This window comes from Phyllobates terribilis, unplaced genomic scaffold (assembly GCF_046119375.1).
Source record: "Phyllobates terribilis strain yellow unplaced genomic scaffold, ASM4611937v1 Scaffold_4__5_contigs__length_816908805, whole genome shotgun sequence".
Classification (NCBI taxonomy): Eukaryota; Metazoa; Chordata; class Amphibia; order Anura; family Dendrobatidae; genus Phyllobates; species Phyllobates terribilis.
In genome coordinates, this window is record NW_027362764.1 from 600,170,616 (window position 1) to 600,280,159 (window position 109,544).

At 43.5% G+C, this 109,544-nt stretch overlaps 1 protein-coding gene across 1 annotated transcript; it reads left to right on the forward strand.

Moving 5' to 3' along the window:
- Positions 1–7,114: 7,114 nt before the first annotated feature.
- Positions 7,115–107,356, forward strand: LOC141265748 (meprin A subunit beta-like). The gene is made up of 15 exons (XM_073679210.1): positions 7,115–7,224; positions 29,829–29,847; positions 29,957–30,007; positions 30,089–30,129; positions 40,584–40,662; positions 42,120–42,237; positions 50,100–50,278; positions 52,630–52,848; positions 56,017–56,169; positions 70,632–70,847; positions 72,346–72,786; positions 86,432–86,611; positions 89,905–90,181; positions 93,708–93,915; positions 102,695–107,356. The coding sequence occupies exons 1-15, from the start codon at positions 7,147–7,149 to the stop codon at positions 102,707–102,709; spliced, it is 2,274 nt and encodes a 757-aa protein (XP_073535311.1). The 5' UTR covers positions 7,115–7,146; the 3' UTR covers positions 102,710–107,356.
- The last annotated feature ends 2,188 nt before the right edge of the window (positions 107,357–109,544 follow it).

Genomic DNA, 109,544 nt, shown 5'->3' on the forward strand with positions numbered 1-109,544 from the left:
AAATCTTGTATGCGATTGTGGGAAGAGGAGAGAAGACGGGAGTAGAGAAGAAGATCTTGTGAGGATTGGAGGTTGCGTGCTGGAATGTACCGAGAGACTAGGTCACAGATATATGGAGCAGACAGGTTGTGGATGGCTTTGCATGTCATGGTTACGGTTTTGAACTGACGTCTCTGGCCAATGGGGAGCCAGTGAAGGGATCATATATTGCAATCTTATAGATTGCTGGAGCCAGTCCACAGTAAAAAAGCAGCCATAGAGTATCTTCCCACACACTTTTCTTAGCCACGGCTGCTTCTCGGCAGGGTTTTATGGGCCCACCAGAGAATCCTCGGGTGGGCCCAGACTTCTCCATCAGGAGAGTTCATGATGGCACAAACTTTGCAGCTGCTCGGGGGCTCTTGAGCGGGGGGGAAAGGTGAGCCCTCAAAATCAAATCCTCTGCTGGGCCCAAAGTTTTTTTATCTGACACTGCTTCTCGGTGAGAGTGGTATTTCACCACAGACATATTCTTTAGCTCAGTGAAAGGACTGGCATAGAGGGAATCCGTATCTACTGTGGCTGTCATTTCTCTGCCACCAGGTTCTGTCCATTATCACACACGACCATGTCTGGCTGTATGGTCAGCGGTGAGAGCCACAGATCAGGCTGCTGTGTTACAGTTTTCAACAACTCTGCAGCGGTGGGCATTTTGTCACCTAAGCATTATTATATTATTTTCAGCACAGCCTGTTGCTGCTTGGCCAAGGCAGTGCTGCAGTGCTTCCAGCTTGTGACTGATGTGGTAATTTTGGAGATGGAGGCCGAACCGGAGGAGGAGGTGCAGGAGCTGAACAATGTGATTACATTGAGGTTACATTGGCGAGTCTGCTTTTCATACTATGGAAAGATCCTACTGTGTTTTTTTTTATTTTATTTTTTTTTACGTCTCTTCAAATGTGTATTGGAGTGCGTCCTAATTTTTGGCAGCCCTTAAAATTGTTACATATGCAATAACAGTATAGGAGACACACTCCTAATAATGGGAAGGACAATTCAAATAGATTCTATGTTCTAGAATATTAACTGTCTTATCTGAAATTCTTTTTACGGGTGAGGTATCGCAGTATGGATAGCGTATTACACCGATCAAGCCAGGTATTATTGCCTTATACTGCGTGCTGCTGGTGCTGCCCAAACAAATTTAAAATCTATTCTATTCCCTATCGATAACGCTGTCAGATGCATTTACAATAGGAACAGGTGCTGCTAGGTGGTATCATCACCAGCTACGCATGAGTGTTCATTCTGGTCGCATAAATGTCTTACACAGTCCATAACTTTATTTTTCTTTATTACTTTTGCCTTATATACAAGTCATTACACTGGAAAGAATGCTTTTTAACATTTTTTCCATTTTAGCTTGTTTTTTGTATGTTTTTTTTTTGTCAGTCTGCAAAAGTGGACTGACAAATGCTATTTGTCAGCGGCCAACTGAGAATAGGTTTGAACCCTCAACTGCAATACTTTAAATGGAGTGTAATAATTGACACGCTCACAATAATTGCTGGATTATTAGGGCAGTCATAGGGAAAATATCTGATGGCCACGGTTTCAGGCAGTTGATAAATAGTATGGTATTTGCCAGCGACCAAGTGTCAATTGGCTCAACAAAACACAGGTGGCTGACTTTAAAAGGAGTGGAATATCTGGCATGCTCCACAAAATTTCTGCATTATTACGGCAGTCATATGGATCACATGCGTCTGATCATTGAAAAAAGTTCCTCTGCTTCTACAATACAGTAATATGAATAAAACAAAAAAAATATGTCTGTATTCTGCGAACAAGCAAATGGAACTGTAAAATGGCGTACACTGACACACTGCTACAATCTATAAATGGAGGACAATATTTTCATGTTCACTACAAATGGCTGGATTTGAACCGCAGTTATATGTGATACATCTGACAGAGAACCACGGTTTTAAATATCAGGCCTGTAATTTACTGTAGCGTCGGCATCTCTGCCTCCTGCCGGGCAGAGACGCCGATCCCCTCACCGCCGCGGTCCCTGTCTGGCGTTCTCCAGCAACCCTGCTGCTGCCCAGGGTGCGCGCACCTCGCGCAGTTTCCCGGGCCCTACACTTAGGGCGCACGCGGGCTCCCTCCCTCTTAAAGGGACCGCGCGCGCCATCCTAAAGAGTCCCCAGCCAATGGCCGGAGGACTACTCCTATTTAAAGCACCTCCTCCAAAATGGAGAAGGCTACACCGTTCGGATTGCAATAAACAGTTCTTCTTGGAGCTTGATGCCTCTTCCTCCGGGGCCGGAGCAGTGCTCACCCAGAAATCCTCGTCCGGGTGAATGGTGTCCTGCGGCTTCTTCTCCAAACTCTTCTCTCCGTCCGAGCGCAATTACTCCATAGGAGATCAAGAACTGCTGGCCATCAAATTAGCGTTGGAGAAGTGGCACTACTTGCTTGAGTGGTCTCTGCACTCGGTGGTCATCTACACTGACCATAAAAACCTCGCTTATTTGCAGACTGCCCAAAGACTAAACCCGCGTCAGGTCAGATGGTCTTTATTCTTTGCTTGATTCTGCTTCACTCTTCATTACTGCCCGGCAGACAAGAACATTAAAGCCGACGCTCTATCCTGCTCATTTCTGTCTACCGACCAAGAGGAGGAGCCTCTACACATCATTGACCCCTCCAGAATAATGACTGCTGCTCCGTTCGACCTGTTTCATCTACCTCCTGGTAAGACCTTTGTAGCGGCTCAGGATCCTTTTGAGGAATGGCAACATTGGTTGGAGGGGGCAGTTCATCCTATTAATGTTGTCATGGACCATAAGAACCTGCCATATCTCCAGTCTGCTAAGCGTTTCAACCCTAGGCAGGCTAGATGGTCTTTGTACTTTACTAGGTTCAATTTATGTTGTCACTTTCCATCCAGGGGTTAATAACATCAAGGCTGATGTGATCTGCGCCATAAAGTAATTAGGGAACATTGCATCTCTGTGCTTGATGGTCATCCAGTTAGTAAGGCAACTGTGGACCTCCTTCCTTGTCGTTTTTGGTGGCCGGGGTTCCATCAGGAGGTGGTTGACCATGTGTCTGCTTGTAGTATTTGTGCGCTTTCTAAAGTATCGCATACTCGTCTGTCTGGTTTTCTTCTGCCGCTGCCTATTTCTAGTAAACCATTGACACACTTGTCCATGGATTTTATTACTGACCTACCGATATCTGCAGGCAAGATTGTGACTTTGGTGGTTGTGGATAGGTTGAGTAAGATGGTACATTTCATCACATTTCCGGCACTTCCGAATGCCAAGACTCTGGCTAAGGTATTCATTAATGAGATTGTGAAGTTTCACGGGGTTCCTTCCGATGTGGTGTCAGCTTTTTGTACTCAACTGGGGTTGCAATTTTCTTTTTCTTCTGCCTTCCATCCTCAGTCAAATGGACAGACTGAGCACATAAATCAAAATTTGGAGACTTACCTCAGGTGTTTTGTGGCCACTGGGTGACTCTGGTGGCTTTGGGGGCAGGCAATCAGGCAATGTTAAAATTAATATGCCTTGGAGATCGCAGTCATACAGCTTAAGAGTTGTGGACAGCTATTCAGGCCAAGTTTGAGCCATGGCTGTCTCCACTGAACCTGGAGCCAGGGAAGGCCATGTGCGATAACGGTTTTAACCTGGTGGTGGCCCTAAGCCATCTCAACCTCACACACGTGCCTTGCATGGCTCACATCCTCAACCTGGTGGTACAGCAATTTCTCCGCCACTATCCCAGCCTGAATGCGCTGCTTTAGAAAGCACGGTCGCTGTGTTCTCACTTCTGTGGTTCGCAACCCTCGGGTCATCGATTTGCATTGGTACAGAGGTCTTTGGCCATACCGGTTAACCGGTTGATATACGATGTGCCGACACGGTAGAATTCCACTCTGCACATGTTGCAGCTACTGTGGCAGCAGCAACGAGCCCTGACGCAGTATCTTATGTTGCATAGCCTCGGCCAATGAAGTACGGACATGGTGCAAATCATTTTTGCTGAGTGGGCACAGATTAAGGACCTCTGCACCCTTCTGCACAGTTTCGAAATGGCTACTAAGATGGTTAGCGCTGACAATGCCATCATCAGCATCACTATTCCGGTCATCTACATGCTTGGGCACACTTTGAATAGTCTGCGGGAGGAGTTGGTAGTCCCAGAGGAAGAGAAGGAAGCAGAGGAGGATGCCGAACGGATAACAATGTCTCTAAGCTCCAGACTGTCGACACACAGGTGGATGCCAAAGGAGGGTGGATTACAGCTTATTGCTACTCCCCAAAACAGGGATAATTTTTGACCACTACTTGCCAAAAAGTCTTCTTTTGTGTACACTGGCTTCTTCCATTAACATTGGCACGGTAGTCATCTGCTCCCCAAAGGGATAATTTTTGAACATTTTTTAATATTTTAAAAAGCATATAAAGTTTGTTAGGCTGATGTGGTGAGGAAGCTTCATGAAGCCGTAGGTCAGGGTGGACACATGGACCAATGGCATTGTCACGGTAGGCTAGAAGGCATGTGGAGCAATAAGGACCCAGATAGCAGGCTATTCTAGATGACAGACAAACAAGCAATGCAGAGCAGACTGGAAGCAATATAACCAGGAGGACAGTTGAAGAAGAAAATGTCAGGTCTGAAGCAGAACTCATATGTAGGTAGCAGAATCTACAACAAATTGTAGTGTAATGTGAACAGTGATAACAGTGTGTGGTGGTTACAACAAATTATGTTTCAACCAGCAGTTCACCGAAGCAGCAGATGCAAGATATAGAATCCGCAGTGGATTGCAATGTAATGTGAACAGCAAATGATGGGTAAACCAGCAGATCACAGAAGCAGCAGATACAAATGGTAGAATCCACAGCAGATTCAAATGTAATGAAAACAGACTCGCTGTCATATTTACAGCAAACAATTGGTTACCAAGAAGGTCACATAAGCAACAAATGCAAATAGTGGAGATCAAAGGAGTCAGAGGAGATGTGGGCACCAGAAGAAACTTTACAATGGCAATCTATCAAGCACATGGACATGAACACATTAGACCCAATACTCAGACACAGGGATGTGTCCAAGTGGGCTTTAAACAGGCGAAGGAGATGATGTCACTGAGGAATGCTGGGCCACTTGTTAGACCCAACTTGGAGCACAACAAATGGTGGTGGCAATAGCGGAAGGGAGTGGAGCTTGGCCCTGAAGATACCATCAATGAAATGTATCTCCCCCAAGATCAGGGCACAAATTTTTCTAAATTAATTTTTCTAAATGCATGGTTCCTATAGTGAAACATTGAGGCGGCAGTATTCTTATCTTGGGCCGCATGAGTGCTTCTGATATCAGAGAGCAACATTTTATTGATGGCATCATGAATTCACAGATATACTGCTCTATATTGAAAGAGAAGATGCTTCCATCATTCTGTGCCCTTGGTAGATGTTGAAATATGTCTCCAACTTGTTTATTCCATGCCTAGAAGATTTGGTGCTGTCCTTAATAATCATGGCGGTCATACAAAATACTAGATGTAGTTGTTTTTTATGTGGGGGTGTACTCATTTTTGCAAATTTAAGTAAAACTGAAGATTTTGCAATGAAACCATAACCACACTTTTAAGCATACTTTTATATTATGGGTTAAAAAAAGTTCTATGAAACTCAGCCTTTTCAAAATTTTGGAATTTTTTTCATGCATTCAGTGAGATATTGATTAAAACCTTACTTTTTGAAAGGCGGTGTACTCCTTTATGCTGAGCACTGTATGTTGAGATCCCTTAGACATTACTAATGCTGTGCTTGAATTGAAACACTGGAAAGGGGTTCCAGTTCTATGAGACTTCAGAGAATTACACGTATTTTCAGGGCAATTAGAGGCGTTACCATATTTCGATTTGCGGCGAATCTATTCAATATGAATCAAACTTTTTGGAAAAATTTTCAGACGCTGGGGAATTCAAAAGAGTCACTCATCTCTTTTGTCTATATATCAATATACAGATATGAAACTATTATCAGTAGTTACACAATCACAATGACAATAAGTTGCTCAAGTACCGGCTGCTTTAAAGTAATCCAAGATTCAATGATATTTTTTATTTCATGAACACTATAAAAAAGTCTAATTTTTAACGTACTATGCAAAAAATTCTCGATGTTTGGCAGCCCTGGTGTTTGGGATGGTTGGAGTATTATGACTTGTATGATCTGTAATTTTCTTTTCAGCCTTTGTTGGATACTCGTCTCATTAAAGAACATAACAGAACACCCTTGAAGGGGTTGTCCACTACTTGGACAACCCCTTCTGAATCCCTATGTTTCCCTAAAGAAAAATAATAACACCTGTACTGATCTTTGATGTTGACATTGTTGCAGAATGTCACGCAATCCCTGTTTGGAATGTGAGTGTTTCTTAAAAGGTATTATAGCTAAAAACAGCACTACAACACCGTGCAACTGTTTCCATCAACCCACAAAGATTCAATGAAGGAGAAGCATGATTTTGTGTGCTCCTTCCAAACTCCTTGAAATAACATTTGTCACTTACATTATCCAGGGGATGAAAGAAGCAAGAGAAAACATGAAGGGACTTACATCTTCAGTCTAGGAACTATCAGTGCCTGTTTTAAAATGCACAACATTTAAATGTTCATTTGTCAGTGGCACCCAACAGACACCATTGACTATAAAGAGGTCCACCTGGTTTCCATCATACCCTCTAGCATTTTTTCCAGTGTTTTTAGCCATCTGCTAAAGAGGTTCTGAATAGAAGCCCCAACACATATGTGAACAGAGTCTTAACCTGTGATATCTGTGTGTCTACCCCCTGACTTGTCAATCATTATGATGGCTGCAAAATGTCAGATTATGCTCCATTACCCTACATTGCTGCGAACCAAAAGAATGTCAATTTATTGCCCCTAAAATTAGGTTTTCTAACAGAGTTTTGATAATCACTAGTATAGATTACAGGTAGGCAAGTATATTGCATGTTGAGGTCCAAGGATCTTCAACATAGGATAAACTGTAACTGATAAGTTAGATGCTAGGACAAAGTACAAGATTATAAAAAGTTATATAAAAGGAAAAGCTTAACCAGTATTATAGTCCTTGTAAGATGATACGAAAGAGCTCTACAATGGACCTTTTTACTGTCCCTCTTCTACTGCTTCTACTCCAATCAGTCATTGGAAAGGTGAGTCCATTAAGTATTTTTACATTATATCTAAGTAAACATGGGGTGATGTTGGTTTTATAAATGTTTCACTAGTCCATTCGATTTTCTTAGCATCTCTTTTTAAAGGAGATCATTCTCTACTAGTGTTGAGCGATACCTTCCGATATCGGGAAATATCGGATCGGATTGGATCGGACCGATACCGAAAAAGTATCGGATATCGCCGATTCCGATACCGGAAACCAATGCAAGTCAATGGGACAGAAATATCGGAATGAAAATAAACCCTTTCTTTCCTTGTAGGTTAATTCTACATGAAGGAAAACAACTAAGAATAATGTAGAATGTATTGGGGGAGGTGGGGGAGACAATAAAGGCATAGAGGTTTAGCCCAATCAAATGGAATAGCAGGAATTAATATTTTTTTTAAGACGTTCTGAGTTACGGAAATATTGACTATGTTAAGTATTTTTAGATTTTGTCAGATATTTATGTTTCACTACTTCCATGCTCTTCACCTTCTTTTTTACTTCTCCCACACTTTCTCCTTCATCATCCTCAGCATCTTTTTCATCCTCTTCTTCTTCATCTTCTTCACCTTCTTCGTATTATTCTTTTTTTTTACATTCTTCATATTCTACTTCTTCATCTTCTTCTTCTTCATCATATTCTTATTTGTGGCAGGCATTCCTGTAGTTGTTATCTATAAAAGGTTGGACATTACACCTTTCGTTCTGCCCGTCACAAAAGATTTACAACAGGATTTGTCCGCGTTCAGTTTGGCCTGCAGCAGCAGGTCTTTTCCAGGGGCACCACGAGGAGGAACGGACTCACCCCCATACACTGCTTAGTCATCTTCTGCTTATAATTTAGATATTATCTTTTGCTCTGATTTTTAGTCTTATGCTTAATGTTTTTCCGCTTTTTGTTCTGCAGCTTCTTGTATTTCTGCTTCTTGGTTTTCTGTCTCTTGTTCTTCTGCATCTTGGTGCTTGTCTTCTCTTCTTTGTCCTCTTGGTCAACTTCTTCAGGGTCATCTTCTTGGTCTTCTTCGGGGTGGTCTTCAGGGTCGTCGTCTTCGGGGGTCCTTGTCTTCGGGGTCCTCGTCTTCTTCGGGTTGGTCTTCTGGGTCCTCGTCTTCGGGGTCCTCGTCTTCTTTGGGGTGGTCTTCAGGGTCCTCGTCTTCTTCAGGGTGGTCTTCAGGGTCCTCGTCTTCTTCGGGGTGGTCTTCAGGGTCCTCGTCTTCAGGGTCGTCGTCTTCGGGGTCCTCGTCTTCTTAGGGTTGGTCTTCAGGGTCCTCGTCTTCAGGGTCCTCGTCAGGGAGATCTAGAGTGATTACCAAGAACCATTTCAAAAAGCTTGAACTTGGAAATGTAGCAGAAGGTACAAGAAAGCTGAGGAACTACCGAGGACCAGCTGACGGTACTGGAACCCGGATGGGTAGCAGAAGGTACAAGAGCCAATGGAACTGCCGAAGACCAGCTGACGGTACTGGAACTCGGTTACTAAGCAGGAGGTACCTGTGCCAGAAAGCACTACCAAGGACCAGCAGACGTTGGTGGAACTTGGATACCGAGAAGGAGGCACCTAATCCAAAGGCACTGCCGAGAACCAGCTGACGGTACTGGAACCCGGATGGGTAGCAGAAGGTACCCATGTAAAAAAAAGTTCAAGGCCGCGAGCCGGCCGCAGTTACCAAGACCCACAGTCCTACAGGGGGTGCTTGTCCTATTGGCACTATGGAACCAGCCTTCATTGCCAGATCCCGCAGCCCACATAGGAGTCACCTAAACTGCAGGCACCATAGAGTCGGCTAACCCGACCGCAACACGACAGGACAACGCATTGGAGGCAAAGTGACGTTGACACTACCCGGAAACAGCTGGCGTGCTGGAACCAGGCTGGGCAGGAGGGAGTACCCGTGCCAAAGTCACTGCCGAGAACCAGCTGACGGTACTGGAACCCGGATGGGTAGCAGAAGGTACAAGAGCCGATGGAACTGCCGAGAACCAGCTGGCGGTGCTGGAACCCAGGGTAAATACTAAAAACAGAGTGGAGCCAGAGGTGTAATTGGAGCAAGTTTTAAATCCGTAGTACAGTGGATGTGGACAAAGCAGGAGAATTTGCCGGACACACAGCTGGGGATCAGCTGACGTTACTGAACCCCAATAACACTGGAGCAAGCGTTGACTGTGCAGACGGCACTTCTGAGCAGCAACTAGCGGTATTGGATCCCAGGGTAAATACTAAAAACGAAGGAGCCAGAGGTGTATTTGGAGGAGGTTTTAAATCCGTAGTACAGTGGATGTGGACAGAGCAGGAGAAATTGCCGTCCGCACAGCAGGGGAACGGCTGACGTTACTGAACCCCAATAACACGGCAGCAAGTGTTGACTGTGCAGACGGCACTTCCGAGCGCCAACTGGCGGTGTTGGAGCTCAGGGATAATACTGAAAACAGAGGAGCCAGAGGTGTAATTGGAGAAACTTTCAAATCTGTAGTAGTGAGAATGTGGACAGAGCAGGAGAAATTGCCGTCCGCACAGCAGGGGAACAGCTGACGTTACTGAACCCCAATAACACGGCAGCAAGTGTTGACTGTGCAGACGGCACTTCCGAGCGCCAACTGGCGGTGTTGGAGCTCAGGGATAATACTGAAAACAGAGGAGCCAGAGGTGTAATTGGAGAAACTTTCAAATCTGTAGTAGTGAGAATGTGGACAGAGCAGGAGAAATTGCCGTCCGCACAGCAGGGGAACAGCTGACGTTACTGAACCCCAATAACACGGCAGCAAGTGTTGACTGTGCAGACGGCACTTCCGAGCGCCAACTGGCAGTGTTGGAGCTCAGGGATAATACTGAAAACAGAGGAGCCAGAGGTGTAATTGGAGAAACTTTCAAATCTGTAGTAGTGAGAATGTGGACAGAGCAGGAGAAATTGCCGTCCGCACAGCAGGGGAACGGCTGACGTTACTGAACCCCAATAACACGGCAGCAAGTGTTGACTGTGCAGACGGCACTTCCGAGCGCCAACTGGCGGTGTTGGAGCTCAGGGATAATACTGAAAACAGAGGAGCCAGAGGTGTAATTGGAGAAACTTTCAAATCTGTAGTAGTGAGAATGTGGACAGAGCAGGAGAAATTGCCGTCCGCACAGCAGGGGAACGGCTGACGTTACTGAACCCCAATAACACGGCAGCAAGTGTTGACTGTGCAGACGGCACTTCCGAGCGCCAACTGGCGGTGTTGGAGCTCAGGGATAATACTGAAAACAGAGGAGCCAGAGGTGTAATTGGAGAAACTTTCAAATCTGTAGTAGTGAGAATGTGGACAGAGCAGGAGAAATTGCCGTCCGCACAGCAGGGGAACAGCTGACGTTACTGAACCCCAATAACACGGCAGCAAGTGTTGACTGTGCAGACGGCACTTCCGAGCGCCAACTGGAGAAACTTTCAAATCTGTAGTAGTGAGAATGTGGACAGAGCAGGAGAAATTGCCGTCCGCACAGCAGGGGAACAGCTGACGTTACTGAACCCCAATAACACGGCAGCAAGTGTTGACTGTGCAGACGGCACTTCCGAGCTCAGGGATTACAGTTCAGGTGGTAGAAACATGAACAGAACAGGAGACCTGGATACTGTTGCCAACCAATTATTTATTCTGGAAGAGGACTGGCAAATTCATGAGAGATCCAGGCCTTGTTCATTTTGAGAAAAGTAAGCCGGTCAACGTTATCGGAGGATAGTCGCATGCGACGGTCTGTTAGTACACCACCTGCGGCACTAAAGACGCGTTCCGATAATACACTAGCAGCAGGGCAAGCTAGCACCTCCAATGCATACTGACTAAGCTCTGGCCATGTATCCAGCTTACAGACCCAAAACTTGAAGGGAGAAGAGCCGTCTGGGAGTACACTAAGAGGGCAAGACATGTAGTCTGTCACCATCTGACGGAAACGTTGCCTCCTGCTGACTGGAGCCGTCTGTGATGGTGTAGACATTTGTGGCGGCGGGGACACAAAACTTTGCCACATTTCGGCCATACTGGTCTTGCCTTGTGCTGAGGCGCTGCTTCTGCTCCCTCTTTGTGCAGAGCTTCCTCCACTGCCTCGACGCACTGAGCTGCTTTGTAAAGCACTAGCAGCACTGCTCTCGGTTGGAATGGAGAACATGATGGAATGCACCAGTGCGTCTTGGTACTCCCGCATTTTACGCTCCCGGTTCAACGGTGTTATGAGGCTTTGTAAGTTGTCCCGGTAGCGAGGATCTAGGAGGGTGGACACCCAATAATCAGCCGTGTTGAGAATGTGGGCGATGCGGCGGTCGTTTCTCAGGCACTGCAGCATGAAATCAACCATGTGCTGCAGACTGCCAACTGGCCAAGAAACACTGTCCCCTGCTTGAGGCGTGATCTCTGCCTGCTCTGCATCACCCCACCCTCGCTCTAGATACTGACTACTAGAGCATTGTGTACCTCCCTCCTCTGTACAGATGTCTTCCTCATCCATTGACTCCTCCTCATCCTCCTCACAAAGTGTCCCCTGCCTAGGCCTTTGTGAGGAACCACGTTGCGCAGACTGTAGAGAAGCAGATGGCATTTGTGACTCCTCATCCTCCACCTCTTCCAAAACCTCGTCCCTTAGTGCTTGCAGTGTTTTTTCAAGCAGGCAGATAAGGGGGATAGTCATGCTGACTAGTGCATCATCTGCACTCGCCATCCGCGTGGAATAATCGAAGGCACGCAAAACGTGGCAAATGTCCTTCATAGAGGCCCACTCAGTGGTGGTGAAGTGTGAACGGCGCGCACTGCGACTTGTTTGCGCCTGCTGCAGCTGGTACTCCATTACTGCTGCCTGCTGCTCACACAACCTCTCCAACATATGTAACGTTGAATTCCACCTGGTGGGTAGGTCACATATGATGCGATGTTCCGGAAGACGTAATCGGCGCTGCAGAGCTGCAATGCGTGATCTTGCATTGCTGGAACGCCGCAACTGAGCGCACTCTATGCGGACCTTGTGAAGCAGTGCATCAAGATCCGGATAGTCCCTCAAAAAACTCTGCACGACCAAGTTGAGCACATGTGCCAGACATGGGATGTGAGTGAGGTTGCCTAGGCCCAGAGCTGCCACCAGATTTCGGCCATTGTCACACACTACCATGCCTGGCTGGAGATTCGCTGGCACAAACCACACGTCGCTCTGCTGCTTGATGGCATTCCAGAGCTCCTGCGCTGTGTGGCTTCGATTCCCCAAAGAAATTAATTTTAATACGGCCTGTTGACGTTTGGCCACGGCTGTGCTCATATCAGTCATCATAACAGGTAACCGTTCACGGGTCGATGTGGAGGTAGACCGTGACGGCTCCTGCAGCGCTGATTCAGAGGAACTGGAGTATGAGGAGGAGTCAATGTGTACAGATTGGATTCCTGCAATCCTTGGAGTTGGCAGAACACGTACAGCGCCACTCTCAAGATTTGTACCCGGCTCCACAACATTTACCCAATGGGCAGTGAGGGAAAGGTATCGTCCCTGTCCATGCTTACTGGTCCACGCATCGGTGGTCAGGTGGACCTTGCTACTGACGGCGTTTTGTAGCGCATGTTTAATTTTTCCCTCCACATGATGTTGCAGGGCAGGGACGGCTTGCCTGCTGAAATAAAAGCGGCTGGGCACGTTGTATTGTGGGACTGCCAATGCCATAAAGTTACGGAATGTGTCAGTCTCCACCAGCCTGAATGATAGCATTTCAAGGGCCAGTAGTTTAGCAATGCCAGCATTCAGAGCCTGTGCTCGGGGGTGGTTTGCCGAGTATGGGCGCCTTTTCTCCCATGCCTGTGCTAACGATGGCTGTAGACTGGCCTGGGAGTGTGAGGATGACTGGGAAAGTGGTGCTGTGGGTGGAATTACACTGTGTCTCTGTACAACAGTGCCAGAGATTCTTCCATGGCGATCCTGTGAGGAAGCCGAACCAGCTGTGTGTGAGCTGGAGGAAGAGGCTACAACACGAGCTGAAGAGGTGGTAGGTGGCGCTGTAGGTTGGCCTAGGTCTTCAGTGTGTTTTTGTAACTCCACCACGTGCTTGGTCCGCACATGTTTCCACATATTTGTGGTATTGAGGTTGCTGACACTTTTCCCTCTTTTCACCTTCTGATTACACAGCTTGCATTTGACAAAGCAAATGTCATCTGCAACTGTGTCAAAAAAGGACCAGGCACTGCAAGTCTTGGGAGCGCCCGCTTTGGATTTTGGAAGAGCCATGCTCCTAATGGGTGCCGAAGTGGAGGCTACAGGCAACCAAGTCTGCCCCCTCCCTCTCCCTCCTTTTTGGGCCGTTCGGGGAATCTCTTCCTCAGAGCTGCTCCCACCACCTTCCTGTCCCTCACGCCATGATGGGTCAAGGACCTCATCATCTACACCACCCTCTTCAAACAACTGCTTCTCCTGGGTAGTCTCGACAGCACAGTACGCACCAGAAAGTGGCACCTGAGTCTCATCATCAGATGCGTACTGAGGTGTGCTGCTGACCATAGGCACTGGCCCACCCGCCTCTTCAGATTCAGAGAGACAAAACGGTTGCGCATCACTGCATAATACCTCTTCTTCAAATTCTAGAATTCTGCTTGGCTGGCCCCCTCTTTCCAAGCCAAGAGATTCAGAGAACAGAAGTAGAGATGGCTCCTGTCCAGGGCTCTCTGACTGCCTGGGCAGTTTGGCAGGTGGTGAAGAGACAGATGGGTGCTCTTCAGTGCTCAGGAGCTGAGAGGATCTGGAACTAATTGAAGTCGATGCATTAGCTGCCATCCATCCGACAACGGCTTCAATTTGGTCCTCGCGCAGCAGTGGGGTACGGCTAGCTCCTACAAAGCTGCGCATAAAGGACTGTTCCCTGGTAAAACTGGGGGATGCTGAGTCACTGGTGCCCGCAGCAGGCACAGAATCCCCACGTCCTCTCCCTGCAGGCACAGAATCCTCACGTCCTCTCCCTGCAGAAACTCCACGCCCACGCCCACGCCCACGACCACATGCCTTACTCCCTGCCTTCTTCATCTTGGTAGACTGATAAAGATAGGCAGAAAAGTACTAAGGGCTTAGTGTGCTTATTCCTGAACAGCAGCTAACAGGTATAAGAAATACTAATTTTATAAAGTGTGGACTAGACTTTAATATGAGCTAATGTGGCCTACACAACTGTAAAGTGGAGTGTTTGGTGAACTTTATTTAGGTTTTTTTTATCACAAAAAGACACTGGATGTGCCTAAAGATGTAATAACGATAGTATCACAAACTTTTTGTAGCTATTACAATGTAGGAAGGTAACCTACAATGCAATAGATGAGGCTGCAAAAAATAGGCTAATACTAATCTGGCTGGGGCTGCAGGGCCCAATGCTGCAGAAAGGCTCCTCTATCTACTCCTATATAGTGTGTTTGGAACCAATTTAGCTGAATACGGATGGAACCACCACACTAATAGGAGATATCAGGAAAAATTATGAATTGGCAAAAAAGGACAATGTATGAGGCAGTGACACACACTGAGTGCACTACAACCAGACGGGGTTGAAGCACACACTACAGGGTGAGCTGCACTCACACACCAGACCTTGCAGACAGCGGTGAACAGTACAGATGCAGAGCACTGTGCACTAGCGCTGCAAGACCAAAAAAATGTCTCTATCTACTCCTATATAGTGTGTTTGGAACCAATTTAGCTGAATACGGATGGAACCACCACACTAATAGGAGATATCAGGAAAAATTATGAATTGGCAATAAAGGACAATGTATGAGGCAGTGACACACACTGAGTGCACTACAACCAGACGGGGTTGAAGCACACACTACAGGGTGAGCTGCACTCACACACCAGACCTTGCAGACAGCGGTGAACAGTACAGATGCAGAGCACTGTGCACTAGCGCTGCAAGACCAAAAAAATTTCTCTATCTACTCCTATATAGTGTGTTTGGAACCAATTTAGCTGAATACGGATGGAACCACCACACTAATAGGAGATATCAGGAAAAATTATGAATTGGCAAAAAAGAACAATGTATGAGGCAGTGACACACACTGAGTGCACTACAACCAGACGTGGTTGAAGCACACACTACAGGGTGAGCTGCACTCACACACAGAGACCTTGCAGAAAGCGGTGAACAGCACAGAGAACTGTGCACTAGCACTGCAAGGCACAGCGATTTATAAAGTAGCTTGGGTTAAGCAGAATAGACCAAATAGGTAGCTAAAACTGTCCCTCAGAACAACAGCGTCCTATCCCTAACTGAATTCACAGCAGAGTGAGCTCAAAATGGCGGCGGCGGCTTTTATAGTGCATCATGACATCATTTCAGCAGCCAATCACAGCCATGCCATTAGTTAAGATGCCTACATGCCTAACAGGATGTGTCCACACTTCTTAGGATCCTCATTGGCTGAATAAAATGAAAATGGCTCATTGCATTATGGGAACTTCCGATTCCGGTATACGATATTGCAAAAGTATCGGAATTAAGTATCGGAATTCCGATACTCGAATATCGGCCGATACCCGATATTTCAGTATCGGAATGCTCAACACTATTCTCTACCAGTTTTCTATAATGCTGAGTCAGGGTGAGGCTACTTACGGTATATTCATTTTTATGTACTCAGTAAAAAAAACAACCTCAGTTTAGAATGACAATTGTAATGTTTTAATTGTTTTTTTAGGGCTTGTTTCATACACTCTTGTTGAACAATATTTTTTTATTTCTCTAGGTCTAGATTATACTTCAACGTCTATAATTAAAATATAACACATGACATACAAAGATTTTAGTTTGTGGTATTCTTTGGGTCCAATGAGTTTCTTTTAAAAATGCAACCTGGCCTGTGTATTTTTTTATTCAAGCTTTTTAATCATAGGCTTCTCTATAGAACTTTAGAAAGCATGGGAAAAAACAAGTACAATTTGATACTTTCAAATAAAATGCATATTACAGATAAAAAAAAATACTGGCATTTTAAAATATTTTTATATGCAGTTTAATGCTTCAGAAAAGAACATTGTGTAAAATATTATCTAGTCATGTTCTTGTAGAATAGATTCAATTTAACTACAAATTGACACTAGTGACTTTTTAATTACTACACTTTGAGGGTAAACTTAAAACACATCATGGTAAAATTAAAGAGAAGCCTCAAGTTGGTGCCACTTTAAAAATGATTTACTTTTTGGGGAATTTTAAACAAGTCTGAGGATTTTATTTCATGGAACTCTTCAACATTCAAGGAGAAACCATTTCAATAATGATATATAAGGAAACTTCACCTATAACAGCAGAATGGAAAAATACACAAACATGGGGTACTTGTGCCAAAGAAATATTAGCATCAGTGTAAAAATTCCAGCTTTTATGTGCAAGACATAATCATCTGGTATATTCATCATTTAGTCAGAAGAGTCTGGATATTAGCAGATTGTCAGAATAAGTGGTGTAACTAGAGTCTGATGGACCACGGTGCAAAATTTGGACCTGGGCCCCCCTGCATGTTAGTCAAATGCATGGATCCTTGTAGCGTTCTGAATCCTATAAAGACATACGGGTTCAACCCCCTTCATTATGTACTAATGTCCTCATCCTGGTATGTATGTCCACTATCCTGGAACCCTTACTCGTATATGTGTCCCCTCTCTTGGGCCCCTTCCTGGTATATATGTCCACCATCCTAATATATATGTCTCCTATCCGGGTATATATGTCCCCAGTCCTAGTATATATGTCCCCCTTTTTGGAATATATGTCTCCCAACCTAGGCCTTTCCTGGTTTATATGTCCCCCTTCTTGGTATATATGTCCCTCATCCTGGTATATATGTCTCCCATCTTAGGCCCATCCTGGTACATATGTCCCCCACTCTGGTAAATATGTCTCCCATCCTGGGCCACTTTCTGGTATGAGTTCCCTGTTCTACATTTAAAATAAAAAAAACAACAACATTCTTCTCACCTTCCTCCAGTCCCTCGATGTGCAGTGTCTTTTTTGGGCCCATTCGAGAGGGGGGCCAACCGATAACAGCACCTAGTTCCAAGGACGCCCTGCACTGCAATATATGCCGCCAGCCGTTCAGAGGCCAGCAGCGGACATCGGCGTCCCTGCTATGGCGATGCATTATGTTACTGCCATGAGACAGAAATGTCTAGTAAGCTACAAGCCTCGGATTGGACAGCGGCATCTAATGCAGTGCACGGAGCCGGAGAGTCCCTTCCCCGCAATACACTTCAGCTGGATGTGCATCCTCGAATGGTAGGCCCACCTCGGGACGGGCCTGGTCGCAGTCGCACCCTCTGGTCAGAATCAGAACCAAATAGCCAAATTTTTGCAATATTGAGTTAACAAATGACATCAACAATGAAACATAAGATAGCAAGCATAACCCAAGACACATATACATACAAAGACAAAGAAATAATATAGCAATATATCAAGTGCGATTTACATAACATAAGTTTAGACACCACTAAACACTGATAATGGATCAATGTGTGGTAAAATGTGTATTAGTGACCAATTTACTTACCTTATTGAAGTCATCAAATTTACTAACAATCTGCATTCTGGCCACAGCTCCGCTTGTCTGTATGACTGTTAACACCTGTTCACATGATGAAGTTAGGCTGTAATGTGCAATGATAGGTATTTCTGCTGTTATGCTGTTTATCGTGGTTACTGCATTTTAATTAGGCTATTACATATTGTCTGCCGACATGCATTTTACCGCAGTTGGGTCCATTATGCATGTGTACAGTCATGTCTATATTATGTCATTCATACTTGATATATTGCTATATTATTTCTTTGTCTTGGTATATATTTGTGTCTTGTATTATGCTTGTTGTTATATATTTTGTTTCACTAGTAATGTTATTTGTTAACTCGATATGGTCCTTTATAGCTCATAGGAGGCATACCATGTAGCTTCCCAAGGAGCTAGTGTATGGCCATTTTTACTACCAAGCTTTGAAAGGTGTCTTTGGGGTCCTGAGTGTTAAGGACAATCTGATAATTTTGTGACACTTCTAATTAAATGGTGAATATACCAGATGATTATATCTTGCACGTTATTGCTTGAATTTTTGCATATACAGTACAGACCAAAAGTTTGGACACACCTTCTCATTTAAAGATTTTTCTGTATTTTCATGACTATGAAAATTGTACATTCACACTATGAAATAACACATGTGGAATTATATACTTAACAAAAAAGTGTGAAACAACTGAAAATATGTCTTATATTCTAGGTTCTTCAAAGTAGCCACCTTTTGCTTTGATGACTGCTTTGCACACTCTTGGCATTCTCTTGATGAGCTTCAAGAGGTAGTCACCGGAAATGGTTTTCACTTCACAGGTGTGCCCTGTCAGGTTTAATAAGTGGGATTTCTTTCCTTATAAATGGGGTTGGGACCATCAGTTGTGTTGTGCAAAAGTCTGATGGATACCCAGCTGATAGTCCTACTGAATACACTGTTAGAATTTGTATTATGGCAAGAAAAAGCAGCTAAGTAAAGAAAAACGAGTGGCCATCATTACTGTAAGAAATGAAGGTCAGGCAGTGCGAAAAATTGGGAAAACTTTGAAAGTGTCCCCAAGTGCACTTGCAAAAACCATCAAGCGCTACAAAGAAACTGGCTCAAATGAGCACTGCCCCAGGAAAGGAAGACCAAGAGTCACGTCTTCTTCTGAGGATAAGTTTATCTGAGTCACCAGCCTCAGAAATCGCAGGTTAACAGCAGCTCAGATTAGAGACCAGGTCAATGCCACACAGAGTTCTAGCAGCAGACACATCTCTTCAACAACTGTTAAGAGGAGACTTTGTGCAGCAGGCCTTCATGGTAAAATAGCTGCTAGGAAACCACTGCTAAGGACAGGCAACAAGCAGAAGAGACTTGTTTGGGCTAAAGAACACAAGGAATGGACATTAGACCAGTGGAAATCTGTGCTTTGGTCTGATGAGTCCAAATTTCAGATCTTTGGTTCCAACCACCGTGTCTTTGTGCGAAGCAGAAAAGGTGAACGGATGGACTCTACATGCCTGGTTCCCACCGTGAAGCATGGAGGAGGAGGTGTGATGGTGTGGGGGTGCTTTGCTGGTGACACTGTTGGGGATTTATTCAAAATTGAAGGCATACTGAACCAGCATGGCTACCACAGCATCTTGCAGCGGCATGCTATTCCATCCCGTTTGCGTTTAGTTGGACCATCATTTATTTTTCAACAGGAAAATGACCCCAAACACACCTCCAGGCTGTGTAAGGGCTATTTGACCAAGAAAGAGAGTGATGGGGTGCCACGCCAGATGACCTGGCCTCCACAGTCACCAGACCTGAACCCAATCGAAATGGTTTGGGGTGAGCTGGACCACAGAGTGAAGGCAAAAGGGCCAACAAGTGCTAAGCATCTCTGGGAACTCCTTCAAGATTGTTGGAAGACCATTCCGGTGACTACCTCTTGAAGCTCATCAAGAGAATGCCAAGAGTGTGCAAAGCAGTCATCAAAGCAAAAGGTGGCTACTTTGAAGAACCTAGAATATAAGACATATTTTCAGTTGTTTCACGCTTTTTTGTTAAGTATATAATTCCACATGTGTTAATTCATAGTTTTGATGCCTTCAGTGTGAATGTACAATTTTCATAGTCATGAAAACACAGAAAAGTCTTTAAATGAGAAGGTGTGTCCAAACTTTTGGTCTGTACTGTATGCTAATATATTTTCTGGCCTAACGACTAAAGTTGATTGAATCAAAATTATGCAAATTGAATTTCAATTGACTTATGAAATTTCTTAGCTCCTGATAAATTCGAACAATTTGTGATTCGATTTGCATAAATCGTCAAAAAAAAATTTTGCCATCTTTTCACACATTGCAAAATATTGCATTAATCACAGAAGGCTGACATCACCTCATGCCCAACTGTGCAGGCTTTCCCATAATGCCTTGTAGCTATTAAATCAAGGGATATCGTGCATTCAATCAGGATGAATTATTATAGGCTGAATAATAACCTAACCAATGAACGCAGCAGCCATTTTAGGAAGATTAATGATAATGAGAGAACATCAGAGCTCACACACAGCTCAGCAAAAGAGACGTGCACATGTTCAGTATTTGGTCAGTATTTTTCCTCAGTATTTGTTAGTCAAAACCAGGAGTGGGTGATAAATGCAGAAGTGGTGACTTGTTTCTATTATACTTTTCCTCTGATTGTTCCACTCCTGGTTTTGGCTCCCACTTCTGAGAAAAAAATACTGACCAAATACTGAATCTGTGAATGTGGCCTAATATAGAGATGCAAATGATAATGGGAGTGAGAGATAGCAGAGTTGCCAGCAGTAGTGTCAAGCTCAGTGTGATTGATCAGTGAAATAGAGTAGCTGGCATTTGTCCTGCTGCACTTGGATTACAGTTACACATTTATTCTTAATTTTTAATGCACTAGAAAGCAAAAGCAGCACAGTAGTTTTTACAGAAAAAAAAAACTTTGAAATTAGAATCAGATAATGTGATTCCTTGTCATAAGTGACTTTTTTTCATTTTGTTGTGCAATTTTCTTTGTAAAGAGGAGAATAATTAAAAAAAAATACAAAATATAATTCCAAAAAATCCAGACTTTTAACTGTGATAGTCTACCTTAAGCTACATTCACACGGTGAGTTTTTTACCTTAGTATGTGTAAGCCAAAACCAGGACTTTGTGAAAAATGCAGAAGTGGTCACGTGTTTCCATTATATTTTGTCTCCAATTTTTCTCTTCCTGATATCGTAACAACAGGTAAGGCTTGCTAAAACTGAAACTCATTGGTTTTTGTGCCTTTGGATGTACAGCCATTGTCATTTAACGCAGTCTTCAATAAATCATGGATTTTATCTATTTACCTGCTGCCTCGCTGGAATCCTTTTCCTTCGCCTTTCCTGATATTGGCTTACAAATACTAATGTGAAATACTGAACGTGTGAACGTGGCCTCACATTGTGTGCATGTCATGTCAGAAACTATTTATTTTGCATATCTGTTTTACTAGGCAAATTTGCATCTGTACATACCACATCTATATAGTTCCCTGTTGCAGTTAATGGCTTTTTGGTCGTATACCTACATAGCATTCCTTATTTTGTCATTTTTGGGAAAAGGGTTGAGGTTTTTTTTTTAAAAAAAAAAAGATTTTTTTATAAATGTAGACATTCAACTTTACATGTCTGTTTTTGCTAATTCATAACCTCATAAACCTCAAGCACAATTGGGTTATGCAGCAAAACAATGATCAAAAGCATTGGAGTGGCTAAATTAAAGTCCTAACTTGAATCCCATTAAAATCTGAAATGAGCAGTATGCAGCGTGCTTGAAGTCTCCCCAATGTGGCCAAATTTAAACAATTTTGCAAAGAAGAGTAGCTCTACATTATTTTACAAATATATATAAATGACATTGCATGTTATTGCAAATGTAAAACCAGGTATTAAAATTAGAAGGCAATTACTTTTTCACATGGGTGATATAATTTTTGAATGAATCTTTATCATCAAGAAATGAAATCATCACAAAAGTGGCCCAATTTTTACAGACTGTACTGGAATTTCTGGACGATTGGCAACCCAGGAATCTGTTAGCAAGGAGGCTCAGTGCCCTCATCTCTGTACAAACCTACCCATGGTCTACATTATGCCAATGATTTAAGACCAATAACCTCCTTAACCCTCCGTCACATACAATATCGGTTCTAACGAGTTCATATACAATGTGACTGTCAGGCGCAGGCTAGAAAAATACCTATAATATCTAATGTTTGCAATTTCAGTGCTCTAAAAGTGATCAGTGACCTTCATAGGGATGTAATAAAAGAGACTACACATAATGAGGTGCAAAAAAAAAACATTTACTTAACATAAAACTAATAACTCTGAAATACAAACATTTCAAAACTCCCACCAAATAAAAGAGATGTGCCTGTCAGGCCTATTGTATGTGACGAAGGGTTAATCCATGCCTCCCACTCAAGTCTTCAAGGCTCTTGCGCTCCATCATTTCAATGGAATGCAACAACATGGATAATCAGATTAATTCCCAACATCTACACTTTTTGCCATATAAGCAAATGATTAGCCAGGCCTATTACACTTATTACACTTATTAAAATAATTCCTGTCCTTTTATCAGCATTATTCTTTAGAACCTAATCCCTTCATTCAACATTATGTGCCGATGCTCCTTGGACCTAATACACTGTATATGCATGCACGGATATCGGTTGGATGACAGGCGAATGTATTCTACCCTATTTATTAAAAAAAGATGTGTGTAGCGCAGTACAGCACAAGCATTTCATCTGTTATGACTCCCTACTTACTCATAGATTGTAAGCTCTTTCATGCAGGGTTCTCATTACGCCTGTTTGAATTAGTTATTTGTCTGTTATTCCAAAATGAGAAAGAAAGATGGAAATAAACAGAGAAGGAAAGAAAAAAGGAAAGAAGGAAAGAAAGAAAGAAGGGAACAATTTGAAAATGAAAGAAAGACGGAAAGAAAGAAGGAGAGAATGAGAGAACGAAAGAAAGAAGCAAAGAGAAGCAAGAAAAAAAATGAAAGAAAAGGTAACAATTTAAAAATTAAAGAAAGATGAAAGGAAAGAAAGAGAGAGAAGGAAAGAGAAAGAAAGAAGAGAGAGAAAGAAAGTAAGAATAAAAGAATACAAGAAGGAAAGAGAGAGAAAAGAAAGAAACAATTTCAAATGAAAGAAAGACGGAAGGAAAGAAACAAGGAAAGAGAAAGAAAGAGAGAAGGAAAGCAAGAACGAAAAAGAAAGAAAGAGAGAAAAGGAAACAATTTAAAAATGAAATAAAGATTCAAGGAAGAAAAGAAAGAGAGAGAAGGAAAGAAGGAAGGAAAGAGATGAGGAAAGAAGGAAAGAGAGGCAGAAAGAAGGAAAGAAAAAAGGAAAGAATGAAATAAAGAAAGGAAGGAAGAAATAAAGAGAGAAAGAAGAAAATAAAATAAAAAAGAGAAATGGAAACAAAAAAAAATAAAATTAAAGAAACTCAGAAAGAAAGAAAGAAGTAAGAATGAAAGAAAGGAAACAAGAAAGAAAGAAGAAAAGAAAAAAATAGGAAGAAAGAAGGAAAAAATGGAAAAAAAGAAAGAAAAAAGTAAAGAGAGAGAGAAAAAAACAAAGAAAGGAAAAAAGATATGAAGAAAGAAAGGAAAAAAATGAAGAAAGGAACAAAAATGGAGAAAGAAAGGAAAAAATAAATGGATAAAGAAAGTAAAAATAAATGGAGAAAGAAAAGAAAAAAGAAATGGAGAAAGAAAGGAAAAAAGAAAGACAAGGAAAGAAAGGAAAAGAGAAAGAGGCAAGGAAAAGGACAATAGCAGATTTTGCCCGGTGCCAGCACTTAGACACCCCGCTGCGGGGAGGAAATTAACTTTATTCCTCCCTATAACGATCCGGTTTCAGTCACGGGGGTGACGCCGGCGCTGATTCAGTCACTGCTCTGTATATAGAGAGACGCGGCTGTAACCACGCCTCCTGTGTAGCACCCTGAGGACTCGGCTGCTACAGGGGTATTGCACCTCAAACCAGAGGTGTGGTATTCCACTCCCGGGTAAGGATGGAGTATGGAACTGAGCTAGTAGGCTGCATGCACTACATACATCCCATTTCCGGGGGACAGAACTACGGTACTCCCACCAGTATATGTGCAGGTACGACAGCGTCTGTCCCTGGCTGGAGTGGGAGGGGGGGTGGAACCTCCCAGTAGTGTAGGGGCAGATAGGGGGAGTAGTCTGGGTAAATGTAGGAGCTCATTGGGTGCTGGTCACCTGAGCTCACACATAGAGGGAGTATATAAGGTGGGCACCATCTAGGACAGGGTCAGTCAGTCAGTCAGTTCAGCCTGAGGAGAAGCAGAGCAGAGGAGAAGGAAGAGGGACCCAGAGGCGCAGGACGAGAGGGGACCTCAAGAGCCCGTATGAGAACTGATAAGGGTGAAGGGTCGGCAAAAGGGTACCGGATCCCAAGCTGGCGGAGGCCAAAGCAAACCTTAGCCAGGAACCGGAGGTCGTGGGCAAGATTTGCCACGACCCTCACCAAATCCACCAGAATGGCACACCGAGCATAGGGTCAGGGAAGCCAGAGAAGGTTCAACCACCAAGAGACCCGAGGGAGCCGGACACAGGTGGATCCCTGGTGGGAACGGCCAGAGAGAGAGAAGAAGGGAGCTCAGGACCATACTCAGGAATTGCCCGGGAGTTGACCGAGTCCCGCACCTGGTGGACGCAGCACGGCTTGGGTGGTCACTGCTGTACAGAGTGACCCGAGCAACACCAGTGAGTAAAAACCCTGAAACTGCATTTCATGCCTCTGAGTCTCCTTGCTGCACCTTCACAACCACCATCCTCCACGTCTGACCCCCTGAGGCTATACCCCTCCCGTTGGGGGTTATACTACCACAGCTGCACACACACCACCAGCCTCAGCGGACCATTCTGCAGCGGCGGCCTTTTGACCGCAAATCAACGGGTGGCGTAGTCGACACTAAGAACATCTGCAAGGACTGCCGCACACTGAGTTTGACACCCTGGGCACGGACCGGGTCACAGCCACTCGGAGACTACAACCCCCATCTGATCCGGCTCCGGGTATCCCTAACAACATGGCCCAGGGGGCGCGTCAACTTTGGCGTAGTCGGCAGGATCACGTGCCCGCAACAACCGGGTACTGCGTGCCTGAAGAAAAGTTCGCATTTACCTCAAAACAAAGTCTCCCACCAATTCCAGAGGGTCCCCGCCATCGGACGCCATCTCGGATCGGTTCCCGCCATTTGCCCGTCATCTGCAGTCTTTTCCCGCCATCTGCAGTGTTTCCCGCCACTGGGAAGCGGTTCCCGCCATCTGAGAAGATTTCCCGCCTTGGCAGAGCGGACGCCATTATGGGCGTGCCAGAGGGTGGCAAGAGGCCACCTCCCATTGTGGGCCAGGATCGGAAATGGCGCCAAAAGTGGAAACCGCCCCCACCAGCAGAGACTGTGATGATTGATATGTCCATCAGCGTGAGGGAACTGCCCCTGGATCTGACAATCACAAAGTTGCCCCAGGACAACCCCCAATGTGGGCGGATACAGAACAAAAGGAAGAAGATGGGAGCAGCCTGGAGGAGTCTGGAGAGGTCGCACCCGGAGATGGAGGGAGAGTCAGGCAGCACCGACCCTGTGGTCAGGAGCCTGTTGCAGGCCGCCACTCCAGAAGGCCTGCTGGAGATCCTGGCGCAGCTCCCCGGAGATCGGGAGCGTGCACAGACCGCGCTGGAGGGCCTCGCACGAAGGATGGCCCGGGTGCAGCAGGAAACACTGGCGGAGTGGACCCGAGAGATGGCCCGGCAGGCCGGAGGCCGCCAGCGAAGCATGCCACCCGCAGCGAGGAGCAAGTCCACCTCTGAGGACGGCGAAGGAGGGACGACGGCCGGAGACGACGCCGCGGAGGGAGCCGAAGAGATGAAGGCAGGTAATGGGGACGACAACATCCCGTGCCCAGAAGCCGTAGACCTGCCCCAGCTCCCCGTCGCAGAGCCCGAAGCCCCACTCACCGTTCCCGTAGCCGCTGCGTCATCGCTCCAAGCTAGGCCTCAAGCGGCCGGAGCCGCGGCCACGCCCCCTGTGACGTCACGCGCCTCGATCCAGAGCGCGGCCAAGCAGGAGACGCCACCGGCCTGGTCGCAAGGCCGAGTGCCCCCGGGCGCCGCAGTACCAACAGCGCCCTCCACCGAGCCACCGGCCTGGTCGCGAAGTCAAGCACACCCGGGCGCCGCCGTCTTCACGGTGCCCTTCACCTTCAGGGTGCCCCAAGCCTGGTCGCAAGGCCTGGTAAACCTGGGCGCCGCTACCACCACCGCGCCCTCAACCTCTACAGCGCTATACCTGGGTGATGAGGTCACCTTCACCCGGCATCAGTGCGCCAAGGGCCCGTATGCCCTGCATGTGCATAGACTTACTGAGGAGGAGCTACGGGGTGAGGAGGATCAAGAGGACCCGGACGGGTCTAAAGATTACCCTCAGCCAAGAGCACACCGCCGCTGATGAACTGTAAATAGAATATGTAAATAGTTACCCGTGAGGGTACAAAAACTGCTGCTACCAAAGTGTAGTCCCCGTCGGGACCAGCAAGTGAATACCCGTGTGTCCCCTATCCCTTAACAGGCTGAGGACTGTGAACAGCCATTCCTTTTCCCCACTGGCCGAGGACTGAGAGCGGCCATATTCCCCTTTGTACATAGTTGCGCTTCTTAAAGCGCCCCCTACCGGTTTTATAGGAAACTGTGTTTTTTCTACAAGAGACTGTTGCACTTTACCCGGTCACAAGTAGCACCGTGGCCGGAGAAACAAGAATGTTTAATATGAAAAGTTTTATATGGAAAGTTTTATGATATATATAGTGTTTTATATGTTTATGATGTTTTGAAAAAAAAATTGTATGTTTTTGGATGTTTGTATTCTTTTACAGCCCGAGGACGTGCTGTGATTTACCAGGGGGGAATGTAGCACCCTGAGGACTCGGCTGCTACAGGGGTATTGCACCTCAAACCAGAGGTGTGGTATTCCACTCCCGGGTAAGGATGGAGTATGGAACTGAGCTAGTAGGCTGCATGCACTACATACATCCCATTTCCGGGGGACAGAACTACGGTACTCCCACCAGTATATGTGCAGGTACGACAGCGTCTGTCCCTGGCTGGAGTGGGAGGGGGGTGGAACATCCCAGTAGTGTAGGGGCAGATAGGGGGAGTAGTCTGGGTAAATGTAGGAGCTCATTGGGTGCTGGTCACCTGAGCTCACACATAGAGGGAGTATATAAGGTGGGCACCATCTTAGGACAGGGTCAGTCAGTCAGTCAGTTCAGCCTGAGGAGAAGCAGAGCAGAGGAGAAGGAAGAGGGACCCAGAGGCGCAGGACGAGAGGGGACCCCAAGAGCCCGTATGAGAACTGATAAGGGTGAAGGGTCGGCAAAAGGGTACCGGATCCCAAGCTGGCGGAGGCCAAAGCAAACCTTAGCCAGGAACCGGAGGTCGTGGGCAAGATTTGCCACGACCCTCACCAAATCCACCAGAATGGCACACCGAGCATAGGGTCAGGGAAGCCAGAGAAGGTTCAACCACCAAGAGACCCGAGGGAGCCGGACACAGGTGGATCCCTGGTGGGAACGGCCAGAGAGAGAGAAGAAGGGAGCTCAGGACCATACTCAGGAATTGCCCGGGAGTTGACCGAGTCCCGCACCTGGTGGACGCAGCACGGCTTGGGTGGTCACTGCTGTACAGAGTGACCCGAGCAACACCAGTGAGTAAAAACCCTGAAACTGCATTTCATGCCTCTGAGTCTCCTTGCTGCACCTTCACAACCACCATCCTCCACGTCTGACCCCCTGAGGCTATACCCCTCCCGTTGGGGGTTATACTACCACAGCTGCACACACACCACCAGCCTCAGCGGACCATTCTGCAGCGGCGGCCTTTTGACCGCAAATCAACGGGTGGCGTAGTCGACACTAAGAACATCTGCAAGGACTGCCGCACACTGAGTTTGACACCCTGGGCACGGACTGGGTCACAGCCACTCGGAGACTACAACCCCCATCTGATCCGGCTCCGGGTATCCCTAACAACATGGCCCAGGGGGCGCGTCACCTGCACTGACTGACAACAGGATCAACATTAGGGCCGGCTGTCAGTCAGTGCCAGGGCGTGATTACAGCCGGCGCTCTCTGTGGAGCTGAGGCAGGATATGGGTATGGCGACTGCCATTCGTAAAATTCCTGACAAGCGGTGGTGATGTTCAGTACGCTGCTAATCTTACTCCAGCAGGGATTGGAGTAAGATTTGTGACGAGGTGCACACCACTCGTCAGACGCTCCTGATTCATTTAGAGGCATGTGCCTCTGAATGAATCAGGATCCTTGCACTCAACCCCACCCTTGATGAATCGGGACCAATATCTAGAAAAAGTATATAGTCCTTGATGTATAGAAGTTTCAAGATAAAAGCATGAGTCCAATAGTGTTAGAAGGCATCATACACAGCAGGAGAGGACACCACAAATCCCTAAGGTTAAAGGGGTTTTCATATGAACAAAAGTTAATTTTATTCAATAGATCTTGGAATAATAATAACTTTCACAATTGGATGTGTTTAAATATAATGTTCCTGTGCTGAGATAATCTTATAAATGTGCCCCTGCTGTGTACTGTGTAATGGCTGTGTCTGACCGTGCAGGGACATGGTCTGATCATACCATGCTAGCGCCATCTTAGGGGCATACTGACCATGTGCAATCAGTGCATTCCCTGGGGAGTCCTGTGCCAGATGTTTGTATAACAGCATTGACGCATCGGGCCTCCATGTGACGCCATGAGCATGTGACCAGCTATAGTAGTCACGTGATCAAGTGGCAATATACGGCATAAAGATATGGATAATGGAGGAGGTCCAGGACAGGGGAAGCATGGATGCATGTGAATCATACAGATTTTATATAATATATATATATATATATGTATATATATATATATATATATATATATATATCAAGGATATCTGATCACTACTGTTTAACCACTTAGATGCTGCTTCGATCAGTGAAGCACATCACATTTCCCCAGGTCCACTTTGTGAGAAAATTACAGTATGCTTGTTGGGGTTATCATGGCCCCCATCACTGCTATCTATGTACTTCTATGAGTGCAAAGCAAAATCTTACTTTACTTAAAGAACACAAATACATCTTAGATATATGAAAACTATAAAAGTGCAGAATAATGTATAAAATATTAAAACGTGACAAAAATGTTGCATAATAATATTATAAAAAATATATATTTTCCCTATCTGGAGTTTACATTCCAGCCAATTATTCTTTAGTTCTAGTAGTACCTAAATCACGTAAGACTTACAGGCACAATATCTTATTTTGATGATGTAATCACAATCTATATTTCCATTTAAATGGTCAATGTCATTTTAAAAAAAAAAACTTGCGTAAATTAATAGTATAGGCGAATATACAAAACAGCTGAAATCCATCTTGATCAAAGCAAGACAAACTGCCAGCACAGTAATGCATCAAGCTCCTATTATATCCTATGGAGAGGGGGGGGGGGAGTGAAGAGCAGAGTAACAAACTAAACAGAAGCAGACAAGACAGGCAGACAATGCTGAAATTGGTGAGTGATTTATGTTATCCTAGAGCTGGATTCACAGCCACACAGCTCAATACTTCTGGATAATGTTTCCATTCTGCTGTACCTACTTCTGAACATGTGTTAAGCAGAGAAAGAAACAATTATCCCTTTGGGTAACATCATAGCACCTAGTGTCCTCCATGTCCTCCCACTAGTTCAGAGATAACTAAAAATTAGAGAGTGCCTGCAGAGGGAAAATAGGTGAAAAATGCAGGACACAAGCCACACAATAGGGTTAGTGGCCAGTAATGACATTCCTCATGCACACACACCTGACAGCCTATTTTCAAAAGTTATTGGAAATGACAAGCATGTTTTAATTTTTATGAAATGCATTTAAATACCTCAATTTGTCTTATTTTTCAGCCTCTTCAAGAACACACAGGTGAGTGCCATGTACATAAAGAAGGAATGTCTTTTATGTGACATGGGGGGTAATAACAGGGCAATGACCTGAATACCCAAGCAATAATCTACATATAATCTCCTTGCAGAAGTTGATTTGGATCACGGAAAAGACAAGGACTTATTTGACATCAACCAAGGTTTGTAAAAAGTCACAAACATTTTATCATATTTTTTACCATACTTTTATGATTTCTTATGCTTATTTCTTATTCATTAAGAATTAGGCCTGAATCTTTTTGAAGGAGACATCAAATTTCTGGTGAGTTAAAATTCTGTCAAGAATTGATGCAAAAAATTTAACTATTGATGTTACTTAAATGGGTTGTTTTATCCCTTTCCATTTTATACTGATAAATATGGATATCGAAGAGGAGTGTCCACACTCTCCCTGCTGGATGAACCTGAGCAGAGAACCATTGTCTCTGGCAGATTCAGCCCTCCCATGTACTACACAACATATAATACTAGATAACAGCAATTTCCAGGATTTTCTAACCCTGAACTTAGGCAGCTGACTGCTTGTCAATTAGAAATGCTAATGTTCTAAAAATGTTCAACATTCATTAAATAAAAGAATATAAAAGATGCCAGATCATTATACAAAGATAAACTTTTGTATAAAAAATATCATTCTAAAAGGTAAAGGAGTATTCCAGTTTCTAAAAATGATCGTCTATCCACTGGATCAATGTGGGTTCTTTATTGAGGGACTTTTTTTTCCTGTTTTTCCCATTCCGTAACATTGCAGTCATGAGGACTGGAATACCCCTTCAAAATGATAGCTAAGAAACTTTATTTCTTTAAAGGCACTTGAAGTCAGTTTAATTTATAGGGGTAGAAAACGGAGAGTGTGTTTCTCCTTTGTTTTTAGTCCTAATACATAAAAACATTTTGCATAAAACTGATATAAAAGAATATAAGTAAAGCAAAAGGCATAATGAAGAAAGGCACAAACATTGCTTGGACAACATAACCAAGTACAAAGTTACTGTTTAACCAGAAAAATCTGCAAATAATGCCGAATCCCTAAGGACAAAGCCCCTTAATTACCCAGAGGTACAGTAAAGGATCGAACGACAAAAGAAGCTGCAGATCTGGTGCTGGTGGGACCTGAAATATAAAAGACTTTACCCAAGCTAGCAGTTGGGGACACCAAATCATTTGTTGTTATTCTTTGTGTAAAAGTCTCCTTTAAGAATTTTACAATGTAATTATCAAAATAACACCTATTAATAAATAACTAGATCACAGATAGTATAAAAATTAAGTTTGTCAGTGAAGAAGAGGAATCTGGACTGTATGACCGCTGCATTGGGACATATCTTGTTTGCCTACGCTCGTGCTATCTAAAATCATCTTTTAATTGAATACGGATAGTAATCTTAGAATAATATACTAATATCCACCACATTTATTAGGACTATTCTTTCATACCAGGCGTAAAGCATTTCTTGCTGGATTAAAATGCACTAAATTTAGAAGTGCGGTACCCAATAAATTTGGTGCATTTTTAATTAAATCTATGCCTGCTATGAGGTTTACTAACTTTGCACGGTATCGTTGAATGTATTGATTAGCAATAGTGTTGAGCGAGCACTAAAATGCTCGGGTGCTCGAAGCTCGGGCCGAGCTCGCCGTGATACTCGGGTGCTCGACCCGAGCAACGAGCCCAATGTTAGTCTATGGGAGACTCGAGCATTTTTGCGGCGGCACCCCCGGCAGTCTTTTAAAAGCCTAACAAGTGCCCAAAACGATAGTGACCGTGCTCAAATGACATGGGGACAGCATGGGGATCGCCCCAGGAAGCATTTCTGCCCCCCAGGTCACTGCTGTCAACAACGTGGTCAGAGGTATTAAGCCACTTTTAAGAGCTCACAATAAAACGTTCAAAAACGAAACAGAAACTGCTTTCCTGTGAAATATGTTAAGGAAGTTCCTTTCCAGGGTAAAGACTTGTGTATAAGGTAAAATAAATAACACCCCAAAAAAATACTCCTCCACACCTTGGGCTATGTTCACAAGTAGCATTTTTTATGCGTTTTTGCACTTTTGTATTGCTTTCAACCGTGACAAATGCATTCACCGGGAAATGTCATTTTAACATTTTACAATCTTATCTGGCCATGTGCTGTGTGACACATGCATACAGTGCTGAAAAGACATGGGAACAGCATGGGGAAGACCCCTGGAAGCATCTCTGACACCCAGGTCACTGCCTAAAAGTGTGCCCATCAGAAGTGATCCTTGCCGCATCAGAAGATGCAGACTTGCAACTATCCCCGTGCAAGTCCTTGTCCCAGGGCAGTGTTCAATTGTACCTCCCCCATTCCATGCAATGCAAGCGCAAATATGCAGCCAACCAACCACCCACCCACCCGCAGGCTGCAATACCATACTGTTGGCTTTCACTTGAAATGGGGCCTTTTAGTTTGGAGGAGGCCGAAGCTGGCCACTACCTCATGGCTGCTTCGGCAGCGAGGTATCCATACTTAGTCCCCAGCCGTCCGGCGGCCGGGTGTCCACACTCGGTCCTCAGCCGCCAGGGGGCGGCCGGGTGTCCATACTCGGTCCCCAGCCGCCCCGCGGCCGGGTGTCCACACACGGTCCCCAGCCGCCTGGGGGCAGCCGGATGTCCATAAACGGTCCCCAGCCGCCCCTATTTCTCCTGTCAACTTCCCCCCACACACTTTTCTTAGCCTGGCCTGCTTTAGGGCAGCATTGGACGAGCCCACCAGAGAACCAGACTCCTCCGGTGGGCCCTGGCTTCTCCATCAGGGGAGTTGAGAGTGCCAAGGTGAGGAGCATGATGATGATGAAAGCAGTTAGCATCTGCTTTGTTTTCTGGGAATGCAAGCGCATGTATGTAGTAGCGGCTAGACCTGAGGTGGTCAGCGTTTTGGCGCATATCCTACCTCCTCTGAGGATTGCTGGATGTTTTCCTGCTACTATCCCAGTTCTATGACTCCCGTTAAAACAAAGCTTCAGGTGATAAATGATGGATGAGGTGGTGGCAAAGGAGAAAGAGCAGGAGGAACAGGGACCATTCACATCAATATCAGGCCAGTCAACCACACATGTCTTGTAGGATATGTTTCTGTACCAAAAGGAGCGGTTCGGCTACACAGTAATAGGTCATACAGTGAGTGCAATGCCTACCAAAAATTTAGAGGCACTCCAATGCCCCTTGGAAGTGACTTGGAGGTCAGAGGGCCTTAACTAAACCATTTTTTCCATTTATAGCAACTAGGTCTCCTGTGCACTGTTGGCCTAAGCAGTGAATGGAAGGCTTTCCAAAAATTATGAGGAACTGCAATGCCCCTTGAAACAGACATGGATTACAGCGTACTAAAAACCTTCTACCAATTATTGGGGATTGGGTCTCCCTTAGTGTTCGCCTATGTATTGAAAAGCAAAAGCTGACTAAAATTAGGAGGAAATGTAATGCCCGTTGGAAGAGTCGTGGAGGTCGCAGTAGCTTAACAAGACGGTTTTAATGCCCCTTGGAAGAGACGTAGAGGTCGCAGTAGCTTAACAAGATGGTTTTAATGCCCCTTGGAAGACACGTGGAGGTCGCAGTAGCTTAACAAGACGGTTTTAATGCCCCTTGGAAAAGTGGTGGAGGTCACAGTAGCTTAACAAGACGGTTTTAATGCCCCTTGGAAAAGTGGTGGAGGTAGCAGTAGCTTAACAAGACAGTTTTAATGCCCCTTACAAGAGCCATACAGTACAGCATCTTAAAAACATTATTCCCATTATCGGGGAGTGGGTCTCCCATAGTCTTTGCTTATGCCTTCCAAGCAAAAGCTGCCAAAAATTAGGACGGAGGAACTTGCAATGCCCCTTACAAGAGCCATGCAGTACAGCATATTAAAAACATTATTCCCATTATTGGGGAGTGGGTCTCCCATAGTCTTTGCCTATGCCTTCCAAGCAAAAGCTGCCAAAAATTAGGATGGAAGAACTTGCAACGCCCCTTACAAGAGCCATGCAGTACAGCATATTACAAACATTATTCCCATTATTGGGGAGTGGGTCTCCCATAGTCTTTGCCTATGCCTTCCAAGCAAAAGCTGCCAAAAATTAGGACAGAGGAACTTGCAATGCCCCTTACAAGAGCCATGCAGTACAGCATATTACAAACATTATAACCCATTATTGGGGAGTAGGTCTCCCATAGTCTTTGCCTATGCCTTCCAAGCAAAAGCTGCCAAAAATTGGGAGGAAATGCAATGCCCGTTCGAAGAGTCGTGGAGGTTAGAGTTAATTAAAAACAACATTTCAATGCCCCTTGGAAGAGCTGTGGAGTTCAGAGTGGTTTAACAAGATGCTTTTAATGCCCCTTGGAAGAGACGTGGAGGACCCAGTAGCTTAACAAGACAGTGTTAATGCCCCCTGGAAAAGTGGTGGAGGTCACAGTAGCTTAACAAGACGGTTTTAATGCCCCTTGGGAAAGTGGTGGAGGTCACAGTAGCTTAACAAGACGGTTTTAATGCCCCTCGGAAGAGACGTGGAGGTCGCAGTAGCTTAACAAGATGGTTTTAATGCCCCTCGGAAGAGACGTGGAGGTCACAGTAGCTTAACAAGATGGTTTTAATGCCCCTCGGAAGAGACGTGGAGGTCCCAGTAGCTTAACAAGACGGTTTTAGTGCCCTTTACAAGAGCCATACAGTACAGCATCTTAAAAATATGATTCCCATTATTGGGGAGTGGGTCTCCCACAGTCTTTGCTTATGCCTTCCAAGCAAAAGCTGACAAAAATAAGGACGGAGGAACTTTCAAAAATGGCAACATGGACCACGGTCACCCTGGTGGTATAGTGGTGGTGGAGGCTGAGGATAAGGAGAAGAACATAAAACAGCCGAAATGAGGAAGCATATGCCCATGTGTGGGTGTGAAGCGGGGCATGTGAGTACACCTCCCGAAATAACACAGTGGATTTGACTTTATGTTACTCTGCTGTCATTTGGTGGTGATGAGAAGTCTGGCCCAATCCAGCCCTTCTTCATTTTGATAAGGGTCAGCTTGTCAGCATTGTCAGTTGACAGGCGAGTGCGCTTATCAGTTATAATTCCCCCAGCGGCACTAAAAACACGCTCCGATAACACACTAGCGGCAGGGCAGGCCAGGACCTCCAAGGAGTACAGGGCGAGTTCATTCCAAGTGTCCAGCTTGGATACCCAATAATTAAAAGGCACACAGGAATCACAGAGGACACTGGTACGGTCGGCAAGGTACTCCCTCACCATCTTTTGAAACTTTCCACTCCTTGTGAGAGTACCCCGCGCCTCAGGGTCTGTCAGAAGGGAGGGTCTGAGAAAACTGTCCCAGAATGTTGACAGTGTTCCCCTGCCTTTGCTGGATTGGAGTTGCGTCTCTCTCGCATGTGCGCCTTGGTTGGGCAACGAACTGTGACCTCTGCCGCTAGCGTGTTCAGATGGGAATTTTTTTAACAGTTATGTAGCAAGGGCCTTCTGGTACTGCCCCATTTTTGTAGACCTCTCCACCTCAGGAATAAGAGAGTGAAAGTTCTCCTTGTAGCGGGGGTCTAAAAGTGTCACCAACCAGTAATGACTGTCACCCAACATTTTGACAATGCGAGGGTCACGGTTAAGGCAGCGTAACATAAAGTCAGCCATGAATGCCAGACTGGTAATGGGCAAGACTTCAGTGTCCTCACCAAGATGACGACTGACCATGCTCTCCTCCTCCTCCTCCTCCCCCCCCTGTCCTCAGGCCACCCACGCTGAACCGACGGTATGACAGTTGTACAGGTACTACCGTCTACAGCGCATGATACAAGCTCCTGCTCTTCCTCCTCCTCCTCTCCCTCATTGTCCCCCAATGCACATTGGGATGAGATGAGGCTGGGCTGTGTGTAATCGACCGCTATGGCTTCTTGATCCATGTCATCTTACTCTGGCAGCAATGCCTCCTCTTTAATTCTCTGCAGAGAGCGTTGCAAAAGACAGACAAGTGGAATGCTGACTCTAATGATGGCATCATCGCCACTCACCATCTTGGTGGACTCCCAAAAGTTTGTCAAGATGGTACATATGTCAGACATCCAGGTCCACTCCTGAGGTCTTATGTGTGGAGTCTGACCTGAATATCGACGGCCTTGTTGCAGCTGGTACTCCACAACTGCTCTCTTCTGCTCACAAATCCTTTGCAACATGTGGAGGGTAGAGTTCCAATGTGTGGGGACATCACACACCAGTCGGTGTGACGGAAGCTGCAAACGTTGCTGCAACACAGCAAGGGCGGCGGAAGCTGTAGCCGACTTGCGAAAATGAGCTGACAGGCGGCGTACTTTGACGAGCAGATCTGGCAACTTGGGGTACGATTTAAGAAACCGCTGAACCACGAGGTTAAGCACATGAGCCAGGCATGGTACGTGTGTGATCTCGCCTCGCCTCAGAGCCGCCACCAGGTTACGGCCATTGTCACACACAAGCATGCCTGGATGTAGGTTCAGCGGTGTCAGCCACAGATCTGCCTGCTCTTTCACAGCTGTCCACAACTCACAAGCAGTGTGAGGTTTCTCACCTAAGCTTATGAGTTTCAGCACAGCCTGTTGCCGCTTGGCGGAGGCAGGACTGCAGTGCTTCCAGCTTGTAACTGATGTGGTGATATCTGAGATGGAGGCTGAACATGAGGAGGAGGAGGAGGAGGATGATGCGCCGGAGCTGTACACTGTGGGGGCAACTCTGACTGATATAGGGCCCACAATCCTCGGTGTGGGGAGGATGTGTTCCGTCCAAAGGTCTGACTGGGTCCCGGCTTCCACTATGTTTACTCAGTGTGCCGTCAGGGAGATGTACCGTCCCTGGCCACAAGCACTTGTCCACGTGTCCGTTGTCAGGTGGACTCTCCCAGTAACTGCGTTGTTGAAGGCACGGCAGACGTTTTGGGACACGTGCTTGTGTAGTGCGGGGATGGCACACCGGGCAAAATAGTGTCGGCTGGCGACCGAGTACCGAGGGACGGCCACCGCCATAAGGTTGCGGAAGGATTCCATCTCCACCAGCCTAAAAGGCAGCATTTCCAACGCAAGCAGTCATGAAATGTGCGAATTTAGGACTGTGGCCTGTGGGGCGTTGGCTGCGAATTTCCGCTTTCGTTCAAAGGTCTGGGATATGGACAATTGAACGCAGCGGTGGGACGTGGACGTGAACGTTGATGCTGTTTCTTGAGAAACTGCCATAACAAGTGAAGACTGAGAGGAGGGGGCATCTTTGCATGCAGTATGGACAGGGGATTGCCTTACACACACAACAGGGGGTTCTATTGCACGCACAACAGCGGAAGAAGCAGTGGTGACACCCGCTGACACTGGTCGTGGACCCTGGGGTTCGCCCCACAAAGTCGGGTGCTTTGCTGCCATGTGCCTGATCATGCTGGTGGTGGTCAGGCTGGTAGTTTTGTCACCCCTGCTGATGCTGGCATGGCAGGTGGTACAAATGGCCTTTTTGGGGTTATCAGCAGAGTCTTTAAAAAAATTCCAGACTCTGGAAGACCTACAGGTTGTACTGGCAACGTCCCTCGTGTTGGTGTCACAGATAACTGTTGCCTGCCTTCTGTGTGCGGCCACCACACTGCTTCTTCCTGCCTGTTGGGGTACTCTGCCTCCCTCACCCTGTGTGCTGCTGGCCTCGCTCTTCATGTCCTCCTGCCACGTTGGGTCAGTTACTAGATCATCCACCACCTCCTCCTCTTCCACTTGCGCACCACGATCCTCCACCTCGCTTCCTGGCAATTGTGTCTCGTCATCGTCCACCTCTTGTGACAAATTGCCAGTGTCGACTTCCTGTGGCCGTGGCTGTTCAAATATTTGGGCATTGCTACATGGGATCTCCTCTTCCACCACTTCAAGCGGAGCAGGCGAGGGGCACAAATATGGAAATGGACCAGTGAACAGCTCTTCAGAGTGTCCAAGTGTGGGATCAGTTGCTGTCTGATGACACTCGGCATGGTGGGAGGAAGGAGCATCAGGGTGAGGAGGAGTATGCGGTCGAGACTCACGGCTACTAAGATTTGACCGTGTGGAAGACAGACCAGAGGTGGTGGTGCCCAGGCAACTGGAAGTATTATCTGCTATCCAATTAATAACCTGTTCACACTGATCAGTTCGCAATACTGGTGTTGTTCTGTGCTTCCCTAGTAATTTGGTCAAGAAGTGGGAGCGAGAAGATGTGGCTGTTGCTTGTGGCACATTTTCACCTTGGCCACGGCCCCGTCCTCTGCACGCACCATCACCAGAACGTCCAGTTACACGTCCCTTGCCACGCACCTTGCCCATTGTAAAGGAAGTAAAATAGCTTACACTCGCACTATCAATGGAAAAAGGGTAATAAAAAGTAGATTAGAACAGTGGAAGAGGAAAACCACAGTTCTATATCTCTGGCCTACACCCAACTCTTTTAAACAATCTGAACAATCAGGGAGAAACTATTACTGTTTTTCTTTACGAAAAAAATACCAAAAGCTGAATAATAGAGATTTTTTACCGTGGAATGGCAAAACCACAGTTATTGTTTACTGGGGTATACCAGACAATTTTAAATAGATATATTTGCGGCTGAACAGTGAGCGACACACTCAAACTGTTTTTTTTTAGGTACAAATGGCCCAAAAGTCGATAATACAGAGGTTTGAACCGTGGAACTGCAAAACCACACTTCTGTTTCTCTGGCCTACACCAGACTATTTTAAACAGATATATTTGTGTCTGAACAATCAGGGAGACACTATTACAGTTTTTTTTTACGGCAAAAAATGCCAAAAGCAGGATAATAGAGATTTTTTACCGTGGAACAGCAAAACCACAGTTATAATTTACTGGTGTATACCAGACTATTTTAAATATATATATTTGCGGCTGAACAGTGAGCGAGACACTCAAACTGTTTTTTTTTAGGTACAAATGGCCCAAAAGTCGATAATACAGAGGTTTGAACCGTGGAACTGCAAAACCACACTTCTGTTTCTCTGGCCTACACCAGACTATTTTAAACAGATATATTTGTGTCTGAACTGTCACAGACACACTTTTTTTTGGGGGGGGGACACTAAAAGGTTAATAAGACGGGTATTTGTACAGTGTGAAGGAGGAAACAAAAAAAGGATTTAGATGAAAAAAAAAGGATTTTTCCTGGCCCCCGAGACCTGGAGCTAAGTTCAGCAATTTCAGCAACAGGAGCACACAGGACTGTAATGCAGCGTTTGCTGGTATAACCACTGCGTCTCCTATACAGCCTGCCTGCCTGATATCTGGGATTTAAGAATTCTTCCCAAAAGGTATCAATTATTTTTTTACAGTGCCATTACAGCCATTTCTTTATATTATATTACAAAATCATGCTAACAGATTCTTTTTAAGGTGTTTTCCGGGCACAAAAAAATATTTATTAATTTAGCTAACCATTTAGCCATTCTTGTGGTCTGTCATTGTTTACATCTTGAATTTCTTGCCCGCTCCTCCTTTGTGACTCATGACATTTCTTAATGGGTAGACCTGTATCTGTCCCACAACTCACATATTCCCTCCCTCATTGCCTGTCCACTACAGCTACAAAACACCATCCTGAGACTCCTATATAGTCTCAAGAAAGATACATTGCTGCCTACAGTTTCTTCTTCCTACCATTCCTATTACTTCACCTAGTATACCGTGTCCTGACACTCTCCTGCAGTGAGTAATGTTACAGTCAATAATATTTCAGGTACTGACACCACATAGGATCAATGTACTGTGGGTGAGCAATGAGTTAGACTATGAATTAATTTATTATAATGTAATCTAGCACTCTTGAATAGCCAGCACCATCCTGTCTGGCCAAAGTCACAAGTTAATAAGATCTATTGTTCTGCATATTGTTGCAATGCTTTGTGCTCTCCCTTCCAGACACATCCCCAAGTATTGTTATCTTGCAGAATATCACAGGCAAAACCTAGGATAGGAACAAAATGAACATATACCTGCTGTAAATAAAAAGCAATAGTGCAGATAAATGACATAGGGTACAAACACTTAGTAAACACTGTTTTTGATTAAAAAAAAGTGTAAAAGCCATCCTACCAGCAACAAAGTGTACCCAATCGGGATGGTCCTAACCTCTAGTGTTAAAACCTAACCATGTGTCAAAAATGACCTCAATGTGAATAAGGGCCGAGCAGGATCGGGGCTCGACTGTGGACACCCAGCCATGGGAAGCTATATAAACGTAATGTCCAGCTCAAAGAAAGGGAGGCCGCACCTGCAAGAAATTAAAGCCAAACCAAAAAAAATTAACGAGTATAAGTTGATATACATGCAACATGTAGAAGCTTGTTCACACTGGCCATTAAACAGACAAAACCTAAGATAGAAACAAAATGAACATATCCCTGCTGTAAGTAAATAAAAAGCAATGGTACTTAGTAAACACTGTTTTTGATCAAAAAGCGTATCAGAGGCTACACACCCATAACATCACTGTTCAAAGCATACTGCCTAGAGCTGCTGACTGAGCCGTTCAAAGCACAGACGTGAAATCTCTGTACTCTGTGCTTAGAACAGACTGTACCTGGAAGTAAGGAACTGGAGGTCGCATCAGCGCATGTGACAGCACAGAAACAGAGCAAGCAAATTATGATTGCCAGAAAAACCCTTTAACTAGTTTTGGCAACATAGTTACACCATTTATCTATTTATATCTCCGTTTTTATGTGCAGCAAAATGAAAAAAACTCAATAATTGGGGAGCAGTACCGATGGCCTATACCAGTTCCATATTACTTAGAAGACAGTTTAGGTAAGTTTACAAACATTATGGGGGAATTCATGCCGTTAACGCCAGTACTCTGGTGTGTGAGGGGACACATGGCCCAATGGAATAGCTATAATTTACACTGGAAAATGTGTAAATTATAGCAGAAATCTGATCCTTGCACACCAAAACCCTGAAGAATTTTCCCCTTTGGCTTTGCTTAATGATTAATATAAAAAAAGTCAAGAAATTATACATTGCAGATGTCATGTTGATTTAACAGCTAAGCTAAACAGTTCTGTAAATGTTATAGCTTCATTATTAACCCAAAGAAGTGAACAAATACATGGAATGTAATTGTAACCCGTACGATGCGAAACAAACGCACATCATATTCTGAGGCAAACACAGGATTCTTATAGAAGGTGTGTTGGTGGCCATAACATCGATGGTAAAATCAGCTATCTTACCTTCTATCCTCAACTTAAGTTAAAGCACTCATCTTTTGTTTAAGGGTTAGTGACAGCATTTTTGTAATATCCTTGGGGGGTGGTTCAGAGTTTCATATCTAGGATCTTTGATATCCTTGGGGGGTGGCTCAGTGGTTCATATCTAGCATCTTTGGTGGTCAAGGTTAATTAAGGGGATAGAAGTGAAATCTTTTATTCTAGATCTTGGGTTGTTAAGTAGTTAATTGTTAATATTATACAACAAAATAGCTTATTTCATGGTTTAGGAAATTGAATGGGTTCCTTAGTCAGGAAGTTATACCTATAATTACATTTTATTATATATATTCTATATCAGATGATTGCCGGGGATTTTAGCAACTAGAATCAATTTGATTGTATGAATACTGGGTGGCTTTGATATGAGGAGGGTTGGTCAAGTTGTGACAACCCCCAGAGGTGAAGGTAAAGGCCATGGTGGAAAAGTTAGGATTCCCCGCACTCACACTTATTATTACCCCTTCAAAGGGGTTGACCAGCTGTTAAAAAAATTCCTGCAGCTGAATATATCAAAATAAAGCAAGAGACAATAGTCAACGGCCACTCCAGCGCCAATGCTCCTGTGAGCACCTGCTAAACGTTGCTTATAGTCCATGGCAGCAGTGATGAGTTGACATGCCAGACTGGCATTTTATCACGGCTGACCGCAATAATGACAGCACAAAACCACTACAGGCATTGCTGGTGCAATGTTAGCAGGGAACATTGGAGGAGCGTACTAATTAATAAGAACTATGCATGATTCTCACTAGCCATCGGATGGTCATCTCAGCCACTGCCCCACCCAACAGTCAATGTCAGATCAGGTAGGAGACATTGTCTGAACAGTCTCTTTCACTTTGGCACCCTATAACATGGATCCCTGCACTAAATATACATGAAATTGCTCAATCTCCTGAAAATGTCTCCAGGAGAAAGAATATTGGGCATAGAGGAGAAGTGTTGTATAAGGTCACATTCAGACATGTTTAAAATCTAAGAATTATTTTTCAGAGATAAACGCTAAAGCACTTGTACTGGAGGCCTTTGAACGTTACCGACTGAAATCATGTATAGAGTTTAAACCCTGGGAGGGAGAACCAAATTACATCTCCGTGTTCAAGGAAAGTGGGTATGAACAAAAATAAGGTTTTAGTTGTAATGTCATTTTATAAACATTATATTATTGCTCATTCATATATTTTGTTGTGAAGATTCTCTGCAGAAAATAAAAAAACACTAATCTAGCAGATAGGCGGCATGTGTTTTAGCTGGACTACGTCTTAAATTATTTACAGGCTCATTAAACAGAATTCCAGCTGTTTAAAGGGAATGTATTACATATATACTGCACATGGTACTGCACAACAGTTTTGGGGTTTGATTTGAAGGCAAAAAGTGGTGATACCAAATATTGATGTGATTGACATTTCTCTTTTGTTCAATAATTTTGCTTTTTGTTAACTGATAAAATTAAATTATTAACACTTCCATTTTGAAAATAATTCTGACTTTTTGGCATTTTTTACACATCTGTTTAATAGTTTCAAGAAACGCAGGCAGTAGTCTAATGGTCCAATAGTGAAAATGTAGTTTTATTCACCCATGTGCAAAAAATGGCAACATTTCGTCTCCCAACTAGCAAAGCATTTGTCAAGCAATGCCATAGTGGATAACAGTTACATGAGCTATTTGCATAGGAACAGCATATAAAATATACAATTAGTGATATAAATGGAGACATACAGACTTCCTGCAATATGAATGGCTATGCCATCAACCAGGGATTACTTAATCATTGCCAAAAAATAGTGAATTGTAAAAATCCATCAATTCATAGTGGATACTATCAAATGTTAATGACCACACCAGAATCACAGGTGAAAGATAATTATAATGAAACATCTCACTAATGAGAGGATGGGGACATACAGTGGGGAAAAAGGTATTTAGTCAGCCACCAATTGAACAAGTTCTCCCACTTAAAAAGATGAGAGAGGCCTGTAATTGACATCATAGGTAGACCTCAACTATGAGAGACAAAATGAGGAAACAAATCCTGAAAATCACATTGTCTGATTTGGAAAGAATTTTTTTTCAAATTTTGGTGGAAAGTAAGTAATTTGGTTAATTACAAACAAACAAGATTTCAGGCTCTCACAGACATGTAACTTCTTCTTTAAGAGGCTCCTCTGTCCTCCATTCATTACTTGTAGTACTAGCACCTGTTTGAACTTGTTATCAGTATAAAAGACACCTGTCCACAACCTCAAACAGTCACACTCCAAACTCCACTATGGTGAAGAACAAAGAGCTGTCAAAGGACACCAGAAACAAAATTGTAGCCCTGCGCCAGGCTGGGAAGACTGTGGGAGCAATAATTAGAAAATGGAAGACATACAAGACCACTGATAATCTCCCTCGATCTGGGGCTCCACACAAGATCTCACCCCGTGGGGTCAAAATGATCTCAACAATGGTAAGCAAAAATCCCAGAACCACACGGGGTGAACTAGTGAATGACCTGCAGAGAGCTGGGACCAATGTTACACAGGCTACCATCAGTAACACACTACGCCGCCAGGGACTTAGATCCTGCAGTGCCAGACGTGTCCCCCTGCTTAAGCCATTACATGTCCGGGCCCATCTGAAGTTTGCTAGAGAGCATTTGGATGATCCAGAAGAGTATTGGGAGAATGTCATATGGTCAGATGAAACCAAAGTAGAACTGTTTGGTAGAAACACAACTCGTCGTGTTTGGAGGAGAAAGAATGCTGAGTTGCATCCAAAGAACACCATACCAATTGTGAAGCATGGGGGTGACAACATCATACTTTGGGGCTGTTTCTCTGCCAAGGGACCAGGACGACTGATCCGTGTACATGAAAGAATGAATGGGGCCATGTATTGTGAGATTTTGAGTGCAAACCTCCTTCCATCAGCAAGAGCATTGAAGATCAAACGTGGCTGGGTCTTTCAGCATGACAATGATCCCAAACAAACCGCCAGGGCAACGAAGGAGTGGCTTCGTAAGAAGCATTTCAAGGTCCTGGAGTGGCCTAGCCAGTCTCCAGATCTAAACCCTATAGAAAACCCTTGGAGGGAGTTGAAAGTCCATGTTGGCCAGCGACAGCCCCAAAACATCACTGCTCTAGAGGAGATCTGCATGGAGGAATGGGCCAACATACCAGCAACAATGTGTGCCAACCTTCTGAAGACTTACAGAAAATGTTTGACCTCTGTCATTGCCAACAAAGGATATATAACAAAGTATTGAGATGAACTTTTGTAATTGACCATATACTTATTTTCCACCAAAATTTGAAAAAAATTTCTTTCCAAATCAGACAATGTGATTTTCAGGATTTGTTTTCTCATTTTGTCTCTCATAGTCGAGGTCTACCTATGATGTCAATTACAGGCCTCTCTCATCTTTTTAAGTGGGAGAACTTGCACAATTGGTGGCTGACTAAATACTTTTTTTCTCCACTGTAATTCAAAAGCCCGCTGAATATAATTCAAAGAGGCACAGGGAGGATCCGGGGCAGGGGGGGCAGAGGTACAACACAGAGTGTGCGCATATGCACTAGGGCACCAACAGCTGTAGGAGCCACGTTGGAGATTGGAACACCTTATGTGTTATGCTGCACATATCTGGACATGCACATTTCGGCACAATTAGTCAGGTACGCCCTTATGGAAGTTGGAATGCCAAGAAAAATAAGAAAGTTATAATTCTTAGAAGAAGGGAAGGAAGAAATGAAAGCCCAAAAAATAAAAAATAATCGCCTGGGAGTGAAGGGGTTAAACAATTGTTAATTTTCTTTCCCTTTTAACCGGTTCCCGACTGCCCACTGTAGATAAACGTCGGCGCTTGCCGGGCTCTGTGCAGCGCCGACGTTTAAAAACGGTGGGTGGTCTCGCAGCGCTCAGGACCCCCAGGGTCCTGCAAGCGCTGCGATTCCGGTGCAGAGCGTTAGCTCTGACAGGGAACATCATCGGGACCTGATTAGATCAGGTCCCAGTGATGTTAACCCTTAGCTGTCTTCTATATGCTGTGATCTATAGTGATCGCGGCATATAGGAGACAGCAGGAGGAGAGGGGGTCGTCAACTTACCTCTCCGAAGACCTCCGAGTCATTCCAGGACCTGGGGTTGCTATGGCAGCTGGAGGTCACATGACCGCCTCCAGCTCTGCCATATATGGTGTCCTGTCTGGCTCAGCTGCAGCTGTAGCCAGACAGGAGACTCTGACTGAAACAGTCAGGGAAGATCTCATGTAATGTAATATATGTCTATTACATTACATGAGATCAGAGATCAGAAAAATAAAAATTAATGTCCCATACAGGGACTAAGAAAAAATGTGAAAAAAAGTAAAAAAAAAGTTTTTAAACTATTAATAAAAAAATCACAAAATAAATAAAAATAAATAAATAAAATATTAAACCAATAAATCCGTATATTTTTACAAAACCAAAAAAAGTACACATATTTGGTATCGCCGCGTCCGAAACAACCCGAGCTATAAAACTGTCACACTAATTAACTCCTTCTGTGCACACCGTAATAAAAATAAATAAAAAACGGAGCAAAAAAATATGCTTTTTCATCATATTGCCAAACAAAAAGTGGAAAAAAAATGCGATCAAAAAACAAAATAGAAATAAAAATGGTACCACTGAAAACGTCATCTTGTTACGCAAAAAAAAAGCCGCCATACAGCTCCATCAGCCGAAAAATAAAAAAGTTATAGCGCTCAGAATAAAGCAATGCAAAAAAAATATTTTTTTCTATAAAATAGTTTTATTGTGTAAAAGCGCCAAAACATAAAAAAAATACAGTAAGTGTAGTATCGCTGTAAACGTACTGACCCGAAGAATAACGCTGCCTGATCACTTTTACCACACGCAGAACGGCATAAAAAAAAAACTCAAAAAACAATTCCTGAATTGTTTGTTTTTGTTAATTTTACCTCCCAAAAAACGGAATAGAAAGCGATCAAAAAATGTCACGTCCCCAAAAATGGTACCAATAAAAATGTCAACTCGTCCCGCAAAAAACAAGCCGTCACATGACTCTGTCGGCCGAAATATGGAAAAATTATAGCTCTCAAAATATGGTGATGCAAAAACTAGATTTTGCAAAAAAAGCGTCTTTTAGTGTGTGACAGCTGTCAGTCATAAAAAGCCGATATCAATCTGGTATCTCTGTAATCACACCGACCCGAAGAATAAAGTAATCTAATCAGTTATATCACACTAGGAACGGCGTAAAAAATAAATAAAACCAATTCTTCACCTGCTACTGATTTGTTATTATGTCCCCAAAGATCCCAGTAAGGCTCTGCCCACATTTATCCTGTGCTCTGCGCTGAGCACTTACACCAGAGTTTCCGTGTAAATCTCTGAAATACATGATTCAGCCGGAACCCATGACGGAAGATTCCCTGTAATGAGACAGATATAGGCCACTGTGGACGCCGTCTAGCCTGGGATCCCACGGTGTCATTTGTTTTAGGCGTGCATAAAAGTGCGGTTGGCCACAGTTTTGTGCACTTCTGAAAAAAAGGACACCGCTACACAGAGGCCAGACGGTGTCCAGAGTAACTCTGCTGCCTCATTACAGTGAATGGATCCTGCAGGGGTTTCATCTGAATTACATCACTTGGAAATTTAGATGGAAACCCCGATGTAAGTGCTCAGCCTAGAGCGCCGGATAAATGTTACGTAAAATGTTCCCAATAAAAGCTTCAACTCAGTCCTCAAAAAAAGCTAGTCCCCACTCAGGTCCGTCATCTGTTAAAAATATAAGGGACTTCCAAGTTACTGGTAGCAGAAAGGCTCTGGAAAAGCAAAATGACCCTTGCCCCCCAAAAGAAATTCAGAAAATTTTGTGCTCCCAAATCCAAATGCCTATTCTACAATAATTTGTTCTCCAATTGTCAAATAGCACTCCGTCCCCCCCAGATCTCACCGTATGGCTAAGCGGTACGATACAGCCACATATGGGGTATTGACACTTTTAGAAGAAATTGTGTGACACATTTCGGCACCATTTTTACCCATTGCCCTGTGTGAAAATGTAAAATCTGAGGGTAAAACATTTTTTTGTGGTAAAAATATAATTATGATTTTTTCACTGCCCAATGGTATAAATTTAAAAATTAAAAAATACTCACTACTTCCCTAGATGAATTCCTTGAGAGGTGTAGTTTACAAAATGGGGTCATTTGTGGAGGTTTCTGCTGTTTTGGCATGTCAGCGACTCTTCAAATGTGACATGGTGTCTGCTGCCTATCCCAGCCAACATAGCGCTCCTTTCTCTTCCGAACCCTGGCGTACACCAAAGCAGTGGTTTTCCCCCACATATATGGGGTATCGGCGTACTCAGGAGAAATTGTACAACAAATTTCATGGTGCAATTTCTCCGGTTATCCTTATGATAATGCAAAATTAGGGGATGAAAAACATTTTTTATGGGAAAAATGTGAAAATTTTATTTTCACGGCTCAATATTATAAACTTCTGTGAAGCAGCTGGGGGTGCAAGGTGCTCACCACACATCTAGATAAGTTCCCTAAGGGGTCTAGTTTCCAAAATGGTGGCACTTGTGGGGGGTTTCCGCTGTTTAGACACATTAGGGGCTCCACAAATGTGACATGGCGTCCGCTAATTATTCAAACAAATTTTACATTCAAAAAGTCAAATGGCGCTCCTTCCCTTTCAAACCCTGCCGTGCGCCCAAACAGTGTTTTTCCCTCACATATGGGGTATCGGCGTGTTCAGGAGAAATTGCACAACAAACTTCATGGTGCAATTTATCCTGTTACCCTTATGATAATACAAAATTAGAGAATGAAAAAGATTTTTTGTGGGAAAAATGTGAAAATTTTATTTTCACGGCTCAATATTATAAACTTCTGTGAAGCAGCTGGGGGTGCGAGGTGCTCACCACACATCTAGATAAGTTCCCTAAGGGGTCTAGTTTCCAAAATGGTGGCACTTGTGGGGGGTTTCCACTGTTTAGTCACATTAGGGGCTCCCCAAATGCGACATGGCGTCTGCTAATTATTCAAACAAATTTTACATTCAAAAAGTCAAATGGCGCTCCTTCCCTTTCAAACCCTGCCATGCGCCCAAACAGTAATTTGCCTCCACATATGGGGTATCAGCGTGTTCAGGAGAAATTGCACAACAAATTTCATGGTGCAATTTATCCTATTACCCTTATGATAATGCAAAATTAAGGGATGAAAAACGGTTTTGTGGGAAAAATGTGAAAATTTTATTTTTACAGCTCAATATTATAAACTTCTGTGAAGCACCTTGGGGTTCAAGGTGCTCACCACACATCTAGATAAGTTCCCTAAGGGGTCTAGTTTCCAAAATGGTGTCACTTGTGGGGGGTTTCCACTGTTTAGGCACATCAGGAGCTCTCCAAACGCAACATGGCGTCTGCTAATTATTCAGACAAATTTTACATTCAAAAAGTCTAATGGCGCTCCTTCCCTTCCGAACCCTGCAGTGCGCCCAAACAGTGGTTTTCCCTCACATATGGGGTATCAGCATGCTCAAGAGAAATTGCACAAAAAAATTTGGGGTCCATTTTTTCCTGTTACCCCTGTGAAAATAAAAAAAATTGGGTCTAAAGTAACATTTTTGTGAAAAAAGTTAAATGTTAATTTTTTTTTTCCACATTCCAAAAATTCCTGTGAAGCACCTGAAGGGTTAATAAAGTTCTTGAATGTGGTTTTGAGCACCTTGAGGGGTGCAGTTTTTAGAATGGTGTCACTTTTGGGTATTTTCTGTCATAAAGACCCCTCAAAGTGACTTCAAATATGATGTGGTCCCTAAAAAAATGTTTTTGTAAATTTTGTTGGAAAAATGAGAAATCGCTGGTCAACTTTTAACCCTTATAGCTCCCTAACAAAAAAAAATTTTGGTTCCAAAATTGTGCTGATGTAAAGTAGACATGTGGGAAATGTTATTTATTAACTATTTTGTGTGACATATCTCTCTGATTTAAGGGCATGAAAATTCAAAGTTTGAAAATTGCAAAATTTTCTAAATTTTCGCCAAATTTCCGATTTTTTCACAAATAAACGCAAGTTATATGGAAGAAATTTTACCACTATCATGAAGTACAATATGTCATGAAAAAACAGTCTCAGAATCAGGGGAATACGTTGAAGCGTTCCAGAGTAATTACCTCATAAAGTGACAGTGGTCAGAATTGAAAAAATTGGCCCGGTCACGAAGGCAAAAACAGGCTCTGGCGCGAAGTGGTTAATCTATCTTCTGTTTGTCATGCTCATAATTCAGAAATAAATGTCCATACAATGATTTATGTATTAAAAAAGCGGTCCTCCCATCAACGTTTTTTTCATCTTAATATATTGCAGTCATCATATTATATTGCACTGTGTACTTACAATTGCTCATTTACCTTTCCACCCAGCTCAATCTACTCTTTTCCATAGGTCTCTGACATCATGTGATTAAAAACTGACTAGCTGAATCCTTGTAAACTCTATGTAAAAACAGGAGGACAATTTTCCCTGTTTGAGTCATAAGTCACTTCAAAAGTCCTTTGCATGGGGGGAGTAGCGAGCAGCTGGGTCAGGAGTTGAAGAGGGGAATGATTTATGCAGGGACAAGAGACTTCCTGTTTCTACATAAGGCAGAGAAAAGAGAATAATTAGCTGGGTAGAAAGGCAAAATGAGCAATTGTAAGTACACAGTGCTGTATAATATGGTGATTGCAATATATTAAGAGGATAAAAACGTTGATGCGAGTGCTTCATTAAAGAAACAAGGCTGAGAGTCCTGTTACAATATAATTTCATATTGATATATGGGATTGGTTGTTGTTTTTTTTAAAGAAATCACCTTCTTAATAAAGTTTTTTACTTGTTTTTCACTTATTTTTCATATATTTTCTTTTCACTTAAAAATTAATATAGAGCTAAAAATCTTTTGTTTTGCCCTGTAGATGTTGGTCATACATTGGAAACCGTCGAACTGGAAAGCAGCAACTTTCTCTTGGAACCAATTGTGACAGAATTGCTACAATTCAGCACGAGTTCCTCCACGCTCTGGGTTTCTGGCACGAGCAGTCACGTAGTGACAGGGACGATTACGTCATTATAATGTGGGACAGGATTCAGAGTCGTAAGATCGCATCTTGTTCATTTCAGTGTCAATGGTTTTTCATTATCAACAGTTCTGTAACAGAGTAAATTGCAAAGCTATTCCTCAGATGCAGAAAACTACTGGTACAGTTTATGATATACAGTGCATTGTGAAAGTATTTGGCCCCCTTGAACTTTTCTACCTTTTGCCACATTTCTGGCTTCAAACATAAAGATATAAAATTCTAATTTTTTGGGGAAGAATCAACAACAAGTGGGACACAATCGTGAAGTGCAACGAAATTTATTGGATATTTTAAACTTTTTTAACAAATTAAAAACTGAAAAGTGGGGCATGCAATATTATTCGGCCCCCTTGAGTTAATACTTTGTAGCGCCACCTTTTGCTGCGATTACATCTGCAAGTCGCTTGGGGTATGTCTCTATAAGTTTTGCACATTCAGAGGCTGAAATTCTTTCCCATTCTTCCTTGCAAAACAGCTCGAGCTCATTGAGGTTGGATGGAGGGCGTTTGTGAACAGCAGTTTTCAGCTCTTTCCACAGATTCTCGATTGGATTCAGGTTTTGACTTTGACTTGGCCATTCTAACACCTAGATACGTTTATTTTTGAACCATTCCATTTTAGATTTTGCTTTATGTTTGGGATCATTGTCTTGTTGGAAGATAAATCTCCGTCCCAGTCTTAGGTCTTTTGCAGACTCCAACAGGTTTTCTTCCAGAATCGTCCTGTATTTGGCTCCGTCCATCTTCCCATCAATTTTAAGCATCTTCCCTGTCCCTGCTGAAGAAAAGCAGGCCCAAACCATGATGCTGCCACCACCATGTTTGACAGTGGGGATGGTGTTTTGAGGGTGATGAGCTGTGTTGCTTTTACGCCAAACATATCGTTTTGCATTGTGGCCAAAAAGTTTGATTTTGGTTTCATCTTACCAGAGCACCTTATCCACATGTTTGGTGTGTCTCCCAGGTGGCTTGTGGCAAACTTCAAACAAGACTTTTTATGGATATCTTTGAGAAATGGCTTTCTTCTTGCCACTCTTCCATAAAGGCCAGATTTGTGCAGTGTACGACTGATTGTTGTCCTATGGACAGACTCTCCCATCTCAGCTGTAGATCTCTGCAGTTCATCCAGAGTGATCATGGGCCTTTTGGCTGCATCTCTGATCAGTCTTCTCCTTGTTCGAGATGAAAGTTTAGAGGGACGGCCGGGTCTTGGTAGATTTCCAGTGGTCTGATACTCCTTCCATTTCAATATGATCGCTTGCACAGTGCTCCTTGAGATGTTTAAAACTTGGGAAATCTTTTTGTATCCAAATCCGGCTTTAAACTTCGCCACAACAGTATCTCGGACCTGCCTGGTGTGTTCCTTGGTCTTCATTATGCTCTCTGCTCTTGAAACAGAACCCTGAGACTATTACAAAGCAGGTGCATTTATACGGAGACTTGATTACACACAGGTGGATTATGTTTATCATTACCAGTCATTTAGGACAACACTGGATCATTCAGAGATCCTCACTGAACTTCTGGAGTGAGTCTGCTGCACTGAAAGTAAAGGGGCCGAATAATATTGCACGCCCCACTTTTCTTTTTTTTCTTTTTTTATAGTTTAAAATATCCAAAAAATTTTGTTCCACTTCATGATTGTGTCCCACTTGTTGTTGATTCTTCCCAAAAAATTAGAATTTTATATCTTTATGTTTGAAGCCAGAAATGTGGCAAAAGGTAGAAAAGTTCAAGGGGGCCAAATACTTTCACAATGCACTGTATATAGTATTCCCCCATTTTCTTTCCTAAGTCATATTAACAGACTTCCAAGAAAAATAGATATAAGCTTCTGAATGCTAGATAGCTCAACCGGGCCTTCAGCTCAAGGACCCTGCGTACAGAATCCTAAATCTCTGCTTATGAGACCAATGTGAGTTTGACAGTATGTCTCATATCAGACCACAGAAATGAAAGAGCAAAAGTCTTTTACCATTTCCTTTGGGTTGTTCCGATCTTGTTGCTGTACACAGGACTGCTGGACGACTATAATGATAAGCACAGACAAGTGCAAATGAGCCAAAGTGCTGTGATCAGTCATTGATCGGCATATGGCCCCCGCGATCAGCAAGTGTGACACATCCTAATGCTACAGTTTCTATAGATCATTTGACCCTTGAGTTGCTATTTATACATTACATCCTAGCTCTATGATATCTCATGCCCCTACTAGACTGCTTCTTTAAGGGCGGGTGATATTGAATGTAACTATAGCTTTGTTTTTGGTGGCGTTTCATTTTCATTTCTTTGGAATGTGTAATTCTTTACTTTCATTGTAAACTATTGTAACATTTGTCAAATACCCATTGGCTTCATTTCTTCAGAATCAGCGAGCAACTTCAATAAATATGATGACTCGCGCTCCAGTAACTTAAATGTCCCATATGACTACACATCAGTCATGCACTATAGTAAGACCGCCTTCCAGATTAGCACCGACCCAACCATTGTCACTCGCATAGAGGCTTTCAGTGATGTGATTGGACAAAGAATGGATTTCAGTGACTCCGATCTGGAAAAGCTTAATCGGCTGTACAACTGCTGTAAGTTTACCCATGTTTAGTTACCATTCAATGTAACATTTTACTTTACATCTATTTAGTATTAACAAGTATCACAATATTCGGTAATGATATGTGAATATTCATTGTGATACTTTATTAAGTTGATAATTTGATAAGTTCTTGTCAACTGTAATCACAATACAGTGAGAAAAGCTCCGGGCTTTCACGAGTGACTTTTGTCAGAGTATTTATGATCAGTGAGATAAATGCCGCTTACTAATCGCTAAACAGGAGACCAGCTCATAGAAATATTCTCGCTAACTATGTTCCCTAATGGTTTTTGCAAAAAAAAAAAATCCTCTTCAAAAAAAGCACATAAAGTGACTGCAAATTAAAGGGAACCTCTCATATAAAAAACACAATTAACTTGAACATATCGGGTTAATCTGGAGGTTAATAGTGTTCTGAAGCTGCCCAGACCCACACTGAAAGCCCCATTGCCAGGAGGAAATTAACTTTATTCCTCCCAGCAGGCTTGAGCATTTAGTCGTAGATGTGGGCCGGCTCGGGTTCAATCGCTCAGTAGATAGTAAGCAGAGGCTGTAACCACGCCACTGACTGACAGCCTATCCTAATACTGAGTAGGTAAAATTGCTCACATAGCTTGTTAGTGTACAAGATTTTCCCCATGTTGAGTGAGTGGTTGACTGTAGTCAGAAGGAAGGATTTAACATTCTTTGGCCCCTTATCAAGACTGGCATTTTGCATTCCATTCTAAGTGAAGGGTGTGTAAGAGTAAGATGAGCCAAATTGATTAATTACGAGGTGTGCGCTCATGAATTTGAAACATTTTTTTAGCTGCCGTGTGCCAGAGGAAGAATGTACTTGTGTGATGGCCTAGAGTACATTACTGACTTCAATTTAGGCTATGTCTATGCCAAAATTATAATGAATTTGTCGGCCTTGCTTGGCTACACTCTGCCCTGTTAGGTTCCATCGATGTTTCAAAAAGTTGATGGTCTGGCTGTCACTAGCGTAAAAATAATTGTGCAACTACAAGTTTGAAACAGTTGTACGCCAGATTTCTAGTGAAAACTGTTTGATGAATTGGGGCCTTTATCTCATATTGCAGAATAAGCAATGGGGGGAAGCTCCTGCTGCAGCCTGTTGTCTTACAGCCAGACCCAGTCTGGTAGAAGTGGTTCTGGTGGGTCCTACTTCTTCTTGTGGAGACATATAGGCAGCCAGGTAATGCTCCCTTTGAAAGAGGAAGAAAGCTGTTTTTTGCAGCTTATTTCAGGTAGGTACTCCATAAGCCAAAGGCATTGCCATATCACTTAGGTTAGCTAGCCAAACCAGAGACTTCTCCAAAATGAGAAGACATCAATCTGCAATAGAATAGAAATTTTAATGTATTTTTTTGTTGCAATATGAAAAAAACTATGATAAAAAAGGACTCCACCATGAGAGGAGTAATGACAATTTCTATATTATAATTACAGTTGTCTGCTAAACGATTTATTTATTGTGTGGGGCAGGGCCGGCGTCAGTACCCGGCGTACTCGGGCAAGTGTCGGGGCCCTGCACCATCAGGGGGGCCCATTCGTTATCGGGGCCCGGGCCGCTTCCCCGGCATCTGTGCAGGGCCGCCAGTGCTGTTCAAACCATGCTCTGCTTCATGCAGCAGCAGTAGTATGCGGTCAGTGTGCTGCTGCTCCACCAATCAGGCCCAGTGCTGTCACTTTCCAGACATGGCCGCGCGCTGTGCGCAGTGCGGCTGTGTCTGGTAGTAATGACACGCAGGGGTGACACTGCGCCTTTAATTGTGCTTGTGTGTTGCACCTGCCACGTCATTACTACCAGACACAGCCGCACAGCTCGTGGCCATGTCTGGAAAGTGACAGCACTGGGCCTGATTGGTGGAGCAGCAGCACACTGACCGCACACTGCTGCTGCTGCTGCATGTAGCAGAGCAGGGCTTGAACAGCACCGGCAGCCCTGCATGGATGCCGGGGAAGCGGCCCGGGCCCTGACGGCGAGTGGGCCCCCCTGATGGTTCAGGGCCATGTGACACGTCTGAGGCCCTGCACTGCCACATGACTGAGGAGCTGGACGGCACAGGCCAGGGGGCAGATGAGCGAGCTTTCCCAATCCCCATATAAAAAATATTTCTTATGTGTGTGTGCATGTATGATGTGAATGTCTGTGTATGTCAGTGTGTATGACCGTGTATATATATTTATGTCTGTTTTATATGTGTTTTTAAGAATGTGTTCAAATATATATGTGTATGTATCTGTGCGTGTCTGCGTATTGTGTGTGTATATCTGTGTACCATGTTCATGTGTGTATGTGTGTGCATGCCTGCGTACCGTGTGCATGCGCATGTCTGTTCACTGTGTGCGCGTGTCTGCGTATTGTGTGCGTGTCTGCGTATTGTGTGTGCGTGTCTGCTTATTGTGTGTGCATGTCTGCGTATTGTGTGTGCGTGTCTGCGTATATTGTGTGTGTATGTCTGCGTATTGTGTGTGTCTTCGTATTGTGTGTGTGTGTGCGTGTCTGCGTATTGTGTGTGCGTGTCTGCGTATTGTGTGTGTGTGCGTATCTGCGTATTGTGTGTGTGCGTGTCTGCGTATTTTGTGTGTGTGCATGTCTGCGTATTGTGTGTGTGCGTGTCTGCGTATTGTGTGTGTGCGTGCGTACTGTGTGTGTGCGTGTCTGCGTACTGTGTGTGCGTGCGTACTGTGTGTGTCCGTGCGTACTGTGTGTGTGTCTGCGTACTGTGTGTGTGTCTGCGTACTGTGTGTGTGTGCGTGCGTACTGTGTGTGTGTGTGCATGTCTTCGTACTGTGTGTGTGTGCATGTCTGCGTACTGTGTGTGTGTGTGTGCATGCATGTCTGCGTACTGTGTGTGTGTGCGTGCGTACTGTGTGTGTGTGCATGTCTGCGTACTGTGTGTGTGTGCTTGTTTGCATATGTGAAGGATGAGGTGGCAGGCTGGGCCCTGTGTTGTTTACCTATATTTCTCCACAGTATCTGTGCATCATGAATCGTAGTATGTGCTAAAGGGGCCCACTGAGATTCTTTCGCCCGGGGCCCACAAAAATCTGGAGCCGGCCCTGGTGTGGGGTAACCACATGCTCACATCTTCTGACTGACATGACCGTGCACTACCTTTTTTATACCTTTACTCTGTTTCCTCTGTAGCTACATTCATCACTTTCTTGGACACATGTGATTTTGAGTACAATAACATCTGTGGAATGATCCAAGGTACAGAAGATAATGATGATTGGCAGCACGTTCTTCAGATGCCTAATGGACCGAGCACTGATCACACTAACCTGGGGGATTGCAAAGGTAGGCAGCTTCTTATCTCCTATCATGATTTATTGCTGCAATATTGGACTTTATGGCTCACTTTGTGATTTGAACTCAATACTCTTGCTACAGGTACATAAATTACACAATACATATACACAAATGTCATCAGACCAGTCAGAAGTTCAAACATTGCCATTAAGGTTTATCTTCACAACCATATATATCCAGAGCTACCAAATTATAGATATGCCACCAATGCATTATACCAAGCAGGAAGAAAGATGATGAATGTATTGATAAAGTGCATTTATGGAGATAATCTCCAATTATATTACACCAGTTTGTTGAGTACTAGGATGCGATTAGATTACTTTATATTAAGTGATTTATATCTAGACAAATTTAGCCAGGAACAGAACACAAAACTGAAGTCACCTATGGTTAGTTATTTTTCCATCTGTGATTTCAATGTATACAGGAAGCTTCTCAGCGCCCTCTTGTGGTGGTTGCAGGCAGCCAGAATGGTATCATTTAACTCTAGATCTATGCAAAGGATCTGGAACATTGCACTATAAAAATGTTCTCACAGCATAGATTGTTGGACCTAAAAATGGTACTAAAAGAAAAAAGAAAAAAAATAAGGTTCCCCGGGAATCAAAAAACATAGCTGATATCAACCAGAAACAGTGTAACACATGTCCTCAGCTTTGGTGTAGAATTCCAGTTCAGCCCTACTCCTTTAAATGGCTAGTAACTAGTGATGAGCGAGAATGCTCCTTAATCAAGATTTATGAGCATGCTTTTCCGAGTATCTTCAGCGTGCACGGGGTGTTATGTTTGAGTCACTCCGTGTGCATGATTTGCGACTTTTTGACAGCTTTAATACATGTGAGGAATGCCTGTTTAACAGGGTTAACAGAACATACTCGCTCATCACTACTAGTAACGGGTGTGGGCAATATGAAAATCACACCTGAAACCAGATAAAAAGGGGAGAGGTTGACTCAATCTTTGCATCGTGTGCCTATGTGTGCCACACTAAGCGTGTAGAACAGAAAGAGGAGAAGAGAATTGTCTGAGGACTTGAGAACCACAATTGTTGAAAAATATCAACAATCTCAAGGTTACAAAACCAATCTTCCAAGATCTTGATGTTCCCTTGTCCACCGTGCGCAACATAATCAAGAAGTTTACAACCCATGACACTGTAGCTAATTTGCCTGGACGTGGATGGCAGAGAAAAATTGATGAAAGATTGCAGCACAGGATAGTTTGGATGGTGGATAAGCAGCTCCAATCAAGTTCCAAAGAAATTCAAGCTGTCCCGCAGGCTCAGGGTGCATCAGTTTCAGCGCCAACTATAAGTCAACATTTGAATGAAATTAAATGCTATGGCAGGAAGCCCAGGAGTACCCCACTGCTAACACAGAGACATAAAAAAGCTACACTGCAGTTTGTAAGTGAGTAAATGTAAGTGAGTAAGCCACAATTCTTCTGGGAAAGCATCTTGTGGACACATGAGAGTAAGATAGAGATTTTTGCTAAATCACATCATTCTACTGTTTAACAAAAATGGAATGAAGCCTACAAAGAAAAGAACACAGTACGTACAGTCAAATATGGTGGAGGTTCAAAGATGATTTGGGGTAGTTTTGCTGCCTCTGGCACTGGGTGCCTTCACTGTGTGTAAAGCATCATGAAATCTGAAGATTACCAAAGGATTTTGGATTGCAATGTAGTGCCCAGTGTCAGAAAGATGGGTTTACATCCTAGGTCATGTGTCTTCTGTTAGGGAACTTACTCCAAACCTACTTCAAGGAGCACCCAGAAATGGATGGAAACAAAGCGCAGGAGAGCTCTGAAGTGACCAGCAATGAGTCCGGATCTAAATCCCATTGGACACCTGTGGAGAGATCTTAAAATTGCTGTTTGGAGAAGGCCCCTTCAAATCTGAGAGACCAAGAGCAGTTTGCAAAAGAAGAGTGGTCCAAAATTTCAATTGAGAGATGTAAGAACTTGCTCATGGCTATAGGAAGCGATTGATTGCACTTATTTATTCCAAAGGGTGTGCAAACAAATATTAAGTTGAGGGTGCCAACAATTTTGTCCGACCACTTTTTGGGGTTTTGTGTGAAATGTCCAATTTGCCTTTTTTCCTGTTTGTTTTTCATGTTGTTCCAATACACACAAATGAAATAAACATGTGTATAGCAATAATTGCAATAATTTTCTGGGAGAAATACATAATATTCTGGAACAATTTCAAGGATACCACCCCTTTTGGCCATGACTGTATATACCAGGATGGGGAACATATATACCAGGATGGAGGTCACATATACCAGGATGGGAGACATATATACTGAAGAGCAAAAGGGTAAAAATATTTTGAACTTTGCATTTTCAGGCTCTATATCTCACCATCCACTACTGCTTTGAACTTAAGACTACCATCATTTTATAGACAATCATCTTGGCTATCTCATATATAATTTTGACTTGCAACTATTTTACATATGAATAAGATTTTTCCACCACCTAAAGCAAAACGGTAACAATAGAGTGACATGAAAAGAATCTGCATAACTAATCATATGCAAAATAGTTGCAAGTCAAATCTATGTATGAGATAGCCAAGATGAAGGTCTATAAAATTATGGTAGTCTCCCGTTCGAAGCAGTAGTGGATGGTGAGTAGAGATGAGTGTTGTTCTACTCGAACTGTTCGCCAATCTCAAATTCGAGCTGTTTTGGGCGGTGTTCGAGCCGTTCGGCGAACACGAACGATTAGAGAAAAATTCGGCTGTTCGAGGTTATGTTCGATAACTGTTCGTGCACCAAAATCATAACTGGATTTTTTCTCAGTAATGATGAAAATTAATGTTAATACGCAGTTTGAGTGTACAGCGGGGCGGGGGGAGGGGCAGGGGATGGATCTCTGCAGGAACAATGAAGATCTCCATTTTTTTTTCTCTTTCCCGCATTTGCAGTGGGGAGGTGCAATCTGTCAGCCTATCAGCAGCGCACACACGGAGCGAAGTGCTTTTTTTCACACAAGCAAGGGCATGTGTGATTGGCAGTGTATGTCACATGTCCTTGCCCTATAAGACCAAGCCATTTTCCCCGTCGCCACCATTTTCTCACTGCTGCAGCTGCGTGTTAGACGGCACCGCTGTTGCTGTGTGCGCTATACCTTGTTAATTTCAAGCCAATTTTCACACAAATATACAGATAGCTTGGGAGTAGGGAATAGTTGTGATTGCAGTCCTTTTAAGGACTAGGTTACAGCATTTCCTACGACTTTTATCAGGCAGGTCTGTGCTCTTAAATAGATAGATTGTGGGAGTAAAGACTAATTGTAATTGGAGTCCTTTTCAGGACTAGGTTACATCAGTTCCTATCAGTTTTTGCCAGGCAGGTCTGTGCCAGTGCTGTGCAAGTTTTTTTCACAGCATTTGGCTGAATCTAGCAAAGCTAATCCTTTTTGGCCTATTGCAGAGTGTGTTAGTCAGTGGAGTAGCCTATCTGTGTTGCAAGATATACCACCTGTGTATAGAATACCAATTTTTTTACTGCACCTAGTGAAGTAAAATCTTTTGGGCATAGCATCATTCTATTAGTCCATCTATACTGACCTCCATCAGGTTGCAAACTGAATATAATTTTTTTCTGCATCTAGCTCTGAAAAAATATTTGGGCTTCTAGCAGTGTGTGGGACTTGGTCTATTAGTCCATCTATACTGACCTCCATCAGGTTGCAAATTAAAAATAATTTTTTTCTTCATTTAGCTCTGAAAAAATATTTGGGCTTCTAGCAGTGTGTGGGACTTGTTCTATTAGTCCTTCTATACTGACCTCCATCAGGTTGCAAATTAAAAATAATTTTTTGTCTGCATCTAGCTCTGAAAAAATATTTGGCCTTCTAGCAGTGTGTGGGACTTTCTCTATTAGTCCATCTATACTGACCTCCAGCAGGTTGCAAATTGAATATAATTTTTTTCTGCATCTAGCTCTGAAAAAATATTTGGGCTTCTAGCGGTGTGTGGGACTTGGTCTATTAGTCCATCTATACTGACCTCCATCAGGTTGCAAATTAAAAATAATTTTTTGTCTGCATCTAGCTCTGAAAAAATATTTGGCCTTCTAGCAGTGTGTGGGACTTTCTCTATTAGTCCATCTATACTGACCTCCATCAGGTTGCAAATTAAAAATAATTTTTATCTGCATCTAGCTCTGAAAAAATATTTGGCCTTCTAGCAGTGTGTGGGACTTTCTCTATTAGTCCATCTATACTGACCTCCATCAGGTTGCAAATTCAAAATAATTTTTTGTCTGCATCTAGCTCTGAAAAAATATTTGGCCTTCTAGCAGTGTGTGGGACTTTCTCTATTAGTCCATCTATACTGACCTCCATCAGGCTGCAAATTAAAAATAATTTTTATCTGCACCTACCTCTGAAAAAATATTTGGCCTTCTAGCTGTGTGTGGGACTTGTTCTATTAGTCCATCTATACTGACCTCCATCAGGTTGCAAACTGAATATAATTTTTTTCTGCATCTAGCTCTGAAAAAATATTTGGCCTTCTAGCAGTGTGTGGGACTTTCTCTATTAGTCCATCTATACTGACCTCCATCAGGTTGCAAATTAAAAATAATTTTTATCTGCATCTAGCTCTGAAAAAATATTTGGCCTTCTAGCAGTGTGTGGGACTTTCTCTATTAGTCCATCTATACTGACCTCCATCAGGTTGCAAATTAAAAATAATTTTTTGTCTGCATCTAGCTCTGAAAAAATATTTGGCCTTCTAGCAGTGTGTGGGACTTTCTCTATTAGTCCATCTATACTGACCTCCATCAGGTTGCAAATTCAAAATAATTTTTTGTCTGCATCTAGCTCTGAAAAAATATTTGGCCTTCTAGCAGTGTGTGGGACTTTCTCTATTAGTCCATCTATACTGACCTCCATCAGGTTGCAAATTAAAAATAATTTTTTGTCTGCATCTAGCTCTGAAAAAATATTTGGCCTTCTAGCAGTGTGTGGGACTTTCTCTATTAGTCCATCTATACTGACCTCCATCAGGTTGCAAATTCAAAATAATTTTTTGTCTGCATCTAGCTCTGAAAAAATATTTGGCCTTCTAGCAGTGTGTGGGACTTTCTCTATTAGTCCATCTATACTGACCTCCATCAGGCTGAAAATTAAAAATAATTTTTATCTGCATCTACCTCTGAAAAAATATTTGGCCTTCTAGCTGTGTGTGGGACTTGTTCTATTAGTCCATCTATACTGACCTCCATCAGGTTGCAAATTGAATATAATTTTTTTCTGCATCTAACCCAGCCAATAGTTTTGGCCTAATACCACAGTTTGGCCACTCAGCTCTGCTCGGTTCCCATCCATTGTTTTTTTGTGCAAACAACTCCAGAGTTGTGAATTAGTTAACCACCAAAATGAGTGGAAAAAGGCCTGCTGCTGGTGGAAAGGGGAATAGGCGTGTTGGGAAGGGGAAAAAAGGTTGTGTCCGTGGGGTAGGTGTTAAAGCAACAGTAACATCTGCAGAAGAAAGACCATCTCCCAGCCAAACTAAAATGTCTACTTCTTTTAGCGGACAATGTGATAAGATCCCTTTCTTACGGCCACGCCAATCGCTACAAATTCCAGATGAGGCACAAAAACAGCAGGTGCTTCAACGGATATCAAGTGCTCCTTTAAGTGGGCTCTCCTCCACATCAACTTCAACATCACAAATACTCCAGTCCTCAAAGGTGTCACCCCAATCGCACTTGCTTCCTCACAGCTCCCAAATCTCCAGCTGCCCGTCTGAGTATGAGGTAGAACAGATGGTTGAGTCTGCAGAGCTGTTTACTCATACTATAGCCTGGGAATCAGAGGTCGACTCCAGCGCTTCTGTGAATCCAGACGAGGAAATGATCTGCACTGATGCCCAGAATCTTTATGAGTCGGATCCAGGACCAGAGGCAAAAGGTTCTGACCATAATGTAGACCCTCATTCCCAAACTGTAACTCCTGTTGGTGGAGACAATGAGGAAGACGATGATGAGACTCAAATACCTGATTGGAGCGACAACTTTAGTTTTTTGTCAGGGCAGGAACAGGTTGGCTCTGAGGACGATGGGTGTGATAACGCACAGGGTGATGATGATGAGGTTGGAGATCCCACTTACTGTCAACCCACAGTCAGCCAAGAGATGAGGTCAGCAGAGGAGGTGGAGGAAGATGCTAGTGACGACGAGGTCAGGTTGCGCCTTCCTGGACAGAGACGTAGTACTGGAAGCACGTCAACAACTGCATCCTCAAACACAACTCTGCCTCTCACCACAAGTCGTGGTGGCTCTTCAGGTCGCATGGGTGCTAAGCCTTGCATAGCCTGGGCATTTTTTCAGATCGATAAAGATGACCCAACTCGTGTTATCTGTAACATTTGTCAGCAAAAGCTAAGTAGAGGCCAAAAAATACATAGTTTGAGTACTTCATGCATGAACCGGCACATGGACATGAAGCATAAGTTGCAGTGGGAAGCTCAGTGTGCTACAATGCGGCCTAGCCGGCCGGGCCAACCACCGTCTGCCATATCTTGTGCATCCGCGGCCTCTTCATCCTCTGTGACTGGGGGGACAGCAGTCACACCTGTTTTGGGGCGCAGACCTGCCACCTTTTTACCCGCAACAGCCAGCGTGATTGGCAGGTCATCATTTTCTTTGGAGGTGGTAAAACCAGCTGGTGTTGAGCGCTGTCCGACATCGATAGCACCACCTTTGGATCAAGGCAACCTAACATGTCCGCCTGCATCTTCCTCACAGACCGGCAGTTTGCCGGGGACACCCTTATCAACCCCGTCTAAGCACAATAGCCAGCCCTCGGTCCCTCAGATGTGGACAAGTAAAAGACCATTTCCTCCTAGCCATGAGAAAGCTAAGAGGTTGAATTTCACCATCTGCAAGCTCTTGGCTACAGAAATGCTGCCTTTCCGCCTGGTGGACACAGAGGATTTTCGAGACCTTATGTCCGTCGCAGTGCCCCAGTACCAGGTGCCCAGTCGGCACTACTTCTCAAAGAAAGGTGTGCCTGCGCTCCACCAGCATGTCGCACACAACATCACCGCTTCTTTGAGAAACTCTGTGTGTGACAGGGTGCATTTCACCACAGACACTTGGACGAGTAGGCATGGACAGGGGCGTTACATGTCGCTGACTGGGCACTGGGTAACTATGGTGACAGCAGGACAAGGGGCTGCTGTCCAAGTCTTGCCGTCCCCACGAGTTGTGCGTCAATCCTATTTATGTCAAAGTTCCTCCACTGCTTCTGCCTCCTCAACCTCCTCTCAGTCTTCCACCTGCACCCAAAGCCTGTCTGGTCATGCCACAAGCTTTCTAACTGCGCAGAAGGGATCCTGCACACCTCCTTACTATGCTGGCAGTAGGGCTCAACGTCATCAGGCGGTTTTTACTTTGAAATGTCTGGGAAATGTGAGTCACACAGCTGAGGAGTTGTGGTCAGCTCTGGAGAACCAATTTCATGAATGGTTGTCTCCACTGGACCTGAAACCAGGGAAGGCCGTGTGCGACAATGCTGCAAACCTGGGTGTGGCCCTTCGCCGGGGCAATGTCACACACGTGCCTTGTATGGCTCACGTGTTGAACCTGGTTGTCCAGCAATTTTTAGCCCACTATCCCAGACTAGATGGCCTTCTGCAGAGGGCACGGTCGCTGTGTGCTCACTTCCGCCGTTCGCATCCCGCAGCTCAGCGACTTACATCTCTACAGAAGTCGTTGGGCCTGCCACTTCACCGGCTAAAATGCGATGTGCCTACCCGGTGGAATTCAACTCTGCACATGTTGCAGCGACTGTGGCAGCACCGACAAGCCCTGGTGCAATACGTTCTGACGTATAGCTTGGGCCAACGAGATCCAGAGGTGGGGCAAATCACGCTGGAGGAGTGGTCTCAGATCAGGGACCTATGCACCCTTCTGCACAGTTTTGAAATGGCGACGAAGATGTTTAGTGCTGACGATGCCATTATCAGCATGACTATTCCGGTGATTTACATGCTGGAGCACATGTTAAACAGAATTCGGAGTCAGGTGGTGGCACAAGAGGAGGTGGAGGAAGTAGAGGAGGAGGAGTTGTATGCGGAAGGGCTAACATCTGCAAGGTCCAGACGGTCGGCAGCACCAAGGCGGCAGGCATGTGAGGGTGGGGGAGATGGTTTTACCAGGGCGCATGGTAGCAGCCAAACTAGTGAGGAAGGTGCAGGAGCCCAGGAAGAAGTGGAGGACGAACTGATGGAAGACTCATCAGATGAGGGAGACCTTGATCACATTTCTGTTGTGCGAGGTTGGGGGGAGAGGACAGAGGAAGGAAGCATGATTGTTACCTCGCCACCAACACAACAGGGACTTGGTGCTCCTGGATGCGCAACACACATGAGTGCCTTCTTGCTGCACTACCTGCAACATGACCCTCGAATTGTGAGAATTAGAAATAATCCTGACTACTGGGTTGCCACACTGTTAGATCCCCGGTACAAAAGTAAATTTGCAGAAATTATTCCTGCCATAGAAAGGGATGCACGCATGCAGGAGTATCAGCAGAGACTGTTGCAGAATCTTACATGTGCTTTTCCACAAAACACCAGTGGTGCACGTAGTGAATCTCACAGTTCCAACTTGCCAACCGTGGGACCGTCAAGTGTTCAGCACTCAAACCGTAACAGAACCACAGTATCTGCTGGTAACATCAATTTTGCGGAATCATTTCACCACTTTTTTAGCCCATCCTTTGCAAGGCCACAGGAGACAAGAAGTCTGACACATAGTCAACGCCTAGAGACGATGGTACAGGAGTATCTCCAAGTAAACATTGAAGCCATGACTGTGTCACTGGACCCTTGCTCTTTTTGGGCTTCCAATCTGGATAAATGGCCGGAGCTAGCCACTTACGCCTTGGAGATCCTGTCATGCCCCGCAGCCAGCGTTCTGTCTGAACGTGTGTTCAGCGCTGCTGGTGGTGTGCTGACAGATAAGCGCACGCGGCTCTCCACTGATAATGTAGACAGACTCACGTTCATAAAGATGAACAAATCATGGATCCGAAACGACTTTTCTACCCCTGTGTCATCCTGGGGAGAGTAAAAGCTTGATGATTGGTTAAAATCACCTCACCAACCGTTTTAAGCTTTCAAATTACTAATCATGTTTATCTGTATCTTGGCTGGAAAATAATTTGGGCTTTGTAGCAGTGTGCAGCACTGATTCTATTAGGCCATCTATAATAAGCTCCACCAGATTTAAAATTACTAATCATGTTTATCTGTATCTTGGCTGGAAAATAATTTGGGCTTTGTTGCAGTGTGCAGCACTGATCCTATTAGGCCATCTATACTAAGCTCCACCAGATTTAAAATTAATAATAATTTTTAGCTGCAACTAGCCCGGAAAATAATTTTGGGGCTCCGAGATGCGCAAGACACATAAGTGCCTTCTTGCTGCACTACCTGCAACATGACCCTCATATTGTCAGAATTCGAAGTAATCATGACTACTGGATTGCCACACTCTTAGATCCCCCAAACTTTTCGATCAACCTTTTCATTTTAATAAAGACCAAAAAAATGGTCATTTTTGAAATTATAAGCATTAGCAGGTTATTAGAAACTGAAATCAAACAGTTTTCAACTCAAAACTTTATTCTAGGTGATGTTACATTTTCACATAGGACCACTTGTCCTATGTGACAATGTGGTCCCAAAGGAGCTTCTGAACTCTCTCGTCCATTGAATTTGTCAGGTTTTGGATGGTTTCTGCTTCAATTGTTTTGCATGAGGACAGACTACCCTCCCAGAGCTGTTGCTTAGATGTGAACTGCCTCCCGCCATCATAGACACTCCTTTTGATGATGCTCCAGAGGTTCTGAATGGGGTAGAGCTCAGGGGAGCATGGGGGTCACACCATAAGTTTGTCCCCTTTTATGCCCATATCAGCCAGAGATGAAGATGTGTTATGTGCAACATGAGATGGTGCATTATCATGCATAAAAATTATCTTGCTGTGGAATACACGGTTCTTCTTCTTGAACCATGGCAGGAAGTGCTGTTTGAGAAAATCCACATACATTATGGAGTTCATCTTTACCCCTTCAGGGATCCTAAAGGGGCCGACAATCTCTCTCCCCATGATTCTAGCCCAAAACATTACTCCACCTCCTCCTTGTTGGCGCTGTAGCCGTGTTTGCGTGGGGTGTCCATCAACCAGCCATCCTCCACTCCATCCATCTGGACCATCGAGCACTGCACGGCACTCATCCGTGAACAAAACAGTTTTGAAATCAGTCTTCATGTAATGTTTGGCCCACTGAAGCCGTTTCTGCTTGTGTGAAGTGGATAGAGGAGGTCGATAGGATGGCGTATGCACAGCTGCAAACCTCTGAAGGACCCTGCATCTTGTTGTTCGGGGGACGTTGGAGGCACCAGCAGCTTCAAAAACTTGTCTGCTGCTATGACAAGGCTTTTTTGCCACTGCTCTTTTAACCTGACGTAATTGCCTGTAGGAAAGAGTCCTCAATTTGCCCTTATCAGCACGCACACGTGTGTACTGTGAATCAGCTACATACTTCTTGATTGCCAAGACACTTCATCCTGATCATCGCACAATGTTGATTGTAGTCATGCCTTGACTTAAACACTCCACAATTTGTTGCTTCTCAGCAGCCGACACATCCTTTTTCTTTCCCATTTTGGCAGAAAATGTAGGCTGCTTAATAATGTGAGACAGCCTTCTTAAGTAGTCTTGCCTTTCATTGGACACACCTGCCAAACTAATTAGCACAGGTGTCTGCAATTGCTTACAGTGATATAAAGAGCCCTGACACACATCACCATCAATGAGTTTAACTGACAAACAAACAAATTCTTCCCTTATCATTCCTAAACACTTTTTGCATAATAATTTGGAACACAGTGTACATGTGCTTTTCCACAAAACACCAGTGGTTCACGTAGTGAATCTTACAGTTCTAACTTGCCATCCGTGGTCTGTATGGAGTTGTTCAATAAAGGGCCCAAAATTAAGATAACATAGATGGGAGAGGTCTCTATGAATAGGAATTCCTAAGTGTTTGATACCCTGTGAGGGCCAGACAAAGGGAAAGTTGGACTGGATGGAATCCTATATGGATTTGGGGAGGGAGACATCGAGGGCCTCAGACTTCGCTGCATTGATTTTAAAATTTGACCATGTAACAAAGTGATCTATTTCAGCCATAACAGCATGGATGGATATATGTGATTGAGTGATATATAATAGGACATCATCAGCAAATAGAGAGCACTTGTACTCGGTGCCTCCCACCTCAATCCACCTAATATTGGGGTTATGGCGAATTGATGAGAGCAGGTGCTCCGTCACTAGGATGTATAAGAGAGGGGACAGAGGACATCCCTGCCTTGTCCCATTGGTGATTGTGAAAGGTGATGAAACTGTTCTGATGCACCCCCTGGGCCTTGGGACACCCGGAGCCGGACCCTTTTTGGTGGATGCTGGTGGTTGTAGTCTCCATGGCGGCGACCCGGTTCCGTGGCTCAGGGCGGTCAAACCAGTGGCGGAACTATTTATGTGGTTTTGATGTTTAAATGTCCGACTACGCCACCCGTGGATTGCGGTCAGATTGAACCGCCGCTGCAGGGCAGACCGCTGAGGCTGGTGTTGTGGGTGCAGCAGAGCGTATCATAACTCCCCACGGGAGGAGTATAGCCTCAGGGCAGTGTATGCGGAGGATGGGGGTGATGGTGCAGGGCAGCAGCAGTAACGACACGGAGTCAGTGATGCAGTCCAGGGCCTTTACTCACAGTTCTTATTATCCAGACCACGTCTGCAGGTAACGGCTGCCCACGTCGTACTGTGCTCACCAGGTGAGGGGCTCAGACAACTCCCAGATAACTTTGGTGCGCTTCACAGGACCCCCTTTGTGTGTCCTTTGTCTGGCCTTTCTTACCAACCCTTCTGTCCGGCTGCCTCGGGCCTCCTCTTGGTAAACTTGGCGCCAGTTTCCCTGACCCTATGTGGTGTCTTCCTAGCGGGTGTACCGAGGGGCTGCGCCACATAAAATGTCACAGCCTCCGGTTTCTAGCTGAGGGTCGTTTCCTGCCTCCACTAGTTTCAGGGACCGGTCTCCCCCTTTGGCCTGACCCCTCCACGCAGGTGGATTCGGGCGTGCGGTGGCGACTCGCCCGTCCGCACCCCTGGGATCCCTTCATTCCTCGTTCCTGGAGCCTTCTCCGCTCCTCTTCCTTCCTTCTCCCTCTTCCAGGCCTGGGCCTCTGTTACTAGGCCTGCCTCCGGAGCAGAGCTCATGCAGAGCCCCTGCTCCCTGCCACTTCTGCTCAGACTTCTCTGCACTGAACTAAGATGGTGCCCACCTTTTATACTCCCTTGTCAATGCACCCAGGAACTGCTTCCTCCCTGCTCCTGCACTACAGGGTTCCCCTTCCTCAGTGTTCCCTCCCCCCACTCCAGCCAGGGACAGGGACTGTCGTGCCCATCTCAGAGGCATATTGGTCGCCCTGCCCCACGGCAATGTGGTGTAATGCATGCAGGTGTCGGGTCCTGATCCACACTCCATTCTTACCTGAGAGTGAGATATCACACCTCTGGGTGAGGTGCAATACCTCTGTAGCAACCAAGCCCTCAGGGTGCTACAGTTCCATTTATCTTCAGCCTAGGTGACGTATTGCGATACAGGGCCGTGATTTTGGCTATAAAAGGGTCCCCTAGACCTCTACCCCAAGCTTTTTAAGAGAATCATATATGGCGTGCCAGGAGACTCTATGGAATGCTTTCTCAGCATCCAACGAGAGTATCTAATTACAAATTTTTAACTGCATCTAGCCCAGGAAATACTTTGTGCCTAGTAGCAGTGTCTGCTAGTCAGCGTATTATCCCGGCTGTTAAGCAAGCTACACCACCTGTAGTTTGGACACTTAATTTTTTCAAAGGAAATGCTTCGGGACCACGGGATACTCAGTGAAGAGCATCAGGAGGCACCCCAAGGCATAGGGGCTGGGACTGGCAGTAGGATGCCTTGCGGTGGACAGCCGAGCTCGATCCTTATAAAAGCTTTTTAACTGCAGCAGCTTTAGTGGACGCTACTGGAGCTGGAATTACGCGGCTGCTGGCATGAGACTTGCCCTCCAATAGATCCTTGTAAATGGATTTAAAGTGTATTCATTCAAATTAGAGAGATAATTTAAATTAAAAAGCTTAGAGCTGCCTCCACCACAGGGGAGCTCGCTCGACCCACCAGCGGACAGGCACCAGTACTGGGAGAGGGGGGCTGGCCGTCAGGGTTCACCGCGGCTCTGGCACAAACCCGGCGACACGGAGGTGGCACGGGCAGGAGCGGACTGAACGTGTCGGCTTCTCACTTGTTGGATTTTAGAAGGGCATGACATGCCTATATCTGTGTCTCCCCCTCCTTTTACTCCTCCACCTCTTTTCTTTTCGCATGACTATATGTACTTGTCACTTTTCCATGTGTTATTTGTGTCTTCTGAGCAGTTTGTCAGCTTTTGGACACCTTTGAAGGTGTTTTCTATGTGTTTCTATGTGTTTTTGTTTGCCTGCCATTGGTTTTAACGGTGTTCGAAGGTGTTCGACGAACAGTTCGACGAACAGTTCGGCGAACACACGGGTGTTCGACGAACCGAACCGAACTCAAACACTACGGGGGTGGCTCAACACTAATGGTGAGATATGGAGCCGAAAGTCAAAAGTTCAAAACATTGTAACCCTTTTGCTCATCAGTGTATACCAGGATGGAGGTCATATATACCAGGATGGGGAACATATATACCAGGATGGGGGATACATATACCAGGATGGGACCAAGGATAAGGGACATAGAGCTGGTGAAAAAAGTATTGAACACGTCACAAATTTTCTAAAGTAAATATATTGCTAAAGGTGCTATTGACATGAAATTCTCAGACGATGTCGGTAACATCACATCCATTCTACACAGGCAAAGAAATCAAAGCATAGAAGTCCATAAGTTAAGTTATGTGTAAAAATGAGAAATGGCACAGTGAAAAAGTGTTAAACACGCTTACTGCAATGTAATTAATACTTCGTACACAAGCCTTTGTTGGTGATGACAGCTTCAAGACGTCTCCTGTATGGAGAAACTAGTCGCATGCATTGCTCAGGTGTGATTTTGGCCTATTTTTCCACACTCTTCAAATCCTGAAGGGCCCCTGTGGAAGAGCAATATATGAGCCATTTGCAGCCCAATAGCTCATCATAATGCAATTCCACCTGCATTGGAGGTGATACCAATGATATGTCCGCCTCTGGGTAAAGGATCAAATAGGGAGCTTTGGATAAAAGATACTTTTTTTTTTTAAAACCAGTGTTTTATTTTCTTCTGTTCAAAAAAGTAAATGTAATACATTAATTTTTTCTTTCTTTTCATCATTTTTGCTACAGATGTTGGTTATTTTATGCATTTTGATACAAGAACATTGACTAATGGGAGTAAAGCATTGCTTGAAAGTCGACTTTTTTACCCCAAACGAGATTTTCAGTGCTTGGAATTCTTTTATTATCACAATGGACATGAAAGTGACCAACTCAATGTCTTGATCCGGGAGTATACCGAAGCCTCACCAAATGGCACATTGAAATTCGTCACCACTGTGAAAGGTCAGTGCCTCCTTGTAAAACTGCTTTTCCACTGGTGCTAAAAAGAAAACTAATTACGAGATCTGTAAGGAAATAAAAATGATATTGGTAAAATCGGAACCCTGCGGTAATCCAAATTTCAGTTTTAGAACTGGAAATACTATAACTAACGTATAACCAAGATATAAGCTACTGTACAACATATAGTTGCATACTGTACATGTGCTATTGGTTGTCATTATAACAAAGGACATATATCATGCAATATAAGATTTATTTTGGGTTTCCCTTGTATTAGGAAGTGTATCCAACTATGCTATGGCATCAGTATATTTGATCAGTATTTCATCAGTATTTGTATGCCAAAACCAGGAGTGTCTCCAAAACACAGAACAGGTGTCAATTTGTCAATTATAGTTTTCCTCTGTAAGTTCCACTCCTGGTTTTGTATACAAACACTGATGCAAAAATACTGACCAAATACTGACGTGTGAATGAGACCTAAACTAGCAAAAAAAAACATAGGTCCCAACTGTCCTGGATACAGCAGGATAGTCCTGGATTTATGTCTGCGCCCTGTGTCCTGGTGACGTCTGCTCAATATCTCTCACTACCACCATGCCCCCTCTGACATCTCTTCCTGCAAGAGTAGAGAGAAATGGTAAATGGGTGTAGCTAGGGTGGTGTTGTTAGACTTATGGTCAAAATTTGCTGCAATGCACTTTGAGTGGCACATAATTTGTCCCTCTTTTTTCTCTAAATGTTGGAAGGTATGTCTAATAGAATCTGTCAACAGGTTTTTGCCACCTAATCTGAGAGGAGCAGAATGTAGTAAAAGAGACCCTGATTCCATCTATGTGTCACTTACTAGGCTACTTGCTGTAGTTTTGATAAAATCACTGTTTTATCAGCAGGAGATTATCACTATTTAGCATGCTCCTCCATATTCATGAGCTCTGTATAACCCCACACCCACCACTAATTGGCAGCTTTCTGCCTATGCACAGTGCACACAGAAGCTGCCAATCAGTAGTGTGGGCAGAGTTATACTGAACTCATGAATATAGAGGAGCATGTTAAATAGTTAGTGATAATCTCCTGCTGATAAAACAGTGATTTTGTCAAAACTACAGCAAGAAGACCAGTAAGTAATACATCACTTGAATCAGAATCTCTCTACCCCCTACATCATGCTGCTCTCCGATTTGGTAGTAAAATCCTGATGACAGATTCCCATTAAAGGCTGTGGGTCTACAGTATTATCTACCTCTGTCCTTATGAATCAAATTAGTGTTACTTTTCGGATAAGAATACCTCTACAATATGGCACTCAATGGGAACAGAACATTATTTTTATTTTGCTTGTTTTGTATCATTATGAAATTGGCTCCATTTGGAGGTACAGTATTACTCCATAGACTTCTATGGTCACCACATAACCTTTATGGAGTCATCGGATGGATGTCTTCAGATGGACTATTATTGAGGCAATTGTTTTCTGATTATTTTTTCTTTTCAGGTCAACCAGAGGAGTACTGGCAGTTGTATCACGTCTCTATATCCACCAAAAACAAGTTCCGTGTAGTTTTTGAAGGAGTCAAAGGCAGTGGGACCTCTACTGGGGGAATTTCAGTTGATGACATAAATTTTTCAGAGGCCAAGTGTCCACATCATATCTGGCACATCCGAAACTTTACCAACCAGCTAGGCAATATAAACCAAAGAATTTATAGCCCCCCATACTATTCTAAGGATGGTTATGCTTTTCAAGTACAACTTTCAACCAATGCTGATAACCTAGCCATATTTTTCCATCTCATATCTGGAGAGAATGACAACAATCTACAATGGCCATGTTCTCTCAGACAAGCAACAATGACTCTCATGGATCAAAACCCAGATATTCGAAAGCGCATGTCAAATCTGAGGGGCATTACAACAGATCCCAACCGCCTGACAAGTGAGTTCAACTAGAAAAGTAAAATACATGTTTAACATCTGAATCTCAATATGTAAAAGTCTTAAAGAGGTTGTACACTACTTTTACATTGATGGCCTATGCTTAAGATAGGGCATCAATGTCTGATCGACCAGGGTACAACACCCAGCACCCCAGCCAATCAGCTGTTATCGGTGGAGGAACTTACTTGCGGAGCTTGGCCGTCTACTTGTAGTGGCTGCCGCACGGTACTATACATCCGCCACTACAAGTAGACGGCCAAAGTCTGGAAGAAACCTGTTGAAATGTGCGCGTCGGGGCAGCACCTGGAGCCATCACACCATTTTCATACAGCGTCTTTCACAAAGGTAAATAGCGGATCTTATTGTGGACAGAGATATTTCAACCCAGGACACTTTCTATACGTTGCCTTTTATCACTGCATGTGGGTAGTCATATCTATGGTGCTTTTATATTGCTTTGCATTTCCACTTTATATGATGGGCACATGCTCACTTTATACTAATACAGGTGCATCTCACTAAATTAGAATATCATCAAAAAAATGAATTTATTTCAGTTCTTCAATACAAAAAGTGAAACTCATATATTATATAGAGTCATTACAAACAGTGATCTATTTCAAGTGTTTATTTCTGTTAATGTTGATGATTATGGCTTACAGACAATCAAAACACAAAAGTCAGTATCTCAGTAAATTAGAATAATTAACAAAACACACCTGCAAAGGCTTCCAAAGCATTTAAAAAGGTCCCTTAGTCTGTTTCAGTAGGCTCCACAATCATGGAGAAGACTGCTGACTTGAGAGATGTCCAGAAGGCTGTCATTGACACACTCCACAGGGAGGATAAGCCACAAAAGGTCATTGCTAAAGAAGCTGATTGTTCACAGAGTGCTGTATTCAAGCATAATAATGGAAAGTTGAGTGGAAGGAAAAAGTGTGGTAGAAAAAGGTGCACAAGCAACTGGGATAACCGCAGCCTTGAAAGGATTAAGAAAAGGCCATTCAAAAATTTGGGGGAGATTCACAAGGAGTGGACTGCTGCTGGAGTCATTGCTTTAAGAGCCACCACACACAGACGTATCCAGGACATGGGCTACAAGTGTCGCATTCCTTGTGTCAAGCCACTCATGACCAATAGACAACACCAGAAGCGTTTTACCTGGGCCAAGGAGAAAAAGACCTCGACTATTGCTCAGTGGTCCAAGGTGTTGTTTTCAGATGAAAGTAAATTTTGCATTTCATTTGGAAATCAAGGTCCCAGAGTCTGGAGGAAGAGTGGAGAGGCCACAATCCAAGCTGCTTGAGGTCTAGTGTGAAGTTTCCACAATCAGTGATGGTTTGGGGAGCCATGTCATCTGCTGGTGTAGGTCCACTGTGTTTTATCAAGACCAAAGTCAGCGCAGCCGTCTACCAGTAAATTTTAGAGCACTTCATGCTTCCCTCTGCCGACAAGCTTTTTGGAGATGGAAATTTCATTCTCCAGCAGGACTTGGCACCTGTCCACACTGCCAAAAGTACCAATACCTGGTTTAAATATAACAGTATCATTGTGCTTGATTGGCCAGCAAACTCGCCTGACCTTAACCCATAGAGAATCTATGGGGTATTGTCAAGAGGAAGATGAGAGACACCAGACCCAACAATGCAGAAGAGCTGAAGGCTGCTATCAAAGCAACCTGGGCTTCCATAACACCTCAGCAGTGCCACAGGCTGATCGCCTCCATGCCACGCCGCATTGATGCAGTAATTGATGCAAAAGGAGCCCTGACCCAGTATTGAGCGCATTTACTGAACATACATTTCAGTAGGCCAACATTTTGGATTTTAAAAACATTTTTCAAGCTGTTGTTATAAAGTATTCTAATTTACTGAGATAATGACTTTTGTGTTTTCATTGGCTGTAAGCCATAATCATCAACATTAACAGAAATAAACACTTGAAATAGATCACTCTGTTTGTAATGACTCTATATAATATATGAGTTTCACTTTTTCTATTGAAGAACTGAAATAAATTAACTTTTTGATGATATTCTAATTTAGTGAGATGCACCTGTATATATGGTAGCACTTTCTAAATTGATCATAATTTTTCCCATATGAGCAACATTTCATAGCTGTAAAATTGATTTCCTGAATTCACTTATTGTACATGTGATGAATTTATTGATTTACATATTTATATGCACAGATGCACTTTTCTAGATCTATTGTGTCAATATCTTAAAGGAATAGTACGGTACTATCATATCAGCACTAATCTGTATTATAACCCTATTCACATTCTAAAACAGATAATGATCTTTATTAGTGTTGAGCGAGCACTAAAATGCTCGGGTGCTCGAAGCTCGGGCCGAGCTCGCCGTGATACTCGGGTGCTCGACCCGAGCAACGAGCCCAATGTTAGTCTATGGGAGACTCGAGCATTTTTGCGGTGGCACCCCCGGCAGTCTTTTAAAAGCCTAACAAGTGCCCAAAACGATAGTGACAGTGCTCAAATGACATGGGGACAGCATGGGGATCGCCCTAGGAACCATTTCTGACCCCCAGGTCACTGCTGTCAACAACGTGGTCAGAGGTATTAAGCCACTTTTACGGGCTCACAATAAAACGTTCAAAAACTAAAGTGAAACTTTTTTCCTGTGAAATATGTTAAGGAACATCCTTTCCAGGGAAAAGACTTGTGTATAAGTTAAAATAAATGACCAAAAACAAAAATACTCCTCCACACCTTCGGCTATGTTCACAAGTAGCATTTTTTATGCGTTTTTGCACTTTTGTATTGCTTTCAACTATGACAAATGCATTCACCGGGAAATGTCATTTTAACATTTTACAACCTTATCTGGCCATGTGCTGTGTGACACATGCATAAAGTGCTGAAAAGCCATGGGAACAGCATGGGGAAGACCCCTGGAAGCATCTCTGACTCCCAGGTCACTGTCTAAAAGTGTGCCCATCATAAGTGATCCTTGCCGCATCAGAAGATGCAGACTTGCAACTATCCCCATGCAAGTTCTAGTCCCAGGGCAGTGTTCAATTGTACCTCCACCATTCCTTGCAATACAAGCGCAAGTATGCAGCCTGCCACCCACCCACCCCCAGGCTGCAATACCATACTGCTTGCTTGCTTGAACTTGAAATTGGGCCTTTTAGGCATGTGGAGGCAGAATCTGGCCACCACGTCATGGCTGTGTTGGCGGCCTGGAATCCATACTCAGTCCCCAGCCGCCCGGCGGCCGGGTGTCCACACACGGTACCCAGCCGCCTGGGGTGGCCGGGTGTTCATAAACGGTTCCCAGCCGCCCCTATTTCTCCTTGGAATATCCCCCCACACACTTTTCTTAGCCCGGCCTGCTTTATGCAGCATTGGACGAGCCCACCAGAGAACCAGACTCCTCCGGTGGGCCCTGACTTTTCCATCGGTGGAGTTGAGAGAGCCAAGGTGAGGAGCATGATGATGATGACAGAAGTTAGCATCTGCTATGTTTTCTTTTAATGCAAGTGTAAGTGTGCAGCCTGCCACCCACCCACCCCCAGACTGCAATTCCATACTGCTAGCTTGCACTTGAAATTAGGCCTTTTAGTTTGGAGGAGGCCGAAGCTGGCCACTACCTCATGGCTGCTTCGGCAGCGAGGTATCCATACTCAGTCCCCAGCCGCCCCTATTTGTCCTGGTGTGCCTTATACATAAGATTAAGCGCATATACCAAAACATTACCTGTGCCCTCCCCAGTGCATTTAGTGGGAAGGAGAGCCTATTCCGCTGTAGTGTGTGCATGCCAAACCCCTGTTCATGGTACATGCGAAGATGCCTCCCACCTTGCACCTGTCGTTGCAGACTTGCAACTATCCCCATTCAAGTCCTTGTCCCAGGGCAGTGTTCAATTGTACCTCTCCCATTCCTTGCAATGCAAGCGCAAGTATGCAGCCTGCCACCCACCCACCCCCAGGCTGCAATACCATACTGCTTGCTTGCTTGCACTTTAAATTGGGCCTTTTAGGCATGTGGAGGCGGAATCTGGCCACCACGCCATGGCTGTGTCGGCGGCCTGGTATCCATACTCAGTCCCCAGCCGCCTGGTGGCCGGGTGTCCCCGCTTGCTCCCCAGCCTCCAGGGGGTGGCCGGGTGTCCATACTCGGTCCCCAGCCACCCCTATTTGTCCCGGTAACCTTTCCCACACTTTTCTTAGCCTGGCCTGCTTTAGGGCAGCATTGGCCGAGCCCATCGGACTATCAGACTCCTCCGGTGGGCCCTGGCTTCTCCATCAGGGGAGTTGAGAGTGCCAAGGTGAGGAGCATGATGAGGATGATAGAAGTTAGCATCTGCTTTGTTTTGTTGTAATGCAAGCGCATGTATGTAGTAGCGACTAGGCCTGAGGTGGTCAGCGTTTTGGCGCATATCCTACCTCCTCCGAGGATTGCTGGATGTTTTCCTGCTACTATCCAAGTTCTATGACTCCCGTTAAAACAAAGCTTCAGGTGATAAATGATGGATGAGGTAGTGGCAAAGGAGAAAGAGCAGGAGGAACAGGTACTATTCACATCAATATCAGGCCAGTCAACCAGATATGTCTTGTAGGATATGTTTCTGTAACAAAAGGAGCGGTTCGGCTACACAGTTATAGGGCATACAGTGAGTGCAATGCCTACCAAAAATTTCAAGGCACTCCAATGCCCCTTGGAAATGACATGGAGGTCAGAGGGCGTTAACTAAACCTTTTTTTCCATTTATAGCAACTGGGTCTCCTGTGCACTGTTGGCCTAAGCAGTGAATGGAAGGCTTTCCAAAAATTATGAGGAACTGCAATGCCCCTTACAAGAGCCATGTGTGGCACCCCAGGGGTCTGGTCACCACAGTAATAGAGATATTACGTCGGAGAGCAAGTGGGAGGTTTCCTGGTCAGGATCCCTTAAACATGTAACATCCTCCTGCCCCAGTCCTGGGAGGGGAGAATTCTGCCCTTATAAACTGGATCTGGGGCGGGGTTGAGTGAGTCAGAGAACAGAGAACAGTCAGAGTCAGAGTGAGAACAAGGGAAAGTAACAGCAAGGAGCTCTGTAGGAGCTAGGAGCTAAAGACCAGGGGCTGGAAGCTGAGCAGAGCGCGCCCTGGCAGAAGACAATAGGAATCGGACACAGGAGTCCGAGGCTGTGAGGACTTATATATCCAGCAGCAGAAACCAGCCGACAGGGGATTTCAGGTCCTCTGGCCATAGAAGCCCGGAGGCTCAGTCACAAGCAAGGGACCAGCACCGCCGTCATGGAGCGGAGGCTAACAGAAGGCCCCAAGCCACCAGCCATACGGGTGAGCACTACACGGTACACTCAGGGACGTGGGCTACTTCTACCCGCTTACAGCAAGGTAGCCAGGAAGAGTGCAGACAGACGGGGAGGCCTACAACTCCACCTGGCCAGGGGAACTCCTGCTTGCTCACAGACTGACCAGGCCTCTTATGCTAGCCAGTACTCCCGGGAGGGTCTACCTTATAATCATCAGTAAAGACCCTGAACTGCACTGCAAAGACTCTGAGTCGTTCCTGCTGCGCTCGTGCACCATCACCCCCATCATCCACACTCACTGCCCTGAGGCTATACTCCTCCCGTGGGGAGTTATCCCATTCTCTGCGAAGCACACAACACCAGCCTCAGCGGTCTGCCTCGCAGCGGTGGTACTCCCTGACAGCAATCCACAAGTGGCGCAGTCGGACAATTAACCTCAAAACCTAAGAAAGACTGCCACTGGTTTGACCAGCCTGAGCCACGGGACCGGGTCACCGCCACGGAGACTACAGACCCCAGAGACCCGGCACCGGGTATCCCACACACGTGTACACACGGCCCAGGGGGCGCGTCACATGCAGTACAGCATATTACAAACATAAGTCCCATTATTGGGGAGTGGGTCTCCCATAGTATTTGCTTATGCCTTGCAAGCAAAAGCTGCCAAAAATTAGGACGGAGCAACTTGCAATGCCCCTTACAAGAGCCATGCAGTACAGCATATTACAAACATAAGTCCCATTATTGGGGAGTGGGTCTCCCATAGTATTTGCTTATGCCTTGCAAGCAAAAGCTGCCAAAAATTTGGACGGAGCAACTTGCAATGCCCCTTACAAGAGCCATGCAGTACAGCATATTACAAACATAAGTCCCATTATTGGGGAGTGGGTCTCCCATAGTATTTGCTTATGCCTTGCAAGCAAAAGCTGCCAAAAATTAGGACGAAGCAACTTGCAATGCCCCTTACAAGAGCCATGCAGTACAGCATATTACAAACATAAGTCCCATTATTGGGGAGTGGGTCTCCCATAGTATTTGCTTATGCCTTGCAAGCAAAAGCTGCCAAAAATTAGGACGGAGCAACTTGCAATGCCCCTTACAAGAGCCATGCAGTACAGCATATTACAAACATAAGTCCCATTATTGGGGAGTGGGTCTCCCATAGTATTTGCTTATGCCTTGCAAGCAAAAGCTGCCAAAAATTAGGACGGAGCAACTTGCAATGCCCCTTACAAGAGCCATGCAGTACAGCATATTACAAACATAAGTCCCATTATTGGGTAGTGGGTCTCCCATAGTATTTGCTTATGCTTTCCAAGCAAAAGCTGGCAAAAATTAGGACGGAGCAACTTGCAATGCCCCTTACAAGAGCCATGCAGTACAGCATATTACAAACATAAGTCCTATTATTGGGGAGTGGGTGTCCCATAGTATTTGCTTATGCCTTGCAAGCAAAAGCTTCCAAAAATAAGGACGGAGGAACTTGCAATGTTGGCACCCTGGTGGAATAGTGGTGGTGGAGGCTGAGGATAAGGAGAAGAAGATAAAACAGCCGAAACGAGGAAGCGTATACCCATGTGTGGGTGTGAAGCGGTGCATGTGAATACACCTCCCAAAATAACACAGTGGATTTGACTTTATGTTACTCTGCTGTCATTTGGTGGTGATGAGAAGTCTGGCCCAATCCAGCCCTTCTTCATTTTGATAAGGGTCAGCTTGTCAGCATTGTCAGTTGACAGGCGAGTGCGCTTATCAGTTATAATTCCCCCAGGGGCACTAAAAACACGCTCCGATAACACGCTAGCGGCAGGGCAGGCCAGGACCTCCAAGGCGTACAGAGCGAGTTCATTCCAAGTGTCCAGCTTGGATACCCAATAATTAAAAGGCACAGAGGAATCACGGAGGACGCTGGTACGGTCGGCAAGGTACTCCCTCACCATCTTTTGAAACTTTCCACTCCTTGTGAGAGTACCCCGCGCCTCAGGGCCTGTAAGCTGGGCGGGTGTCAGAAAACTGTCCCAGAACATTGACAGTGTTCCCCTGCCTCTGCTGGATTGGAGTTGCATCTCTCTCGCCTGTACGCCTTGGTTGGGCAACGAACTGTGACCTCTGCCGCTAGCGTGTTCAGATGGGAATTTTTTTAAGAGTTCTGCAGCAAGGGCCTTCTGGTACAGCCCCATTCTTGTAGACCTCTCCACCTCAGGAATAAGAGAGTGAAAGTTCTCCTTGTAGCGGGGGTCTACAAGTGTCACCAACCAGTAATGACTGTCACCCAACATTTTGACAACGCGAGGGTCACGGTTAAGGCAGCGTAACATAAAGTCAGCCATACGTGCCAGACTGGTAACGGGCAAGATTTCCGTGTCCTCACCAAGATGACGACTGACCATGCTCTCCACCTCCTCCTCCTCTTCCTCCTCCCCCCTGTCCTCAGGCCACCCACGCTGAACCGACGGTATGACACTTGTACAGGTACTACCGTATACAACGCATGATAGCAGCTCCTGTTCTTCCTCCTCCTCCTCCTCTCCCTCATTGTCCCCCAATGCACGTTGGGATGAGATGAGGCTGGGCTGTGTGTAATCGCCCGCTACGGCTTCTTGATCCATCTCATCATACTCTGGCAGCAATGCCTCCTCTTTAATTCTCTGCAGAGAGCGTTGCAAAAGACAGACAAGGATGCTGACACTAATGATGGCGTCATCGCCACTCACCATCTTGGTGGCCTCCTCAAAGTTTGTCAGGATGGTACATATGTCAGACATCCAGGTCCACTCCTGAGGTCTTATGTGTGGAGTCTGACCTGAATATCGATGGCCTTGTTGCATCTGGTACTCCACAACTGCTCTCTTCTGCTCACAAATCCTCTGCAACATGTGGAGGGTAGAGTTCCAACGTGTGGGGACATCACACACCAGTCGGTGTGCCGGAAGCTGCAAACACTGCTGCAACACAGCAAGGGCGGCGGAAGCTGTAGCCGACTTGCGAAAATGAGCTGACAGGCGGCGTACTTTCACGAGCAGATCTGGCAACTCGGGGTACGATTTAAGAAACCGCTGAACCACGAGGTTAAGCACATGAGTCAGGCATGGTACGTGTGTGATCTCACCTCGCCTCAGAGCTGCCACCAGGTTACGGCCATTGTCACACACGACCATGCCGGGATGTAGGTTCAGCGGTCTCAGCCACAGATCTGCCTGCTCTTTCACAGCTATCCACAACTCACAAGCAGTGTGAGGTTTATCACCTAAGCTTATGAGTTTCAGCACAGCCTGTTGCCGCTTGGCGGAGGCAGTACTGCAATGCTTCCAGCTTGTAACTGATGTGGTGATATCTGAGATGGAGGCTGAACATGAGCAGGAGGAGGAGGAGGATGCGCAGGAGCTGTACACTGTGGGGGCAACTCTGACTGACATAGGGCCCACAATCCTCGGTGTGGGGAGGATGTGTTCCGTCCCAAGGTCCGACTGGGTCCCGGCTTCCACTATGTTTACCCAGTGTGCCGTCAGAGAGATGTACCGTCCCTGGCCACAAGCACTTGTCCACGTGTCCATTGTCAGGTGGACTCTCCCAGTAACTGCGTTGTTGAGGGCACGGCAGATGCTTTGGGACACATGCTTGTGTAGTGCGGGGATGGCACACCGGGCAAAATAGTGTCGGCTGGGGACCGAGTACCGAGGGACGGCCACCGCCATAAGATTGCGGAAGGATTCCGTCTCCACCAGCCTAAAAGGCAGCATTTCCAACGCAAGCAGTCGTGAAATGTGCGAATTTAGGACTGTGGCCTGTGGGGCGTTAGCTGCGAATTTCCGCTTTCGTTCAAAGGTCTGGGATATGGACAATTGAACGCTGCGGTGGGACGTGGACGTGGATGCTGTTTCTTGAGAAACTGCCATAACAAGTGAAGACTGAGAGGAGGGGGCATCTTTACATGCAGTATGGACAGGGGATTGCCTTGCACACACAACAGGGGGTTCTATTGCACGCACAACAGTGGAAGAAGCAGTGGTGACACCCGCTGACACTGGTCGTGGACCCTGGGTTTCGCCCCACAAAGTCTGGTGCTTTGCTGCCATGTGCCTGATCATGCTGGTGGTGGTCAGGCTGGTAGTTTTGTCACCCCTGCTGATGCTGGCATGGCAGGTGGAACATATGGCCTTTTTGGGGTTATCAGCAGAGTCTTTAAAAAAAATTCCAGACTCTGGAAGACCTACCGCTTGTACTGGCAACGTCCCTCATGTTGGTGTTACGGGGAACGGTTGCCTGCCTTCTGTCTGTGGCCACCACACTGCTTCTTCCTGCCTGTTGGGGTACTCTGCCTCCCTCACCCTGTGTGCTGCTGGCCTCACTCTGCATGTCCTCCTTCCACTTTGGGTCAGTTACTAGATCATCCACCACCTCCTCCTCTTCCACTTGCGCACCACGATCCTCCTCCTAACTTCCTGGCAATTGTGTCTCGTCATTGTCCACCTCTTGTGGCAGATTGCCAACGTCGACTTCCTGTGGCCGTGGCTGTTCACATATTTGGGCATCGCAACATGGGATCTCCTCTTCCACCACTTCAAGCGTATCAGGCGAGGGGCCCAAATATGGAAATGGACCAGTGAACAGCTCTTCAGAGTGTCCAAGTGTGGGATCACTTGCTGTCTGACGACACTCGGCATGGTGGGAGGAAGGAGCATCAGGGTGAGGAGGAGTATGCGGTCGAGACTCACGGCTACTAAGAGTTGACCGTGTGGAAGACAGACCGGAGGTGGTGGTGCCCAGGTAACTGGAAGCATTATCTGCTATCCAATTAATAACCTGTTCACACTGATCAGTTCTCAATACTGGTGTTGTTCTGTGCTTCCCTAGTAATTCAGTCAAGAAGTGGGAGCGAGAAGATGTGGCTGTTGGTTGTGGCACATTTTCACCTTGGCCACGGCCCCGGCCTCTGCACGAACCATCACCAGAACGTCCACTTCCACGTCCCTTGCCACGCGCCTTGCCCATTGTAAATGAAGTAAAATAGCTTACACTTGCACTATCAATGGAAAAAGGGTAATAAAGAGTAGATTAGAACCGTGGAAGAGGAAAACCACAGTTATTGTTTACTGGGGTATACCACACTTTTTTAAATAGAGATATTTGCGGCTGAACAGTGAGCGACACACTCAAACTGCTTTTTTTTTAGATACCAAAGGCCCAAAACTGGATAGTACAGCGATTTGACCCGTGGAACTGCGAAACCACACTGGGATGTCGGGCCTACACAAGACTATTTTCAACAGATATATTTTTGTGTCACAACAGTCAGGAGACACTACTGTTTTTCTTTACGGAGAAAACTACCAAAAGCTGAATAATAGAGATTTTTTACCGTGGGATGGCAAAACCACAGTTATTGTTTACTGGGGTATACCACACTTTTTTAAATAGAGATATTTGCGGCTGAACAGTGAGCGACACACTCAAACTGCTTTTTTTTTAGATACCAAAGGCCCAAACCTGGATAGTACAGCGATTTGACCCGTGGAACTGCGAAACCACACTGGGATGTCGGGCCTACACAAGACTATTTTCAACAGATATATTTTTGTGTCACAACAGTCAGGAGACACTACTGTTTTTCTTTACGGAAAATATACCAAAACCTGAATAATAGAGATTTTTTACCGTGGGATGGCAAAACCACAGTTATTGTTTACTGGGGAATACCACACTTTTTTAAATAGAGATATTTGCGGCTGAACAGTGAGCGACACACTCAAACTGCTTTTTTTTTTAGATACCAAAGGCCCAAAACTGGATAGTACAGCGATTTGACCCATGGAACTGCGAAACCACACTGGGATGTCGGGCCTACACAAGACTATTTTCAACAGATATATTTTTGTGTCACAACAGTCAGGAGACACTACTGTTTTTCTTTACGGAAAAAACTACCAAAAGCTGAATAATAGAGATTTTTTACCGTGGGATGGCAAAACCACAGTTATTGTTTACTGGGGTATACCACACTTTTTTAAATAGAGATATTTGCGGCTGAACAGTGAGCGACACACTCAAACTGCTTTTTTTTTAGATACCAAAGGCCCAAACCTGGATAGTACAGCGATTTGACCCGTGGAACTGCGAAACCACACTGGGATGTCGGGCCTACACAAGACTATTTTCAACAGATATATTTTTGTGTCACAACAGTCAGGAGACACTACTGTTTTTCTTTAAGGAAAAAACTACCAAAAGCTGAATAATAGAGATTTTTTACCATGGGATGGCAAAACCACAGTTATTGTTTACTGGGGTATACCACACTTTTTTAAATAGAGATATTTGCGGCTGAACAGTGAGCGACACACTCAAACTGCTTTTTTTTTAGATACCAAAGGCCCAAAACTGGATAGTACAGCGATTTGACCCGTGGAACTGCGAAACCACACTGGGATGTCGGGCCTACACAAGACTATTTTCAACAGATATATTTTTGTGTCACAACAGTCAGGAGACACTACTGTTTTTCTTTATGGAAAAAACTACCAAAAGCTGAATAATAGAGATTTTTTACCGTGGGATGGCAAAACCACAGTTATTGTTTACTGGGGTATACCACACTTTTTTAAATAGAGATATTTGCGGCTGAACAGTGAGCGACACACTCAAACTGCTTTTTTTTTAGCTACCAAAGGCCCAAAACTGGATAGTACAGCGATTTGACCCGTGGAACTGCGAAACCACACTGGGATGTCGGGCCTACACAAGACTATTTTCAACAGATATATTTTTGTGTCACAACAGTCAGGAGACACTACTGTTTTTCTTTAAGGAAAATATACCAAAAACTGAATAATAGAGATTTTTTACCGTGGGATGGCAAAACCACAGTTATTGTTTACTGGGGTATACCAGACTTTTTTAAATATATAGATTTGCGGCTGAACAGTGAGCGCCACACTCAAACTGTTTTTTTTTTTAGATACAAATGGCCCAAAATGGATAATACAGAGGTTTGAACCGTGGAAGTGCAAAACAACACTTCTGTTTCTCTAGCCTACACCAGACTATTTTCAACAGTTATATTTGTGTCTGAAAAATCAGAGACACACTTTTTTTTTGGGGGGGGGGGGGGGGGACACACCAAAAGGTTAATAAGACGGGTATTTGTACAGTGTGAAGGAGGAAAAAAAAAGGAGGATTTCGATGAAAAAAAAAGGATTTTTCCTGGCCCCCGACACCTGGTGCTAAGTCCAGCAATTTCAGCAACAGGAGCACACAGGACTGTAATGCAGCGTTTGCTGGTATAACCACTGTGTCTCCTATACAGCCTGCCTGCCTGGTATCTGGGATGGATATTAGTCCTGAAAAGGACTGTTTGTTTGTTCTGGCAGCCTTTACAGACCCTACACTAACTATTTCGCAGTTTATATCTCTCCCTAAATCAGCAGCGCTGTCCCTACACTGTCTAATCCGGAGCGACTGTGTCCAAGATGGCGGCGCCCGGTTTTAAATACTCGAGGTGACGCTGTGCGGCCAGCCAATCACTGTAATGGCCACAAACAACATGGCTGCGGCATTACAGAGACTGGCTGGCTATCCCTGCATGTTCATTGGCTCTGTAAAGAGCGGCAAACATGCAGGGCGGAGACCCGAGCTCCCGCCCGAGTAACCCGGAAATGCTCGGTGCTCGCCGAACATCCCGAGTAGCGTGATGCTCGGGCGAGTACCGAGCAGTGTCGAGCATGTTCGCTCAACACTAATCTTTATGTATTATGGTAATTTATATTTTATGTGAATTACAGTCTAATATGTTACACAATACCAAGTAGTTGCATTGATAGTCCTAGCAGTACCTCCATTTCACAAGGTGTATAGGTTAACACTCCTGTTCTGCCTGGTGTGTATATGTACTTTAAGAATATTATAGACATGATTGTATATACCTTATAGGTACTTCCAGTCTACATTAAGTCTTATTGTATATGCAAGCTTATTCAGTCTATTTTTAATGCTAATTATAGATCTTTTGCTCCAAAATTTTCCCTATTAGTATCTTTCCTGTTTTATTTGGTTTTAATCATGTATTAATAAAATATAAATTTTATCACACTCTTGTGTCACTTTTAGTGCTTGTCAGGGTATACCTACCACCTGGTAAGTCTTGTTTATTATAATTGCATAGTAGACGTGCTTATAACGCTCTGTATATCTCTGTATATCAAATTTGGTGTAGATTTATTGTAAGTTCTGCATCTTATAAATTCAGTTTATACTTGGATGTACACTTTAGTTGTAGATATATAATAATATACACATGTATGGCTTTTAATGTAGATGTTATAAGACAGAAAAATTCATAAAGTGTGCATTTTTAATTTCAGGTGATGATAAATATTTCTGGGATAAACCTGAATTAGTTGGTTCCTCTACTTCTTTTGATAATGGAACACAGTATTTCCGTGGACCAGGACTTGGAACGACAGCATATATCACACATGGAAGAGTTCGCAGCAGAGATTTTCTAAAAGGCGGCGATGCCTTCTTATTATTATCAGTAGATGGTGAGATGAGCAATGACAACATCTTAGTCTCAAATATCATAATGTCATTAAAAAAAAACACAAAATCCTTACGGCAACTGCACCACTATAAAATCGTTTCATTTTTTTTTCAATAGGGAGCAAACAGCAAGGCTAGGTTTACACTAGTGATGAGCAAGTATGTTCGGTTAACCCTTCCGGCGAGTATGCTCGGGCGAGTACCTTCAGCGTACTCGGTGATATATTTGATTCACTCCCGTGTGCATGATTTGCGACTGTTTGACAGCTTTAATACATGTAAGGAATTCTTGTTTCTTAAGCATTCCTCACATGTATTAAAGCTGTCAAACAGTCTCAAATCATGCACACGCGAGTGATTCAAATATATCACCGAGTACGCTGAAGATACTCTGTACTCGCCCGAGCATACTCGCCGGAAGGGTTAGTTTACAAACCTACAATGCTGTCCGCTGAGCACTACATCAGGATTTTTGTTGGAATCTCCAAAAAAAAAAAGATTCCAAAAGGAAACCCAGACAGAGTCTTGACTATAACTTCCAATATTGACAGGTTCGGCCAACGGTCTAATGTGTATGGAGACCCCTGAAAGAGCCTAGGGAGAGTTAAGGATTCGGCATGTCCAATTTTTGACAGATTTTTTTGTGCTTTAAGAGTTTTGTGCTTCAAGATGCTGCCAGAGGAGTCTGACAATCCAAGCGAGTGCTCCTGTGTATGGGAGGAAAGAGTAAGATAGCTGCTGTCCGAATGATAGGCTGACAGCTATATATAACATGTATAGGGGCTTTATGCAGAGCTACTTTCACATACTTGTCAAAAGCAACAAAGAAAGGAAACCAAGAAGATTTGTAATCCTAGATATCAAGTTAGGTGGAATACATCTCACAACTTCAGATTGTTTGAATTGTTCTGAAAATGTTCTGAATATTACCAGAACTTGGAGAATATAAGAACTAAAATATTTATTTTTAAATTAAAAGTTTTAAAGTGTTAATCAGTAATTGTCACAGTAATCTGAGCACAGTCAGGCCATTCACTAGATAACAAGGAGCATATCTCAACTGACCTTTACAATTCCTCTTATCTGTCCTAGTGTCAATTGGATTCTTTTATATTACTTGACATACCTTTGAGCATTCCTGTAGCATCTACTATGATAGCTTTGTTTTCCTGCACTTTGAATTTACAGTCAGCATTCGTTGTGTAAGTAATGGTGCATTATGTTCAGAGCCTATGTTGGGAAGGATTTTCAGATTTATGCCAATGACCAAAGATGCTCAAATACATCTTGCAAATAGCTTCCTATTGTAGAAAGTATGCAGACAGGTACAGTGGGGAACATAAGTATTTGATACATTGCCGATTTTGCAAGTTTTTCCACCTACAAAGAATGTAGAGATCTGTAATTTTTTATCGTAGGTACACTTCAACTGTGAGAGACAGAATCTAAAAAGAAAAAACAGAAAAATCACATTGTATGATTTTTAAATAATTAAATTGTATTTTATTGCATGAAATAAGTATTTGATCACCTACCAAGCAGCAAGAATTCCGGCTCTCACAGACCTGTTGGTTTTTCTTTAAGAAGCCCTCTTACTCTGCACTCATTACCTGTATTAATTGCTCCTGTTTGAACTCTTACCTGTATAAAAGACACCTGTCCACACACGCAATCAATCAAACTCCAACCTCTCCACCATGGCCAAGATCAAAGAGTTGTCTAAGGACACCAGGGACAAAATTGTAGACCTGCACAAGGCTGGGATGGACTACAGGACAATAGGCAAACAGCTTGGTGAGAAGGCAACAACTGTTGGCACAATTATTAGAAAATGGAAGAACACAAGATGACTGTCAATATTCCTCGATCTGGGGCTCCATGCAAGATCTCACCTCGTGGGGTAAGGATGATTCTGAATAAGGTCAGGAATCATCCCAGAACTACACGGGACGACCTGGTCAATGACCTGAAGAGAGCTGGGACCACAGTCTCAAACATTACCGTTAGTAACACACTATGCCATCATGGATTAAAATCCTGCAGGGCATGCAAGGTCACCCTGCTCATGCTAACGCATGTCCAGGCCTCTTTGAAGTTAGCCAATGACCTTCTGGATGAACTTTTTGGTATCAACTCCACTCGCCGCGTTTGGAGGAAGAAGAAGGATGAGTACAACCCCAAGAACACCATCCCAACTGTGAAAGATGGTACGGGAAACATCATACTCTGGGGGTGCTTTCCTGCAAAGGGGACAGGATGACTGCACCATATTGAAAGGAGGATGGATGGGGTCATGTATTGCGAAATTTTGGCCAACAACCTCTTTCCCTTAGTAAGAGCATTGAAGATAGGTCGTGGCTGGGTCTTCCAGCATGACAGTGACCAAAAAGACACAGCCAGGACAACTAAGGAGTGGCTCCGTAAGAAGCATTTCAAGGTCCTGGAGTGACCTAGCCAGTCTCCAGACCTGAACCCAATAGAAAGTCTTTCGAGGGAGTTGAAACTCAATGTTGCCCAGCAACAGCCCCGAAACCTGAAAGATTTGGAGAAGATCTGTATGGAGGAGCCAAAATAACCGCTGCAGTGTGTGCAAACTTGGTCAAGAACTACAGGAAACATCAGACCTTTGTAATTGCAAACAAAGGTTTCTGTACCAAATATTAAATTCTGTTTTTCTATAGTATCAAATACTTATTTCATGCAATAAAATGTAAAAATCATACAATGTGATTTTCTGATTTTTATTTGTAGATTCTGTCTCTCACAGTTGAAGTGTACCTACGATAAAAATTACAGACATCTCCATTCTTTGTAGGTGGGAAAACTTGCAAAATCGGCAGTGTATCAAATACTTATTTTCCCCACTGTGTATAGAGACTGCAACAATAGAGATGACATTGCCATTGACTGCTGTGCTCTGCATAGGCAGCAACTAAGATGACAACGCTTTCATTGTAATAATATGAAAAACTTGGCACTCGTCGGTATGCAAGTACTAAAGAAAGTTTATTTGGTGCAATCCGAAATAATGAAACGTATATGACACAATTTTGATGTTTCAGTCTACCATCCAGACATTCATCAGAATAGCTGCAGATTGCAAGAGAGAAAAATGTAACATCTGTTGGCGCTGTGGTATGTGACGACTGTTTTTGTGGTATTTGACGACCGTCGCATATGACAGCGCCTTCAGATATATACTTTACATCTAGAATGATATACTGAAATCACTTTGGAAATGTATGTGCACATTTAAATTGTTACTAATTTACTAATGTCTTTTATTTTACACTAGATGTAACACATCTAAATGCCACACAACCAATTCCTCCATCCACTGCACCACCACCAAGTACTACAGCACGACCACCAATAACTACAGCACGACCGCCAATAACTACAGCACGCCCGCCAATAACTACAGCACGATCGCCAATAACTACAGCATCAGCATCTATGACAACTTCAAAACAATCTCAAGTGACAACCAAGCCCGGGACTAATGCCTGTGTTAACTTTGGCTGTAAAAATGATGGTGTCTGTGTCATTGAAGGCGAGAACCCGGTTTGCAGGTATGACTAAATGATCTGATTTTCTGCATACATGAATACAGGTCTTCTTAAGATTTGGTACAGTTCTTTTTCTACTGTAAACCTACATGATAACTAATGAATATCAGTGCTTATGCTAGGGGGGCTGCTGAGGTAACTGGAGTGCCAGTCCCTTACAGGTGAAGGGTAACCCCCCTAAAATCCTATTACTCATTGCCCAAAGTGTGCATGCAGGGTTATACTTTATCATAGAAAGAACTGTGCAGCTGTTTAATCAGAGCAGCACAGTCCTGAGTCTCCATCACTTCATTGTCCTGTATCATACAAAGTCCCCTTTATTACTGTAGGTTATAAGGAATAGTGTGGAGCGAGTATGTTCTGTTCCGAGTATGCTCGGGCCGAGCACCGAGTATTTATAGCTGCTCGGTGATATGTTTGAATCGCTCCCGTGTGCATGATTTGCAACTGTTTGACAGCTTTATTACATGTGAGGAATGTGTAAGAAATAGACATTCCTCACATGTATTAAAACTGTCAAACAGTCGCAAATCATGCACACGGGAGGGATTCAACCATATCACCGAGCAGCTGTAAATACTCAGCGCTCGACCAGAGCATACTCGGCGAAAGGGTTAACAGAACATACTCGCTCAACACTAATAAGGAAAGTTACCAATGAAAAAGTTCTTTATTACAAGATATGTACTGGGCATGGCGTATGGTGGTACTATTCAGTGACTGTACGGTGGTTTGAGCTATTAAGGAATCATCTGAAAAGCATAGTGTCTTACAGTTCACACGACACATGGAGTGGATATGTCCTAATCTTCTAAATAAAGAAAGCACTGGTATGTCGGTATTGCTTAGTCAGTGAAGTAAGAATAAAAATTAATTAATGCTCATACTGATGACTATTGACACATCCTTAAAGGGGTTGGTGACTATTCAAACAACCCCTTCTGAATCCTCATGTTTCTCCCCAGTAAATTATTAACACTTATACTCACATGCATTGCCGATGCCGTTTCTGCAGTGTCGGCACTGGCATTCCTGGGGCTCACATGACGTTGTGTTACTCACTGCCAATCACTGCTGGTTTCATTCTCCTCTCCTTCGCACAAATTAGACATCAAAAGGAAGTGAGAGCTGCGGCTGCCCTCTCACTTCCTCCAGAAGTCAATTCCATCTGTAGGAGAGGAGAGTGAAGCCAGTGCTGATTGGCCGTAGGAATCACGTGACAATGTCATGTGAGCCCCAGGAGAGCCAGTGCTGACACTGCTGGAACGGCACCGGAGGGGAGTATGTGTTATTCATTTACTGGGGAGAAACATAAGGATTGAGAAGGGGTTGTCTTAGTAGTCAACAACCTCCCTTTCCGTAATATAAATATTGTTAAAGGGGTTGTCCACAGTTGGACAACCCCTTTTAAATGTCCCTAATTTGCCTAGTAAAATTAAAGAAGCACTCCTCGCATCACATTTTTTATCCTCTTAATATATTGCCATCATGATATTATATAGCACTGTGTACTTACAATTTCTCATTTTGCCTTTCTACCCAGGTAATTCTTATCTTCTTTGTTAGGTCTATGATTAAGAACTGACTAGTTGAATCCTTCTAAGCGCTATGTAGAAACAGGAAGTAAATTTTCTCTGCACAAGTCATGAGACGCTGCAAAAGTCCCTGGTTGTGGGGGGGGAGCAGCTAGATAAGAAGTTGGAGAGAGGGATGAGTCATGCAGCGACAAGAGACTTCCTGTTTCTATATAGAGAAGAGAGAAGAGAATAATTAACTGGGCAAAAAGAGCAATTGTAAGTACCCAGTGCTATATAATGTGATGATTGCAATATATTACGAGAATAAAACTTTGATGGGAGTGCTTCCTTAAAAAAGAATACTTACCTCACAGATTTACACCTATCCTACGCTTTGAGTATTTTGTCCCCCAATGATCTTATAACATTGTCATGCGAGCACTGCAGCCTCCACACTTACATCTCACGGACCTCTGAATGTATTTGTGAGAGGCTCAGGGTGGCAGTTGTGGCGAGGGGCTGCTGTTCTCACACACCCTGGCTTCCCACAAGTAAAAGATAATGTCCTGTTCTTCGTGTGGGCTGTGTATATAGGATAACACTCATGTTTTCTCTTGAGGGCCCCATCTGGTCCACGGTCCCGGTCTCAGTCACACAGTTCACACCAGACACTTGATTGGTTTCCAACAATCCAACTTTAATTAAAACGTTCAGTTCAGTTTCAGTCATGGACACCATACAACATGTTACAGTGGTAACAGTTTCCGACTCCTGCGTTATCCCTTTCTCTCCTGTCATTTCTTGACCCTGGCATATTTCGCAGACTCCCGCACCGCTAATCTAACTTCTGTCCATGAATCCCCATCCATTATTTTTCCGGGAACCAGAGCAAGGCTGACTCCTCCATACCTTTTCCTGGCCATAGGCCTCGGACATTAAGGGATATTTCACTGAAATTGGTTGCGGCCGTTCTCATTATGCTGCCTTCTTTTCCTTTCATTTTCCTGATGTTCTAAGTGACTTTCAGCCCACTGGCCCTGAACTCCTCCTGTATTACTTCTTATGTTGTTTCAAAAAATAATATCTTCAACTTTATCTATACTTCTCTCTCTCTACTTCAGACATAAACAGGAAGTGCTCTCTCTCTCATATCAACTACGTCCCTCCCAACTAGGAAATGCCCTAAATACATTAACTAAGCCCCTCCCATACTAGAGCTAGACCAATCACCAACTGTCTCCTTTGGTTTCTGGGCAAACTTCACCCATTTAACATCAGTCACTACCCCCTAAAAGCATGCACTGAACTTCCTATATCTAATGTGTTAACTTCTTATTCTTAGACTGTCCCTATCTAATCATGTAATACAATGCAATACTAGAACAAGTCAATATCAATAAAATACATGTAAATCATTCACAGCCTTAATAATCATAAAACCTTACATCAAAATATATACTCAGTCTATAGCAATATCCACATTACTAAAGGAAAGCGTACTTGTTTTATTAAGGAGGCATGAAGCACATGAGTGGCCCCTGTCACATCCTTACATATTAACACGCAGGATGGTGTTGCCAGTCACTGCTTTGCAATGTGTAGCAGTCATAACATGTCTTCCTGGTAGTCCTTGTAGAGTAAGGTCCAAAAATGTGATAGCGTCGGATGATAAAAATGAGTGAAACACAAATTAAAACTGTTTTAGGAAAAATATCTACAGTATAAATTGAAAAAAGCTGCGGTTTTGACATCTGATGTTTGCAAATTTTTGCTGTCAATGTCTATGCAAATTTCACCCTTTCTGGTGCAAACGGTAAAGTGTGCGGCTCCCCAGCATTTATTTTGTAATGCTATTTCTGCAGCATCTCTACTGTGAGGAGTCCGCAGCAGAGAGGCTACGTGGGAATGCTCGCCGACAAATCAGTCCAATTTCTTCTATACTTATTTCCTCAGCACAGTAGTTGTCTTGCCACCTGAGCTTTAATTTCATCTAATATATTCTCTCCGTATAGGTGCAAAGTGACTAATGACTGGTGGTATGTTGGAAGTAAATGTGATACCAAAGTTTCCAGCCAAGACACTGTAGTGATTGCGGTTTCATCATCCGTGACTATATTTGTAGTAATGTTAATAATCACACTTGCCACTGTTTACTGCCTTAAAAAGAAACACAAAAAGCAAATGAAGGCAAGCCCTACTGAACTCAATACTGTGGAGACAGTAAGTATATTATCCATATGTAGACATCTAGATATAAGGGCTGAGACATTAACTGGGGAATGAAATTTTGGGTATTTTTTTGGATTTTATTTTAGTATTCCTTTAAATTCCAAATGTGGTTATATTTAAGTTTTTGACATATCATTTAGTCTGGTGGTCACATAAGTCAGAGACCGAGGATCTGGTAAACACATTGGTATCCTGGCTAAACAGGTCTATGATCAGGTTGATCAATAGGACCTTTTATTAAAGGATTGTCCGATACTGGACATTCTTAATAGCTGAAGTCTTGTACAGCTATTTGGACTGGTGCTGCACACAAAGCTGTCACATATCCGCTCTGACAAAGTAGAGAAGATTTGTTGACGATCAGCGGCAGCTGATTAGCTGCAGCAGTGCACTCTTTTTTTCTGCACCAGACAGCAGCTATTTAGAAGGGGTTGTCCGGCACTGGACAATCCCTTTAACAAGTCAGAAAAAAATGGGAAAACTCTAAGTGAAGTCAGACACAGCAGATTTTGCTACAGAAGTTTTTGACACTGGAAATCACCTAAATGCCGTTGTTTCAGATGAAGGACAATTGCAGAACATTCCATAGCACACAAATTCACCCTTAAAGGGAATCTGACAGCAGCATGAGGTAGGGACAGAGGCCTTGATTTCAACAATGTATCACTTTACTGGGTGCAGCAGTTATGATGGTCACAGTTTTCTCTGTAGTGGAGCTCAGTTGTTGAGTTGTATATATCCTCCGCCCACACCACAACTATGTGTACATTGTTTAGTGACAGAGAGCTGCTAATCAGTGCTGGGGGTGTGGTTGGACTAGGATGCACAAGGCCAGTTGTCCTGTAGTGATAATCTCCTGCTGATAAAACACTGATTGTATTAACAGCAAAACACAGCCCAGTAAGTGACACATCCCTGAAATCAGGTTCTTTTCCCACACAAGATGGTGCTCTCAGGTTAAATAGCAAAAAACTTGCTGACAGAGTCCCTTTAAATGGAACTAGTCTCAATGAAAGTGCAATCTAATCTGCAGGCACCATGTTATAGAGCAGGAGGACCTGAGTAAAAGGACACACAGTTTATGGAGAAAAGATTCAGTATAACCTGGGTTTTAATCATTGAAACCTCTGATCTTTCTGGACTCTTTGATCCAGTGGGCAGTTCCATCAGTGATTGACAGTTTTCTTATAAGTGTGCAAAGAGAGATAGCCACTGAAAATGCAGATGGGTTGTATATAGTGTAAATATACAGCACAGACCAAAAGTTTGGACACACCTCATTTAAAGATTTTTTCTGTATTTTCATGACTATGGAAATTGTACATTCACACTGAAGGCATCAAAACTATGAATTAACACATGTGAAATTATATACTTAACAAAAAAGTGTGAAACAACTGAAAATATGTCTTATATTCTAGGTTCTTCAAAGTAGCCACCTTTTGTTTTGATGACTGCTTTGCACACTCTTGGCATTCTCTTGATGAGCTTCAAGAGGTTGTCACCGGAAATGGTTTTCACTTCACAGGTGTGCCCTGTCAGGTTTAATAAGAGGGATTTCTTGCCTTATAAATGGGGTTGGGACCATCAGTTGTGTTGTGCAGAAGTCAGGTGGATACACAGCTGATAGTCCTACTGAATAGACTGTTAGAATTTGTATTATGGCAAGAAAAAAGCAGCTAAGTAAAGAAAAACGAGTGGCCATCATTACTTTAAGAAATGAAGGTCAGTCAGTCCAAAAAATTGGGAAAACTTTCAAAGTGTCCCCAAGTGCAGTTGCAAAAACCATCAAGCTCTACAAAGAAACTGGCTCACATGAGGACCACCCCAGGAAAGGAAGACCAAGAGTCACCTCTGCTTCTGAGGATAAGTTTATCTGAGTCACCAGCCTGAGAAATCGCAGGTTAACAGCAGCTCAGATTAGAGACCAGGTCAATGCCACACAGAGCTCTAGCAGCAGACACATCTCTACAACAACTCTTAAGAGGAGACTTTGTGCAGCAGGCCTTCATGGTAAAATAGCTGCTAGGAAACCACTGCTAAGGACAGGCAACAAGCAGAAGAGACTTGTTTGGGCTAAAGAACACAAGGAATGGACATTAGACCAGTGGAAATCTGTGCTTTGGTCTGATGACTCCAAATTTGAGATCTTTGGTTCCAACCACCGTGTCTTTGTGCAACGCAGAAAAGGTGAACGGATGGACTCTACATGCCTGGTTCCCACCGTGAAGCATGGAGGAGGAGGTGTGATGGTGTGAGGGTGCTTTGCTGGCGACACTGTTGGGGATTTATTCAAAATTGAAGGCATACTGAACCAGCATGGCTACCACAGCATCTTGCAGCGGCATGCTATTCCATCCGGTTTGCGTTTAGTTGGACCATAATTTATTTTTCAACAGGACAATGACCCCAAACACACTTCCAGGCTGTGTAAGGGCTATTTGACCAAGAAGGAGAGCGATGGGGTGCTACGCCAGATGACCTGGCCTCCACAGTCACCAGACCTGAACCCAATCGAGATGGTTTGGGGTGAGCTGGACTGCAGAGTGAAGGCAAAAGGGCCAACAAGTGCTAAGCATCTCTGGGAACTCCTTCAAGATTGTTGGAAGACCATTTCCAGTGACTACCACTTGAAGCTCATCAAGAGAATGCCAAGAGTGTGCAAAGCAGTCATCAAAGCAAAAGGTGGCTACTTTGTTTCCAATAATTTTATTGAGAATTTTAATAAAGGAAAGGTAAAGGGAAGGAAAGGGACAGGGTGAAACGGGTATAAGGGAATGAAACAATACAAAGAACATAAATAAAAAGCTTTGAGATTACAATAAAATAATTGAAGTAAACAAGAACAAGAGCAAAAACAAAATACAGAAAACTGAATAAATATAACTATAAAATATCAAATTCACCTGAATATGAGCTAACTAATAATAAAATCAAGGAAAGATTAATGTCGAGCTAGACCATTTTTTTGTCAAATTTAGTAAAACAATCATTAGTAATAGCAAACTTTTGTTCAAAAATCTTATGTAATTTAATTTTCTCTATAATATCGGGGAATGAGGGAGGGTGAGATCTTTTCCAGTGAGAGGCTATTGAGTTTTTTACAGTCAAAAGGATATGTAAAACAATGGGTCTAATATATGGATCAAAGTTATCAATTCCAACGGATAAAAGAGCTAACTTTGGCGTGAGAATAAAATCTTTTTTGCAAATTTTTCTAATGAGGTCCGAAGTTTGAGACCATAAAAATTTGATTTTCGGGCATCCCCAAAAAATATGTGTTAAGTCTCCGTTTAGTCCACAATTTCGCCAACACACAGGATGGAAGTCTGGGTTGATGTGTGATAGCCTGGTAGGAGTATAATACCACTTTGTTAATAATTTAAAATATGTCTCGTGGAGAGCCATAGAAATATTTGAAGAATATGTAAGGGAGATTATATTCTCCCAATCCTCAGGTTGAAGTAAAAAGTTCTTTGTCATTATCGTATCCCTATTAAACCATTTGTAGATGTATCTGGTGCTCCAAAAGACCTTATGACTAAAATTACTCAAAAGATTTAAAGAAGCTTCTGAGCATAGGGGTTTTTTAATAAAAAAATTATAAATAAGGTCCTTTAATAATAAGTAAGGGAGAAAATCATTCGCATTAAGATTGAATCTTGTCCTAAGAATTTTGAAAGGGATAAAATTTACTCCATCGTAAATATCTTTAATTTTCTTAATACCAACCTTCGACCAACGAAGGGAGATTGAAGAGTCAAATAAGGAGGCAACAAAAGCAATTGAGAAATTTTTTAAATAGTTGAATCTATTTGTCCCCCTATTAAATTTGGATAATTCTTCCCATGCAAGAATAAGTGCAGTAAAGATAGGATGTGATACCATCGAGGAATTATTTTTGAGAATGTGGTTAAGGAGGAGGACACGGGGATGATTGTTATTGTTTAAAAAATTTCAAGATCAAGCCAAGTCGGAGTTTCAGGGGGGGAAAACCATTATGAACTTTGTTTAATCAAATTTGTGTAGTAGTAAGCTGAAATATTTGGAAAGCCAAGACCGCCATGTGATTTGTTCTTGTATAAAATATTGGTGGCAACCCTAGCCCTTTTGTAATTCCAGATAAAGGAATTTAGTAGAAGCTGAAGATTTGTCAAATAAGTAGAGGAGATTATTAGGGGTAGCGACCTAAAGATATAAAGAATCTTTGGAAGTATAAAAGATTTAACAGTCAAATTTCTACCAATCCAGGAGAGTTCTTGTGTACGGAGTGAGGCAAGAGATCTTGTTATGACGTTTGTCAAATGTGTCAAATTAGTTGGTATAATGGATCTTAAGTCTTTAGTTATTAAAATACCTAAAAAATTAAAAGAATTCTCGACTCCATCAAATGAGGAAACATTAATTATTTCGTTAATCATTTCTTTTTCCACGTTAAAAAATAAAATTTTAGATTTATCAGTATTAATCTTGAAATACGAAATGTCTGAGTAGAGATTTAACGTGTTAATTAACTCTTTAATAGAGTTAAGTGGATCCGAGAGGGTCAGGAGCATATCATCAGCAAATAAACTAATTTTAAAGATTCGGGAAGGCGTGGAGATACCAGAAATGTTACTGTTCTCTCTAATTTTCTGAGCCAATGGTTCAATGGCAAGTGCAAAAAGAAGGGGAGAGAGAGGACATCCTTGTCGAGTACCATTAGAGATTAAAAATGGATCGGATAAATGATTATTAATATATATTTTGGCGCTAGAACTGGTATATAAAGCCATAATATTAGAAATAATTTGACTGTTAAATCCAAATTTTAACATTGTACCCCTGAGGAACTCTCAATTCAATCTATCAAATGCTTTCTCTGCATCTAGAGAAACCAGAATAGACCGCAGTTTAGAGGAGTTAATGAGTTTGATAGAATTAAGTACTCTTCTGGTTCCATCCACAGTCTGTCTATTCTTAATGAATCCAATTTGATCATTATTTATGATGTATGGCAAAATATTAGTCTATTAGCAAGAATTTTGGCGTAAATTTTAATATCTGTGTTAATCAAAGAAATGGGCCTATAATTTTTAAGGTGGCTACTTTGAAGAACCTAGAATAAAAGACATATTTTCAGTTGTTTCACACTTTTTTGTTAATTATATAATTCCACATGTGTTAATTCATAGTTTTGATGCCTTCAGTGTGAATGTACAATTTTCATAGTTATGAAAATACAGAAAAATCTTTAAATGAGAAAGTGTATCCAAACTTTTGGTCTGTACTGTATACTGTATATATATATATATATATATATCTATATTTATTGTTTTAATGTCACAATGCCATATCATTACCAATCAGCATACTAAATCATGCAGTCCACTATAATAAGCACTTCCAGAGAAATATATACACCAAACAGCAAATGGAAGCAGAAAAATGCATCTTGGTTTTGCTCATATAAAATCAAACTCTTTATTGAAACATTCAAATATAAAACTATTAAAAAAGGCAAGGAGAAGTGACAGTGAGTGCCACACCACCAGATGTACATAAAGTTCCACAGAGAGTAGATAAAATATCAGTCCAATAGTAAAACAGTTTTAAATACATACAACCCCCAATTCATAGCCAGTAAATATCAGGGCAAAACAAGTTCCCTAAATAGAGATCTGGGAGGCAATATTCTTATGACTAATAACAAAAATGAACTGAATAATGATATTGAAAGCAGACAGATCAATGTATTCTGATAGATGTCATATATAGTGTTACAAATCAAAAAATAAATTATAGATAATCATAGTATAGCTAGACCTGTCACATACAGTATATAACCCTATATAGGGGTAGCTTCAATACCAGAAAGATCCATAGAGAGGGTAATCCCATAGGTCAAATACACATAATAGAAAGTTCACAAAGCAGATGAACATCTTATTGTATGAAACAGCCATACACAACCTGGTGGTGGGAAGACAGCTACCCCAACACACGTTTTGCGTCAGTTTCTTTGGGGGAGGTATGTGTAGAGGACGACAAGAGCTCCTTAAGTACTGTGTAATTATCCCATATGACAATGCGCATTTACTATTGGACTGATATTTTATCTACTCTCTGTGGAACTTTATGTACAGTACAGACCAAAAGTTTGGACACACCTTCTCATTTAAATATTTTTCTGTATTTTCATGAGTATGAAAATTGTACATTCACACTGAAGGCATCAAAACTATGAATTAACACATGTGGAATTATATACTTAACAAAAAAGTGTGAAACAACTAAAAATATGTCTTATATTCTAGGTTCTTCAAAGTAGCCACCTTTTGCTTTGATGACTGCTTTGCACACTCTTGGCATTCTCTTGATGAGCTTCAAGAGGTAGTCACCCGAAATGGTCTTCCAACAATCTTGAAGGAGTTCCCAGAGATGCTTAGCACTTGTTGGCCCTTCTGCCTTCACTCTGCAGTCCAGCTCGCCCCAAACCATCTCAATTGGGTTCAGCTCTGGTGACTGTGGAGGCCAGGTCATCTGGCGTAGCACCCCATCACTCTCCTTCTTGGTCAAATAGCCCTTACACAGCCTTGAGGTGAGTTTGGGGTTATTGTCCTGTTGAAAAATAAATGATCGTCCAACTAAACGCAAACCGGATGGAATAGCATGCTGCTGCAAGATGCTGTGGTAGCCATGCTGGTTCAGTATGCCTTCAATTTTGAATAAATCCCCAACAGTGTCACCAGCAAAGCACCCCACACCATCACACCTCCTCCTCCATGCTTCACGGTGGGAACCAGGCATGTAGAGTCCATCCGTTCACCTTTTCTGCGTCGCACAAAGACACAGTGGTTGGAACCAAAGATCTCAAATTTGGACTCATCAGACCAAAGCACAGATTTCCACTGGTCTAATGTCCATTCCTTGTGTTCTTTAGCCCAAACAAGTCTCTTCTGCTTGCTGCCTGCCCTTAGCAGTGGTTTCCTAGCAGCTATTTTACCATGAAGGCCTGCTGCACAAAGTCTCCTCTTAACAGTTGTTGTAGAGATGTGTCTGCTGCTAGAACTCTGTGTGGCATTGACCTAGTCTCTAATCTGAGCTGCTGTTAACCTGCGATTTCTGAGGCTGGTGACTCAGATAAACTTATCCTCAGAAGCAGAGGTGACTCTTGGTCTTCCTTTCCTGGGGCGGTCCTCATGTGAGCCAGTTTCTTTGTGGCGCTTGATGGTTTTTGCAACTGCACTTGGGGACACTTTCAAAGTTTTCCCAATTTTTCGGACTGACTGATCTTCATTTCTTAAAGTAATGATGGCCACTCGTTTTTCTTTACTCAGAATTTGTATTATGGCAAGAAAAAAGCAGCTAACAGTCTATTCAGTAGGACGATCAGCTGTGTATCCACCAGACTTCTGCACAACACAACTGATGGTCCCAACCCCATTTATAAGGCAAGAAATCCCACTTATTAAACCTGACAGGGCACACCTGTGAAGTGAAAACCATTTCCGGTGACTACCTCTTGAAGCTCATCAAGAGAATGCCAAGAGTGTGCAAAGCAGTCATCAAAGCAAAAGGTGGCTACTTTGAAGAACCTAGAATATAAGACATATTTTCAGTTGTTTCACACTGTTTTGTTAAGTATATAATTCCACATGTGTTGATTCATAGTTTTGATGCCTTCAGTGTGAATGTACAATTTTCATAGTCATGAAAATACAGAAAAATCTTTAAATGAGGTGTGTCCAAACTTTTGGTCTGTACTGTACATCCGGTGGAGTGGCACTCACTGTCACTTCTCCTTGCCTTTAATAGTTTTATATTTGAATGTTTCAAGAAAGAGTTTGATTTTATAACAGCAAAACCAAGATGCATTTTTCTGCTTCCATTTGTAGTTCGGTGTATATCATTACCAATCAGATTTAATGTTGCAATGCGATATTACAATCTACATATCGCAACGTAGCCCTTCTCTTAAAGGAAACGATGGGTGCCCTGTAAAATTAACTAGCAGGATCTTGGATTAGAGGCCCTGTTAGCACTCTGTGGCCACCAGGCAGGAGCCCTGCGAGGTGTCTCTTACCTACCAGCATTCTGGCTCTTTCTTTTGATTTGTAGCCCAGGCATGAAAACATTCATGCATCACGCAATGATGTCTCGCCAGAATTGCAGCTCAAAAGCGGAGCTGGGATGCCGGCAGGAAGGAGATACGGCCTCTGCACCAGGGTTCTGCTAATTAATGTTCTAATTTCTAATGATGGGTAAAAGTTGCAATAGTAATAGATAGTTGTATCTCAGTTTGTTGGGTTGTGATGACTCCTCTATGTACACCAGTATGACATTGTGAAAAATGTAAATTTGTATTCGATGCTGCACATTTTAATTTTGCTGCAACTATGCCAGGAAACTGCAGCTAAAGTTATTCTGTATTTCCAAAATAGTATCATGTCTAAGATTCTTTTACTGCTCTAGAAGTTTTCGATTTTCTTCTTTGTTTCTGGCATTCTTCTTTCTCAGGATGATTCTGATTTAAAGGCTTTCTTGGCAGAGATGGGAATAACTCCATCCTAGCATTTGAGGCTCATATTTTCTATGGGAGTTACAGAAACAGTGTGGTTGAACCGCTCCCAGCTGCTCCTGTAGCTTCACCTGCAGTGGTCTTAAAAGGAGCATAACTCATCAAGCTATGATAGGCTAGGTTGGGAATAACCCTTTAATTTGACATCATTTGTAGGATCAATCAATAGTAAATGTATATTGACTATTTTAATTAATCTTTTGCTTCCAGAAAACTGCATTGTAAACAAAGAAAAAGATCGGAAATCACGCTGGAACTTCTGATGAATCAAGTTCATGACAAATGATTCTTATGTTTTGTGTCTTCAGCATTGGCTTGTAGGACAGTGGTGACTAGCCAGCCATTTTACAAGAAGTCCAAATACAGTAACTTTTTTTTATACCTCCATCAGACAATGTATTCATGGCAAAGAGCAAACAAACTTATATATAAGACTTGGTTGCTGGATGTGTTTGAGATTTACTGAATGTACAGGCCATAACCACGTGCAACAAAGATCTATTTAAGGACGTATTCACACAGTAACTTTTCCGGCAGTTTTTGGAGCAGTAAGGGTACGTGCACACAACTTCAGGTAGAATGCGCTTTGAATAGCACTTTAAAAATAAACTCAATACACAGCAGGGTAAAAATGTCATTGCTCTGCCCGCATTCAGTCTTATCTTTTAACCGCTTCAGGGTCTGGAAATCATGAAGTGGTTAAAAGATGTAGCGTATTAATTATTCGAGCAGCTTCCACTTGAAAGCCGATTACTAATATTAACTAATTTAAAATGTTATTAAAAAACCAACACAATTATGTACAACAATTATAACAGTCAGCCCCCTGGTAACATCTCTCTCCATGCATTAGAGACGAAAGGGCAAGGCCAGCCCCTGCCAAGCAGAAGTCAGTCTGTGCTCTGCCTGTGCCCCCTACACTCCACATCTGTCTGCATATAAGGCCCCAGAAGGGAGGGGGAGCAGAGAGGAGCAGCTATAGTGTCACAGTGAATTACAGGAACTGTCAGGGTTATAAACTGCACTATTCATGTTATCTTTATAGTTCATGAAGGCATGGCCATTAGAATACACTTGTATCTTTCCAGAGTACCCCTATAAAATTACCTATAATGTAAAAGATTAACTCCTCAACCACTTTAAAACTTCTGTATGATACCAATTGATTAATATGGAATATTCCTGTACGATTAACTACCTCAGCACCACATATATAGGTGGAGGACAAATTACACATTTGGTGACAAATTTGAAGCCAAACCATTAATGTTGCAGGAGCTTCCAAGTAAACGTTGTCGGATTAGTAGCACAACTATTTCTTTGTTAATAGTCTTAAATGCACATCATGGTTAAGACTGGCATAAGATCATTTTTCTTTGCTCCAAGTTTGGTCTACACTTCTTTAAAGGCCCATTACGCCAATATAAAAAGTCACTGCAGATGCCACATGGCTATAAACAGTGACAAAACACCTGTTAATGGAATAAATGGAAGAATTTGACTGCTTACCCCATATCTGTGATGCAGTGCAAAATACAAAATGTCATTGCTCATGTCTAAAATTGTGACCTTATAGGCATAGCTTGTATAAACAAAAAGGGTGTATTTTTGCAAAGCAAAAAAAGATGTTTGGATCTAAACTAGATGCCAATGAGTTAAAGTGGCTGTCCACTACTCAGTGATTGCAAAGGGATTGTCTATGTTCACCTCTTATAAAAATAACAGCTATAATTGCCTCTGATGCAGGCGCCATTCCAGCAGCGGCATCACTGGCTCTCCCAGGGCTTGAGTAACATTGTTGTTATCCCACGTGAGTCTTGCAGACAATCAGCAGCTGCATTACCAGGGCTGTGACATCAGTAAGCCAAACCTCAGACTCCTCAATTTCCCTGACTCCCGACTCCTCAGCCCTGCCTCATTACTGAGCATGTACATAAATAAGTGCAGCACAGATTCATCTCACTACTCAGCATGTACATAAAGTGCAGCACAGATTCATCTCACTACTGAGCATGTACATAAATAAGTGCAGCACAGATTCATCTCACTACTCAGCATGTACATAAAGTGCAGCACAGATTCATCTCACTACTGAGCATGTACATAAAGTGCAGCACAGATTCATCTCACTACTGAGCATGTACATAAAGTGCAGCACAGATTCATCTCACTACTGAGCATGTACATAAAGTGCAGCACAGATTCATCTCACTACTGAGCATGTACATAAAGTGCAGCACAGATTCATCTCACTACTGAGCATGTACATAAAGTGCAGCACAGATTCATCTCACTACTGAGCATGTACATAAATAAGTGCAGCACAGATTCATCTCACTACTCAGCATGTACATAAAGTGCAGCACAGATTCATCTCACTACTGAGCATGTACATAAATAAGTGCAGCACAGATTCATCTCACTACTCAGCATGTACATAAAGTGCAGCACAGATTCATCTCACTACTGAGCATGTACATAAAGTGCAGCACAGATTCATCTCACTACTGAGCATGTACATAAAGTGCAGCACAGATTCATCTCACTGCCTCATTACTGAGCATGTACATAAAGTGCAGCACAGATTCATCTCACTACTGAGCATGTACATAAAGTGCAGCACAGATTCATCTCACTACTGAGCATGTACATAAATAAGTGCAGCACAGATTCATCTCACTACTGAGCATGCACATAAATAAGTGCAGCACAGATTCATCTCACTACTCAGCATGTACATAAAGTGCAGCACAGATTCATCTCACTACTCAGCATGTACATAAAGTGCAGCACAGATTCATCTCACTACTCAGCATGTACATAAAGTGCAGCACAGATTCATCTCACTACTGAGCATGTACATAAAGTGCAGCACAGATTCATCTCACTACTCAGCATGTACATAAAGTGCAGCACAGATTCATCTCACTACTGAGCATGTACATAAAGTGCAGCACAGATTCATCTCACTACTGAGCATGTACATAAAGTGCAGCACAGATTCATCTCACTACTGAGCATGTACATAAAGTGCAGCACAGATTCATCTCACTACTGAGCATGTACATAAAGTGCAGCACAGATTCATCTCACTACTGAGCATGTACATAAAGTGCAGCACAGATTCATCTCACTGCCTCACTACTGAGTGTGTACATAAAGTGCAGCACAGATTCATCTCACTGCCTCATTACTGAGCGTGTACATAAAGTGCAGCACAGATTCATCTCACTGCCTCATTACTGAGCATGTACATAAAGTGCAGCACAGATTCATCTCACTACTGAGCATGTACATAAAGTGCAGCACAGATTCATCTCACTACTGAGCATGTACATAAAGTGCAGCACAGATTCATCTCACTACTGAGCATGTACATAAAGTGCAGCACAGATTCATCTCACTACTGAGCATGTACATAAATAAGTGCAGCACAGATTCATCTCACTACTCAGCATGTACATAAAGTGCAGCACAGATTCATCTCACTACTGAGCATGTACATAAATAAGTGCAGCACAGATTCATCTCACTACTCAGCATGTACATAAAGTGCAGCACAGATTCATCTCACTACTGAGCATGTACATAAATAAGTGCAGCACAGATTCATCTCATTACTGAGCATGTACATAAAGTGCAGCACAGATTCATCTCACTACTGAGCATGTACATAAAGTGCAGCACAGATTCATCTCACTACTGAGCATGTACATAAAGTGCAGCACAGATTCATCTCACTACTGAGCATGTACATAAATAAGTGCAGCACAGATTCATCTCACTACTCAGCATGTACATAAAGTGCAGCACAGATTCATCTCACTACTGAGCATGTACATAAAGTGCAGCACAGATTCATCTCACTGCCTCATTACTGAGCATGTACATAAAGTGCAGCACAGATTCATCTCACTACTGAGCATGTACATAAAGTGCAGCACAGATTCATCTCACTACTGAGCATGTACATAAAGTGCAGCACAGATTCATCTCACTGCCTCACTACTGAGTGTGTACATAAAGTGCAGCACAGATTCATCTCACTACTGAGCATGTACATAAAGTGCAGCACAGATTCATCTCACTACTGAGCATGTACATAAAGTGCAGCACAGATTCATCTCACTACTGAGCATGTACATAAAGTGCAGCACAGATTCATCTCACTACTCAGCATGTACATAAAGTGCAGCACAGATTCATCTCACTGCCTCACTACTGAGTGTGTACATAAAGTGCAGCACAGATTCATCTCACTACTGAGCATGTACATAAAGTGCAGCACAGATTCATCTCACTACTGAGCATGTACATAAAGTGCAGCACAGATTCATCTCACTACTGAGCATGTACATAAATAAGTGCAGCACAGATTCATCTCACTACTCAGCATGTACATAAAGTGCAGCACAGATTCATCTCACTACTGAGCATGTACATAAAGTGCAGCACAGATTCATCTCACTGCCTCATTACTGAGCATGTACATAAAGTGCAGCACAGATTCATCTCACTACTGAGCATGTACATAAAGTGCAGCACAGATTCATCTCACTACTGAGCATGTACATAAAGTGCAGCACAGATTCATCTCACTGCCTCACTACTGAGTGTGTACATAAAGTGCAGCACAGATTCATCTCACTGCCTCATTACTGAGCGTGTACATAAATAAGTGCAGCACAGATTCATCTCACTACTCAGCATGTACATAAAGTGCAGCACAGATTCATCTCACTGCCTCATTACTGAGCATGTACATAAAGTGCAGCACAGATTCATCTCACTACTGAGCATGTACATAAAGTGCAGCACAGATTCATCTCACTACTCAGCATGTACATAAAGTGCAGCACAGATTCATCTCACTACTCAGCATGTACATAAATAAGTGCAGCACAGATTCATCTCACTACTCAGCATGTACATAAAGTGCAGCACAGATTCATCTCACTACTGAGCATGTACATAAATAAGTGCAGCACAGATTCATCTCACTACTCAGCATGTACATAAAGTGCAGCACAGATTCATCTCACTACTGAGCATGTACATAAATAAGTGCAGCACAGATTCATCTCACTACTCAGCATGTACATAAAGTGCAGCACAGATTCATCTCACTACTGAGCATGTACATAAATAAGTGCAGCACAGATTCATCTCACTACTCAGCATGTACATAAAGTGCAGCACAGATTCATCTCACTACTGAGCATGTACATAAATAAGTGCAGCACAGATTCATCTCACTACTCAGCATGTACATAAATAAGTGCAGCACAGATTCATCTCATTACTGAGCATGTACATAAATAAGTGCAGCACAGATTCATCTCACTACTGAGCATGTACATAAATAAGTGCAGCACAGATTCATCTCACTACTCAGCATGTACATAAAGTGCAGCACAGATTCATCTCACTACTGAGCATGTACATAAAGTGCAGCACAGATTCATCTCACTACTGAGCATGTACATAAATAAGTGCAGCACAGATTCATCTCACTACTCAGCATGTACATAAAGTGCAGCACAGATTCATCTCACTACTGAGCATGTACATAAATAAGTGCAGCACAGATTCATCTCACTACTCAGCATGTACATAAATAAGTGCAGCACAGATTCATCTCATTACTGAGCATGTACATAAATAAGTGCAGCACAGATTCATCTCACTACTGAGCATGTACATAAATAAGTGCAGCACAGATTCATCTCACTACTCAGCATGTACATAAAGTGCAGCACAGATTCATCTCACTACTGAGCATGTACATAAAGTGCAGCACAGATTCATCTCACTACTCAGCATGTACATAAAGTGCAGCACAGATTCATCTCACTACTGAGCATGTACATAAAGTGCAGCACAGATTCATCTCACTACTGAGCATGTACATAAAGTGCAGCACAGATTCATCTCACTACTGAGCATGTACATAAATAAGTGCAGCACAGATTCATCTCACTACTCAGCATGTACATAAAGTGCAGCACAGATTCATCTCACTACTGAGCATGTACATAAAGTGCAGCACAGATTCATCTCACTACTGAGCATGTACATAAATAAGTGCAGCACAGATTCATCTCACTACTCAGCATGTACATAAATAAGTGCAGCACAGATTCATCTCATTACTGAGCATGTACATAAATAAGTGCAGCACAGATTCATCTCACTACTGAGCATGTACATAAATAAGTGCAGCACAGATTCATCTCACTACTCAGCATGTACATAAAGTGCAGCACAGATTCATCTCACTACTCAGCATGTACATAAAGTGCAGCACAGATTCATCTCACTACTGAGCATGTACATAAATAAGTGCAGCACAGATTCATCTCACTACTCAGCATGTACATAAAGTGCAGCACAGATTCATCTCATTACTGAGCATGTACATAAATAAGTGCAGCACAGATTCATCTCACTACTCAGCATGTACATAAAGTGCAGCACAGATTCATCTCACTACTCAGCATGTACATAAAGTGCAGCACAGATTCATCTCACTACTGAGCATGTACATAAAGTGCAGCACAGATTCATCTCACTACTGAGCATGTACATAAATAAGTGCAGCACAGATTCATCTCACTACTCAGCATGTACATAAATAAGTGCAGCACAGATTCATCTCATTACTGAGCATGTACATAAATAAGTGCAGCACAGATTCATCTCACTACTGAGCATGTACATAAATAAGTGCAGCACAGATTCATCTCACTACTCAGCATGTACATAAAGTGCAGCACAGATTCATCTCACTACTGAGCATGTACATAAATAAGTGCAGCACAGATTCATCTCACTACTGAGCATGTACATAAATAAGTGCAGCACAGATTCATCTCACTACTCAGCATGTACATAAATAAGTGCAGCACAGATTCATCTCATTACTGAGCATGTACATAAATAAGTGCAGCACAGATTCATCTCACTACTGAGCATGTACATAAATAAGTGCAGCACAGATTCATCTCACTACTCAGCATGTACATAAAGTGCAGCACAGATTCATCTCACTACTGAGCAT

Coding starts and splice junctions, on each gene's coding strand:
- LOC141265748 (XM_073679210.1), top strand. CDS start 7,147: ATGATACGAAAGAGCTCTACAATGGACCTTTTTACTGTCCCTCTTCTA. Junction 70,848..72,345: donor ATTCGTCACCACTGTGAAAG/GTCAGTGCCTCC, acceptor TTTTCTTTTCAG/GTCAACCAGAGGAGTACTGG. Junction 86,612..89,904: donor CTTATTATTATCAGTAGATG/GTGAGATGAGCA, acceptor ATTTTACACTAG/ATGTAACACATCTAAATGCC.